Here is a 144,179-nt window from a genome sequence, read left to right on the forward strand (position 1 = left end):
TGTCTTGTTCTATCCTAATAATGGCATCAGTAATCCTTCCTTCACAGGCAGATAATATCTTTTACAACAGACAAATACTTTTAACTACAGAATAGGTCATGCAAGTATTACTTAATCATTTATCATGTTTTGCTCTTGGGAATCCTTAAACAATGAAAAATATATACAAAGTATGTCACAGTCACAAATCAAATATTACAGAAGACTTCAAATTGGGAGAGTTGAGACTGTAGAATGACATAGGAAAATACATTACACCATCATCGGTCTTTACCATCACATCTCTCAAATTATTTTACAAAATATTTGCTTATATGCCTCACTCTCCAAGTGGACCATATATTCAGTGAAAGCAGGAACTGCCTTATTCAGTTTGGTATCACCAACACCTAGTGCAGTGTCTGACACACAAAGAAGAGTAGATACATAGTTATTGAGTAAATAAATGTTTTATGATTTCATATAGTAGAGGACAAAGAATTTTAAATTATAGTTATCACTAAAAACCTTTTTTTCCTTTCTGCATTGTCTCACTTGATTTATTTTCATTAATTACATATGGCATTACTTCCAGTGTATCATTTTTGAAAAACGGGGTAGCAAGGAGAAATATGGAAAAAAAAAAAAAAACTTAGAATATGCTAGAATTTCTCCTTATAAAATTATGGCAATACATTTCCTTCCATGTTTTTCTATATATCTTTTGTATATAGTAGAGATCACAGATTATTTTGCCTCCTAATTTTTAATTAACATATCAGAAACGTATTTCATATCATTGATATTTCATAAACAGCAATTAAGTGCTGGACTACCAGCCAAAATCTTGGCTGTTCAAACTCACCCACAGGTGAGCTGGAAGAAAGTCCTGCCGATTTGCATCTGAAAGGTCACAGCCTTGAAAACCTTACGGAACAGCTCCACTCTGCAACATGAGGTCACTATGAGTTGGAATCGACTTGATGGCAACTAATAACAATTTTTGTCATATCATATATATTTAAGCCTTCCACTAATGTTGGACACAATGTTTTTCCTGGTATTTGGCAATGCAAATAATACTGAAGTAAGAATCTAAGTCTGTAACGTTTTGTTCACATACATTGTTTTCTTAGGATAGATTTCTAGAAGTGGAATCATTGGTTCAAAAAAGTACCACCACTTTAAAAGCTACCAATATATTGTCTAAATTTACTTAATGATCTACTAATTAACATTTACAATAGCAGTTTGAGAATACCTTTATTATTTTATCCTCACTAGCAAGCCTTCTTATTTTCAAATTTAAGAGCCTTGATATTAGAGCTATAAAGTCCCTATGAGTCAGAATCAGCGGCAATGGGTTTTTGATATTCGAACTTAGTTTGTGTTGTTATGCCATCTGGTGGCCAAATTGTAAAATTAAACTTTAGAAATGGAAAAGATTCTTTGGCAATTGTGGTAAGCAAAATTACATTTATGAAGTGACAACAAATAACATAGGTCTTACATGCTTTCAAAACACATTCTTACTATTCTGGTCTCTAAAAATTTCATAGTCCATAGAAAATAAAACTGATAAGCTGTTTCAAATAATATTCATTAACTCATCTGTTCAACCTGAATTTCTGCCACATGGTGGATAATATATCAAGTCCTGAGGACAGAGATGAAGTCACAGTGCACGACCTCAAGGAGTTCATAGTTTAAGGGGAATATATAAAAAGCAAACTGTTCATTACAAACTTAAATAGCCAAGGGCTTTTGTGATGGAGAATAATATTTACTAATATTTGTAATTAGAGTAAAAAACCAAACCAAACCCATTGCCGTTGAGTCAATTCTGACTCATAGTGACCCTATAGGACAGAGTAGAGCTACCCCATAGGGCTTCCAGGGAGCTGCTGGTGGATTCGAACTGCTTCGACCTTTTGCTTAGCAGCCGTAACTCTTAACCACTGTACCACCAGGGCTCCGTAATTAGAGTAACCCCTGTTTTATTAAATATACACATCTAATTGTGTTAGGCGGTTTCGAAAATGACCCCCAATGATCTCCACTGCCTGGTATTTATGTGGTTGTATAATCCCCTTCCCATGAATGTGGTCTGGACCTAGTGACTTCCTTCTAGTTTCTAACAAATACAATAGGGCAAAAGTGATGAGATGAAGCGGTCAAGATCAGGTTACCAAAAGCCCATGGTCTCAATCTCTCCCTTCTCCCTCTGGTGGAAACAAACTGCCATCCTGTGAGTAGACATAGGGAGAGGCCCACATGACAAGGGGTCAATGTCTCCAGCCAACAGCCATGGAGGACCTGAGGCCTGCAACAGCCATATGACTGAATTTGGAAGTAGGCCCTCCGCTAGTCAGCCCTAGAGCTGACAATAGGCCCGGCCCATACCCTGATGGAGTTTTGTGGGAACCCCTGATTCAGAGTCATTCTGCTAAGCCAAGCCTGGACTCCTGATGCACAAAAGTGTGAGATAAGTTTTGGGGTAGATTGTTACATGGAAATCGATAATTCACTAATAAAAAGACTTAGGAACTGCTTTAAACATTTGAACATAATTACTCAAATTAAGTCCTTTACAAAATTTAAACACAATTAAAAATTTTGTTGAAGGGGCTCTGGTGGTACAGTGGTTAAGTGCTCATCTTCTAACCCAAAGGTTGGTGGTTCGAACCCACCTGCTGCTCCACGGGAGAAAGACGTAGCAGTCTGCTTCCATAAAGATTACAACTTCGTAAATGCTATGGGGCTGTTCTACTCTGTCCTGTAGGGTCACAACGAGTCTGAATCTACTCCACAGCAGGTTTTGTTTTGGTTTTGATAATTCTTTTAAACATGTCAAGCACCTTAAGTAGCAAACAAAACATAAATAGAATTATTACAAAACCTATTGTTATATTTAAATCCATTCAAAACTTAACAGTAGTTTTTGCCTTCATTTTTTATTTCTACAATTTTTTGTACATCTCTAAGGTTCCAAGTATACTTTATTCCTTCCTATACTTTCTCGGATACCTTTCTGGGCTGACAGTAATCTCCCCAGACCAAAATACAAAAAATTCAGGAATCGGTTTATCAAACAACTGACTTTCAGTGGCAGCTTGAGACATGTTTGCTTTTCTCACAGTGATTTAGCTCAAGCTGCTGGCCATTAAGTTAGCCTTCATTTTAGAGCTAAATTTAATTTGTTACAAAAATAAGACATTTTAAATTGTTATCATTCACATATGTGTTTTTATAAGCTATTATTTCCTTCAGAGTCCCTGGGTGGTACAGTTAACACACTCGTCTGCTAACTGAAAGGCTGGAGGTTCCAGTCCACCCAGAGGTACCTTGGAAGAAAGACCTGGAGATCTACTTCTGAAAAATCAACCACTGAAAACTCTATGGAGTAAGCTGTACTCTGATGCACACGGGGTTGCCATGAGCCAGAGTTGACTATACAGTGATTGGTATATAAAAAAAAAAACCAAAGCCGGTATTTATTGTTTCCACCCTAAATGATATATGTTTTAAGTGTCACTTAGCCAACCTTTCATTGTGTATTGTTCTATCATTATTATATATTGATATTGTCTGTTAGCATTATTATAAATTATGTACAAAATTATGTACAATTTTTTGTATTATTTTAATTTTTAGGGTCATTTGGAAATTCTATCTCCTGAGAAAGAGAAACCAAAATCATGCAATCAGCTCTCTTTTTAGAACATTTAGTTAACTCGTCATTTTAAAACACAGTATTGAACTTCCTTTTCCCCTTTCTACTTTCTCATTGTGTATGATCATACTATTTTTGGTTCTGCTTTTTTCTGGACCATTTGACTTACCTACAATTCCCATTATTTCCCGTTCTTTACTTAAAGATAGGACAAATACCTCTTTATGCTTTATAAACACACATTTTGAGAAATAAGAGAAAATTACTTAGATAACACAGCCTTACTTATTGAAACACATGTTTTTAATATATTCCTCTATTCAAATTACAACTACCTGTGTCTATAAGCTTTTCTCACTTAATTATCATTTTGAACACATGGACTTGTAAAAAGTAATTTATTTCAATTAATTATTATTACTATTAATGTTCGTAGTACCACTTGGCCAAAAGGAGTCCCTTCAAACTCCTATTTCTTTTGTCTTGAAGGTTTCCTTATTTGCTGATAATAGTAAGATACTCCAGGTCCAACCTTAATTTTTCTCTCTTCAAGACGTGAAATCAGCTAAACTCCAAGGATCCCTGGTTCTTTTGAGAGGCTTATAACATTAGTATCAAAAATCTGGGTACTAAGGTGCATAAGCTGTGAATGGACAGAAGTGCTGTGACTGCTATGTGGCCACTTTTTTTGCAGCAGGAGACGTGAGAGAGGGGACACTTTATAGTCATGGACTTTCTATTTTTTTTTTTTTTTAATTTAAGGCATCAAGTTGTCCTTCCCTACTTTTCTTGCACCACTTGGTTCATAAACCACTAAAACGTTCTAAAACAATGAAACTTCAAATTGTTTTCATTTTCTCCCATCTAATACATCCTCCACACTGCAGCCAGGCTGTCCTCGTAATTAAAATTCAATGTTTGCCCTTTGTCCTCTCCATTTAAACTTTTCAATGACCTCACTTTGCACTTAAGATAAAAATCCAAACCTACCTCATCATCTGACCTCCAGCTACTTCTCCATCTTCATCTTGTGTCACTCTTGCCCATTACTCATGGTCTCTGCTCACACTGGCCTCCTTATAGATCTCAAATGCACCCAGATAGGTGTTGGGCATAATTTTTGTTCTTGGAGGTGTGTTAGTCTAGGGGAAGAAAGCAGTGCAGTAAACAACCACAACAAAAACACAATATCTTCTTCTTGGTGTCATTGGTACCTAGCACAGCACCTGGAACATAGTGGGGCCTGCAATAAATTCTGTGATTAAATTTAAGTAATATCATACTGGGATGACAAAGCAGACAAAAGAAATTAATGCGTAAATTAAAAGCACTGTTGCAACAGTGATTCAAACAAAAAAAATACTAATATCTAGGTAAAAACAAAATTTCAGAAGCATAAAATTATTGGAGATGGCTACAGTCTGATGCAGAACACTGCTCAATAAAAGACAGTGAAAAAGGTGAGTTTAAGAAAATGTTTTCATTGACACATGCTGCATATGTGGTGCAGTCCTCTGCCTCAGATTGCTAAACGGACGTGTCTGCCCTTATGTTAAATGCTTATATAGACAAATAAGAACTTTCTGCAATATCTAGGAATAAGTAGTTAATGTATGGAATGTTAACATTTAATAAGTCATTAAATTAGAATGGTTAACATTTAATAACTGGTTAACATTTAATAAATCACTAATTAATGTTTGTCCTAAGCCCATATTCCTAATGTCACTCACTACAAATTACAGCATTTGCTACTGCTGCTAACCATAGAGTCGGCAGTTCAAATCCGCTAGGCTCTCCTTGGGAACTCTATGGGGCAGTTCTACTCTGTCCTATAGGGTCGCTGTGAGTCGGAATCGACTCGACAGCACTGGGCAGTTTGGTATTATTTTCTTACAACTACTATAACTACAAGAGCAAAAATAATTATAAATCAGACTTTTTATATGCAAGAAGTTCCTGAAGCTCTCCAAAGCCATCATAGCTGCTTTCTTTCAGTTCTTCCACTGGTTGGTGGAAGAAGCAAGACCTAGACTGGAGTATTCGCTTGGATTATTGCAAAAGATCATCAGAAGAGAACCATAAAAAGAATGATGATACACTACTGTTTAATGCATGTTCACAAATCCCTGACATTAACATTTATCTCTCTAAATAAAAAAAAAAAAAGTGTCTTAAAACACAAACATATGTGGACTATATGTCAAATAAAATAAAATGGTTTTTCCTGTATTTTCGACACTGTAATTAATTCTTGGAGTTCCTGGATGGCACAATTGGTTAAGTGCTCCACTACTAACCAAAAGGTTGGAGGTTCAAACCCACCCAGAGGTGCCTTGGAAGAAAGGCCTGGTGATCTGCTTTTGAAATGTCACAGCCCTGAAAACCCCATGGAGTGCAGTTCTACTCTGCACACATTAGGTCGCCATGAGTCAGAAGCCACTCAACAGCAACTGTTTGACTAATTCTCCGCTCCAGGGAGAGATGATGACCTGACTGCTGCGCGACGTTGAACTCAGCCTCAGTAGGGATGTTATGAGGACACTTATTCTCCACCATGAAAAGATTTATAAGTAAGATTTGTGGATATAAGACACGGGAAGAAACATTTTAATTTGGAATAAAGAAAAAGAGTCTAGGAGCAGTTAAAGTCTGTAATTGACTACCTTAGGAAAAAATGGGTTTCATTTCCCTGGAAGTGTTCATATGTTGGGGGCTCGGAGGGGGACCACTTGGCAGAGAAATTATAAAGAGAAATTTACAAATTCAATGGATTATTGGACATTTAAGATCTTCTCAAGCCTTTTTTTTTTTTTTCAAGCCTAAGATTTTATGCTTCTATGAGAATAAATGCTTACCACGATCATATTTTCCATCTATAATTCTAGGCTGTGTTTTCTTCTTTTTGTCATCCTGAGATTTCGCCTCTGCATAAACGTTTCCCTCCTCAGTCATTTCTGGAGGGTAGAGAAACATGTGGAGATGAGATAGGAGGAAAGGAAAACTTCCCCCATAATAGTTCAGGAAAAAAAAAAAATTATTATAGTTCATATAGAAGAACCCTGGTGTCCCAGTGTTTAAGCACTCAGCTGCTAACTGAAAGGCTGTTGGTTCGAATCCACCAGCCACTCCCATTTCTGTATGGGGCAGTTCTACTCTGTCCTATAGGGTCGCTATGAGTCAGAATTATCAGCAACTTTTTTTTTTTTAATAGTTCATATATATGGGAAATAGTTGCCGATAAAAATCACATTTTGAGTAAATGGTCCTCATTTACAGGAATTCCTCTGATGGCTCTGATGGTAACATTGGAATTGCCCAGCACTTGCAGGCTTCTGTAGGCCTGAGGAACGCTTAGGAACACTGATACGCCAGAGACAGTTGGGGAAGCAGTTTGATTTGAGGAGGGCAAAACTGTGCAATGTTAACAAAAGACTGTCTTTTCAAGGAGACTCTCCAACTACGATGAGCAGAAAAAATGAAAATAACTGGTCAGAACACATAAAAACAGAGCTAACAGGAAAAGGGCAGACAGAAAGCTGCAGCTTTGGCTGTCTGGGAGAGTTACGAATCTTTAATTTTTAAACCACAAAATCACAAGGGTTTCCTGTTTTGTTGTGTCTTGGTTTGTTTGTTTTTACTCTCAAACCACCTTCTTCTGTATCATAGCACATTCTCTGTACGCTGCAATGCCAGATGATAAAGACACAATTTATAGCTAATTTATAATAATCCAGAATTATTCTGATTTCTCCATCCACTTTTTGCTATAAGGTTATTCCCATTTGTCAGACTACGCACTATTTTTAATTCAGTGAGTTCCCTCTTCTGTGTGATGAGGGCTCTTTGAGATTAGTAACAACCATAGTGGTTCTTGGGCAGATTACCTGAGCATATATAACAGAAAGTCCAGAGGTCCAGAGGCTAAGGGCTGGTTCAGCAGCTCAACAACATCACCAGTGCCGTTGGCTCTCCAGATCTTTCCAATCTTCCATCACTGGCATATTTGTAACCTCTTGCCTACAACATGATTGCCACAGCTCTAGGTATCTCGTCAGTGTTCAAGACAGCAAAACAAGAGTTAAAGCAATGCAAGCCACTCCTGACATCCTCTTGCCAACTTTAGCTTAAGTTTCAATAGCCAGAGGTAGGTCACGAGATCTCTTTAGCTGCAAGCGGGGCTGGAAAAGTGAGTAACTTGTGGGAAGGCAGGAGAAAGGTGATTTAAAATGACTCATGGATTGGCCAACAGTCTGCCACCTTATGCCTAAGGATTAGACAAGATTTTACCAAAGATCAACAAATTTTTGAGGGACTACTATAATTTCCAAAATAAATGTGAAGGGCAGAGATCCAAACAGGATTTTATTTCCCAGAGAAGGAACAAGGAACTATATACTACAGTGTATATAGAAAAATACATACTCATTTTCAAAACTCATTTCTAGTGGATTCCTTTGAAAAGTCTATCTTGATAAATCCCTTGCCTCAGCCAAGTTAATCCCGTCTTCCCTGTGAGTTCTCAGAGCACCTTAATTATGCCCCAATTAGTTATATTTTCACATTGCATTTCAAATATTTGTAGATATTTCTGCCTTCTAAATCTGAGCTCCCTAAAGGAAGGGTCAGTGATTTACTGGCCTTTATAATTTCAGCACCAAGTATAATGCCCTGCACACAGTAAGTGCAAAATAAACAACTGTTGAACAAATGATTAAAAGAACACTTGGATGTTCTATCAGACAACAAGGCAAACTGGAAATGAAGAGCAATTAATTCTAACTCGGTATCAAGAAAGAACAATTCGATTTCCTTGAATGGCTTTGTTCTTAACTTACATACAAAGTGTTCACCTAAAAAATTTTTCAATTTATAAGGGAAAAAAAAAATACCTTATATTGTAGTTTGTATGCCCCCAGAGAGCAAAACTAATCCCTATCTAAATTATTGTACTTTACAAACTAAGAAGAAAAGCTAACAAAAAAGGGTGATACAAAACATTCCACAAAAAATAAAAATCATTTCTAAAGAAGGAGCAGCTTACATCTTCCCCACTTTCTTCTTCTCAGTCTGTGTAATTCATTTCGTTCAGTTCTCATTGTTATTGCCTTTTTTGTCCGTATCTTTACAAATCCAATCTTCATCTTTGGCAGTTAGAAGCATTACATTTACACTTACAGATATATTTTAACTCTGTATGTAGTACATATTACTAACAAGATGTAGCAAAAAATAAAAAAGTCATAAGTTCAATTTGCTGTAACTTGAACGTGTCATACATTGGGGACTACCTGTATTCTTTTCTACTCATAGTCTCACTTTAGTAATATGTCATGAAGCAATAGTGCCTATTTAGTAATTCCTACTCCCATGCTTGGAAACCCCAGTGGTGTAGTGGTTAAGTGCTGTGGCTGCTAACCAAAAGGCTGTCAGTTCGAATCCACCAGGTGCTCCTTGGAAATTCTACAGGGCAGTTTTACTCTGTCCTGCAGGGTCACTATGAGTTGGAATCCACTCGATGGCAACGGGTTTGGTTTTGGTTTACTCCCGTGCTCACACATTTTCTTCAGCTAGCACTTCAACTAGAGTATCTAGGTGGTGGAAATGGTTAACCACTTTGGCTAGTAACCCAAATATTGGCAGTTCAAACCCACCTAGAAACACCTCAGAAGACAGCCTGGTGATCTGCTTCCAAAAGTTTACAAAAGGTGGTCTGCTTCAGCCATGAAAACCCTATGGCTTCACACCTGGGATCACCATGAGTCTGAATTGGAATCGAAATCATGAAAACTGGTTTGGTTTTTCTGCTTTAGCACCTCAACTGGCTGGACTTCTTTACCTGGTAAAATGGCCTCTCCCAACTTCTCCTTTCCTATTTTATATACAAGTTTTACCTAATTGGACTATCTCCATTATGTCTGCCTTTACTTTAGGACCTCTGGGTCATTACCCTGATAAAATTATCCTTAAATTAATCCTACCATACTAAGGGACATACTAGGACATAACACCATTTGGGGACATTCCTTATTACAAATGTTCAGTCTTTGCATAACTCCTCTATCTTATGCCATCTGCACTATTTAAACTAAAGTTTAGAAGGTCACTTGTGTGTTTTACTGCTCAGCCTCAGCCAATGGGCAATGTCAGGTCTTCTTTACTTGGTCTTTCCTTTGTCTCTTTTCCTTATACAATATGTAGTATTTTACTTCTTCTAGACACTCAATATATATTCATAATACAGAAGATCTCCTTTATATGTACATCTGATGACCACATCAACAGGGTTTTTTTTTTATGAATAATCTTATTAATCCAAACCCCCTTAATTACTGGACACTTAACCACTTAAAGTTCAATGGTAGCAGGACAAATAACAAAGCATTCTGTGGGAAAGAGATTTGAGTTCTCACATCTAAAGCAGGGATAAGCTAGCATGAGCCCACTGTCCCTATACCTCACTTCTAAGTATGGTTTGGATCCCAGTGAAGGGATTCAAGATAATACAGAATTCTCTCTTCTGTTATACTATAAACATTGTAGCCTTTCTCACTGGCTGAGTCAGCAGTGGGTTTTGGGGGTTTAATGGAATGTATACTTATTTAGAGAGGGAGTATAGACATGAGGGCCAATTCTCATTCCAAATCCCTTGTGGGTAGCTGCAATCCTGCCTTTCATTACAGAACATAGTTTTTGACCAGGATTTCTTAGAAAATAGAGCTCAATGCAAACATTAAGTGCTACCACGTAAGGTGGAGAGAGGTGCATCCCAAGGAAATAAGAGTGAGAGGCAAAAAGAAAAGAAAATGAATCAGGGAACGAGGAAAAGAAGTACAAGATGGTATTTTATCAACTGGCCACAGCTTCACAACAATAGTTTTTATTCATTAATATGGAGTTTTTATTCATTAATATGAAGGAGCCCTGGTTAAACACTAGGCTACTAATCAAAAGGTCAGCAGTTTGATCCCCCCAGGACCCTGCAGGAGCAAGATGCGGAAGTCTGCTCCCGTAAAGATTATAGCTTTGGAAACCCTGCGGGATAGCTCTACCCTGTCCTATTGAATCACTGTGAGTCAGAATTGAAGTCAATGGGTTTGGTTTTTGGTGGAGGGTGGGGGGCTGGGGGTGGGGGAGACGCCATGTGGTGGTGGATAATATGGAACATCTCTCAGGAGGCCTTACAGAAATACTGCAACTTTGAATGGTTCATCAAGTTTAAGGAGGGTCTCAGAAGGACAAGCAATTCATCAGCAACCTTTTTCCTGTCTTCTGTCTTCCACTGGTGAAAGGTTGCCGTAGAAGCCTTTACCAGTTGCCTCTGAGTCGACTCCAACTCATGGCAACCCCATAGGTAGAATTAGGATTCATAGGGGTTTCAGTATTTGCAAATACCTTCTTTCACCAACATAAACAGTGACTATACACATGGATCTCACCAGATGGAACACACAGAAATCAAATTGACTGCATCTGTGGAAGGAGATAATAGAAAAGCTCAATATCATCAGTCAGAACAAGGGCCAGGGGCTGACCATCAATTGCTCATATGCAAGTTCAAGTTGAAACTGAAGAAAATCCGAGCGAGTCCCCGAGAGCCAAAATATGACCTTGAGTATATCCCACCTGAATTTAGAGACCATCTGAAGAATAGATTTGACGCATTAAACACTAGTGACCGAAGACCAGACGAGTTGTGGAATGACATCAAGGGCATCATTCCTGAAGAAAGCAAGAGGTCACTGAAAAGACAGGAAAGAAAGAAAAGACCAAGATGGATGTCAGAGGAGACTCTGAAACTTGCTCTTGAGCAACGAGCAGCTAAAGCAAAAGGAAGAATTCATGAAGTGAAAGAGCTGAACAGAAGGTTTCAAAGGGCCTCTCGAGAAGACAAAGTAAAGTATTATAATGACATGTGCAAAGAGCTGGAGATGGAAAACCAAAAGGGAAGAACACTCTCGGCATTTCTCAAGCTGAAAGAACTGAAGAAAAAATTCAAGCCTCAAGTTGCAATAGTGAAGAATTCCATGAGGAAAATATTAAACGACGCAGGAAGCATCAAAAGAAGATGGAAGGAATACACAGAGTCATTATACCAAAAAGAATTAGTCGATATTCAACCACTTCAAGAGGTGGCATATGATCAGGAACCGATGGTACTGAAGGAAGAAGTCCAAGCTGCTCTGAAGGCATTGGTGAAAAAGAAGCCTCCAGGAATTGATGGAATATCAATTGAGATGTTTCAACAAACAGATGCAACACTGGAGGTGCTCACTCGTCTATGCCAAGAAATATGGAAGACAGCTTCCTGGCCAACTGACTGGAAGAGATCCATATTTATGCCGATTCCCAAGAAAGGTGATCCAACCCAATGTGGTAGTTATAGAGCAATATCATTAATATCACACACAAGCAAAATTTTGCTGAAGATCATTCAAAAATGGCTACAGCAGTATATCGACAAGGAACTGCCAGAAATTCAGGCCAGTTTCAGAAGAGGCCGTGGAACCAGGGATATCATTGCTGATGTCAGATGGATTCTGGCTGAAAGCAGAGAATACCAGAAGGATGTTTACCTGTGTTTTATTGACTATGCAAAAGCATTCGACTGTGTGGATCATAACAAACTATGGATAACACTGCGAAGAATGGGAATTCCAGAACATTTAATTGTGCTTATGAGGAACCTTTACATAGATCAAGAGGCAGTCATTTGGACAGAACAAGGGAATACTGATAGGTTTAAAGTCAGGAAAGGCATGCGTCAGGGCTGTATTCTTTCACCATACCTATTTAATCTGCGTGCTGAACAAATAATCCGAGAAGCTGGACTATATGAAGAAGAACGGACATCAGGATTGGAGGAAGACTCATTAACAACCTGCATTATACAGATGACACAACCTTGCTTGCTGAAAGTGAAGAGGACTTGAAGCACTTACTAATGAAGATCGAAGTCCACAGTCTTCAGCATGGATTACACCTCAACATAAAGAAAACAAAAATCCTCACAACTGGACCAATGAGCAACATCATGATAAATGGAGAAAAGATTTAAGTTGTCAAGGGTTTCATTGTACTTGGATCCACAATCAACAGCCATGGAAGCAGCAGTCAAGAAATCAAAAGACGCATTGCATTGGGTAAATCTGCTACAAAGGACCTCTTCAAAGTGTCGAAGAGCAAAGATGTCACCCTGAAAACAAAGGTGTGCCTGACCCAAGCCATGGTATTTTCACTCACATCATATGCATGTGAAAGCTGGACAATGAATAAGGAAGACCGAAGAAGAATTGATGCCTTTGAATAGTGGTGTTGGCAAAGAATATTGAATATACCATGGACTGCCAAAAGAACGAACAAATCTGTCTTGGAAGAAGTGCAGCCAGAATGCTCCTTAGAGGCAAGGATGGTAAGACTGAGTCTTACATACTTCGGACATGTTGTCAGGAAGGATCAGTCCCTGGAGAAGGACTTCATGCTTGGCAGAGTACAAGGTCAGTGGAAAAGAGGAAGACCCTCAATGAGGTGGATTGACACAGTGGCTGCAACAATGAACTCAAGCATAACAACGATTGTAAGGATGGCTCAGGACCGGGCAGTGTTTCGTTCTGTTGTGCATAGGGTCGCTATGAGTCAGATAAAGCACCTAACAAGAACAACACGGGTTTCAGTGGCTAATTTCTTGAAAGTAGGTAAGATCACCAGACCTTTCTTCCAAGGAGCCTCTGGGCTTCAGCACTTCAGTTAGCAGCTGAGCACGTTAACCAGTTGCACCAGCCAGGGACTCCCATATGACATTAAAACCCATTGTCATTGAGTTGATTCTGACTCATAGCGACACTATAGGACAGAGTAGAACTGCCCCATAGGGTTTCCAAGGAATGGCTGGTGGATTCGAACTACCGGCCTTTTGGTTAGCTGGCGAACGCTTAACCATCCGCCACCAGAGCTCCCCATATGACATTATGGAATTACAAATTAAAACAGCAATGAGCTACCACTAACACATATGAGAATTTTATGAATTAAACTTTTTATTTTGAAATAATTTTAGATTCACATGCAGTTAAAAATAAATAAATACAGAGAGATGCTGTAACCCTATACCCAGTTTCCCCCAGTCATTACAGCTTATAAAATTACAGAACAGTCAGGATATTGGTGTTAATGTAATCAAGATACAGAGCAGTTCAATTACAAGAATTCCTCCCTTTGCCCTTTTATTGCCACACTTGCCTCATTCTTTCCTCCCTGTTCCTGATCCGTGGAAATTCCTTTTTTTTATTCTTCATCGGGTAGTGGTTAAGTGCTATGGCTGCTAACCAAAGGTCAGCAGTTGGAATTCACCAGGCGCTCTTCGGAAACTCTATGGGGCAGTTCTACTCTGTCCTATAGGGTCGCTATGAGTCAGAATCGCCTCGGGTTTGTTTTTTTTGTTTGGGGGGGGGTTTTTTTGGTATTCTTCATCACTGTGATTTTAAATTGAATCTTACAATATGTTATCTTTTTAGATTGACTTTTTTCACTCAGCATAAATTGTTACAAGTTGTTACGTGTATCAGTAGTTTATTTCTTTTTATTGATAAGTAGTATTCCATGATACGGCTGTACCAGTTTAAGTATTTCATCTATTGAAGGACATTTTGGTTATTTTCAGTTTTTTGCTATTTCAAATAAAGCTGCTATGAGCAATTATAAAAGGGTTTTGTGTAGACAAAGGCTTTAACTTCTCCCAGATAAATGCCCAAGAGGGCAATTGCTGGGTCATATGGTGTGCCATGCTTAGCTTTATAGGAAACTGCCAAAATGTTTTCAAGAATGGGCACTACCATTTACATCCCCATCAGCAATGTATGAGTGATCTAGTTTCTCTGCATCTTGCCACCATTTGGTGGTGTTATTATTTTTATTTTTAGCCATGCTGATAAATGTCCAGTGATTTTCCTTAGAAAGTTTGCCATTATCTTTCCTCTATTTGGTATATAAGGCATAAAGAATTTCACGTAATTTACCTAATGAATAAAAATCATCATTCTCCATTAATGAATCTTGAAAACATGCTGAGTAAAATAAGTCAGTCACAAAAGGACAAATATTGTATGATTCCACTTACATGAAATATCTAGAATAGGCAAGTATATACAAAGTTCAGTAGTGATTACCAGGGTGGGTGGGAGGCAGAGAAAGGGAGACTCGTTGCCTAGGGAACACTGAGTTTCTGTTAGGGGTGATGGAAACATTTGGAGATGGATAATGGTGACGGTTGCACCATTGAAATGGCAAATGCTGTTATGTATTTACTAAAATTATAAAAAAAAAAAAAAAAACTTAAAAAAAGCCCAACTTTCTCTTTATTTATTTGAGTTTACATAATATTTTTACTGCCATGATGCTGGGAGTATTCATATCCATCTGGGACTTCTATGGTATCTATGGGCAGATGCTGTATGCACATAAGGAGACCTAGTTGCTAACTGACTTTCTAAAACAATCTTTGGTGAATTCAGAGGAAGATATGATAATATCCTTCTTGTTCATCATGAGATAGGAAGCTTGTGAAAATATTACAATGGGTTTTGATTTATATATATTTTTTCTTACTGACTTTAATTTTTAATTATTGGAACTATCATATTTCTATAATACATTGAGACTCATAGAATCTAAGATTTTATGAACCACACTGATGTCTATCTTCACTGTACTACTTCTACTAAGTGGGTGGTTTATTATTAATGAATAGTCCACATTGGGGAGATACGAGTAAAAGGCATGAAAGTATAATCAACACTGGGGACAAAAGATGACAGTAAATTAGAAAGCTGGTGGGCCGTCACCATTGAAAAGTATACTGGACGTAGTTTGTGTGTTTCTCTGATCCACTGAGACCATCTGCCTCTCTTATTTGGATGTTTGCCCAGCTTCCTGGCAGAGCAGCCCCAGTGATACTCATTGTACACTCATGGTTGTGAAGCTAAGTTTCCACAATCTTTTCAAGGGCCAGACTTTGGCATGGCCTCCATTGTGTCCACCTTGGCAGGAGCTATGACAGATATAGCACCTACGTAATTCTTCCCAAAATTCTCTGTGGCTTTCCCAGAGGCTGCCTGAAGGGTGGAGGTAACAGAATCCAGAAACACAAGCATGTAAAGGCCCCACAAGGAGTCCCTGGATGATACAAAAGGTTAACTCACTCAGCTGCTAACCAAAAGTTCAGAGGTTCTAGTCCAGTCATCTTAGCCCTAGGTAATCAGTGATCTCCTCTCTGCCACAATAAATTAGTTTTGCTTATTCTAGAATTTCATATAAACAAAAACATAAATGATGTACTCTTTTGTACCTGGCTTCTTTTGTTCAACATTATTTTGGAATTCATCCACATTGTTTGTTTGTAGTTCCTTTTTTTTTTTTTTTAACTGAGTAGCATTCCATTATGGATATACCACAAATGTTATTTATTCACCTACAGGCATTTGGCTCTCTCAGATCATATCTATTTCGTTCCACAATGGAGTAAGCCCTGCAGTCAAAAACATTTATTTGTAAATAATCTAAGTTTTATACAAGGGATAGATTAGTCCGAAGGACTAATGGGCCACATCTACCACAGCCCCCACCAGACTGAGTCCAGTACAACTAGATGGTGCCCAGCTACCACCACTGACTGCTTGACAGGGATCACAATATAGGGTTCTTGACAGAACTGGAAAAAAATGTAGAACAAAATTCTAACTCAAAAAAAAAGGCCAGACTTACTGGCCTGACAGAGACTGGAGAAATCCTGAGAGTATGGCCCCCAGACACACTTTCAGCTTGGTAATGAGGTCACTCCTGAGGTTTCACCCTTCAGCCAAAGATTGGACAGACAGGCCCATAAAACAAAACAAGACTAAATGGGCACACGAGACCAGGGTCAAGAACTAGAAGGCAGGAGGGAACAGGAAAGCTGGTAATAGGGAACCCAAGTTTGAGAAGGGAGAGTGTTGACATGTCATCGGGTTGTTAACCAATGTCATAAAACAACATGTGTACTACACTGTTTAATGAGAAACTAGTTTGTTCCGTAAACCTTATCTAAAATACAATAAAAAAATAAAATAAAATAAAAATAAAAATAATCTAAGTTTTTATAGGAAGCAAACTAAAAATGACAAAATTCCATTTTTAAATTGTTCTTCATTTATATTGAATTAGGGAAAATACAACCAATTTTCTTCTCACAGATACAGCTGTAGGTGTTAGAGCATTCGATATTTGTTATTCTTGTTGAGGTTAAAAATGTGCATTTTCCCCTCCCAGAAGGCAAGCTCATTATTGTAAAATTACTGTAGAACAGAAAACATACATGGTCAACCACTTAATTCTGAAGCTTGCAAAAACATAAATTATGTATTTTTTTCTCTGCTGCCTAAAAATCTGTGTTATGGAAATATTAATTTTATGACCAAAAGATTTCCTTTTGCTCTTAGTCCATTAAATAGACTAAGAGCTTCTTGATCTCACTCATAATCTCCCACTTTATTCTACTCTAAGAATTTTTGACTAGAAGGCAAAATTACCTTGCAATATTACTATGGGATTATAATATTCCAAACCTGCTTTTTTAATGTTAACTTTTTAACAAAGGTGAGAGATTAAAAAGAGAAAAAGCTGAACTTCTGTGACACAGATAACCAGATTCATGTGCATATATACCTCCAGGCGAAAAATATAAATTTCAAATATAGACAGAGATAAGGTTTATGATTATTGTTTTTGTCTGTTTTGTTTTGTTTATTTTCCTCCCTCTACCTCATAGGGCACAAACTTAATAGTTATTGGCTACAAAATAACAGATCCATTGAAAAACATCCAGAGTTGGACTCTTTCAGCAAAATGGTGGATTAGATGCCAGAACTGCCTTCCTATTGAGAACAACTAAAAATGTTGAATGAAAGTTTTTTTAATTTTTCTTGAATAATAAGATCCATGAGCTGACCCCCCCCCAAAAAAAATACATTCATACTCAGGCCAAGTGTTCAATAAAGGGGATACAGGACAAAGCCCACATTCCATCCAACATGGGACTTCTAAATACAAGACTGGCTAGTAACTACATAAGGTTGAGACTCCAAAGGGCTACACCTACAACATAAACCACAATGATGCTGTTGTTAGCTGCCATTAGTCGACCCCCGACTCATGGCTGTAATCTTACGGAAGCAGCCAGGCATTTCTTCCACAGGGTTGCTGGGTGGGTTGAACTGCCAACCTTTAGGTTAGCAGCCAATTCCAAACGACTTGCCCCACCCAGTTTCCTTATAAACTACCATAGAACTGTTAAAAAAAAAAAAAAAAAAAAAAAAAAACTGCCTGTCTTGAACTTAAATTTAAGCAGAAGGGAATAAGAATAATTCCACCCAAGACTCCAAAATTATAAGCCGTATCTCGCGTAATTTTCATTTGCTCCATTATTTAAAGATATTCAAATTTGCTGCTATAGGAAAAAACAGAAACAAGGAAGACAAATGAAACCAAGTAGCTCGTGAGGCATATGCAGAACTCATAAGATGTATTAAGTACAGATAAGTTAGTGTGACCTATGAGACAATTTAGTCATAGATGCATAAGTAGAGCACATATGTGTTCTATATAGAGGAAAATGGAAAGAAAAAAAACAAGTAGACACTAAATATCATACATAAAATATATACGAGGTTCATAGGCACTCAACATTCTTAAGGTCTTAATGGTGACACCCATTCTGGCCCTCTGCCCAAGAAACACAAATAAAATCCATAGCTGCTCATCAGATTAACTGTCTGTCAAGGCTTGTGTGCTCCTCCGTTTCCACAAGAGAGAAAAATGAGTGTGTGCTGGCCCCAAACTCTTCCCGTCTGTTAAGCTCCCTTACTTGAACCTCAAGTCTGGTCCTGGAAACCACACCAACATCAGAAAGGGTTATGCAGAGAGTGACAGGTCTTATGAAAATTGCATAACCCAGGAGTCAGTAGTGTGGTTCTTTCAGCCACTTGCACTTTATCCTAAGTGTGATAACCTATCCCATTTCCTTCCCCTTTTATCTTGCTGTATGACTTGAATTGATTTAATAAAGTCTCTGTGATTTGAGAATTTTAATTTGGCTTGTGAGACTCTGTTCCATGGCCTCTAGGCTACCTTGCCTGGTAGTGAACTTGGAGACTACCATTACATCAAGGTAATAAACTACATGAAATCTTTATAGGTTTGCTCATCAAAACTACACTACTTGAGGGTTCGAAATTAGGATCAAAAGTGGTCCAAATTCATAGTGCCACAAGGCATCTAACAAAAGAAAATTATTTAGGGGTGGGGGGAAGCCATCTTTATCTCAGGTCTCATATAATTTCCACAGATAAAATTTCAAAGAAATGAACAGCTCAAAAAATAATACTAAAATTACTTAACATGCAAACAAAATGGCATCATGAGCAAAAGCCAACAGAAACAACAGACAGAAAACAGACCAACAAAAACATCAAACATGAGGATTATCAGACACTAAGTGTAAAATAAGTATGTTTTATATCTTTAAAGAAAAAAAAAGGATGGTCTTGAAAATATGAGTAAATAACACAGAAATTTGAAAAATACAACAATTTCTAAAAATAAAATGTACAATAGTTTATCTTTTTGTTATGTGATTCCCTTTATATGAAATATCCAGAAAAGGTAAATCCATAGAGACAGAAAGTAGATTAGCAGTTGTCAGGGGCTGGAGAAAGCAGGCAATGGAGACTGTCTGCTTAATGGATACAGAGATTCTTTTTAGAATGATGAAAATGTTTTGGAACTAGATAGAGACAATGGTTGCATGACATTGTGAATGTAATAAATGCCACTGAATTGTACACTTTAAAATAATTAATTGTATGCTATGTGAATTTTTCCACATGGGACAAAGAACTTGGTTTGGCCTTTTAATTCTATTTCCTGAAAATAACCTGAGCAATCAAGATGCCTTTGTTTCCCAAAACAGCTGGCAACTAGGGGTTACACAAGACCCACATCTGGCCAACTAACTTCGGGAAGGCAGGGGAGCCTAACGCAGTCATGCATATTTTTAGTCATGGTTGGTTGATTGGTTGGTTGGTTGGTTGGTTGGTTGGTTGGTTGGTTGGTTGGTTGGTTGGTTGGTTGGTTGGTTGGTTGGTTGGTTGGCTGGTTAGCCAGTTTTTGGGAGAGCTGGCAAAATGATTATAAAAGTTATATGGAAGCCCAAAGGTCCAAGGATAACAAGATATGTCTAAAGAAGAATAAGAATTTTTTTGTGTATATTTATGTATTTTATAAGGATTATGAGTAAGGCATGTAAAGAGTCTAGAATTTAATAAATCGTGGTTAATATAAATACTACTTGTGTAGGACCCCTACCCCCAACATATCTCTTGTGTTTACTCATTTTATATGATGAAGGAATGGGAGATGGGAGCTTTGGCTCCTAATCATCTTGTCTATCAACAATGTAAATAAAGCCTGACCTGGGTTCTAGCCTCAGTCAGCCTCGATGACTATAAAGGAAATTTACCAGTGTAGGTAGAGTCAGTGAGATGTTGCACCTACTCTGATGTGTCTTGGACATGTGTCTTGGGAAACAGATTTGATAGTGGTCTATTTTTATATGGAAGTTTTTTAACTTCATTTTTTTTCTTCTTCTTTAATAAAATACTGCACTTCAAAATAGAAGGATACAGATAATATAGTAAATACATATATTAATATAAACAAAAAAAATAGTGAAGTGCAAACTATAATCCCTGCACTTAAGGAGCTAAAATTAGTTAAAAATTGTCTGTTGAGTGACTACTTTATACATTACAAGCATTCATAGAAATATAAGACATACACATATATATATACATGTATATATGTACATATATATAAAACCTGTTATCATGAAGTTGATTCAACTCATAGCAACTATAAATATATATACATACTGATAATATAAAAGAGCCACAGTATGACCTTGAGTATATTCCACTTGAACTTAAAGACCATCTCAAGAATAGAAGAGCTGAACACAAGATTTCAAAGGGTGGCTCAAGAAGACAAAGTAAAGTATTATAATGAAATATACAAAGACCTGGAGTTATAAAACCAAAAGGGAAGAACACATTCACCATTTCTCAAGATGAAAGAACTATAGACAAAATTAAACCCTCGGGTTGCAATATTGAAAAAGTCTATGGGTAAAATATTGAACGACACAGGAAGCATCAAAAGAAGATGAAAGGACTACACAGAGTCACTGTACCAAAAAAAATTAATCAATATTCAACCATTTCAGGAAGTAGTGTATGATCAAGAACCAAAGAAAGTGAAGGAAAGAGTCCAAGCTGCACTGAAGGCACTGGAGAAAAACAAGGCTCCAGGAATTAATGAAATACCAATTAAGATGTCTCAACAAAAAAAAAATGCAATGCTGGAGGCACTCATTCATCTATGTCAAGAAATTTGGAAGACCGCTACCTGGCCAGCCAACTGGAAGAGATCCATATTTGTGCCCGTTCCAAAGAAAGGTGATCCAACAGAATGCAGAAATTATCAAACAATATCATTAAAATCATACGCAGGTAAAATTTTGCTGAAGGTCATTCGAAAATGGTAGCAGTAGTACAGTGACAGGGAACTGCCAAAAATTCAAGCCAGATTCAGAAGAGGACACAGAATGAGGTGTATCATTGCGGATGTCATATGGTTCTTGGCTGAAAGGAGAGAATACCAGAAAGATGTTTACCTATGTTTTGACTATGCAAAGGCATTCAACTTTGTGGATCTTAACAAATTATGGATAACATTGAAAAGAATAGGAATTTCTGAACACTTTTTCGTGTTCATGAGGAAACTGTACATAGACCAGTAGGCAGTCCTTCCTATTGGAAGGAAAAGTGTGTGTCAGGATTATATCCTTTTACCATATGTATTCAATTTGTATGCTAAGCAAAAAACCCAAGAACCTGGACTATGTGAAGAAAAACACAGCATCAGGTTTGAAGGAAGACATTAACAATCTGCAATATGCAGATGATACTACCTTGCTTGGTGAGAGTGAAGAGGTCTTGAAGCATGTACTGATGAAGATCAAAGACTATAGCCTGCAGTATGGATTACACCTCAATTTAAAAAAAACAAAAATCCTCACAACTGTACCAATAAGCAACACCATGATAAATGGAGAAAATATTGAAGTTGTCAAGGATTGCATTTTACTTGGATCCACAATCAATACCCATGGAAGCAGCAGTCCACAAATCAGACAATGTATTATATTGGTCAAATCTGCTACAAAAGACCTCTTTAAAGTGTTAAAAAGAAAAGATGCCACTTTGAGAACCAAGTTGTACCTGACTCAAGCCATGGTATTTTCAATTGCCTCATATGCATGCAAAAGCTGGACAATGAATAAGGAAGGCTGAAGAAGAATTGATGCATTTGAATTATGGTGTTGGCAAAGAATATTGAATATACCACGGAGTGCCAGAAGAACAAACAAGTCTGCCTTGCAAGTACAGCCAGAATGCTCCTTAGAAGCAATGATGGCAAAGACTTCACCTCAAGTACTTTGGACATGTTATCAGGAGGGACCAGTCCCTGAAGAAGGACATCATGCACGGTAAAGCACAGGGTCAGCAAAAAAGAAGAAGACCTTCAATGAGATGGACTGACACAGTGGCTGTAACAATGGGCTCAAGCACAGCAACAATTGTGGGCATAATGCAGAACCGAGCAGTGTTTCATTCTGTTTTACACAAGGTCGCTATAAGCCACGATTGACTCGACAGCACATAACAACGACAATAATATAAAGTAGTTTAAAATGAATTTTTGGTATGTTCAGGATACTCATTTGTTGTTAATAGGATGGATCACTGTGGCATAGTTAGGATGATTCATTCACTTCACATCACTCTACTTCATAATTTTGTTTCATTTTTTGTACCTCGTAACGTGTTTTTGATTACTAATAGTTGTATTAGTACTTGTATGACTACTAATAGTTCGACATGACACTTCTGTTCCTCTTCAACTATACTTCTTTGAACACTTTCTTAGTCATTCTACTTATTCTTACCAACGACCTTTACTTGAAAATGAAGTGCGGGAAGATTCTCCTTAGATACAATCCCCTTCTGACCTCCACACCAATTTTAGAGTTTCAACGTATTCCAGAGACTTACAATCCAGGAGATGTGCTACTGTTGACTCATTTCATTTATTTCACATTTTATTATATGATAATTCAATCCATTAAGTATTTTTATAAGCCTGGGATTGAATGAAAACCTATAAAAGAAACAAGACATATAATTTGACTGAAATCTCATCAGTTATATGAATGAAGAGAAAGATTAGACAAAGGGCCAGCTGTTTCCATGGTCAGTATTCTGCTACCCTCCACATCATCCTTCATAACTCCATCCTAGAAAACCATCTCTCCTCTCAATCCTTACATTTTCATTATACAAAGTAATTCTTCCCTCGGTAGATTAACCCATACCCAGATTAGTTATGCTAAAAATGGCTGTCGGTCTCATAGATTATTTAAAGCATGGAAAAATGTAAAATCTAAATTCTAGCAATAGGGGGTTTGTTAAATAATTTATGACACATTATCCAACCAGTAAGAAGCATGCTCCAGAAGAATATTTAGGCATGTAGAAAAATGATCATCATGTATTCTTAAGTGAAAGAAGGAATTGTCAAAATAAATTTATTAAAATAAAAAGTACGTGTGTGCGTACATGTGTGTGCACACACTGGAGCGCACAATAGAGTCTTCAGCCTCATAAGGGAAAGTCTTTCTGTACTTCAGTAGTTTGGAGGGGTAAAGGGAAATGAGGAAGTATTTGGAAGTATTTAGCATGTCCCCAAATGTAATACGTCAAAAGTGACATATAATGTCTGCTTAAACCACTGAATGTATTTTAAAAGGTAAATTTTAATTTGTTTTACTGCAACAAACATATAAAATTATTTCATAACCCGATATATAAACTCTTTTGTGTTATGATTTGAAACATGTAGTAGTTTTACATATAAATTTTTATTGTGTTTCTACATTATAAATAGAGGTTTCGGGCTGATCTTTGCAAACACTTGTCTGTAAAGACACTTTTTGTGTGTGGACAGTTTTCATTTGTAATAAAAAAGGTAACTGCAATATTATTGTTACTATATTTTCTTTTTTTATAATTCTTTTTGAAAGATGTAAACATCTTAATACTTAAGAATACTGATTAAGTAAATGTACCTTACAGGTAAATGAAAATCACCGTGAGGCTAATTTGTACAACTATTATCCCTTTTATGTTCCTCATTATTACATTTGGCATCTGGGGAAACTGAGGCCCAGAAAAACTAAGTAATTTATTCAAACTTACTCGGCTAGTAAGTGGGAGAGCTGGATTTGCTCTGAGGCAGCCTGGTTCCTGAGTTAATAATAGTAACTACAAGAAGCTCCTGTTTCAAGGTTCTTAGTTGCCACCTTAGAGGGATAAATAACTGCTGGCTCCAGGGTGCTAATTGCCAATGGGTTAAGCATTTCATGGAGAGAAGCATACGTTTTTGTGCATAGTTCTCTTGAAGACTCCCTTGAAAGGGAGGTAAACCAAACCAAACCCATTGCTGTCGAGTCGATTCCAACTCACAGTGACTCTATAGAACAGAGTAGAACTGCCCCATAGGGTTTCCAAGGAGCGGCTGGTGGATTCGAACTGCCAACATTTTGGTTAGTTAGCAGCTTTACTACTGAGCCACCAGGACTCCAGAAAGGGAGGTAAGCGATTGCTAAGACTTAAGCTACATCTTAAAAGAGGGTTCCCTTTGGGGTGTTATAATGATCATCATAAGAGATAACGTACTGATTGTTGGCTGAGTAAGTAGCAGAATCATATGCCTATCAGGAGGCAGGGTGCCTGGGAGACTTAGCTATAAAATTTTTGCTCACACAACAAACACAACATAAAGCACAGCTAGAGTTCTCTATCTGGATTCTCCTCTGACCTCAACATCCTGAGTCCAAGGGTGAGAGATAGAGTCTAAGAGATTAAAAGTGAATGTAAGAGTCTATGATACCAGTTCATCTTCATCATCTATCTTCAAAAGGGATGCTCTGTAATTTTGGCAAATCTGATTACAGTCCCTCCAGGTTTTACGTTCAGGGGTAAAATAATAACAGTTTACTCCACAACAGGACCAATTTTCTCCATAGAGTTTGCCTACAACATATTAAGTGAATCATTAAACTTCTTGTAATCTGTATTCTGTTAATCAGAACTATATATTTATCAGTCCTCCACAACTAAAATCTTAAGAGCTATTGATAATAACACTATGAGACTTATTAAGATTCTGAAATGCCTTCTAAATAAAAGAAACGTTATTTTTTGAAATTGTTTTCTTTTCTCCTTACATGTTTTTATAATACACAAAACTTTAAAAATATTATTGATTCCTTAATAATAGAGACAGTAAATTTTTACTAACCACCATGCTTAAATGAGATTAAGTATTCAAACTCTAAGTATGTAAACTGTAAATCCTAAACAAATATTTAATAGTTCTTGATTAACCAGATCGGTTTATTCAATCATTATGCAAGGTACAGAGTTTACTTTATAAGATTTAATATTTTTACCCCTTGGGTATTTTAATTATATCATTACACAGAGTTGCACAAACATAAACACTATGCAGATTACTACAGGGAGAATTTACTTGTCACAAATAGACCAAATGTCTGAAGTCAAGGAAAAATGGAAACACATACACACACAATTATCTTTAAAATTAATCCAAATAAAAGGCCCTGGTGCCCATTTTACCCCAAGTAAATTTTTACTGATACCTTCCATATTTCTTGTCAGCAACACAATGGGGGTCTCTAATATGCCAAAATCCAAAATGATCCAATTTTTCAGGGGAGCTGACATACCATTTCAATACTTTTGGGAGCAGTAGGAATATAAGAACTGCTATTGGGTTTTGGAAAAGATAAAGTTCTACTAGTCCAAACATGGCTACTGGGCTCTCAGTCCCATGTCTGAAACAACCAAACTCTAACATCCATAAACCCAGTGCCGTCGAGTCGATTCCGACTCATAGCGACCATATAGGACAGAGTAGAACTGTCCCATAGAGTTTCCAAGGAGCGCCTGGTGGATTCGAACTCCTAACCCTTTGGTTAGCAGCTGTAGAACTTAATGACTACGCCACCAGGGTTTCCCAATAACCATATTACATCTAAATTCCAGTTGTCCAGCAGACCAAAAATCACTAATATATATCATAAGCCTGTTTACCAGGTTTCAAAGCTTCTGAAGTAGGAAGAAATAATGCAAACTCACACAAGCTTTCATTCAAAATTTCCTCCACACACACGTTTTGCAAAGATTCTGAAGAAATCTGATTTTTTCTATGACGTCTGTTCTTTTTTGTAAAGAATGACTCCCGTTCTTTTCCTGCTCCTTTAAGTAGCTGTCATTTTGCATAATGTGGTAATTTTGACTCGGGTTTCATAGAATTTCCTCCTGGTGATGTTTTTCTTGCATATACCGAAAAACTAAAATTAATAAAAAAAATTAATAGCATATATATAATACAAAGGGTAATCCTAATATTTAAATATTGAAATTTAAGACACAAGAGAAAAAGTCCCACTTTGGCAATCAATGTATTTCATTACTTTAATTAGTAATTTGACATTTAGAAAGTAACAGCTCAATTAATTGACGATAGGGAATGGAAACATCCAATTTCTCCGTATTAGAACTTAAGTGTTTGACAAATAAAATATCTGAAAAAAACTGTGATAGTAATACCTTATCTTTCAGTTTTGTCTAGTTGTAACAGCGCATCATTCACAAATAGGTACCAAAGTAGAAATCAGTCAGTCAGTATTTAGCAACACCTCAGAGTATGAAAATCTAAACTAAGAAACCTGAAGTGATATCATAATTATTACTGGTAATATTATTATTATTATTATCTTTTCTCTCTGTAAGAGAAAAGAAAGTAAGATCCACGTATATAATTTTGACTGTAAGTTATTGGTAATTTTCTTTAAAGATGTCAAGGAAATCAAATAAAAAATGAAGTTGAATTCAGGATCATCTACATTCCTATATAGAAAAACCAGAAATTAAAAAAAAAAAACAGTTGCTGTCAATCTGATTCCAACTCGCTGCAACCCACTGCGTGTCAGAGTAGAGGTACGCTCCATAGGGTTTTCAATGGCTGATTTCTCAGAAGTAGCTCACCAGGCCTTTCATCCACCTGTGGGTGGACTCTAACTGACAACCTCTTGATCAGCAGCCAATCTCGTTCACTGTTTACACCATCCGGGGATTCCTTCCTATATAGAATCAGTCTTTTTACAAACCACTTCCTCATTACATACTTAGAGAAATTCAAGAGAAAGTCATAATTTCTTTTGAATGGATGTGTCTCAAATAATGTTTATCAAAGATTCACAAATACCTAAACTCAGAAGATTGCATATTACTAAGTCCTATATCAGAAAGAATATTACAAAATAAGACAGCTCATCACAGCTGCAAAGTCAACGGAATACGTAACTAAAAGGAAAATGACACTGTGATGTGACAGAAAAAATTACCAACAAAACCAAGAGCCACCTGAGACATTCCCTGATTGTAGCCAGGGAACAACTGTTGCAGAATGGTTAACCAAAAAAAAAAAAAAAAAAAAAACCCATTGCCATGGAGTCGACTCCGACACACAGCAACTCTATAGGACAGAGTAGAACTGCCCCATAGGGTTTCCAAGGAGCCACTGGTGGATTCGAACTGCCGACTTTTTGGTTAGCAGCCCAGTGCTTAACTACTCACTGCACCCTGGAATTATTAGTTACTGCCATTACTCAGACCAGAAGGACATATTCAATTACTCACTCTTTGTCCCCAACACGGCGACTGTCATCAACAGAAGCAAAGAGAAGACCCCCAGAGTTATTGCAATGAGACGCCAAGGCACTGAAAACTCGTTCAATAAAAAAAGAAAAAAAATAATCATCAGAGAAAGAAGCTGGCTCACCACTAACCTTAACCTGGGAAACCATGTGAACTAAAGAGAGAGTTTTATCTAAAAGTTTTTTTTTTTTTTTTTAACAAAAATATACAAGTTTATTTAAATTTGTAATGTGAGTCCTACAGCTTTAAAGTTTCATATTTCTGGCAGCCAAGCCCCCATTGCAGAAATCCTGCATATAAGAACAGTTCTATGGAATTTCAAAAGTGTGTTCTTTACAGATACACAGATGGCAATAGACACAATACACATTTATGAGAATTCATACCAACATGTGTACTTCTTCCTGTGGTCATAACCAAGCATGAAGAGAAAAGAAATCAATATTCTTTAGACATCAGTAGTAATGGTGAGGCTCTGACTGGAAACTGGAGATGTGATAGAAGTCCATCCTTCAAGGAGTTTCTAGACATCAGGTTTCCTTTTTCTTAAATCAATTAAATTGTCCTCTAGGCAATACTATTTTTATCCTACTATTTTTGAGATCTTCAGTATCTGAAAGTTATATCTCTGATTATCACTAAATTAGAATAATGAAAGTTATTCTCAAATTGAAGTTAATATTATTAATATTAAATATTATTTGAGGGTAGAGTGATAGAATTTTGTTGCTTCATTGCCACTAAGATTTTGGCAAATATTTAAGGTACTTAAAATATTATTTTTTTAGGATTAAAAAAATTGTTTTTAACACATATTTTCCATTTCTTAAACATTCCCCTTTATTTCTCTAGGAAGTGCTGTATTTTCATGAGATTCTAGCCTGTCCTTCACTTTATTATTTCTTTTTTTTCATGTTTGTAAACAGCCTTATTGATGTATAATTAACAATAAACTGGATATATTTGAAATTTTCAAGTTGATACTCACACAGCTCATTAATGATGTCTCTTTTTTTTTTAGTATATATATATATATATACAAATATTTATATATATGGAAACCCTGGTGGAGTAGTAGTTAAGAGCTATAGGTGTTAACCAAAAGGTTGGCAGTTCGAATCCACCAAGCGGTCTTTGGAAACTCTGTGGGGCAGTTCTACTCTGTCCTATCGGGTTGGTATGAGTTGAAATCAACTCGAAGGCAAGTAGTTTGTTTTTGGTATGTTGCTGTTGTTGTTAGGTGCCCTCGAGTTGGTTCCGACTCATAGTGACCCTATGCACAACAGAACAAAACACTGCCCGGTCCTGCGTAACCATCACAATCATTGTTACACTTGAGCCCATTGTTGCAGCCACTGTATCAATCCACCTCGTTGAGGGTCTTCCTCTTTTCCACTGACCCTGTACTCTGCCAAGCATGATGTCCTTCTCCAGGGACTGATCCCTCCTGACAACATGTCCAAAGTATGTAAGACGCAGTCTCGCCATCCTTGCTTCTAAGGAGCATTCTGGTGTGTATATATATGTGTATATATATATATATATATTCTGGTATCTATATATGTATTTGTCGTTGATGATGCTGAAAATATACACAGCAGAACATACACCAATTCCACAATTTCTTTCAGTGACATTGCTTACATGCTTTAAGTTGTGCAAACATTCTCACCCTCCTTTTTTTAATTGTTCCTCCCTTATTAACATAATATAAAAAATAAATAAAAAATAATTATTTTTTAATTTTTTTTATTAACATAAACTCATTGTCTCCCAAGTTTCCTATCTAATCTTTCAAGTTGCTGTTGTCACTTTGATTTCATACAGATAGATCTTGAAAGAGCAATGTTGAAGGTAGTCATTCCTTACTAGTTAAGCTAAACTATTGTTTGGTTTAAAAAAGGCTTTAGGGGATATTTTTGGTTTAAGGTTTAAAGTTTATCTCAGGGCAATAGTTTCAGTGGCTGATCCAGCCTCCATGGCTCCAGAGATTCTGAATTCATGAGAATTTGAAATTCTGTTCTGCAATTTCTTTTTGATCAGGATTCTTCTATAGAATCTTTGATCAAAATGTTTGGTAGTGGTTGCCAGGCACCATCCAGTTCTTCTGGTCTCATGGCAAAGGAGGCCATGAGACCAGAAGAGGCAATTAGCCACATATTTCTCTTTTCCTCCTATTCCCGACTCTCCCTGCTCTGTTGCTCCAGGTGAATAGAGACCAATTTTAGTACCTTTGATGGCCACTTGCAAGCTTTTAAGCTTGTGATGAACTACACAATGACCTACGTACTACACGATGAATGAGGAGATAAAACAGAAGCACTAAACACAGTATTAGCCAATTAACTGGGATGTCACATGAAACCAAGACTCTAAACCTCCAAAACAAGAACCCAAATCCTGTGAGGTGTTTGGTTGTATATAAGCAGCCTCAGTAGCCGCTCTTTTCTGTTGTTGTAAATATATCTATCACACAACGTTGGCCAATTCAACTTTTTACACGTGTATAACTTACAGCAATTACAATAATCGGTTGTGCAACCCTACCCTTAATCAATGTGATTTTTCCAGCACTGTAAACTGAAACTTAGTGCTCCATAATGTCCTTCCCTTCTAAAGGCCTCACAGATTTTTCTAGCCATATTTGAATGAAAGTATTCTATTAGCTTCTCCCCATTATGCTTCATTTAACGAGCAGAGAACCTGATGGATTTTTTTTTTCGAATGTCAAAAGCTGGACAATCCGTAAGAGGCAGGTGACTCTAGATCCTTAGGACATTTACCTTTGTTGTCAATTTCCCTGGGCCTTTCAGTACTACCAGGCCTTAATCTATTCCGTGGCTCCGAAGGAGACGGAAGAAATCTCAGAGTTGAATAAATCACTTCCTGATTACTCATGTCTAAACCAAGAAGAGAAAAATGTTTTTTATTAAAGACTTCCAACAGGATGAGTTCTAAGAAAAATTAAAATCTCAGCCTATAAGAGCATATGAGGATTTGATGCTGAGAGGGGCATGTAAGCGTGTGTGTTTATTAACTTCTTAAAGTGCTTAAAAATATACACTGAGCCTGACATACAAGAAACGGAAAATCTTTCAACATTGCTGTGAAAGTCATTAATGCTCATTGCCATCATTACTGTAAAATATGGAGAGCATAAAAAATTCTACCAATAGATTATTGTCCTGTTCACGCAGCCAATTTTATTAATAATGCTCAGCATGCATGTATAAATCTTAGGTAAAAGTGGTATCTTCCCAAATCACTGAAAAACACTTTTAAAACTATCAATTTAAAAAAGAAAAACAAATTCTATATTCAGAAAAAATATAAATCTCTTGGTTTACACAAAAACTTACATTAGAAAGAGCTTTATTTCTTTGCTTAATATACATGTTCTGATATATATATATAAACAAAGCTCTTAAGTTCTTTTTAATTACTAGATGACTCTACTGAAGTTTTTCTCACAGTGCATCTAATAAAGCACCTATAAAAGAATTATATGAGGGAACTGGCTAACATTTCAGATTCTAGTGTCCACGCAAGATGGCTAAATAAGCAACTATTAGTTTGGAGTGCAGACATTTGTATTTTTAACCCCAAATAATTCTTTGTACATTAAAATTTTAGAAATAGTCTTCTAGCGTGTGATGCTGCCAGAGAAGTGAATGTGAAAATAAAATCTGTCAGTAGATAGTCATTAGTTAATATCCATAAAGAATTCAATCTATTAATATAGGAAGAAATTATTAAATAGTAAATATCTAAAATTTACCTTGCTTCTGACATTAATTGGTGTTAGAAGATGATCTCTGAGAAAAAGGAAATAGGGGAAAACAAATTGAACATATAACTGCATTTTTCTAAAATTTTTTTTAATTCACCAGAGTTTATTTATTCACATTTACCCTAACTTCCTAAGAGAAAAGGGAATCTTTTTCATTACAGAATTCTCCAAGATGCGTAAGATAATATATAATTCATTAGACCCAAATGAAAAGTAACTAATCTTGCAAACCCTCTTCTTTACTTTTCATGTCACAAAGCAAAGATCACAGTATGTTGAGAAAGGAAAAATAACTCTTCATAAACGCTGAACTACAAACATTTTTCACATCCTTTAGTGTGGATGAAGTTCTAAAGCAATCAATAGAGAATGCTTGCCTATCGATCCCATATCCATGCCAAAGTCATTCCAGCCTTTCCTACAATTGTTATTTCTAAACTGAAAATGAAACCCGTTGCCATCCTATAGCAACCCTATAGGACAGAGTTGAACTGCCCCATAGGGATTCCAAGGAGCAGCTGGTGGATTTCAACTGCTGACCTTTTGGTTAGCAGCCGTAGCTCTTAACCACTGCGCCACGAGGGCTCCAACTGACTAATCAGGTACAGAGATGTCAGGGAACAAAACCAGATGTTACCTTTATCTGTGCCATGCAATACGGCAGGTGAAGAAGCTGGCCTTTCCAGTCTTAGAGCCTTTGGATCGGTGGAGGGATTGTGTGAATAAAGGCAGAAATGAATAGTGTCTGAAAGATACTCCGACTGAAATTTTTCTGCTCCTCCCTTTGATCAGAGTGATCAAAGGAAATTGTATGATGAAAGCTGATGTTGACGGGAAAGGGAAGACAGTCATGAGTTGTATCTTCCTCCATTTCAACTAACCAACCATTTGGTACACTTTGCAAAATATCAGTCAAAATCAATATTTAAGGACTGAAGGATAAAGGAACTCATCTTTGGAAAATATGAGAACTAATATCTTCAACAAAAAAGCTAACATACTTAAATTACCAGTAAAATAAATTATTTTTTAAATGTATATGTACAAATACATATACACTTACATACAAAAAAAGTCATGACTAAATTCTTCAGCTAAATAACAGCTTAACAGCAACTCTCACTCATATGTTACTATTTGAAAAAAGATCTTTCCTCTTTTCAATTATGTTTATTATAGGTAAATGTATTATAGAAATTACTTTAAAACATCCATAATTTCACTATAAAAATTTTGACCTATATCCTTCTAGCTTTTTATCTGTATATTATGTATACTACCAAAGTTGATATCATCCAGACATCTTTTTGCTATATATGTTGCTTCCTAATAAATAAGCATTTCCTCATTATTAAAAAATTCTTCTAAAACACAAATTTAAAAACCACAAATAGTTATTACTCCACATGAATACAGCATAATTTATTTTAGATTGTTTCCAATTTTGTGCTAGTATAAAAAAATACTTGGCCTGTACTTTTGAGTATTAGGAAAAATTTCTAGAAATCTAATTACAGGGTTGAAGTACCTATACATTTAAAGAATTTTGCCATATATTAGCAGATGTCCTCCAGAAAAGTTGTTCCTGATTATATGCCATGAGTTGTGTGAAAAGGTTCATATTTAATTATTTAAGATGATATACTGGTGAATCATCTCTCTACTCGAGTTTTGCCTACAAACTCTTCCTTGACAACCTTTCCAGCTAAGCCTCACATCTTCACACATGCTGAAGACTAAAAAGAAATTCTTTTTCATAACTGTTAACGATGAGCCAGGCCCTGCCAGAATATACTCAGATCTCTTATTGAACTCCACTTTTATACGACTCAGGCCTTTTCAATCTTCTTAAGTACAGTTCTATGAAACCAATTTAAATTGTCCTTCAAATACAGGTAATAGGGGTAAGAAGGGGTGTGAGGGATGGGGATTGAGGTGGGGAACCAAACCAAAACCAAACCCAGTGATGTCAAGTTGATTCCGACTCATACAACCCTATAGGACAGAGTAGGACTGCCCCATAGGGTTTCCAAGGAGCACCTGGTGGATTCGAACTGCTGACCCTTTGGTTCGCAGCTGTAGCACTTAACCACGACACCACCAGGGTTTCTGAAGTGGGGAACAGAAGAGGAAATTGTTGCTGATGCAGAGACATGTAACCACCTCTATTTCCCCAGGCTCTGGCCACATTCCTTATTTGTCCTTTTCTTCCCTAACCAACCAAATCAAACCATTGCCATTCCGACTCATAGAGACCCTACAGGACAGAGTAGAACTGCCCCATTGAGTTCCCAAGGAGTGCCTGGTGGATTTGAACTGCCAACATTTTGGTTAGCAGCCATAGGTCTTAACCGCTACACCACTAGGGTTTCTGTCAATCACTTTTTTTTTTTTTTTAGCCACCATGAAATCCTTAGGCTTCAGAAAGCCTCCCCATTCTCCAGTTTGCCCTTGCCTTCCACCTCTTCTCCAAATACTTTACAGTCTACTGTATGTTCCAACCACTGGCACCCATTCTAGGTTAAGCTACCTGTTGTTTAGCCCTCCACAGGACTTTTGCCTCCCAATGCAATCTTAATCTCTGAATTGCCACTGAGGTCTGCCCTTGTCATCATGTGCAGGTTGCTGTTGTTTGCCATCAAATCTATTCTGACTCATAGCAACCCTATAGGACAGAGTAGAACTGCCCCATAGGGCTTCCAAAGAGTAGCTGGTGGATTCGACCTGCTGACCTTTTGTTTAGCAGCCTGAGCTCTTAACCACTTTTCCACCAGGACTCCCATGTGCATGTAGTCAGCAGCAAAATCTTCCAGAAACTAATTTAACTCAATAATATGAGCAAAGTTGCATGGGTAAAGTCTGGACGCTGCAGGAATACTTGCTCCTGGGCCTTTTCTTCTCTTTCTCCTAATCCTGGATTGGATTTGTCCAACCCAAACCAGAGAAAGAAGGTTCCTAGGCCTCTATCCTCATGCCACTACCCCTCCAAAATAAAAGAAAAACAAAAGAAAGTTCTGCTGAGAGATTGAGAGTTGGGGTGTGAATGGGAGGGTTGTCAAAAAGATGGCAGAGAGACACTATCATTTATTGGTGCATTTGCTGTGTATATAACCATATTAAAACCTCCCAACCCTAACAGGCATTTATTACTGTCTGCATTTTACAAATGAAGAAACTAATGTTAACAGTTCAATTGACTTGCCTAAGGTTACATCGAAAGGAGCCCTGGTGCCACAGTGGTTAGGCACTTGGCTGCCAAACAAAAGGTCAGTGTTTAGAACCCACCAGCCACTCTGCAGATGTGGCAGTCTGCTTCCTCAAGGATTACAGCCTTGGAAACCCTATGGGGCAGTTCTACTCTGTCCTGTAGGGCTGCTGAGTCAGAGTCGACAACAATGGGTAAGGTCATATTATTGCTGATTCTCGATTCATGTCTAAAATCAGGCATGTATATTAGATTCAGAAGGACCTTGATTTTCAACAAAGCTCTTGACACAAGCCCTAGCTTTAGGCAAGACACTTCGCCTCCCTAAGCCTTAGATTCACCACAGTAAAATGGTGATACTACTACTTATCTTCCAACGTTGTGAGGACGAAACAAGGGATATAAAACACCTGGCCAGAACCTGACATGTGTATAATACCCGTTGCCGTCAAGTGAATTCCAATTCATAGCGGATTTGAAATGCTGACCTTTTGGTTAGCAGCCGAGCTCTTAACCACTCTGCCAGCAGAGCTCCACGTATAATAAGTTCTCAATAAATGTGAAATATATTATTTGATGTCCAAGCTTCAAAACTTTCCTAGCTGTAAAAATTTAAACAAGTCATTCCAAATCTTCGAGCCTACTTCCTCATGTGTTCAATCAGAATATCACTTACTTCATAGGTTTGTGAGAATTAAATGAGATTAGCACTACAGAGAAGACTTCTTAGACTTCAAAAATCAGTAAATGTTCTTTTCCTCCCAAGGGTCTATAAACAGTTGGTGGAAGAGTTATAGGTCTGCAATCCAGAAATCCCGACACACTGAGCTAGATTCTCTATCCTGCCACGTCAGGTTTGACGTGCAGGCACTTGGAAGGGCGGCAGCATCCAGTTACCTCTAGAACTATTCTGTGGCCTCAGACTTGTGTTATTTACATCTTATTGCCCCATGAGGTACTGACGACTCTAAGCCTTTTTTATTTGCATCCTATAGCTGGTGAGAGGGTGGACAGTCTTCACGATGGAGGATAGACAAGGGCAGATCACCCTTCTTTATACTTTTGCATAGTTACTGTCTCCTCAGTCATAATATAAACATCATAAGGGTGAGTACCACAACTCGCTCAGTTTTGTAACTGCAGCACGTATGACAGATATTTTGCCTACAAGTGCACTTGATAAAAACGAACTGACTTAAAAATCTAGATTTTTCAGTTTTAGAGAGAGGCAGATAGGATGAATGATTGAAAAGTCAAATTTTGTAGCTACTCCTTCTAAGCCCTACTTTCTATTACTAGGCTCTGAATTAGAAGATTGAGAGTAACTTCAGTTGATTGAAACTGATCAAAGCACCAAACATCATTTATCATAACCACTATTAATAAGAAAATCAGAAATTTAAAAAACTTTTGTGAATGTCCTTCTGTTTCCCAGATCCACTTTTGTGCAAAACGCACACACAAAATATGAACATATAAAGCATTCATTTACTTATTTCCTGGCTACTTTGCTGCAAAGCCTTTTCTTCTTTGGGAAACCACACATTACCCATTCCTTCCTGACTGATACTTTGTTAGCTAGAAGCTTACCACACAGCTTCTACTCACACCTTCAAACCTCAATGCCTGACCATTTCACAGCAGCATGCTGTCTTCCTGCCCAAGGCTGAAGTGAAAGATGTCTAGATTACCATCAGCTCCCAGGGAAAGATGGTCTGAATTACTCTCCTGGGAGGAGAAACGTCACCTAGCCAGGTTCCTATTTACATGCTTAGTTGTCCTGATGCCTAATCTTTAGGCCACTGAGCAATACTAAATTTCCTGGCTTTTACAGTAAAAACAAAAAAGACCAATGACTTGTTTGAGGTTTCCTGTTCTCCTAACTAACCCGTTTGTCCTTGTCCTTACTATAAAAGCTATCCTAACACTCCAGACTTAAAATCCTCTATATTGTTCCAACTCGGCCTCCAGGAGGCAATCACACAGTAACCATCCTTCCTCCAATTTCTAAGTAACCAAATGAAAGGACTGTCTCAGAAACTGAGTAAGCACGATAAATGGGAAAAAAAAAAATTTGTTGCCAAGCCCAGGAAGGTGGGTCCTGCCGGTGCACTCAGACTTGCCAATGATCTGCACCCTGGCCTTTGAGAAAGTAACTTGATTGCAATGCATAGGCCAAAGAATGGGAGGAAGTTCCTCACATCCCACTCTCTGAGCTATGGGGAAGCAGGGCTTACATGTGATCTGGGCAGAAAGATGGAGGCCATGCAGGTGTACTGGGGAGAGAAAATTCTAGAAGAAAGGTGTAGGGAAGACGTTGCAGGAATTATGGTGTCCAGGAAACGGGAGGTGATGGATGCGGTTCTTGTCAGACCTCTCGCTTTGGAATACAACCCGGGTGATGATTTTCCTTCTGATTTGTTCCATCTGTTACTGTGTCCTCTACTGAGGTCAACTAACGGTCACAGCTGGCCCTTCTGTACATGCAGGGTTGGCCAGATCTGGCTTGGGCTGGTTTAAGGCACTGTTTTCTGACTAATGGAAATTTACTGGCATTCATAGGGTCTGGTTACAGTATTTCAGATGGATATGTGGGCTCTGTGCCACTAAGGCATAAAGCTATTCGCAGGTTGGAAGCAAAAATAGTTCTGTTAAATACTGATCCATAAGTAAGAATTCTGATTCTTAAATCAGTGCTCTGTTCACTCTATCACAGGAGTTCAACGAAATGGAGCAAGGAAGAGGCTAGATATTTTGAGCAACAGTTCTCAAACTTTACTGTTTACCATTTGGGAAATCTGCTCAGGGTGACTCTGAGCTCATCCCCAAATCCTTCATTAATTGGTGGGACTCTGGCTACATATTTCTACCTGAATAAACATATACTAGAACAATGTCTTAGTACCTCTAAAATGAACCAGAGACATAGCCTCTTCAAATAAATACTCTTCATCCAAGCTTTGATATCTTTTATTAGAACAAAATGTCAATGACGAGTAGCTTTTATTTACAGAATTTAGTGTCTGAAAGACTGTCCAACCCACTCAAACCCTTTCTATGTATTTTTCTATGTTCAGTTTGTATACAAATTTGCTTCGCATTCATAAAAATCCCAATGTGTAAATGAAAAATAAACCCGCCCTTACCCATCCCTTAATTAAATATACAAACAGCTCAAAAACATATACTCAGATTGGTTTAATCTTGAAGTGTAATCCAATAAGACTGAAAACTAAACATTTCAGGTCCTGTACCAAATAATAAAATACTCGCAGGCCTTCAGGGTCCCTAAAATTTAAAAAGGTAAAAGTTACTCTTTTGTTCCTAGAACAAACAACATAATTTTCTAACTTAGTCCCTAAAACAAAACTAAACTAAAACCCTGAAACAGTTAAGTTAAATGAATTCAAGAGAAAGGAATTTGCTGACTACTAAAAATAACAGACTAAGCAATTAACAGCTCTATCCTTTCTGCAAGGAAAAAATATATAAATTTTCTCCATTGCTATTGCAGTTCATATTTAAATTATTTCCTTGTAAAAGAAATAACTATGCACCATTAAAAAATGTATAAAGCAGATTAAATTACAAAGATAGGGAAAAAAACAATACTCATAATTCTATAATGCCACTGCTCTCAGAGAATAATGATAAATATTTTGCTGTTTCTTTTTTCCCCCCATAACTGAAATCAATCCCTGTGCTCCTTTTACTTTTTTCCATGGCATTAACAATAATTCACTAATTATTTTAATTAACAATTCTCTCTTTGTTAGACATTTGGAATTTTTTCAATTGTAAATAATGCTTAAACGAACATCTTTTTGCGTAATAAAACTTTCCCAGTATTTGAGATTATCTGCCTAGGATTGACTCCCAGAAGTAAAATTAGTAGGTCAAAAATGAATGAAAAACGTCAAAGGTTTCTGACGCATATTACCAAATTGCTTTCCCAAAACTGTGTACAATTTACACTCCCACCAGCAGGGTATGAATGTCACATGCTCACCAACTGTGGGAAAGTAAATGAATAAAAAGAATTGATGGTTTAAAAGCATTTGGTTAGTCTTTATGAACCTGGCCTTTTATGCTCAATAGTCATTATGCGTTCCTTCCAGCCTCCTATTCTCTAACAAAAATTCACAAAGCACTATGCGAATTTTGGAGATACAGCAAAATTCGCATGGAGTGTACACCCAAAAAAGTAAGGCAGACAAAGAATTAAGTTATTACAAATTATCATAGAATGGGAATTCCAGAACACCTAACTGCACTGGTGAGCAAACTGTACATAGACCAAGAGGCAGATGTCTGAACAGAACAAGGGGATACTTCCTGGTTTAAAAGGTGTGCATGAGGGTTATATCCTTTCATCATACTTTTTCAATCCGTATGCTGAGTAAATAATCCAGGAACTAGACTATATGAAGAACACAGTGTCAGGACTGGAGGAAGACTCATTAATAACCTGCATTATGCAGATGACACAGCCTTGCTTGCTGAAAGTGAAGAGGACTTGAAGCACTTACTAATGAAGATCAAAGACCACAGTCTTCAGTACGGATTGCACCTCAACATAAAGAAAACAAAAATCTTCACAACTGGACCAATAAGCCACATCATGATAAAAGGAGAAAAGACTGAAGTTGTCAAGAATTTTATTTTACTTGGACCCACAGTCAATGTCCATGGAAGCAGCAGTCAAGAAACCAAACAATGTGTTGCATTGGGTAAATCTGCTGCAAAAGACCTCTTTAAAGTGTTAAAAAAAAAAGATGTCACTTTAATGATTAAGGTGTAACTGACTCAAGCCATGGTGTTTTCAAACGCCTCATATGCATGTGAAAGCTGGACAATGAATAAGGAAGACCGAAGAACTGATGCCTTTGAGTTATGGTGTTAGAGAAGAATACTGAATATATCATGGACTGCCAGAAGAGCGAACAAATCTGCCTTGGAAGAAGTACAGCCAGAATGCTCCCTAGAAGCAAGGATGGTGAGACTTTGTCTTATGTACTTTAGACATGTTACCAGGGGAGACCAGTCCCTGGAGAAGGACACCATGCTTGGTAAAGTAGAGGGTCAGCAAAAAAGAGGAAGACTCTCAACGAGATATGCTGACACAGTGGCTGCAACAAGGGGCTCAAGAACAGTAATGACTATTGAGCATGGAGCAGGACTAGGCACTGTTTCAGTCTGTTGTACACAGGGTCGCTATGAGTCAGGAACAACCCAACGGTACCTAACAACAACAAAAGTATGATAAGAAAAAGTGAGAGCGCTATGGGGACTCTCACTTTTTCAGGTGAGGAAGTGGGAAGAAAAGGCTAGAGGCAGAAAGAAGATTTTTTAGACAAAGTTAATGAATGGTATGTGCTACAAATGCTCAGAGGAGAAAGAGAATTTGGAAAGACATAGATAGCTAAAGGTATATTTAAACTATACTGGACATTTTCCATTTCTTGCAACTAGTGAACAAACAGGAGTGGTATGATATGGGACTAACAAGGCAGATATAATTCAGTAAGGATTTCTTTTCTTTAAATTTTGTGACACTGTATTCAGATTTTTATATATAACAGCTAATAAAATTTTAATGTTATGATACATAGTTACCAAATTAAGATATTTTTCAGCAATCAGTGAAATACCCTGCTAACTTTGTTGGCAGACCAAATTACAAGTCTTTGACAACATACAAATCAATTATAGCTACATAACCGACTCGATGTCACTGAAATAATCTTACACTGGCTATAGTCCAAAACCAAGCCCCTCTAATAAATTATGTTAATTTAGCGAAAATGCTTAATATACTTACTTTGACTGATTTACATCAATAAGAGAACCAATTTTTGATGTGGTAAAAGAAATGTGTTCATCTCCAATTACAATTTCAAGCTCCTGAAAAAAAAAAAAAAAATAGACCCAAAAACATAGTTAATACAAAATCCATCCCAGAAAGATCTGTATTTCTGCTAAAAACAGTCCTAATTTTGGCTGCCAAGTGTGGTAGCAGTCATTGGGGAAAGTAAGAAATTTGATCTGTTATACATGAAACTATGTCCTTAAAACAAAAACCTGACTGACTATTCAGGAGCACTACTCCCAACTATAGGAGAGCAGAGAACCGCTTCCTAGAGTCCTCATAAAGTGGATAGTACAGAATGAAATGAATAACATACTTAAGAATGGCACAGAAATATTTCTTATAAGGTCAGTAAACACTGAAGGCAACACTTTGAAGGACAATGTTGTAAAAAAAAAAATTATACGGATATGAACCTATTATTAAAAGAATAAATATAATCATATTTCCACTTCTACCAGGCTGTAAAAATAAGCTATTTATAATAACCACTGTAGTTCCTACTATGTGCCAGACTCTATTGGTAAGAACTTTACAAAACATTCTCTGTAACCCTTAAGATACATTTGTAATCCCCAAAACAAGGCAGGCTTTATAAGCCTCATTTTAGAAATGTGAAATTCAAGACTCATAAAATATAGAAAAGAAGTTGTTGATATGCTGATATTTGAACTCTTGGCTCCTGACTTCACAAAACAATTAAAATTAAGAGCTAGTAAAATAAATAAATAAATAAAACATAACGTAGATGTTCCTAGTGTGTCCTATAAGTACTGCAGGTTTTTTTCTATATTAGTATCTGCAAACCTGAAACCATTAAGAGGCTATATCTGTAATAAGTTTTCAAGTTATACTGACAAATAGATCCCATTAAAGACAGTCTAAATTATACACAGAAGACCAAATCATGCACAGTTTGTAATATACACCAAATGTAGAACTAATTAAGGCTCTCAAACAGTGACTTAAAGATACTAGACAATTTCTGGAGCATGCTCGATCCTCCCAAGTAACCAAAATACATCAACAAGTAAACAGATGAAGCACTGGGCTCTTCCTGAGTCTAAAAGATATGGTTGTTCCTGTTTTTAGTTCCTATAAACATAAAACACACTGACGTCTAAATTTACTTTTTAAAAATGCTTACAATGTATAAAATAAATACATTAACTATTACCTTTGCTTTCCTAAATAATGTTTCTTTAAAGAGAAAAGTTACTGCTACAGAGTGTCAGCATCTGTTAGATTTCTCCACATTTTCTTCTAGTCAAAGAAGGTGATATAAGGTATAATCCTCAAGAACAGACAAAAGTGAAATTAAAGATTTCTTCCTTCCAGGGGTCGTATCTCATTTCTCCAAGAGTTGAAAAGACCCAATTCAGAAAGCAAACTGCATTTCTATAGAATGAAATTAGGCCTTCAGAGTTCTTCAGAAGCCCTTTGAGAAACATCAATTATTCTGAAGGGAATATGAGAGGCAAAGAACAAAGAAACCAATCAAATTCTTCTCTGGGACATAATAATGCAAATAAGAATTCTAAAAGTTATAAATTTGGGGAAAGTGAACTTCACATAGTCAATTAAAATTATAAGTCTAGAACTGACAAACAACACTTGTACTTACTCCTAATAAAAGCAGTTAACATACAATAGAAACTATTCATAATTGTGAAAATATCCTAATTTTAGCTAGGTAGCTATGATGAAGATTATCCAGAAAGATCTCTAAATTTACAGCTATACATTGACTCCTTTCTACTATGATGTAGCATGGAAAATGAATCTAAATGAAATAAAATTCTAAAATAATTATCAGGTGCCTACTAAATGTAAAATCAAGACCCAGGGAAGACTCATTCTAAATAAATAAGGTGAAACATAACAATTACATTGCCAATTTTTAATATTTATACATTTAAAGAATTATTAAACACTAACCTGTCGGCCAACCCTGTCAGGGGGAGGCCATAAAGCATCATCTTCTTTGGTAATTTCACTGTCGTCAATAATTCTCTTCAGTTCTTCCATTACACTCTTGTGTACATAAGCCTGAAAATAAGTTATAATAAAAATTTCATGCTTGACTATTTCTTCCTACTACTCAGAAAGAAATGATTAAAAGGAGTTACAAACCCTGAATATTCAAATATAATATTATAGAAAATTTTAATTCTGATTTCAAACTTACAGGATGGGAATCATTCGTTCTCCATATGTTATTTTTTTTCACTCTTTACCCTTTCTTCTAGTACATATTTTTCCTTCTTCTCATCACTAAACCAAAAACAAACCAAACTCATTGCTGTCCAGCAGATTCCGACTCATAGCCATTCTATAGGACAGAGTAGAACTGCCCATAGAGTCTCCAAGGAGCAGTTGGTGGATATGAACTGCCGACCTTTTGGGTAGTAGCTGAGCTCTTAACCACTGCACCACCATGGCTCCAATCACTAGCCGGTTTTAATACACTATATTCCATCTTTGAAACATGGGGACTTATATATCTCAGAGTATAAATGGTGACAGTACAAAGTCTATGAGGTAAAGAGAGATAAATACCAAACACATACCAGTTACTGCTTTGAACTTTTTCACACCTCATTTTGAGTCTTTAATTTAAAATGTATACTATTTTTAAATCATGTTCATTAATTGGCTTTAGGTAGCAAATAAAAAACAAAATTAATTATAAAATAAATTGGATGATATGTTCAAATGTGGGACTATAACTTAATATATCCAGGTAGCTTCTTTTGTTGTTAGAGATGCTACAATTATATCTAATTTAATTGAATCATTTTTCAATCTATAAATTGGCTTCTTCTTTACAAACAGCCTCAGATGTACTTTTGTTAATTCAACAAACATGAGGAAAATGGACTAAATGTAAAAAAACACACACAAAAAACTTACCTCTTTTCTGATCATAACATCATTTTTGTAATTGCTGTTGTTGGCATATCTAAGCTTTCCTATGGAAAGTGGAAAAAAATTCAATCCATAACAGTAAAAACTGCTAAAAAATAAATGATACTGTAAGCAATTTTTATATCACATTAGCATTTCCTCCCTCCTAGTGTAAGATCATGGCAACCCCATTTGTGTCAGAGTAGAACTGTCCTCCACTAGGTTTTCAATGGCTGATATTTGGGAAGTAGATCGCTGGGCCTTTCTTCCGAGGCACTACTGCTGAACCCAAACCACCAGTCTTTCGGTTGACAGCCCAGCGCCATCACCATGAATAAGAACAGACTTGAAGGCAACTGCTAACTGGTGTATAAGATCAATGTTAGACATAGAGACACTCAATAAATATTTGTTGTTAAGTTGGTAGAAGGTGAAGCTAGTCAAATTTTTTAATATTCCATGCCTACACTATATAATATGAAGGTCATTTTTAAGGCCCATTTTCTTAAGCTATGTCATGAACTGGAAAAGAAATCTGAAAAAGGAACTAATATATCTTTTTAAGTTTATGTTATATATCTGTATTGGTGCTAAGTGTTTTACCTAAAGCATCTATTCTAATGGTAAAAACAACCCTAAGTAGTAGATTTTATTATCCCTATTCATTTTTTTTTTTTTTTTTTATTCATTAGTAAGAAAGCAGTTAAGTAACCTGCCCAGGATCATACAAGGTTCATATCTAGACCTACTGTCTTCCAGTACTCATGCTTTTTCCACTACTCCAAAACATTTTCTTTTAATTATTTCCCTTCAAATTAATGTACATGATTACAGCAATAGTAATGTTTTAGTACTGTGACAAGCAAGCATACAAATTCTGTTCTGGCTCTGGATAAAAGATTACCAGTTTGTTAGCTGATTTATATTTAATTTTAAACCATCATGACTTTTGTACTCTCTGATAAATCGTTCTCCTCACAGCCAGTCAGTTGTCCAGGTACAGACGTAATGTGGTCCTGACCCTCTAAAATAATAGGGTGCCCTAGTGCAACGGGTTTGTGTGCGTGTGTGTGTGTGTGTGTTTTTAGGGGGGGTTAGTGATGTGTACCCCTTAGAAATTGTCTGTGACCCACTACTATTGATGGAAGTATGTGGTACAGTGTGGTGGAAGATAAAGGGATGAGAACCACTGTTCCGGCATAAAATTTCCCTGATACGTCAGGGTACTTAATTTATTTGACTGGCTAAAAAGGCGTATGGACAAGCTGGATGATGTTCACAGGTGAGGGGAATGAAAATAGCATCACATAAGAAAAGCTCAGATGAAGAATTCAGGTATATTTAACTCCTTAACCAAATTTAGAAAAGACATGCAGATGACAGGGTAAATGAGGTGATTTAGGTTTCTAAATAACAGCAGGGCTGTAGATACCTTGATTTCCACCTGAAATGCCTGATACTCTTCCCCTTTCCTAGTATGTGATCCTCTCTCTAATTTTTCTTTCATATTCTCAAAGAACTTTGTCCAAAGCATATCCACACTGCTTTATGGTTAATTTCACGTCTGTTTCCCACTCAAGCATAACTCTTTGAGGGAAATTAAAGACTCTTACTCTTTACTGAATCCTTAGTTTTCTATTTATCATTTTCCCAGCACATAATATGCACTCCAAAAGAAAATCTATTCAGTTGAACCGTCCTTGTTGCAGGTGGATAGAGTTCAATATACAATAATGCTCTCTCTATAGTCAGAGCTGTCAAAAGACACAATTTGCTACACATTACATGGCAACAGGCAGCTTCACCTTGCCCTCTGTTCATTCTGTTCTCCCAGTCTGACTACCTTTTTTCCTCAGAGAACATGAAATACCTAAGCCTATTTCAAGATTCAGTTCAAGGGTCACCTCCTCTAGGAAGTTTTCCTTGACTGCCTCATGTAGAATTAACCACTCCCCCTTTTGTACTCCTAATGCACCCGGTGGTAAACAACTCTATTTAAGCACCCAAAACACATCACCACACTTATTTGTTCCCACATCGGCCTAAACCCTTCAGAACTGGTCTCATTCTCTTTCTAGACCTGCTGCCTTACACACACTGCTCAATCAATGAATGGGTAGTCCGGAAGTTATCGATCACCAGTTAAGATCTTAAGCATCCACCGGTCCACTGCTTGGTGGGGTGTTACAAATGTTCAAGTATTAGGTCTTTAAAGCAGCTGGCCTTAAGATGCCTTCCGGCGCACTGATTTCAGGATGCTGATTACCTTAGGTTCTAAGCTCCCATTTGTTTCGGCTCAAGCAGTAGCCTGTGTTCGCAACGTACACTCCAGGCCCACCGAGGCTCTCTTGCTCCACCCCACCTCCCTTATTCTCCGCTGCATCTCCGCCTCGCCTCCCTTAGCCCAGCACCCCGCCAGCTGCCCCTCCTCGGCTCACCGTCTGGTCGAAACTCGAACTCCAGGAACTCGTGCCCAAACTTGCCCTTGTGCCCTACGTAGTAGCGCAGGTAAAAATCGCTAGCCATAGCCATTTTCGCGCCTGGTAAGCCCTCCGAAGTCCTGGAAACGGGCCTCCCGGCGCCTGACAGTGACGTCAAGCGGCCCAGAATAAGCGCGTCACTGCGGCAGCCACGATTCTTCCGCCAGCGCTTCTGATCCCCGAGGAAAGCACGGAGGGAGGTTAGGAGTGACGTGAACGTCGCCTCCTGACGTTTGGAAGCACGTTAAAATAAAAATTAAGTGATTCCATTATATTAGCAGAGGACAAAGTGTAAAAAAACATAACGGCATTTTTGTGTGGGCTTAGAACTGAGATTTACAAGTCGGTTTTAATTTTTGTGTATTAAATTCTCACCGTGCAATCCATGGGTGGTGCATGCAAGCGTTACCGCCAGAAGTTGGAGGCTCCAGTTCACCCAGAGGCGCCTCAGAAGAAAGGCTTGGAGATCTACTTCTTTAAAAATCAGCCATCGAAAACTGTACGGGGCCCAGTTCTATCCTCATGGGGTCTCGTGAGTCAGGATAACCTCCAGGGAAACTGGTAGATCTCAGTGACAGGCCTGTGAAGTGGGCATGGCTTTTTTGCCATTTTAATTTGTGAAGTGAGTAAAGCTAAAGCCCAGAATCCGAGTGGGAGACCTGGAATACGTCCATTTCTCCTGCCTGATTTCAAGCACGGGGCTTTCTTTAAACAACGATTGCTGGTATCAGACAGCTAGAAGACTATAATAATAAACACAAAATGGAAGGAATCCATCAGAGGAAGAGGTCTGAAGTTTTGAAAGGCACATTGAAACTAAAACTCCTTGACCGTATAGAAGAGTTATTTTTTAATATCAAAAACTTATAATGTGCTTCATTCCATATTTAAGGGTTAACCTCTAGTGTCCTACAGAGTTTTGGCAATTTGACTTAAGATCAAGTAATGATTTAGCCCACGTTTCTCATCAGATAAATTGAATTGGGGAAGTGAACAAAGAGAAGGATGAGGAAAGACAGAGCGAGCTTTTACACAGTCTGTTTTTCAAATATTATTGATCACTCTTCTGTTACCAGCAGAGTAATTCTGTGTGTTAAATGATCCCATAACCCTCAGCAGGGTTTAGTAGAAAGAGTAGCGCTCAGAAAACCTAAGAGTTACCCAAATACTGCCACTATTTAACCTTGTCAAGTCAGTGTCTCTAAGCCTGTTTGTTCATTAACCAAGTGGATATACCACAATCGACTGTGAAGCTCACGGAATTGTTAAGAGAATCAAATAACGTATGTAAAATAAGCTTTGAAATATATAAAGCATGCCCCATGTGCCAGAAATGGTGGACACAGGAAATAAAAAGAGCCTTTTGCATTTATAGTCTAGAAAAGAAAACAAGCATATAGACAAATACTAGCACAAGACAGCAAATGCTGTAATGAAGAATATGTAAAAAATGCTGGCAGTACAGGAGAGGAAGCAAGTCATTCTAGTGAAGAGTAGGGGAAATTGAAGAAATGGGCATATCAAGGAAGGCTTGTAAAAAAAAAAGGTGCTATTTGAATTGGACCGTGGCAAATGTTCAGAGGGATGGAAGAGCATTCCAGGCACAGAATGTGCTCAGCAAAGTCAGTGGTGTGAAAATACATGTTTTGGGAAAACCAGCACATAGCTAGAATGTAAGATTCATGGAAGTGAAACGACTAGAAACGCAGACTGGGCCAGGTTATATTCAGCCTTACAAATAAAGCGTTATTACATAACTGTTAATATAGACAAATTACTCCTTACTATTTTTTTTTTTATAGGCCACCATGTTGGTTGTCAGCTGCCATCACGTTGGCATCACCACGCACAAAGGAACGAAACACACTGCCCGTTCCTGAGCCGTTCCATAATCAGGTGCAGATCCGACCTCTGTGATCCACAGAGTTTTCATTGGCTGCTTTTCAGAAGTAGATCACCAGGCCTTTCTTCCCAGTCCATCTTAGTCTGGAATTTTCACTGAAACCTGTTCAGCATCATAACAACACTTCAAGCCTCTACTGAAAAACAGGTGGCGGCTGCACAGGAGGTGCGTTAGCCAGTTACCAAACCCAGGTCTCCCACATGGAAGAGGAGAATTCTATCACTGCACCATCAATACCCTCAAAATATTCCTTAGTATCTCTGAAAATACAGACTGTGATCCATTTGGTTTGTTTTTTGGTGAAAAATGAAATCATTCCTACTTCCAATCTTCAGAATCATCTTCTACTTTCCTATGATAAATACTAGAAATGATAGCCTTTCATTTTCATTTGTTTATTTTATCTGTAATTTTTTACTAATTTTTATTTTGTACTTGCTTACAGAACAAAAATTGTCTCATTCAGTCAAAGGACCTGAGGAGTAAGCCAAGAATATTTTATGGTCTAAAATTAACTCTTTATATTTTAATGCCAAAAGACTTGTCACTTGAATCATGATAAGAATTGCAAAATGGTAAAGTATTTGTGTTTTGGGATCTTCTAGGATGTCATACAGCAGTGATGTGGAAATTTTCCATATGGCTACAAAGCACTGAAATGTGGTTAGGGACTGAGGAGCTGAATTTTTATTTTTACATATTATTAAATTTTATTAATTTAAGTTAATACTTACATAGCCAAACATGGCTAGTTGCTACTATGCTGGACAATCCAGTTATAGAAGACCCTTTTCAAACATTCTTACTTGGGCTGGAAGTAGTAAAAATATTTTGTGAATGTTAATCTCAGTTGCCATAGGCTTCAAATTAGGGCACAATTACTAATATCACCACAGTTTATTTATGTAAATAAATGTTTGGGCTGCTTTCATGAAGCCAAATGAAGTCTTTTCTTTGGACTACCATTACCTCGTTTGCTAATACAACCTATGTGTACTCAGCTTCAAAGTACCCTCTGACATAGGTAAAAAGTAAACATTTTATTGTCAGCTTCACTTGAAATTGAGGCTCAATGATTCAGGCAAATACACAAAACTCATTGACAAAATAATGATGCCCCAGGAAAGTTTTTAAAAGTTTATTGCTTTCAGCTTCATCGTGATTAATCAAGTCAGGAGGCTACGGGCAGAGATGGTTCTTATACCAGTTAATTTAATATTTAAAATGTTCTACTGATTTTTCCTACAGCTAAAATTCTCTCTTCCTTTGACCTCTCTTTCATATCCCCTTTGTCTTCACACCTTTTTTTGCCTCTATTTAAAATTATCAAGAGGAAGCCCTGGTGGCGCAGTGAGTGGTTAAAGCGCTCAACCGCTAAATCATTCCTACTTCCAATCTTCAGACATCTTCTAACTTTCCTACAATAAACACTAGAAGTGATAGCCTTTCATTTTCATTTGTTTACTTTATCTGTAATTTTTTAATAGTTTTTATTTTGCACTTGCTTGTAAGCAAGTACAAAAATTGTCTCCTTCAGTTAAAGGACCAGAGGAATAAGCCAAGAATATTTTATGGTCTAAAGCAGTATTTTAAGGTGGTTTCTTTTTATTTTATTTGTAATGCCAGAATGGCATGGTCTATTTCAGTCTTTTTCCATCACTTACCTTTCTCTTCTCTTTTCTACAATAGACTTCCTTGTGGAATTTTAACCAGAATATTTTTTTAACCACTCAGTGGTATTAATTTTTTAATAAGAGAACTTCCAAAATTTCCACACCATTGTTTTTCAGGTAAGTTCATACATGGTGAGTACTTGGAGCTATTTCTAGGTCCTTTTTCATGACAGGATAATATATTTAATTCCATTTTTCAAATTAAGAATTCTTTCCCAGTATATGACAATATTATATGTTTCTAACGCATACATAACCACTAACTCTTATGTCCAAAACAAAAACGGCCTGTTAAATTAAGCATAATAGGCTATCTTCCCAATTTACCATTATCTTTGCTACTTGTTTATTTGTTAAAATGAGTTATGATAAAGCAACAATGTAAGAAAAATTATTACGGCAAGGTTACAATTGAGAAAATTCTACCCATTAACTTACTTTTTCTTTTAAATGTTAAAAAAAAATTATAATTCAGTTTTAACAAAATACCCAAATCCAGCGTGAAAATCACTAGTACTCTGCCTGAGCCTGATTGAAAACTACTGGTTCAAATGATTCCAAGTTAAATGATATTGTCAAGTTCCCAGTGTGACACTGTATCCAGGTGATGTTGGAAATTTCTTATCAATAAAGTATTTTTGTTGTTTTTAGTTGAGGGGGTTATCAAAGCAATAAAAGAAATACCTAATTTGGCTGCCTGGTCAAAGACGCCAGAATTAGAATTCCAGAAATAAAATCTTCCTTTTGGAAAAAGCCTGGCCACCTAAGGAAAAGACCATTTTCTTAGAGTAAGCAATTGCTGTATCCAGTTTCCCAGACCTATAAAACTAGGGATAAAACTTTAAAATAATAGGTGTCTGCTTCTTTCCCTATTACCAAAATAAATATGAACGGACAGTATGAAAGAGCAGTGCCCCATTGTATCTTGTGCCGCCTGCCCATGAACTCACACTTACCTCTTTGCAGTTCCTCAAACAACTGTGCTTTTTCTTGCCCAAAGGTTTTTAACACATATAGTCTTTCTCCCAGTTCTCCTTTCTTTATCTGGCTTCCTTACTCATCCCTAAGGTTTCATTTTACATGCCACTTCTTCAGGAAGGTCCCCATCTCATACTCCCTTCATTTATCCCTTTTTTCAGAGCACTTACCACAACTGCTAATTAACAAATACCCATACAAGTAAATATATAATGTATCTCTAACCTTCTAAACTATAATCAAAACTGCTCTGTTTCTTGTATCCAACACCCATCACAGTGTCCAGTACAGTGGGCCCTACTAATACATTTTTAAAAGAATATTTGAATAAATAAATGCTCTGTGAATTTGATTTAAATGAACTGCTGAGAGCCAACAACGAGATTCCGCAGGACTTTATCGTGTGCTATGCCACTCTCCCTCCTTTTTCCTTCTGCCACTTGCCACCTTTTAAATCGTTGTGACATTAAGTCCTTGTGGTACCCCCACAGCTGCAAGTGTCATTATTCAGTTAGCTGACTCGTCATGACTCCAGCAGGATTCCAACTTCTACAAAATTTTCCACTGCCAGGCATCTTTCCTATAGCCATCTTAGATGTCACTCCCAGGCTACGCAGAGTATTGTTTAGAAGCACAGATCAACCGAATTGCCATTACTACAATATTTTCAATACTTTGAAGGAGTAGAAGACTACTATCACCATCCAGAAGCTCACATAAAAAGGATGACATCATCATTTTGTTCATGTGGTATTTGTACCATCCCATTATCTTCAGGAATGTCCTGGCTTGCAATGTAGCTGACAGACTGAGGTTTTCAGACCCAATAGATTTTAAATGAAAAATATATGAAAAGTTCGGGAACAGGAAGGGACAAAGAAAGAAAAATTATATTTATTGAGCACGTATGTGCCAGATGCTGTATAAATACTCTCTATCCTCACAACAACCCTGTGAGGTAAGTAATATATCCATTTTACACATGCAGAGTCTCTTTTCTGACAGTGGAGAGTGTCTCTGGAATTCTTCCAGTGGCATTAACTTCTATTAATTTACTTTTATCATCTCTATTGTAGAGATTAAGGCAGCTGTATGCCAGAAAAGTCTATAGTCACTCAATAAATATTAGTTTAATGAAATAAGTTTCATAACACATAAATGGATGACTCAAAATTAGAAGATACAACCCTTCTTTCTCAGACTACATCCTTCTCTAGCCCTTATGAAAAACCTTTCGAGATAAAGCTTTCTTGCTTGGTTTCCATGTTTGCTGTTTATTAAACAAACACACACAAAGCATTTGCATTACTGATTAAACTTTGACTTTCTAGGCTCAGTCTCCTTAGTCTTACAGGGACTAAGAAGCTAGCCTGATGAGCAATATATATCCAATGTTCTTATTCATAAATCAACTCCTCCAGCTTCCAGTTAGAAGCAGTACCAACAGTTCACCTTTCTCAGAAAGAAAGGGATTACTTTCACCTGTGCTCAAGGGGAAGCTCAAAAGTTTTCCTCCATTGTTCTCCTCCCATCCTATGTGATGAGACCAGGAGTGGAGAATTTTATGTCCTTCCTTCATTGTCTCTTTGAAGGATGGACTTGGTCCATACCTATACTCCCAAGCAGATAGAACTTTTAATTTCCTTTCTCTTCAACTCCTTATTGACTTCCAATTGTGTCATTTGATTCTAATTGCTCTAGACTTCATAATAGTCTAGATAAAAGCATGTTTCAGGAGGACACTAGTCTGGGGTGGGAGAAAACCAGCTTATTTGTGTCATGCCCCAACAACATTGCAGATTTCCAAAACCTCCTCTATCACCACTTCTATTTTGGGTCTTTAATGGAGTCTTGAGAATTGGGACAGCAGAAATGAGATTAAAAATATTTCTCAGCCTCAAGGATATGGTGTGTTGAGCCTGAGCCAACATCATTTCAGGTTTCTAGAGGAATTTGTAGGGGAAGACCTTGTCCCATCTCTCCCTTCACGCTCCCCTAGAAAGTCCATTATCAGTTCTTGGAGGAATTGGTTCCGAGAGGATATGATCAGACGTAAATGTTTCTTGCCTGGAGGGTCCTCAAAGGATGGTGTAGTTGTAGTGGAGGCTGTCCACGCTGATGCCGGCCACATCTGCGTACAGTTCAGGCACCACTAACTCTGGTACTTGCAACACAGCCTTGTCATTTGCAGTTCGAGCAGCAGCTTCTAGGCGCAAGCGTAGATCTCTAGGTGAGGGGCGGCTGTCTTCACTCCAGCGCCAGCAGGACTTCATAAGGTTATACCTGAAAGGGAAACCAGAGAAACTGACTTCCTTGGCAAGGCAAATGTATGAGCAACACGTCTCCTCTCCCAATAAACCTTAACAAAAAAGCCTGCAAGTCCAATTGTTTCATCTACTTCTCTTTGCTCTGTCTCTCATATACTAATAATTCTAATTTTCATTTTCTTAATATCAAGTCTCTTAACTTTATTAACACCCAAACCCCAAAACCCATTGCCATCGAGTCGACTCATCACAATCCTGTGTGACAGAGTAGAACTTTCCCATAGGGTTTCAGGCTGTAATCCTTATGGAGGCAGATTACCACACCTTTCTCCCAAGGAGAGGCTGGCAGGTTCAAACCACCAGCCTCTCAGTTAGCAGGCGAGCACTTTAACCACTGCACCACCAGAGCTCCTTGTCATATCAACCAGGCCTTCTAACAGGAATGACTCAAGATTTTTCTAACTAGGACCAGTATGACTTCCACTCTACAGTCAATCACTCTTTCAGAAGTTAAATGTTCTTTTCTTTAGCCATTATTAAATTGCAGAACTCCAGATCAGTACTATAACCTTCCTATTAGTAAAAGCTACAACACAGCCAAGAAAATAAGAAGTCATGGAATAATGTAAGTCATACTAATTTCAGATAATGTAATCAGATGCTTCCTTCCACGAATCTAGGTCATTTCCCCTTCTTTATAATTTAGCTTAAAATCTAACTTCTCCAGAAAATCATCTTAATCAAGATAAAAGTACTTAACATAATTAATCTATCTTTTCTTCAGTCCAGTCTATAGAGAATTTATAATGCAGTCTGGTTGCAAACACTTTTCATCATGTCCCACGCCTGCTCAAAAACTACTGTGATTTCCTACTGCTTACAATATGATGTCCACATCCTGGCCCATAGCTTCTCTACCTCATTAAAGAAAAAAAGAAAAACAAAAGAGTTACTGTTGAGTCAGTTCTAACTCATGGTGACCCTATGCATATCAGAGTAGAACTGTGCTCTACAGGGTTTTAAATGGCTGATTTTTTCAAAAGTAGATCACCAGGCCTTTCCTCCAAGGCACCTCTGCATGGACTCGAACTTTTTGATTAACAGGCAAGTGTGTTAACTGCACTACCCAGGATTCCCTGCTGTTGTTGTTAGTTGTCCTTGAGTTGATTCTGACTCAAGGTGACCCCATGTGTTACAGAGGAGAACTGCTCCATAGGGTTTTCTTGGCTGTAACCTTAATAGAAGCAAATCACCAGGCCTTTCTTCTGTGGTACTGCTGGGTGGGCTCAAACCACTAACTTATAGATTAGCAGTTGGGCACAAACTGCATAGGCCCTGACTAACTGAACCACTGAACTTCAGCCAAATCGATGTTTTGCTATGCCCTAGATGTGGTTACTAATGCCTAACTCTGCCTCTGCTCACGCCACACCCAATTTCTTGACTACCATCTCCATGGTCATCATTTCCTGTAGAACTGGTTTAAATCTCAATTCCTTTGTGAAATCTTTTCTTACAGTCTTAGTTATCTAGTGCTGCTATAATAGAATTACCACAAGTGGATGGCTTTAATGAACAAATTTACTCTCTCACAGGCTAGTTGGCTAGAAGTCTGAATTCAGGGTGCCAGCTCCGGGGGAAGGCTTTCTCTCTGTGTTGGTTCTGGGGAAGGTTCTTTGTCATCAATCTTCTCCTGGTCTAGGAGCTTCTCAGTGCAGATACCCTGGATCCAAAGGACGTGCTCTGTTTCTGGCTCTTCTTTCATGGTAGTATGAAGTCCCTCCCCCTCTGATCGATTCTTTCTTTTATATCTCAAGAGATACTGACTCAAGATACAATGTAATGCTGTAGATTGAGTCCTGCTTCATTAACCTAACCACCAATAACCCTGCCTCATTAACATCATAAAACCTGTTGCTATTGAGTCAATTCCAACTCATAGTGACCCTATAAGACAGAGTAGAACCACCTCACAGGGTTTCCAAGGAGCAACTGATGGATTTGAACTGGAGACCTTTGGTTCAGCAGCCGTAGCTCTTAACCATTGCACCGCCAGGGATCCCATTAACATCAGAGAGGTTAGGGTTTACAACACATAGGATAATTACATCAGATCACAAAATGATGGACAAGCATGCAATACTGGGAATCATGGCTTACCCAAGCTGACATACATTTTGGGGGACCCAATTCAATCCATGACACAAATCTTGGTCTAATTCCTTTCCCACACTCATAAATGCTGTTCCAACGAGACTTTGTAAATGATGCTACTTTAATAATACTGCCAACATTTACCAAGAAATTATTATAGGTAAGATACAGTACTGGGACTTAAAATGCATTATTCCATTTTAGTCTCATAATACTTTGTGCTAGGATTATTATCATCCCCACTTGAAGATAAACAATGTACAGAAAAGATAAATAATTTGTCCAAGACCAAACAGAGAGCAACTAGTAGGGCCAGGACTGAATTCATGTCTTTTTGACTCTAGAACGGGAAATTGAGCTTTCAACCAGTCTGCTATATTACTTCACATTTTATGTTCATTTTTATATTGTTTCAGGTATGTCTTCATTGAACTGTTATGTAGTTCAACATCAGGTGCCTTATCAGTTATGTGGCTCTCTCCAGTATCAAGGACAGCCTTTTACACATGGTAAATCTGAAATATGAACCCTAGTGGTGCAATAGTTAAGAACTCAGCTGCTAACTGAAAGGTCAGCAGTTTGAACCCACCAGTAGCTCCACAAGAGAAAGATATGGCAATCTGCTTCTGTCAAGATGACAGCCTTGGAAACTCTATAGGACAGTTTACTCTGTCTTTTAGGGTTGCTACAAGTCGGAATCGACTCAACAGCACACAACAATAACATGCCTGAAATAAATATTCATCAGCGATTTCATTCTAATATACTCAGCTAGCATTGCCATTTACGTATTTGTGTGTATGTTTATATATATGTAGTTATGATATCTACCAGTTATCATCTGCTTAACATAGTAACTACTTATTATCGGGAAAACCAAATACTGAAAATATACCACTTCATCGCTAAACAATTTACAAAATACCAACAATTCTAATAGAAACGTTCATTAATACATTATATTCTCTCCTGCCTTCTTATACATGATTAAACTTTTCTTGAATTCTAGAACAATCTTTTTGTGCGTGTGTCTTTTACTGGCAATAGCATTCTGCCTGTAATTTTTAATTTTTCTGTTTTCTGGCTCACCCTTCTGATTCACCAAGTGTCCCTTCCTGCTGACAATATTGTACTCTCCCTCTCCTGCCTTCTAAAGTCTTCTTAGTCCCTTCTGGTTTGCTTTGAACATATTGAGGGATGGGAAAACAGATTGTCAGTAATTTTAAAAATTAAATATTAAATAAAAGCCAATACACTCTGAATGAGTAACTCTAGTGCGATGGATTTTATGACAGCTACTTTATAACTGAAGCTGCCGGAAAACCAATATTTAGATAAATAAAACACTACTGTACCTGCACGGAGTACCTATTTTAGAAGCTTCCTGAAGAGCTAAGCTTTATTAGACTTAGATTCCTAATACACTTTCAGTGGTTGTCTCAACATTGTACGTGTGTGTGTATTTTATACATACACGTATGATTTGACAGAAACCCTGGTGGCATAGCGGTTAGGAGCGACAGCTGTTAATGAAAAGGTCTGCAGATGAAATCCATCAGGAGCTCCTTGGAAACCCTATGGGGCAGTTCTACTCTGTTCTATAGGGTTGCTATGGGTCAGGATTGGCTTGACGGCAACAGGTTTTATACGATTTGAAAGCAAATGTATTTACTGCATCGCTGTGCATGAGCATGGAAAGGGCAGCCTGGGGTCACCTGGGCCACTTTAAAAGGGCATGATTGATGGGGGAGTAAAAAGGACTTGCTCTGAGAGAAGAGCAGGCCTTTAAAAGTCACTTACATGGTGTGTGTGCAGCTACTGGGTCTCTTCATGATGTTCCTTCTTTGGAGGTACTGTAGGATGCTGGTAGGAGGCACTTCAGGATATGGTGGAGCCCCTGCCAGTATGGAAAGAATGAGAGTATCAAGAGAACTTTAGGGTCCTTCAGAATATGAACTATAACTTAACACTACTCTCCATCCCCCCTGGGGAATTGCCTACAAAAGATACAGACGTGGGAAATATAGATAAAATGTGGATGCTACCTGGTGATCAAACAAGGATATGGGTTAAAGAATTTCCAAAAAAGATGTCCAAAGGGGAGGGAAGAATGATAAGTCAGGGGAATTCTGAGCCTTTGGGAAAATAACAAAATAAGGCAAAGGGAGAAGGAAGGCCTGCCTTCCACACCCCAAATGTGGGAAGGCACTGGCGTTTCTCAGTCAAATGGATTATTTAGTCTGAAAACAACACTTTTATGTACCAAGCCTGAACATCCTATCAGTGCAAGATCACTCCGGGGTTTATCTTTTGGATTCAAAAGAATCCCTTCAAAGTTTGGGGGGAAAGAATGCAGAAAAGAAAAAAAGAAAAGGGAAGAGACAGAGGGTGCGAACAGGTTAGGAAGGCAATCATCACTTTTTAAGACTTATCTCAGGAATCAGGCTCGGATTTGACGTCAGCCCAGTTCAAACTTCAGAGCTTGTACTGAAAGCCCTTCCCAAAGCATACGCCAAAAAAAAACAAATAAATGTACCTGCATATTTGCATACAGGTACACACTACTTTGGAGCCTTCTTGGCACAGTGGTTAGGCACTTGACTACCAACCAAAATGTTGGCAGTTTGAACCCACCAGCCGCTCTATAGGAGAAAGCTGTGACAGTCTGCTTCTGTAAAAGATTTACAGCCTAGAAAACCCTGTGGGGCAGTTTAGTTGGCCCTATGGGGTCAAAATGAATGGGAATGAACTCTATGGCAATGGGTTTTGGTTTTGGACATACTACTTTGAGGATCATCCTTACCTAAAGTCACCATTTCATAGAGGAGGATCCCAAAGGACCAGCTGTGAAAGAAACAAAACAATTTGCTTAAAAAATAAATAAATAAATGAACTTTTGCTTTTCTTAAAGAGAGCTCATTTAACTATCAGAAACCTTCAGCAAGAACTCCATAAAGAAGCAACGGAGAGCTGAGGATGGGTGTTTGATAAAATAAGCAAAGTAATTACCCCATTAGAAAGCATGTCTGTCCAATTCCCTTAGAGTATTTTTTTTTATACTCTCTCTGAGGACAGGATCTACGTCTCCTTTCTGTCATATCTCACATGAATAGATGTTAACTATTATTTGCTAAATTGTGTGTGTGCACACATAAAAACACATTCACTCAAGCGTAAAGAAATTCCCCTCTGCATCTTTTTCAGCCTTTCCATTCCACCCTACTAAATTTTTCTGAAAACTAAGTTGAATGTTTAAAAAATATTCTGTAAAAATATCCTGCTAATAACATAGTTTATAAAGAAAATATTCTACATTCTACTTCGATGAGAAGTGTCTGGGGTCTTAAAAGCCTGTGAGTGGCCATCTAGGACACTCCAGTGGTCTCATTCCTTTGGGAGCAAGGAAAATGAAGAAAAACTAAAGATACAAGGGAAAGATTAGTCCAAAGGACGAATGGACCACATCTACCATGGCCTCCACCAGACTGAGTTAAGTACAACTAGATGGTGCTTGGCTACCCCCACTAACTGCTCTGACAGGGATCACAATAGAGTGTCCAGGACAGAGCTGGAGGAAAATGAGAACAAAATTCTAACTCAAAAAGAAAGACCAGACTTGCTGGCCTGACAGAGACTGGAGAAACTCTGACAGTGTGGCCCCCGGACACACTTTCAGCTCAGTAATGAAGTCACTCCTGAGGTTCACCCTTCAGCCAAAGATTGGACAGGCTCATAAAACAAAATTAGACTAAAGGAGCACACCAGCCCAGGGGTAAGGACTAGAAGGCAGAAGGGGACATGAAAGCTAGTAAGAGGGAACCCAAGGTTGAGAAGGAAGAGTGTTGACATGTCATGGGGTTGTTAACCAATGCCATAAAATAGTATGTGTACTGTTTAATGAGAAACTAGTTTGTTCTGTAGACCGTCACCTAAAATACAATAAAAAAAAAAAAAAAACTGCTTAAAAAAAAGGGCTGTCAAATTAACTATGGGTGAGGCAACTACAGAAAATTGGGAAAAATAACAATAAAAGTCTGCAGTCAAATAGCTTCACAGTTGTTTTCAAGTTTCTCACTCTATTTAGAATCATCCCAAACTAGAATTTAAAAGTAATTCATTATGGATGCTATTTACACAAGAAATACAACCTATAACTGTTTCGCAGACCTGTACTCATAGAAAAGGCCTTGGCCTTCTTTCAAAAGATTGCTAAATGCACATCTGTGTATTCTAAGTAAAAACAAAATATTTAAGGTGTGTATATTTATTTTTCTTTTAATAATTTCTGGTTTAACTGGCCTTTTGATTAAGTAGATCCACCTCCTTCAAATAAGAAGACCTCTACTGGATTAAATTTTCACATATTGGTATGACTGATATTTTCTTTTCTTTCCTATTGTTATGGATTGAATTGTGTCCTCCCTCTCTTCCCCCTCCCCCACACACAAAAAATGTGCTGAAATCCTAACCCATATACCTGGGGATGTAATTCTGTTTGGGAACAGGATTTTCCTTGTTATGTTAATTAGGTCATACCAGTGTAAACTGGGTTCTAAACCTTATCACTTCTGAGTTGTAAGAAGCAGCATAGCCACAGACAAGCAAGCAGAAACAGAGGTAAGACAGATGCCATGTGACGACGGCCAAAGAACCAAGGAATGCCAGGGCTACAGAAGCTGAGACAGGGATGTTCCCCAGAACCGACAAAGAGAGAGACTTCCCCTATAGCCAGTGCTCTAAATTTGGACTTCCAGCCTCTTAAATTGTGAAAAAATTAATTTCTGTTCTTTAAAGTCACTTACTTGTGGTAGTTCTGTTACAGCAGCACTAAAAACTAAGACACCTATGGAAGGCTGTTAATCTAACACAGAAGGAATGCTCGGAAAGGCACTAAAAAAAATCGTAGCCAAGTACTGAATATAAATTCTGTCACATAATAGCTGTGCTTCAGAGTATGTCTGACTTCTATGTAAAGATTTCATTTGTAAGTATAACTGGCAATAAACCCAATCATGTTTATCAACCGGAGGACACCCGGGTGATGAGGAATGAAATCCAAAGGGCAGGAACAAATCGTACATATCTCCTCTAATACCAGCAGGTCTCAGGAGAAGCCGTTCTGGGGCAAGCCACTTGAGAGGTATGGTTTGAGTAGAGGAGATGGCCCCTTGGGCATGGACTTCATAAGCCAGGCCCAGTCCACAGAGCTTGGCAGTCAGATCACACTGGATCAGAATATTCCTGGCTGCCACATCCCCATGGAATAGTCGTTTATCCTGGAGAAATTCCTGTCAAGATAAGATCAATGATAGATCAGCTGTTTGAGGTCATGGCTTGGGTCCAAAGCAAGGAAAGCCAGTTCTAGAAATCCTGAAAAAAGTTAAGGGCACTTTTACTCTGAACAAGTCTCCTTAATGGCATATCCGTTCCAAATCATTCACACAAATGAATCAGAGATTTTTGCATTGTGTTCAGGATTACCAACTGAGTAAGTAACTCCAATGACGTTAATATTGGGTTTGGAAGTATAATCACCCACTCTGTCAAGCACTGACCCTTGTGTGATTTCACATTCCTCTCAGTTAGAGTGGACCCACCTAGACACTGGAAAAGAGAATAGGTCCCAAGTTTCTTCCAGTAGTCCAAAAAATGAAGTAATAGATAAACAGCAAAACTGAGTGTCATAATAATGAACTTACACAGAGTTTTATAGCAACTTATTTTGTCCCTAAAATAACTACATGAGGTGATTAGGAAAGAATCTTTTAGAGAAATCTGAATGATTGCACAAGATCACACAGTTATTAAGTGGTAGTGACCAGAACCAGGTATTCTAATTCACAGGAAGTACTATTCACCCACTATAATCTCTGCTAGTAATTCTCAAATCAGGCTGCAAATCAGAATCACCTGACAGCTTTTTAAAAACGTAAGATTTTTACCCCAGATTTACTAAACCAAAATATAGGACAAGGAATCAGGTAATCTATATACATATTTTTTAAATTACCCAAAATGATTCTTTATGCGGCCAACAAAGCATTTTTGAACAACTGCACCTGGATGACACTGATTTACTGGTGTCCTTTCCCCAGCATTAATCTTTTCAAGGCATATGGAGAAGTTGAAAACTATACATGATTAAAAAGTTACAGACCGAGGTCTATGATTACTAAACAAGTTTCTGGCTGGTTTGTTTTAAGGTAAAGGTGATAATACTTTCCAATCGTTGGTGTTGAAGGAGGAAACAGTCACTAGCAATTTTACTTCTCTGTTGATTAAACTTTAAAGAATTAAAGAATGTACTAACTCCAAGGTTGTTACAAAGTAAGAAACATAGTATGTTGTTACCTTGTAGCGGGTAGCCTAGGGCCCTGATTGATGATTATAAATGTGATCAGTGTATCCCTTTAGGGCATCTCTGCAATACCGTGCAGAATACAAGGTAGGCTGTATCCTGACACCCTAATTTTAAAAAGGGAACACACCAGCTAGGCCCTCCAGACACCATAGAGAATATTCATTTATGTGATCTGCTCCCTTCCTTGCCCCATGGGAACTTCAGCTAAAATAACTGTTGTTTGTTCACCTCGCTACCTCTTTATTTTTTGTTTTCCTAAGTGTTTCCTGATTCCATTTAGATTCTTGGTATATTTGACACCTCAAGATAGCAAGATCTAGCACACACCTAAAGTAGCAGCCTCACAGAGGCCTGGTTTTCTATAGAAAAAATGCTGATTTTAAAAAATAATTACCTAAATAATTATATAGAACTAGTCATCTGAGTTTCATGAATAATTCTGGTAAAGGTATTTTTCTTTTTCCTCTTAAACTCTGAGTTTTCTCTTCTTTGCTTTAATTTAAAATAAAGGAATAACCAGACTTTTGCCCCTTCTCATTCTTTCCCTTGAACTTGTTATTCTTTTTTTAAGGATATGTATTTCCTATCACATTCAGTATCGAAGCAAGTCTGCAAGTCTCCAACCAAACATGCTCTGAACTAGTTTTTCTTGTTTCTTTCATGTATAAAATTGTATACTTCCTTCTATTTCTGAAGCCTTTCATCCATTCAGTTTCTCTTCCATATCTTGGCCCAAACGCCTTCCCTATTTGCCCCCTCTACATCTATTTGTATTAACGTAGTGGGAAAGTAGGGGTATCAAGTAAATGGACATATAGCTCTTGGCACTGGTTTTTGACCTTAAGACTCAGAAAATTTTTAAAACCCTTACTGTTCCTTCTAAATACCCCACATTGACTACTTTCTGCTTGGAATTATCAACCATGTACATTATCTAAATGATTTCATAAAGAAACGACTAAAAACAATTTATCAGTGCTTGAGTTTCTGCCTGCTAACTTCTATTTAGTTTTCTTTATACTATCTTCTGCATTTGAGAATACAAATATGGAAAATATGGCTTTCAAGAAAATCCCCACTATTTACTGTTTTTTTTTCCCAGCTTTACCAGAGCCAAAAGGACTTGCTTCCCAATGTGATATACTTGTTTTTCTGTGAGATCGTAGAGAAGACCATCCATGGTCATCACATCCTAAAGAGACAGGAAAAAAAACACACACACACACACATATCAAAGTGACTTTAACAGAAATTTTCAAAAAACAAATGAATAAAGACAGAGATACTCTGAAACACAAATTTAAAAACAAGAACGTAAAAACAGGTGTCTAAGGTTCAGAGAGACCATGTCAGATATGGAAAGCACAATGATTCATTGAACTGGAAAAACTATAAAGAATGTGGACAAATAGCAGAATAAGGGAAGAATAGAAGAGTAGGTAAGAAAGACAAGTATATATAAGACTAACCACTTGATAAAGCAGTAATTTTTTCTTGTGTATGTGTGTGTGTTTGTGTGTCTGACAGAGAGAGAGATCAGCACATTAACTCAACATGTCTTTATTGAATGCCTATGCCAGTACCTTAGAAGCTGGAGTACGAGAGTGAGCAAAATAAACATGGCTGCTGCCTTCTGGAACTTACAGTGTGGCAGACACGTGTGAATCAGAATCAAATAATTATACATAAATATATGGTGTCATGAAGGGGCATATAAGAGTAATAAGATAGCATATGATGATGGGGGAGGAGAGCTTATTTGGTTAGGAAAAACGGAGAAAGCTTTTGATGAGTTCTGAAGGGTAAGTAGGCACTAACTATGCAAAGAAGAAAAGGCAGAGAAGTTTGGTGTAAAGGGAAGAGCTCATGAAGATGATCTGAAAGGTCATTTTCAGATTTTATCTGAAAGATAAAATGAAAGAAGCTAGTGTGTCTGGCACATGGAACAGTTACAGATGAATAACCTCTTGAAAAGGTTTAAAATGCCTAGAGACTTGCATGCTCTCCTATTTACATCACTGGAGGGAAAATATTAACAGGGCCCCTTTTTCATGCATATTCAGTAGAACAATGATCACAAGTTGAGGAGGCTTAATTAATATTAAACTGGCCAGTAAGCAATTGAGAAGCTAACTAGGAAAACAGGTAGCACTTCAGAAAGAGGAATGTATAGAGAACTAGGGAAATTATAAGGAAAAGGACTTGCATTTGAGTCTGAAAATTTCTGTACGTTTTAATTTTTATAAATATGACTTTGAAGTAGAAAAACTTACATGCTGAATCAGCCCTGGTATACTAGGGATTATGTTACAGAGAGGAAGACATACTAACAATAACTACAACAATGAAATTACAGTCATTATTAGCAACAGTTACACTGTTGTGTTACAGTAGCTACAATTTTATGAGCTCTTATTATATACTAATCACTACTATGTTTTTACATACATAATTTCTCTTATTTTTAATAACTTCTTATTTCTATTTTTACACAGATTCAGAAAACTTAAGCTCAGAGAGGTGTCCAGCCAAAGTCACCCAGTTAGTAGAGGGAGTCAAAAGTCCATGCTGCAAACCTGGGCTGCTCAATACAGTAGCCATTAGCAACAAATGGCTATTTAAACTTAGATCATTTAAAATTAAATGAAATTTAAAATCCAGCTTCTCAGCCAAGCTAGCCATATTTCATGTGGTCAATAGCCACATGTGGCTAGTGGCTACCATATTGGATAGAGCAGATATAGAACATTTCTATTATCCCAAAAGTTATATTGGACACTGCTGCTCACATTCTTTCTGTTAATGCTAATAAAGTCTCTAAATTTTATCATTTGCCAGGCTAATGGACATGTTAACAGCTAATCAGCCAAGTCAAGCATTTCCCTCCTAACACCGCTGCTCTACCGCTCACCCGGCGACAGGTCCAGAGAAAGCTGAGCAGGTCCCCCTGGGCCACATATTCCAACACCATGTAGAGCGGCAGCCTTTCCGTGCAGCAGCCTTCCAGCTGTACCAGGTTCTTGTGCTTCCCCAGGTACTGATAGAATTTGATTCGCCCTAAGAAATCCTGTATCTCCTGGAGTCTAGCTGGTTCTGTGGAGGAAAGGAGAGCCAGGGGCGGTGAGCAGTTAGAGCACTACCAATAAATGAGAGACATGGAGCAAGAAGCAACCTAAGATGGGAATTCTCAAGGCTCCACAAGGGAATAGTGTAGACAAAAGAGTTAATAGAAAGGGCACCAGTTAGAAGAAGGTGATATCTCAAGTGTCACTGATCCTTTGTCAAAGGTACCATAGAATCATACATCTTAGAACTGGATAGACTTTATCTGCCTAAGTAGAGAAGTGTTATGTTGACATTAAAATAATATCACTGTCTAGGCCTTTTGATTAGTATCCTTGTTTATCCTTATCCTTGTTCTTTTTTTATGTATCCACTATTACTGATGCATATCATGAGAATCAGCAAGAATTAAATACAGTATCAGGGAAATGTATTAAACAGTGAAGAAAAATAAATAACCTCAGAATCCTAGTCCAAGTAATATCCAATATGGAGAACTCAGTTCTAAAGACAAATATCACCTATTTTATGCCAGGCACTGTTCTAGTGGAATGGATTCCTACTGAGAGTGACCAAATAGGACATCGAGTAGGTCCTACTCATAGTGACCCTATAGGACAGAGTAGAACTGCCCCACAGGGTTTCCAAGGAGTATCTAAGGAATATGAACTGCCAACCTTTCGGTTAGCAGCGAAAGTCTTAAGTACACTTCTAGGCATTAAGACTAGGCAAAGTCCATATTTTCACAAAGATTACTTTCTAGTAGTAGGGGAGAGGAAGCAGACAATAATACATCAGATGATGAATATTATGGAGAAAAATAATATGCAAGGATGAGCTAAGGGAAGAGAGCCCAAGAAGGACATTTCTGTCTCAAGTTTCTCTATTCCCTTCTTCTGTATGTAATTGTGATTATAACTATCTGTTGATTAACATCTTAATATTTACAAAGCCTGTTAGCATTAACCGATAGAGGCTCAGAGTTGAAAAGTAAAAAGGGGAAGGGAAGTCTAGCTCTTGTCATTTTACCTCTTAGAGCCTTGATTACAACACTCTTGGATTTCGCAGGGTCCCCAGTGTGCATCTTGGCTCGATAGATGGCTCCATAACTACCATTGTGGATCTGCTCCAGAACTTCAGAGAGATGCTCCCGGGGCACCTGCAACTTAGCCAAGGCAGGTGTGGTGGCTCGTAGAAGGCTTTCCACTGAGGTCTCAAGTTGCCCAAACACATTTCCTCCAAATCCTGCTGCTTCACAGCTGGGGTCCCTAGTTGAAGGCATGGGGCTAATGCCTAGAACAAAGAGATGATACCAACCAGTTTCTCTCTGTCCTTAGAACTTTAGAAAAGCAGAGTCTGGAACAACCTGGCAAGGACGTTCCTTCAGCAATTTCCTCTCTGGCCAATATGGGAATATCTTTCCATGTCTCTCTATGTACCAGCATCAATACCAACCTTGTAAAAACTCCATTACTTCAGGGCAACACAAGATGGACCCCTGGAAATTGGTAATGACATTATCTTTCTGTTTTCTTCAGGATTACCATTTCATATTCCCCATGAGTATAGTATGGAGACATTTAAGAAAGTTCCTGAATAGATACACAAACCATAGATACCTAAAGATGGTATAACTGCCAGTAAGTACTATCATTTAAGTCAGCCAAATGGCTTCCAAAGGTGGAGGAGAGTCATGAATAGCTAGTCAAGTCTAAACTATGGTTGTTCTTGCTTCTTTACGTTGTCCCAAAAGCCAAACTCTTCTATATTTCCCAGGCCATGGTCAACAATGTCTTTTGGTACTTTCTCCCTTTTGGGCCAGAATGGATTTTTCTTCAGTACGGAAAGAGAGGTTCATTCTTATTATTAAATCCACATTCATTCATTCACTTGTTCAGCAAATATCACCTAACACATGCCAAGCACTGCTCTAGTAGGGGGAATAGGCAAAATCCAGACTCTCATGAAGATTACTTTCTAGTAGTAGGAGAGAGGAAGCAGATCATAATATATTAGGCAACGAGTGTTATGGAGGAAAATAAAACAGGATCAGGGGAATAAATAGTGTCAATGATGCTATTTTATATTTGAAGGTCATGGTAGGCCACTCTGATAAGCTGACATTCATCCTGGTATCCGGAAGAGCATTGTGCACAAAGGGAACAAGAAGTACAAAGGCACTGAGAAAGGAGTGATATACTTGGTATATTTGAGGAAGAACAAGGAAACCATTGCAGGAAACTGTGCTCCTGTCCAGCCCCAACCTTGGAGCTTTACCGTGGAGTCCAGAAGTCTGTTGTTGGGATCTTTGTTCTCTGATAAAAAGCCACAGGATGACCCCGAGAAGGATGAGGAAGGCCCCAACCAGGAGGGTGGGGACGATGATAACCTCATACTGCTTCTGCTGGACAACTAGGTAAACAAGAAGAGAAGAGCATGAAGAAGCCTGACCTGATGTTCACATAACTGACCCTACTCCTCTTCCCCTCTACTTCCATTCAATGGAACCATTATTGGGAGCAACTTTATATTGTCCCTGTTTCTTAGCCCATTACGTGTGCCCTCTGTAATTTGCCCTACTGAGATAGAAGATGTAGCATCTGAAACTCAGATGGTCACTTGCTCCCCTCTTCAAAGACAATGGCCTCTAGATCCCATTCCTCTATTACTACTAAATTTCTACAAGAAAATCAAATAATCCTCCTTCTAGAATCTATCAAGACAGTAGTCTAGTCTCTATAATCTTAAGATCATAGGATAGACATTTGTAGTATCTGTACTTACCACACAGCTTGTCACTGAGACTGCATTCCAGTAGCCTCCGTGCCATCCTTCTCTCATCTCCCGTTGCCACAGGGCTGCCTACTGCTGTGCTAGACCCGCAGAGAATACACAGGGCACAGCTGTGAGTAATTCCCAAGGGTTGAGTGATTCTGGAAAAATTAAAGTGGAACACACGGCATTTTTTGAATACCTCTAGTCTTGTCATTAAGTACATGGCTACCTGGAACTCTGCACCATTCATTCATCTCTATCCACCTACCTGATATTTAGGCTGGGAGAATTTTTTTCCTGGCATTTATTCTTATTATACAAAAAGTAGAGACCTTACGTGGTCTTATCCTTTCATTCTATTGTTAGAAAAGTTATTGTAAAGCCAGTATCTACTCCACCCCATGTACAGAGGACACCTGCTCCCACACTAAAGTACATATTTTTCAACTGCCTGAGCAATCGAAGTCGTGTGTGAATGGTAAGATTGTTACATGTCCTATCTCATGCCATTCTTGACTGTTATTTTTTACTGAGAAGTAGCTCATTCCAGCATCAAAAATAAGATAATGTTAAGTATGAGAAAATTGTATTTTTGAGGTATAAAATTAACCTGGCATGATTAACTCCTTACCATTACTTACCCTATAACTTCACACCATTTCTTCACAGATTAGGCATGCAGAAATATGCAATGGGCTTTATTGAAACCTACAGGTGTTTTTTGAATGACATTGTTAGCAACCATTAATCTGCTCAGCACCTTTGTAATTTTTATTTAACTCTAAATAAAGTTGTCTTTTTTGTACACTGCTTTTTTCAATGCATTTCTTAATATGCATTACAATGGTCCCACAGTTTATATGTGCAAGCTCTACCTTCACTATAATCATTTAGCATGTTTACTTTTTGTTAGCTGTGCACGACTTATTTGCTAAACAAAACATTTTAATTTTATTTGTCTAAAAAGTTAATTCAGACAATGAATAAATAGTTGGGAGATTTCAAGACAGATGAGTTATGCATTTGCTTTCTTGCTGTGAAGCATCTCCCCTCTGCACCCTCACAACCAGTGAACAGGCAGCATTTAACAATACAAACTAATTCTGTAGTTCTTAGAATTTGAGGACCTTCCCCTGCGAACCAGATAAAGACACGGACATGTTCTTACTGGAATACAGATTAAAGGGAGTGTTAGTACCAAACTATCCTCTCTTTGTCTCTTCTAAGTAAAGAGGAAACATATGGCTCCAAAGTAAAAACATAAAATGGTGTAATGTAAAAGCCATTTATCCCCCCATGTCCTTCTCTATCTATGTAGCTCCCAATTTTCCTCCATTGGACTATAATTACTAGTTTCTTATGTATCTGGCCAGGGATTCTTTATGTATACAACATTTAAGTCTATATACATAATTGGCAAAATATGTGAAATCTCACCTATAGAAACTTGGTTCTTTCTTTCTAAAGAAAACTGGTGGTTATTTCTCTTCCATATATGTGCAAACTCAACATTTTACCCTTGCTTGACAAAACTCTCCCCTGGTCCTATGATCAGCAAAGTTTACTTCTTTAATTCTGATTGATCTGAAACAAAATATGGTAATTTTCTCGAACAGATATATGCACACCCATGTTCACTGCAGCACTGTTGACAATAGCAATAAGATAGAAACAACCTAGGTGCCCACCAACGAATGAATAGATAAACAAATTACGGTGTATTCACACAATGGAATACTACTCAATGATAAAGAACAATGACGAATCCAGGAAACATCTCATAAGATGGATAAATCTGGAAGGCATTATGCTGAGTGAAATTAGTCAGTCGCAAAAGGATAAATATTATATGAGACCACTATTATAAGAACTCAAGAAAAGGTTTAAATGCAGAAGAAAACATTCTTTGATGGTTGCAAGAGTGGGGAGGGAGGGAGATGGGTATTCACTAACTAGATGGTGGTAGACAAGAATTATTTTAGGTGAAGGGAAGGACAACACATAATATAGGGGAAGTCAGCACAACTGGACTAAACCAAAAGCTAAGAAGCTTCCTGAATACAACCAAACACTTTGAGGGGCAGAGTAACAGGGGCAGGGGTTTGGGGACCATGGTTTCAGGAGACATCTAGGTCAACTGGCGTAACAAAGTTTATTAAGAAAATGTTCTGCATCCACTTTGGTGAATGCAAGCAGCCATCTAAGATGCACCAATTGGTCCCAACCCACTTGGAACATAGTAAAATGAAGAACACCAAAGACACAAGGAAAATATGAGCCCAAGAAACAGAAAGGGCCACATAAACCAGAGACTCCATCAGCCTGAGACCAGAAGAAATAGATGGTGCTACCACCAATGACCGCCCTGACAGGAAACACAGCAGAGAGTCCCTGATGGAGCAGGAGAAAAGTGGGGTGCAGAACTCGAATTCTAGTAATAAGAGCAGACTTAATGGTCTGACTGAGACTGGAGGGACCCCAGAAGACATGGTCCCCATACTCTCTGTTAGCCCAAAACTAAAACCAAATGATCCTGGTGAGGAGTGTGCTTCTTAGCTCAGGTAGATACGTGAAACTAAGTGGGCAGCTCCTGTCCGGAGGCAAGATAAGAAGGCAGAGGGGGACAGGAGTTGGTTGAATGGACACAGGAAATACAGGGTGGAGAGGAGGAGTGTGCTGTCACATTATAGGGAGAGCAACTAGGGTCACATAACAATGTGTGCATAAATTTTTGTGTGAGAAACTGACTTGAATTGTAAACTCTCATTTAAAGCACAATAAATATATATATATATATATGGTGATTTTCTGCTCTCTAGGTAATCCTAAATATGTGAATAGGTTTCACAGTGATGTGATATAAAGGTAAAATAAAATATCAATATTTTACCTTCCATGATATTATACTGCACTGTACAATTAATTATTGATACTGTTGTTGTTAGGTGCTGTTGAGTCACTTCAGACCCATAGGGACCCTATGTACAAAAGAGCAAAACACTGCCTGGTCCTGCACCAACCTCTCAATCATTGTTATGCTTGAACCCACTGTTGCAGCCACTGCGTCAATCCATCTTGTTTTTCAAGGACCCTCTACTTTACCAGGCATGATATCCTTCTCCAGGGACTGGTCCCTCCTGATAACATATGCAAAGTATGTGAGATGTAGTCTCGCCATCCTTGCTTCTAAGGAGCATTCTGACTGTACCTCTTCCAAGACAGATTTGTTTGTTCTTCTGGAAGTCCATGGTATATTCAATATTCTTCTCCAACGCCATAATTCAAAGGTATCAATTCTTCTTTGGTCCTCCTTATTCATTGTCCAGTTGTCACATGTGTATGAGGCAATTGAAAATACCATGGCTTCAGTCAGGTACACCTTAGTCCTCAAAGTGACATCTTTTCTTTTTAACAGTTTAAAGAGGTCTTTTGCAGCACATTTGCCCAATGCAATGTGTCATTTGATTTTTTGACTGCTGCTTCCATGGGTGTTGACTGTGGATCCAAGAAAATGAAATCCTTGACAACTTCAATCTTTTCTTCATTTCTTGATGTTGCTTATTGGTCCAGTTGTGAGGATTTTTGTTTTCTTGATGTTGAGGTGTAATTCATACCAAAGGCTGTGGTCTTTGATCTTCATCAGTAAGTGCTTCAAGTCCTCTTCACTCTCAGCAAGCAAGGTTGTGTCATCTGCATAATGCAGGTTGTTAATGAGTCTTCTTTCATTCCTGATCCTGTATTCTTCTTCATATAGTCCAGCTTCTCTGATTATTTGCTCAGCATCAGATTCAACAAATATGGTGAAAGATACAACCCTGATGCACACTTTTTCTGACTTTAAACCATGAAGTACCCCCTCGTCTTGTTCAAATAACTGCCTGTTGATCTATGTACAGGTTCCTCATGAGCACAATTAAGTGTTCCAGAATTCTCATTCTTCACAATGTTATCCATAATTTGTTTTGAGCTTCCAGACTAAGACAGAATAGGAAGAAGGACCTGACAATCTACTTCTGAAAAAATTAGCCAGTGAAAACATTATGAATAGCTGCAGAACATTGTCTGATATAGTGCTGGAAGATGAGCCCCTCAGGTTGGAAGGCACTTAAAAGATGATTGGCGAAGAGCTGCCTCTTCAAAGTCGAGTCAGCCTTAATGATGTGGATGGAGTCGAGCTTTTGGGACCTTCATTTGAGGATGTGGCATGACTCAAAATGAGAAGAAACAGATGCAAACATCCATTAACAATTATAACCTAGAATGTACGAAGTATGAATCTAAGAAAATTGGAAATCAAGAAAAAGGAAATGGAATGCATAAACATCAATATCCTAAGCATTAGTGAGCTGAAATGGACCGGTATTGGCCATTTTGAATTAGACAATCACATGGTCTACTATGCCTAGAATGATAATTTGAAGAGGAATGGCATTGCATTCATTGTCAAAAAAAAAAAAAAAATTTCAAGATCTATCCTGAGGAACAACACTGTCAGTTATAGGATAATACCCATATGCCAACAAGGAAGACCGGTTAATAGGACTATTATTCAAATTTACACACTGACCACTAAGGCCAAAGATGAAGAAATTGAAGATTTTCACCAACTTCTGCAGTCTGAAATTAATCAAACATGCCATCAGAATGCATTGATAAATACTGGTGATTGGAATGTGAAAGTTGGAAACAAAGAAGAAGGATCAGTAGTTGGAAAATATGGTCTTGGCAACAGAAATGATGCCAGAGATCACATGATAGAGTTTTGCAAGACCAGCGACGTCTTCATTGCAAATAACCTTTTCCCGATATAAATGGTGACTATACACATAGACCGCACCAGATGGAGTACACAGGAATCATAGTGGTAATCAATAATTATTGATACTAAAAGTCGCAATGTTACGTACTGTGGCAGAGTCTCTCCATGCCTGAAACAGGTAAAGAAAGCCTGCAGCTCCAGCGTCACCCCTTTTTAGGGTCTCCCTGGAGCTTCATGACCTTGTTCATGGGTATGATAGTTAAAGAAATAATTCCCTTACAACTCAAAAGAGAGACCAGTGTGTGGTTGATGGACAGAAGCCGAAGTAAACAGAAGAAGCTGCCTGGACCAGGAAGGTGGTGGAGAAGAGAGGGAAATTCTTATCTGTAGATTTGTACACAGCAAAGGATTAAGTCAATGAAGAGTTAGACTGCAAAGTCCATTTCCTCTATGTTTGTAAGCCAAGAAGGCGAGGAGAAAGGTAACTGAGAAATTTTCCACAATTCTATGTAGGAACAGAGAGAAACATTACAGGGATGGAAGGAAAGATACTAAAAATTAGGCAAGAAACGAGGGGCTATGCGAGGGAGAAGCAAAGGAGGTCTTGAAAACAAAACATCAGCTCAGCAAAATTCAGAAGCTATTTGAAAATTTCTCTCCACCATTTTCATTCTTCTTTCCTCTTGCTTCCTTTCAGTGCATTATCAGATATAATTATTTTCATTTAGGGAGCAACCAGTTTAGCAAGTTTCACTCTCTGGGGAGTAGGTTCTATGAGCATAATCTCTCTCACCATAGTACAAGCGAAGGAAAGGGTCAGTGAGTAGCCAGCTCAGACTTGTGAGCTCCGCCCAGAAACCAAACCACACACCCACTAAAACATACTGACCAAACCATACCCATTGCCGTTGAGTTGACTCCAACTCACATCAATTCTATAGAACACAGTAGAACTGCTACAGGGTTTCCAAGGCTGTACCTCTTTACAGAAGCAGACTGCCACATCTTCCTCCCCAGAAGCGGCTGGTGACTTCAAACTGCGAACTTTTCAGTTAGCAGCTTAGCACCTTAACCGCTGCACCACCAGCGTTTCTAAAACATACTGAAGGAAGTAATTTAAAGTCCCTGTGTACATGTATCCTCACTTAGGACTGTTCATGGTGGGCCACACTCAGCTATAGGTATATAGCCAAACACACCTACAACCAATGACTCAAACCCACTCCTATACCCTTGCACCTGGATGTCAGACTTAGTTGCTTACAGAGAACCCACCCTTGGATTCAATATGACCCTCTACTGCATTTTCTGAGCCAGGTTCTCACCATCTGTTTTATTTGTGCATAGGTAGTTTGAAGTTTGAAGAAGCTAAGCTTCTGAACACCTAGCAGCCCTATGAAATTGGATGTTGGAGCAAGGAGACAAAGGTATAGAGTGATGACAACTACTCAATCAAATTGCTTTCCAGGTGTCTGTACAATAAACTTTTCCCCATAATTACAATGTTTCTAGAGGTGTATGGAACACCCCAAATGAGTCTAGGATTTTTAAGGTATGTACACTAGACATACCCACTTATCCATGAAAGCCCACATGGAAAACCACAGAACCCACCCAAGCTCTTATATCAGAAGATTCTCATATGCATCTATAACAACACTTCTGTCTACATCACTTTCCTCCTGCAATTAATATACAATTCCCACATGATTTTGTCTGCCCACTCTGTGTCAAGCTGAGAAAAGTCATGCATTAATGCCAAACCCTTCTAGGATTACTCTTCTAGTGAGTACATTCTAACTCATCTGACCATTATAAGAATATTCTTGGCCAACATTTCTGTACAACATGGCCAATTCTCCTTCCCCTTCAATTACATCTAGACATTCTTCCCAATGCTTTAATTAATATATAGGTATATACATTATATATATGTAAGAAAAGATGAAATAGGTAACATGTACATGTATTATAGATACTATGATTTTTATACTTAATACGCATGGACACACACGTAGGTGTGTGTGTGTATATATATATATTCTTCTATTTCTTCTTATCGTAACCAGGCTGTAAAATCTTTAAGTATAAAAATCATTATCCCACAGTTATATTTTTAATGCCAGGCAGTATAACTAAATTTATAGCATTAGAATCAAGGGTCTAGTGAAGATGTGAAATTGTTTATTCTGATAACGACATTTGAGGGTTGCCAAATATGTTTGTATATGGCTTGACTACAGTTTACACATACCTATAACTAGAGTGCAAATCTCTTCAGGCAGTGCTCTAATTAAAACAATATTATTGTCTCACTTGCGGTTAGCATTCTTTAACTGTTCTCTTCTCAGTTGCTTCTGACTTTCAGCACATTGAAACCTTTATTTTTCCTCTTGAAATGACAATCTAGAGGGAGAACTAGCACAATGAAGAAGGTGATACAAATAGGAAGAGAATGGCAGTGAATGGGGAGGGAAGTCCATCACAAATCTTTGCAAGGCTATAGTGTGGAGACCATAGAATTTAATCATTAGGACTAGAATTGACTTAAATATTTACATCAATAGTCCAAACTTTAGGCACATTCTCACAATACAAGCATAATGTCACCCTGGATCTCTGTATCTATCCTGTTAACACACAAAGACACTTCTATTTGCAACAATGACACAAACCCTTATCAGCAATATTTCTGTTCAGTTAACACAACATATTCACCCGGACACAATCAACAATTTATCCATGAGTGCCCAGAAGAAACTCTTTGTACCAAAATGCATCTACAAGTGTTGTTGTTAGGTGCCCTCGAGTTGGTTCCAACTCATAGCGACCCTATGTACAACAGAACAAAACACCTCCCAGTCCTGCTCCATCTTCACAATCATTGCTATATTTGAGCCTATTGTTGCAGCCACTGCGTCAGTCCATCTCATTGAGGGTATTCCTTTTTTTTTTTTTTTTTTTGCTGACCCTCTACTTTACCAAGCATGATGTCCTTCTCCAGGGACTAGTTCCTCTTGATAAGACGTGCAAAGTACGTGAGATGAAGTCTTGCCATCCTTGTTTCTAAGGAGCATTCTGGCTATACTTTCAAGATAGATTTGTTCATCATTTTGGCAGTTCATACTATATTCATGATTCTTTGCCAACACCATAATTCAAAAGACATCAACTCTTCTTCAGTCTTCCTATTCATTGTCCAGCATATGAGGAGATTGAAAATACCATGACTTGGGTCAGGTGCACCTTAGTCCTTCAAGTGACATCTTTGCTGTTAATACTTTAAGGAAGTCTTTTGCAGCAGATTTGCCCAATGAGTTTGATTTCTTGACTGCTGCTTCCATGGGCGTTGATTGTGGAGCCAAGTAAAATCAATTCCTTGACAACTTCAATCTTTTCTCCGTTTATCATGATGTTGCTCATTGGTCCAGTTGTGAGGATTTTTGTCTTAAAATTCAGTTTCATTCTCCTGCCTATGTATTATGAGAAATTTATTGATCGACCTTGGGATAACATCTGGCCCCTTTCCAATAAGACTGATTAAATCTGTTATAACAGCCTCACCCTTGGCATTCCCACTTGCTTTTCAACACATGCTGTTTCCGCCAGCCATGTTTTTTTTAAGTAGATAATTGACTCACCCTCCTAGATGGATGCCACACTGGGTTTAAGAGTTATTAATAGCTGGGATGCAGTGCAGGGGACCCAAAGACTGGAAGTGAGGAGAGTGTAGTGAAGTAGCAGCCCCTAGACCGAGACAGTCTGCCTTCTCTCTTAGTCACTCAGCCTTCTCTTCTCTTCCCCCTTACTACTTACCCTTGAGTTAGTTGCCTACCAAAAACTTGCAAAATGGAGTGAAGATGCAAAGTTTGAAGACATGCAGAGAAGAGCTTCTCAGATCTAGAAAATCCCATAATTACTTAACTCCAATATTCTGAAAGCAAGCTGCTCTGCCTGTTTTCAGATTTAATAAACATATATTGAACAACTACTGTGTGCCAGGTATTGTGTTAGGCACTTTCACACAAAGAAGGAAACTGAGATTCAGAAAGATTAAGTTAAGATTTAGGTTAAAGGTTTAAATAAAAAAAAAAAAAAAGGCGAGTCAACGGCAGGGCACAGTTTCATACCCTGGTCTTCTAACTACAAATCCAATGTTTTTAAACTATTTTTTATTCAAATGAACAAGACCAACAATCTTGAAAAAGATTACATCAGAATCCAAAAGAATCATGGAAACCACTTTACTGAACCAAATTCCACCAACAAATAATTTACACCTTAGTTTGGAAAGAACAGGTAAGTAGAATCTGCCTGTTAGTTCTCTAAAATCTAATGGAGATACAAGGAATGCCTGCAGGGCTGCCTTTAAAGTGCATTCTGAAAATAAAGGTGGAATCAGGACTTCTTTTCAGTACTCACCAGATCATGCAATTGCTTGCTTTGCTTGTTCATTTTCCTGGATCTGACCCCAATCCTATTTCTATCTTCTGCTTCTTGAGGGAAAAGGTCCAGTTTCCAGCAGTAGCAACCTTTCACTATAAGCATGAGGGTCAGGAAAGGAGCCAGAAACCCCTGGGAACACAGCATTGGCCCAGGAATCAGGATCCCCATGTCTGATCCTCAGCACCCTGGACCTCACCTTTTTACCACAACAAACTTGAAAGGACAAAGAATCACTTCAAGGACACGCTGAAAAGCTGATCTTTAAATCCAGAGAATCAGGCATGTGCAAATAACTTGCCTTGTATCCAGTGATATATCCTAGTGTCAATGAGGTGGATAGGCAGGGAGGTCACCTCCAGGGAAGCCTTGTCCTCCTGCTCCTCTCAGATACAAAGGGATTGTGATTTTTCTGATCTCCACCCTCCCCCACCTCCCTAGAGACCCAGGACCTGAAATGCACTTTGAAACCCTTGAAAAAGAGGCTCCATCGTGATTCATAGGAATTCTGACCCTGATTAAACAAAGATCTGTCGACAATAAGACAGGGTTATCAACCTTTCTTGCCTCTTGTTTTACCCATTTATGAGAATTCCTGAAACACACGTTGATATACAGTAAAAATGAGGAAGCCTAATTCGTATGCCGGTATCGCACAAAAAGCTTGCTTTCACAGAGAAGAAAAACAATTACAACGCAGACAGGCTGCTTAACATCTAGCTCAGGAATGCCTTGCTCACGGACTGTACAAACTGTATGGGATTTTAATATGCATATATGTACATATTTTTTTCTTTGAGGTGTTATACAAATTCAGATACTTTATTTTTATTATAGTTATCATTCTATTTTTCATAATCCCATCTCCATCATCTTCCATCTACCATATTCGAACCTCAAAAGCCCAGAAATAAAATATCTCTGAGTAAATATTCTCTTGCAGATTATTATTTCCTGGGATTATTAATCAGCAACAATTTTCCTAGTTGAAGGACTGAAGGCTATCTAGGAGAGAGAGAAGCCAAGATAACCTCCCTCCCCCACCCCAAATTAAACTCAGAATTCACTCTGATGCATCTGTCTCTCCTTTCTCCTACCTGATTAATACACCAGGAGACGCCTGCACTAGCTTCCTGGGGCTTCTTTCAAGTTCCTTGTTCCCACTGCTGGCAGTCACATTGCATTTCTGAGGATCAGTCCCCCTCTTTGATATTTATCATACTGGGCTTCTGCTTCTAAGGGGGAACTTCTGGTATGTTAAAGATCTCTTGGCAGTTCCTCCTCATAAGTGAGGAGATCTGCTTTGTTTGCTGACCACTCCTCCAGCTTATTCTAGCACATTGCCCTCTGGCAGAGAGGAGGACCTGAGCTGAGGAGGTCAAGGGGCAAACAGTCTTACCAAAGACTGTAGGGACACACACACAGTCCTAAAACCACTCAGGCAGAAAGACAGATGGGCAAGAGGTTTGGCAATCAGGAAACAAACTCAGTTGTCTTTTATCTCAGTGCTGTGTCATACAGGGTGTTTCACTGTAAAGAGTCTACACATAGAATGTCATCCCAGGTAAACAACAACAAACGCCTAGCGAGAAGTGAGGGACAGTTCTGGGAACACATAAGCACCTCCTGGTTCACAGTCAGGAGCAAACAGAAACTTCCCCTCCGTAGGGCGTGGGTCTGCATGGTTCAGAGTGAGAGGTCTAGGAATTGGGGAAAGTAGGGTTAGCTCTGACTTGGTGCCATCTTGACAGAGTCAGTGGCTTAGAGTTCTAGTTGTGGTTTGGAGGGTAATTCATTTAGCATTCTGAGGCAGATCACCTGAACTTACCATTCCTTCTCTTCTTATTTTAGGAACCAGTAAACCTGTCTCTCTCCTGAGGCTGTGAAGAACTACAAAGAGCAGTGGGAAATAATTCATACCAGAAGGGGGCAGGCCAAGCAATAAATCTCCTCAGCCAGTTATTCCACCCCATCTCTTCCTTGCCAGAGCGCTCACATTCTGAAGGTTCTCTTTGACCTGCATCTGCCTATCCACATCATGTTAGTCCCAGGATCTCATTGGTTTCCATTCCTATCCTTACCCTGACTATAATTTCCTGTGGTGTAGTGGTAAGAGCTTGGAGTTGAGCTTCTATGTGAATCTCAGTTCTATCATTCATTATGACTTTGTGTAAGGCATTTTAACTTTCTGTGCCTCTGTTTTCCCATCAGTAAAATGGACACAAGGTTGTGGCGAGTTATTTAGATCTTTATTTAAATACCTAGGACAGTACCAGGCCTATTGCCGCAATCAATATTTATTAATTTCTCTCTTCCTCTCTTTCTTCTCTCTCTACCTGCCATATGGAGAGTCGCAATACTGTTTCAATCAGGTAATCATATATAACTAAAAAGTTTATTATTCATAATATTTGTAATATTTGTGGATCTTTTTTAAGTGCATGAGTCCTATATATGGGGAGGGGGAAAAGGTATTTAAATTCATTACAAAGTTAAGGTGGGTCCTCATACTTCAACTAGGTGTGATTTGGCAGCCTAAGTATTACAGATGCCAGGAGACCCTCTGAATTTGACAGGGATGTTGAGGAAGGGAAATTTAAGCAAGGTGGATCACATAGCATAATGCTGTGAAGTAAGGTTAAAAAAAAAAAAAACAGAAAGAATGCTAGAGAGTGGTATACTCATTAACCAGGGAAAAGGTTCCAGAACCTATCTCATTTCTTTTTCCCCTAAATTTATCAGCTCCTTATAGCTGGTTCTGTTGATAACACCTATCTGCTGGATAATTTCCACCCAGTTCCTAACCAGTCCTAAGGGAGTTAATAAATTCAACAGTTTCACCCCAATCTTATCAGAATCCCCAATTTGGGAAGACATAGCTTGATTCATTTCCACAAGATTTTTCCAGCCACTCGGGCTTAGTACCCAACCCCTTCAAGTCTGGAGTCCGATGCTAAACACCATGGGTGGGGCCTTGTTGTCCTCTCTTTGCCTAAATCAATCCTCTTTCATGAGAGTTGAATTTAGCTCTATACCTTGGTTACTGAACTCTTGCTATAAATGGGAAGACCTCCCAGATAAAATGCCCTGCTGGACTAATGTCTGAATACTACCCATCATCTCACCCCACTCTACTTCATCCCTGCCTATACGACCAGGACCCCTTGACTTTGTGTTTTGCTGATCACACTGAAAACTCAAATTGCTAACTGTTACTTAAATTTGACTCTATAAGTGAACTGTCCACCTCTACCTAGAGTCTGCTTCTACAATCCAGCTAATCTCAAATCATTTAATCTTTTGAGTTCAGCATCATTCCAAGTCATTCACTCAGATGTTAAACAATTAATCATACAAATTCATAAACATTTTTTGAAGGAGAAATGCAAGCGTGAAAGAGAAGGTCTAAGCTGTGGAGGGGGAGAGTCAGAGAAAGTTTTGCCAAGGAAGTGGTATTTAAACTGGGACAAAAGATGAGTAGGTGCTGACTAGACAAAGAGGCACAGAAGACGAGAGGACAAGGATCCAGGCCTTGCGTCAGGCCGAGGTTGACACAGTCTTAGAACTGGAAGAAAGACCATGTGTCCAGACAGTAACAACCCACACCAAAAGCCAAACCCATGGCCATCAAGTCAATTCTGACTCATAGTAACCACACAGGACATAGTAGAACTGCCCCATAAGGTTTCCAAGGCTGTAAATCTTTATGGAAGCAGATTGCCACATCTTTCTCCTCAGAGCAGCTGGGGAGTTTGAAAGGTGACATTTCAGTTAGCAGCTGAGTGCTTAACCACTGTGCAACTAGGGCTCCTTGTACAGTAAGAAGAAAGAAGAAAACAATAAGAGATTACACTGCAGAAGAAGGGCCAGTTGCAGATCTTAATGAGCCTTTTAGGCTATGTTAAGCTTTGCTTGTTTTATTCTAAGTGCCACTGAAGTGCTTGAAGTAGAAATTGACACAATCAGTTATGACTTGAAACACTAACCAAACCAAACTCATTGCCATTGAGTCAATTCCGATTCACAGCAACCCTATGGGACAGAGTAGAGTTGCCCCATAGGGTTTCCAGTGAGTGACAGGTGAATTTGAACTGCTGACCGCTTAGTTAGCAGCCAAGCTCTTAACCACTACACCACCAGGGCTCCACTTGGAATACGACTCACCAATAAAGGAAAACAAACTACTGATACATGCAATAATTGGATGGAGCTTAAGGGTACTATGCTGAGTGACAAAACACCAATCACGAAGGACTATACAGTACTATTTCATTTATATAACATTTTCAAAATGAAAAAACTATAGAGATAGTCAGAAGAGACCAGTGGTTCCAGGGGTTAAGGAATGGGGTGGAGGGGAGTGGTGGCTATAAAGGGGTAGCATGAGGGAGCTCTTTTGAGGTGATAAAACAATTTAGTATCTTGACTGTGGTAGTGATTACACAAATCTATACATGTGAAAAAATGTCATGGAACTATACACAAAAACTTACCAAAAAAAAAAAAAAACGAGTGCATGGAAAAACTGAAATCTGAGTAAGGTCTGTAGTCTAGTTAATTATTATGTGCCAATGTCAATTTCCTGGTTTTGATAAGGTACCAGAGTTTTGTAAGATGTTATCATTGGGGGAAGCTGATTGATGGTTACACCAGGCTCTCTGTACTATTTTTTCAATTACTTGTGTGTCTATAATTATTGTAAAATACAAAGTTAAAAAAAAATTACTTTGGCAACCATATGAGTGATAAATTTCAGGAGATAAGAATGAATATGAGAATACCAATTAAGAAACAATTAAGTTTTCTTAGATTAAAGTAGTGATAGTAAAAGATAAAGAAAATAGATTATAAATATTTAGGATATTGAAATAGCTGGATGCAGTGGTTGTGGAAAGTGAGAAACAGAAGGAAACATCAAAGAGAAGGACCCATAGGGGAAGATCATGAGATGTTTTTGACATTTCCATTAGAGATGTCTGGCACAGTGGTTAAGGGTTCGGCTGCTAACCAAAAGGTCAATGGTTCAAATCCACCAGCCTCCCCTTGGAAGCCCTATGGAGCAGCTCTACTCTGTCCTACAGGGTTAATATAAGTTGGAATCGACTTGATGGTAAGTTTTTTCTTTTTTCTTTTTGTATTAGAGAGGTCAGTGTGACGTCCAAGTAGAATATCAAATAAGTATTTGGTGGTATACATCTTAAAATGAATAAGAGAAGGCTGTACACATACTTGGAAGTCATTACATGATATTTAAAGCCTTGAAAATCCATGAAACGAAAAGAGAAAAGAAAGAAAGGAAAGAAAGAAGAGAAGAAGGCCTAGTACAGAATGCATAGAGTTCCAACATTTAAGAGCTATATAAATGAAGAGGAGGAGGAACAGAGGAGGAAACTCACAAACAGCCTTAGAAGGAACAACCAGACAAGTAAGAGGGAAATGAGGAGAGCACATTGTTGTAGAAGCTAAGAGGAGAGAAGGGTCTGTCAGAAGATCGAGGAAGACAACTGGAGCAATAGGTGATGAAAGGTAAGGAAAAAAAATGACCAATGGATACAGGCAAAATAGAGATCCCTGACGGCCACAGAAAGAATAGGTGTAGTGTAGTATAGGGCCAGACAGTGGAGTGGTTCAGGGAATTAACAGAAGGTGAGGAAGTGGAGAAAAAGTGTTTAGATAGCTCTTCTAAACTATTTAAACTATGAATGAGAGGACCAAGATGGGGACTTCAGGGAAGACTTTTATAGTTGATTTGTTGGAAACGTGGGGCTCCTGCACAGTTTGGGGCTGAAGGACATGTTCTAGGCCTGAATATATTACATAGCTTAAACACACACACATAAACACACAGAGATGATAATTGAAACAGAGAATAAGACTATGAGAATACATAAATATCTCAGAAATTAAAAACATATTTAGGAATTTAATATATGAAAAAGAAGTCAGCATGAATCAAAATAAACAGATCTCAGACCTGCACATTAGAACCTCATGGAAAGGTTTTAAAAAAATACCCATGTTGTGGTTTGGCTGGTGGTCCCTACCAGGGATTATGATGACTACGAGCCCCAGAGATTATGGCTCCATATATCACCATCCAAGAAAGGAGATAAAAGTGCAGCTGGGGTTAAGAACTACTGAGACAGATTATTATGCAATGGTTTACTTATCTGGTAGAAATAATTTAGACCCTTGCTTCCTCCCAGGCAAAATTAATTGTAGTTGGAAAAACAGCTAGATGTTTTAAAAGTCTTAATATATATATATATATATATATATATATATATATTGGATTGGTGGTGAGCTCTTAAGCTTAAAAGATTTCTCCTGATAGAAAAAAAATAAATTAAAAAGAAAAGATCAGATATATAAACAAATAGGTTTTTACAGTAATAAATAAGGTAACTACTAAGATGCCACTAAATAAATGGTCAAGGAGTGTGAAAAATACAACAAATTCGCCGAACCAAAATGTTTGCTAAATATGGAAGCAGGGTCAAGTAAGATTATGGATGTTCAACTTAACTAGTAATTTAAAAAGTCCCCATTAAAATAAAAACAGGATGAAGTTTCGACTAGTCATTTAAAAAAATAAAATTTGAAGAAGAGAATTTTGATGCTCTGAAGAGCCCTGTTCAAAAGACCAACTCTTCCACTATTAACAGGGAATCTAATTTCTACATTTTGGAAAATAATTTGGTAATACGTAAATCAAGCACCTTGATGACATTCATAATTTGACTCAGTAAGTCCTCTTCCTTCCAGAAGTCAACTGTAAGAGAGTATTTTTTTCTTTTGTTTTGTTTTGTTTTTTTTTTTTAATAATTTTTACTGTGCTTTAAGTGAGTTTACAAATCAAGTCAGTCTCTCACACAAAAACCCATATACACCTTGCTACACACTCCCAATTACTCTCCCCCTTTAATGAGACAGCCTGCTCTCTCCCTCCACTCTCTCCTTTCATGTCCATTTCGCCAGCTTCTAACCCCCTCTACCCTCTCATCTCCCCTCCAGGCAAAAGATGCCAACGTAGTCTCAAGTGTCCACCTGATCCAAGAAGCTCATTCCTCACCAGCATCCCTCTCCAACCCATCGTCCAGTCTAATCCATGTCTGAAGAGTTGGCTTCGGGAATGGCTTCTGTCCTGGGCCAACAGAAGGTCTGAGGGCCACGACCACTGGGGTCCTTCTAGTCTCAGCCAGACCATTAAGTCTGGTCCTATGAGAATTTGGGGTCTGCATCCCACTGCTCTCCTGCTCCCTCAGGGGTTCTCTGTTGTGTTCCCTGTCAGGGCAGTCATCGGTTGTAGCCAGGCACCATCTAGTTCTTCTGGTCTCAGGATGATGTAGTCTCTAGTTCATGTGGCCCTTTCTGTCTCTTGGGCTCATAATTACCTTGTGTCCTTGGTGTTTTTCATTCTCCTTTGATCCAGGTGGGTTGAGACCAATTGATGCATCTTAGATGACTGCTTGCTAGCGTTTAAGACCCCAGACGCCACTCTTTAAAGTGGGATGCAGAATGTTTTCTTAATAGGTTATATTGTGCCAATTGACTTAGATGTCCCCTGAAACCATGGTCCCCAGACCCCTGCCCCTGCTACGTTGGCCTTCGAAGCATTCAGTTTATTCAGGAAACTTCTTTGCTTTTGGTTTAGTCTAATTGTGCTGACCTCCCCTGTATTGTGTGCTGTCTTTCCCTTCATCTAAAGTAGTTCTTATCTACTATCTAATTAGTGAATGCCCCTCTCCCGCCCTCCCTCCCTCATCCCTCTCATAAACACAAAAGAATGTTTTCTTCTCAGTTTAAACTATTTCTCAAGTTCTTAAAATAGTGGTCTTATACAATATTTGTCCTTTTGCAACTGACTAATTTCACTCAGCATAATGCCTTCCAGGTTCTTCCATGTTATGAAATGTTTCACAGATTCCTCACTGTTAAGAGAGTATTTTTAATGGGAAATGTTTCTGCACACAAACAAGGTGTTTATTATACTCTCATTTATTTCTTTTGAAAAAAGAAATAGGGATTTGCCTCAAAACAATCGAAAGGGGTTGGGGGAGAAGAAGTATGCAGAGATGCAAATGAAACAAGATTGGCCACGTGTTGAAAACTGTTTGTTGAATCTAGGTGATGAATGCATGAGGAATCATTCTACTATTTTTGCAGCTTTTGTATATATTTGAAATTTTTTGTAAAAAAAATTAAATTTAGGAATCACTTACATTTTCACCAAGGGAAGATGTCTCAAATTATTTTTATATAGCTGGACAATGGGTTGCCAAAAATCTATTAAATTTATGTTCATGAAAATTCTTAATAACATGGGAAATTTTTTATGTTAGTATAGGAGGTTGAGTGCAAAAGCAAATCTTAAAAATGTATGTATTGGAAGAGCACAACAGGTTGTGGGGAAACGCCTGTGCAGGGGAGCATCAAAGAGAAGTATCAGACTCTTACAGCAACAATGAGGATGGTATGATTTTTTTTCCTCTGGCTACTTTTTATTCAGTGGCATCATTAGGGTTCGTGTCACCCAGTGCAGTAACTCATGTTGTTACCCCCCACCCGCTGCATGTGCCTCCTCCCATACCAGACCATACAGAGTCCTTAGTAATATTTATTATCAATTTTAATCACAGAATAATATGTGATAAATATAGTTTTAAATTCCATGAGCGTAATATTTCTTAGATTATATGAATACTAACAACAAAATTGTTTTGTAAAATTTTTCTACATTGAATTACAACATTATTAATTACATTATTAGAAACCAAGCAGAAGTCTTTTTTGCTATTTTTCCATCTTTTCCTTTAATTACGACTTCATTCTCAAAATGCTATTGATACAGGTTCACAAATACTACTTACCACAATATTGTAGCTAAAACACCAGAAAATTTGACAAAAATCAGCCACTATAAAAACACTGGTAGCGACAAAAATCACAGCTCATGCTTGCAGCACATGTAAATGAGACCATGTGATTCAAAGCAACATTATAATTGAGTAATAATGACAGCTCTGACTGGAGTGCATTAGAACGTTCAAAAGGTAAATTAGCATAGAGTTTTAGCCTTGTAGGTATATTGATATTTTTATAAAAAATAATAAATTTCTGCTGAAACACTGCACAAAAATTTAGACAGTCATTTTGGTGTCATTCCCTCTGACAGTATCACCTGGTGTGATCTGTACCTCCTGCACCCCCCAGAGGTGCTATTGTTTTTATTTTTCAGATTTTCTGAATTGTGCCTTAGTCATTTTGTAATAAGAAAATAGAAGAGAAGAAAGGTTGGAAGACTGAAAAGTTTGAAAACAGAAGCAAAAACGAAGAAAATTTGCTAAGGGTGACAAAAAATGCTGGAGGGAAAAAAATCTTCCTAAAAATGGGGTGATCAGAATTAAAGATGAGGTAGAGCCATCTGATCAAGATTTAGAGCTTTAAAGATATCTCTCTTGACCTAATGTCAACATAAAGATCTGAGTTTAACTAGCCCTTCCTTGTTGCCTGCCAAAGGCAGAATCTTCCGGGAGAGAGCCAAATTGAAACCTCCAACAACAAAGTTAACGTATCATGTCCCTCAAATTGTGGTGTAGTACAAAGAACACAGGGACGGAAGTCAGAAAGGCAGTAAAAATTTAGAACAGCCCTTTAAAACTTTGGTTTCCTAATCTCTACAACTGAGATAACAATAGCAGTTACAAGCAGGGCTTCACAACAGTTTGAACTGGTTCAGTCACGGCTAAGGCAGTGAAATCGGAACAGACCCAAAATTTATCAAATGTGGGTGTACTGGAACAATAACCAGAATGGGAAGAATTCTGGAATGGGAAACTTGGAAGAGGTGTAGTGAGCCCTTTCAGGAGCCTGATGCAGTACACTGGATTATTGCCAGGGCTGTGGAGAGTGATACACATTCAAGGTGAAGTGGTTGGCCGCCATCTTTGAGTCGGGCACAGCTGTTTCTGACACTGCTGGTCAAGACATCTGTTTGCTATGCAATGCACGTGCTGCCCGTGTTTTCTAGGAGGGAGATTATGTTTCAAGTAAGGTGTTGACCAGTAATTTTTCCTGTTCTGGTTTTTCTTCCAGTATACCCACATTTCACAAATTGGAGTCTATTCCAGTTTCACTTCATCAGCCATGACTGAACCAGGAAGAACCAGTTCAAAGCCCTAGTTACCAACAGTAGTCACAATGCCTCTTCTAGCAAGAATTTGTTTGTGTAGCATAATTACTTATCAGACCAAAGACTCCAACTTTGTGTTCCTATATTTTACACACTACTTGAGGTTCTCTAATTTTGGTTACTACTGCCCCACATCAGCACTCTCAAGGGAGTGCAGCTCTCCTTCAATGCTCTTGTACAAATATGAATACAATTCCTTTTCTCTTAACACAGGTGTGATGCAATGAACCAAATCTGTTGCCATCAAATCAATTTTGACTCATGGCAACCCTATGTGTGTCACAGCAGAAACACACTCCACGAGGTTTTCAATGGTTGTGATCTTTCAAAAGTAGATCACTAAGACTCTCTTTCAAGGTAATTCTGAGTGGATTTGAACCATCTAGTGGATGTGAACCTTCTGGTGGATTTGAACTGCCAACCTTTTGGTTAGTAGCTGAGCACAAATCATTTGTGCCACCCAGGAACCTGAAAGTGCCAAAAGACTTATTAAATGTTAAGAGAGAATAGTTGGGAAACAAATTTGATGAGCAAGAAGTGCAGAACTAGTGTGTGTTTTGTGGGGAAAGGAGGAGGACTATGCATATGTGTAGGTGGTGGTGGTTGTTAGGCACTGTTGAGTCAGTTCCAACTCATAGTGGCCCTATGTAGGTGTTTATTTTCCTAAACAGAAGTTTGCAATTGTAAAGTAGATAGCATAGTATCTTACTATGTTTACACTTGTAGCCCAGCAGCTGGCCAACCTCAGTCACCTTTGTTTGATCTTTACTTCCCCTGTGTCGAACTTATATGCATGAGAAACATGCTATTTTAAGACCTTTCCAATGTAAGGAAAGAAAGTATCTTATATAGGAAAGGTCTTTTATAACTTTCATAGTAAAGGCCAAAAAAGACATTCCTAAACTTCAGCTCACTTTCAATTTTTGTTACAATTTTTATAACTATCAAGAATTGTAAGTGAACCTGTACAAATATGTGGAAAGCAGTTTTAAGCAAGGGGATATGAATACTGGTAGAAACACCTGCCACCATCCTGGGTTCTTAATTCGTCCTAGGAATAAAAATGGGTATCATGAATCTTTTTACAGATTTATTTGATCTTAATTTTAAAAATAAAAGGCCAATAAAAATCCCAGTAAGTCTAAGATGTTTGTTTAAAATGCATAAACTCATAATTAGCCCATGTCTAAAATCCAACAGACCTGTCTCTGCTACTAATTAGCTGTATACTCTTGAGCAAAGTATGTGGTCTCTCCCAAACCTCAGTTTTATCATCTGTTAAAATGGGTTTACAATATTATCTAACTCACAGACCCATTATAATAAATTATAGTAAATAGCAGCTATCACTAGTATTTCTATAAAATCACTCTTATTATTCCTCGAAATTAGGACATCTTCAAGTGGCCTCCCTATTTAGGTAAGACCTTCATCCTATGCAGGATCAATATTATAATCTCATAATTAGACTATTCATATGTCAATGCATCACACAGAAATAAGAGAATTATGTCCTGAGATATAAATTTAGTGTATTCTTACAGTAAACCTCACCCACATTTCTAGTACAATTTTCTCACCCTCCTTTCAGAAAGCATCTGAATTATTTAATCTTAAATTTCCAACTCTCCTGTTCTTTACTGTAAATTGCTTCACAGTTTTTGGACTTAAAGTATCATATACTTATAATTAAATTGGAGGTGGCAGACCTTAGACTTCTTTTCCTATACCCTAACTCCTCCCTAAAAAAAAAAAAAAAACAGGTGGTCCTACTCGAAGAGCTTTTTAAAAATCCAGGGTGCATCCCAGGCTAATTAATCACAATCTGACTCTCTAGGAACGCACTGGGGTTTGTTTAAAGCTCCCAAGGTAGTCCAATGCGCAGCCAAGTTTGGGAATCCCTGCCTTAAACCTTTGTCATATCCCTTAATAAATCCAGAGGAAATTCACCAGGCTCTAATTAATAGATAATGTTCTAAATTGGCAACCACCATTGTAGTATTAAAACTGTGTCTTTCTATGTAACTTTGGACAAGTTTCATTACTTCCCTGGATTCTACTTCCTAATCTATAAAATAGTGGATCACAATCCTTGCACAAGCAAATCAGAGATGTTCTGACAGGACAAATTAGATAAATCATATAAAACGACTTTAAAGTTTTAGAATAAATGTATTTCAGAAACTCAAGGCAGAATTATCACCCCCCAACACACACACACACACACACACACACACACACACACACGGGTGTACACACACGCACACATGCATGCCCCTATCTCTTCTAAATTGCCTTTGATTTCTATAGTTAAAACTTTTCAATGGTAAATGATTTTGAGGTCTGTTAAACTTTTGCTAAGGCTTTGATATTTCACAGAATTCAAGCCAACTCTATGCATTGTTCTATCATTTGTTGATCATACTTTCTCTCCTCTCATGTCACTACTCAAAATTTTTAGGGAGACAAAGTTTAATGCATCTAAAGAGGGGTGATATCAGAAGGATTTCTGAAGGAAAATCTGAGATTAAGTGAACTGTAAAAAATGGTATTTCTGCCACCAGTGTGAGCTCCAGGAAAATGAGGTCCTGGCATTAATCTTCACTTTGGCTTCAGCTGTCTTCTGCCCTAGAATGCACCATGTTTTCCTCACCTAGATTATTTCCCAGTAGAAAGTGCTAGGAGAAAAGTGCAGTAAAAGGGAACAGTGTTCTCCTGAAATAAAGGAGTCATGAGATCTCAATTATGGTCCTGGGTGGGGTTCTCTGTGACCTTAAGCAAACCAATCAGCATCTTTTTGTCAGAAGGTTGTACAGGAAGCATTCTAAAATATACAAGAGAATTAAACTATATGGCATGATCATTATTTCCCTTTGGAAGTACCCAATAAAGCAGAAATATGATGAAATCAAGAATATATAAAATATAAAATATATATATATATAAGAAGAGAATTCAGAAGTATAAAACTAGAGGGAAGTTAGAGTTTTTCTCTATCCTTTTAAGAAATTTAATACCTTCCATCATTTTTTCAAAAATGGGTATGTAAATCAGTCCTTTTAGAAGAATCTCTATTTTCTGTCCGTCAAGAGAAATGCAAAACCTACAGAAAAATTGAGAATTGTAAGTGAACCTGCACAAAGATATAGAAAGCAGTTTAAAGCAAAGAGATATGAATACTGCTAGAAACAACTGCCACCATCCTGGATTATTTATCCTGGGAATAAAATGAAGAAGTGGCATGAATTCTTTTAAAGATTTGTTTGATCTTACTTTTTTAAATGAAAGGCCAATAAAAATCCTAATAAAAAGTCTATCTTTGAATCAGGACTGGAGGACAAAGATCATAAGTTTAGTTTCTATATTCCAGAGGAAAACCCTCAAGAGTTTTTGCTTAATATTTATCTAATTTAAAAAACAAAGATATATTAGATGCTTTTTACAATCCCTTTCCCTAGTTTTCATCTCTATATGCCTCCCCTAACATAGTTTTGGACCCTTTTTCAGGACTTAGGTATGAAGGCTAAATGTAGGTGTCTTGTTCTTGATTCATATCATCGCTCCCATGCCTTCCACTCAACCCAGTCTCTTTCTGAGAACCTGCATGGAGCAGAGTTCAAACAATAAATCAAGTGAGCTAATTTGCTTTGGACTCACCCTGCTTTGCGCCTTCATAACTGATATTTATGCACAACAGAAACTTCCTTGATATTGGTTTTTGCTTCTCACAGTTTATTGCATATAGTTATAATGGCAAACATTTATATAGTATCTTAGTTATCCAGTGTTGCTATAACAGAACTATCATAAGTGGACGGCTTTAACAAACAGAAATTTATTCTCTCACAGTCTAGTAGGCTAAAAGTTTGAATTCAGGGTGCCAGCTCCAGGGGAAGGCTTTCTTTCTCTGTCAGCTCTGGAGGAAGGTCCCTGTCATCAATCTTTTCCCAGTCCACGAGCTTCTCAGCGCAGGGACCTAAGGTCCAAAGGACACACTCTGGTCCTGGCACTACTTTCTTGGCAGTATGAGGTCCTCCTGTCTCTCTGCTCAATTTTCTCTTTTATATTTCAAAAGAGATTGACTCAAAATACAATCTTGTTTTGTAGATTGAGTCCTGCCTCATTAAGATAACTGCCTCTAATCCTGCCTCTTAATGTTCATCATCATAGAGGTTACAACACATAGGAAAATCACATGAGATGACAAAATGGTGGACAATCACACAGTACTGGGAATCATGGCCTAGCCAGATTGATACACGTATTTTTGGGGGACCAATTCAATCCATAACATATAGTGTTCATTATGTGTTAGGGACATATAGTAACTCATTTGATTCTCACAGATGAAGAAACTGGGGCACAGAGAGGTTAAATACTTGCTCCAGATCACACGGCTAGTAAGCAGTGAAGATGAAATTCCAACTCAGGTTGTTTGCCTTTAGAGTCCATGTTCTTAAACATTGTAGTATACTGCCTCCCTAGCAGATTCTCAAAAACACTTTTTTTTAGAATTACCTGTAATTTTGCCATTATCTCTTTTTTTACTGAGATACAATTCACATACGACAAAATTCACCCTTTTAAGTACACAATTCAGTGGTTTTTAGTATAGTCCCAAAGTTGTGCAACCATCACCACTATCCAATTAGAACATTTTCATGACCCCAAAAGAAACCTCATGTCCCTTAGCAGCTCATCCCCATTGCTCCCTCTTCCTAGCCCCTGACAACCACCAATCTACGTTCTGCCTCTATGGATTTATGTACTCTGGACATTTCATATAAATGGACTCATACAATTTCTTGTCTCTGACTTCTTTCACATAGCATAATGTTTTCAAGGTTCATTCACGTTGTAGTATGAATCGGTACTTCATTGTTTTTGTGACTGTATATAACACATTTTGTTTATCCTTTTATCAGTTGATATGGACTTTCAGGTTTTTTCCACTTTTTAATTATTATTAATAATGCTGCTATGCACATTCACATACAGATTTTGTATGGACAAATGTTTTCATTTCTCTTGGGTATATACCTAGGAGAATTGTTGGGTCATATAGTCGACAGCACTGGTTTGGTTTTTTGGGTTTTTTTATAGTAACTCTACGATTAACTGTTTTAGGAACTTCCAATTGTTTTCAAAGTGACGGCACCATTTTACATTTTCTCTAGTAATGTATGAGGGTTCCACATTCTCTATATCTTTATCAACACTTGTTACTGTCTTTTTATTATAGCCATACTAATTGGCATGAAATGGTATCTCAGTGTGGTTTTGATTTTCATTTTCCTAATGAAAAATGATGTTGAACATCTTTCCTTGTGCTTATTGGCCATTTGTATATCCTCTTTGGAGAGATGTCTGTTCAAATCCTTTGCTCATTTTTTAATTGGGTTATTTGCCTTTTTATTGTTGAGTTGCAAGAATTCTTTACATATTTGGATTTTTTTTTAAACCAGTTGCCTTCAAGTTGACTCCAACTCATGGTGAACCCATGTGTGTCAGAGCAGAACCATGCTCCATAAGATTTTAAATGGGTGATTTTTGGGGAAGTAGATTGCCAGGCCTTTCTTCCAAGGTATCACTGGGTAGATGCAAACCTCTAACCTGTTGGTTAGTAGACAAGCATGCTAACCATCTGTGCTGCCCAGGGACTCCATTATATTCTGAATACTAGATCCTTATTAGATACACGATTTGAAAATATGTTCTCTCATTATGTGGTTTTTCTTTTCATTTTTGATAGTATCTTTTGAAGTACAAACATTTCTAATGCTGATGATAATTTGTTTATGTTTCTTTTCCTTTGCTTGTGCTTTTAGTGTCATATTTAAGAAAACATTGCCTAATTTGAGATTTTGAAGATTTATACCTATGTTTTCTTCAGTTCAAAATTTTTTCCTTAGAAACTCTATGGGGCAGTTCTACTCTGTCCTATAGGGTTGCTATGAGTCGGAATCGACTCGAGGGCACTGGGTGGGTTTGGGTTTCTTCTCAGAATTTTAGAGTTTATTGCTTAAATTTAGATGTTCATTTTGAGTTAATTTTTGCAGATGGTAAGGTAGGGGTTCGACTTCATTCTTTTGCATTTGGATATTCATTTGTCCCAGGACTATTTGTTAAAAACACTATTCTTTCCCTCCATTGAATTGTTTTGGCACTCCTGTTTAAAAAAAAGAAAAATCAATTGGCCATAGATATGCAGGTTTATTTCTAGACTCTCAATTCTATTCCATTCATAGAATTGTCTATCTGTCCTTATGCCAGCACCACACAGTCTTGATTACTATAGCGTTATAGTAAGTTTTGAAATTAGGAAGTATGAGTCCTCCAACTTTATTCTTTTCAAGGTTATTTTGACTACTTTGGGTCCCTTGTATTTCCATATGAAATTTAAGGTCAGCTTATCCATTTCTGGGGGGAGAAAACAGCTGGAATTTTTATAAAGATTGCATTGAATATGTTGATCAATTTGGGGAGTATAGCCACTGTTATGGATTGAATTGTGTCCCCCAAAAGTATGTGTTGAAATCCTAACCCCTATACCTGTGGATGTAATCTCATTTAGGAATAGGGTTTCTTCGTTATGTTAACGAGGCTATATCAGTGTAGGCTGTATGTTAAATCTAATTACTTATCAGAAATAAAAAGAGCAGATAAGGTGCAGAAGTAAGTAAGCACAAATGGGAGAAAGATAGATGCCACATGGAGATTGCCAAGGAACTGAGGAAAAGAAGCTGAAAAAGACAAAGATTTGCCCTCAGAGCAACCAGAGACAGAACCTTCCCCTAGAGCTGGTGCCCTGAATTCAGACTTCTATCCTCCTAAACTGTGAGAAAATACGTTTCTCTTCATTAGAATCACTCACTTGTAGTATTTCTGTTGCAACAGCACTAAGAAACTAAGACTGCCACCTTAACAATATTTACCCATAAAAAACCCATTGCCTCGAGTCTTCCAATTTGTGAATCCAGATATATTTCCATTTATTTAGATCTTATTTAATTATTTTCAGTGATGTTCTGTATTTTCCAGTTTTGAAGTCTCATTTGTTGTTGATGATAGCATTTATAGTTCCATTGCCTCAAAGATTAAACCAGAATTCATGTATGATTTGGCAAGACCACAGAATGAGAATGTTCTGTCTTTCAGAGAACCAGTACTAGAACAGGTTGGACACTACGTGCCAGATATGCTATCTAGGCTGAGTGCCATGAATTAATATAAGGTCGCTATTGCTCCTTCTCATGCATGAATAAATACACAGAATATAGGGCACCATATTCTGTAGCTACCTTGGTGTCAAAAATTAGTTCATTTTTTCTGACAGCCCTAAGGTGATCTCAATTTCTCAGGTTCCCATTAATTGGTGGGACTAAACAAGTATTCAAAGAATCTATACCCCTTACTTCCTGTCAACATAAATGCGCCTATTTATCCAACCATCTACAGAGAACACTGCTCCATGGGCACCCAACAGATGTTTAATTGAGGCTTAAAGGAAAGTCACAAGGGTTCGGCCCCCAATTCCACTAGCCCCGTAACTCAGGTATGAAGATGTGGGGATTTTCATCTAGCACAAAGAGTTCTATCCCAGGGTTCAATGAACTTCTTTTTGTATGTGTTTATCTCACACACTATCAGAATATCTATAAACCCACAACCTGTCACCAACTATGGCCTTGCTGATACTATCAAATCTTTATTGCCCATCTGTTTGTAGAAAACCTAAGCTCATACTTTTATTAAGTCAGCTTGCCTCTATTTCTAGTCAATGTTAACTCGGCAAATTGAAAATAATCAATTTTAATCTTAGCCCAAGAAAATTCAGTTTAGGAATATGAATGTCAAAAGGTGGGTGGTGTGTAGATAATATAAATCACATTTGGTTTATCTACACTTCTATTCTTCCCAATCCTGCAGAATTGGCATATTCTTCAAAATTATTTTCATTTTATAACAGAAAATTATTTCAGAATAATCCATGGCTGTTTAACCAACCTCATATTACATGTGGAAACTAAGGTCTCAGTGAAAACTTGCCTTAGACTAGAAAATAAATCTGGAGGCAGAGCCACATGGCATCATAGACAGATGCACCATGCTGACCCCCTTCAGCAAAGACCTGAAAAACTAAGTAAAATGGATACAAACATCAATCCCAGAACCCTAAGCATCAAATGAACAGATAAAGAACTAGATCAAACACCAAATGGAAGAAGACAGTGAAAAAAAAACAGACAATGAGGAGAGCTATGGAGTGAAGGTACCTTGCCAACACACACAGCATAGTGTTGCCATCTTGGAACAACCACGGACAGGGAGTACAAGAAGGTAGCTTCATGGAGCTTCCAACAAGAGACAGAGACCCTGGTAACCAGAGAAACACACTTTCCCATCCCTCACCCTTCTGCCCCATATGGCACCTCCACCCCTTTGTGACAGGCCATACCGTGCTGCTTGACTAGAGGACTACAGGCCCACTGCCACCCCAGGTCTGCCCCACTCCCACTCACCAGCTCCTGCCACACCATTCTTCCCCATTCTTCCTTTCCCTTCTCCCTCCTAACCAGCCCCATAAAACACCTCCACCCCTTCCTGACAAGCCATATTCCACCATCTGGCTTGAGAGCTACCGGCCCACCACCACTCCAGGTCAGCCCCACCCTCACCTTCCAGCTCCAGCTGTGACATTTTTTTTTCTTCCTTTTCTGTCTCCTTCCCACCTAACCACCTCCTCTGTAAGCCACCACCTCTCCCTTTCCACAGGCCCTCAGGTCCACCCCATCCCCATATGCCAGCCTCCACCACACAGCAATTTTTTTTATTTACTTTTATTTATTTATTTTTTTCTCTCTTTCTCCTTTTTCTTTCTCCCTCCACCTAGACTGGTATGCCACTTCCCCCTCCTTTCTGCCAGACCCTGCCATGCTGCCATGGCTAGAGAGGCACCAGGGCACTGGCACACCACTGCCCTGGGTTCAACCCACCCACCCATGCAACCTCCACCTTGCCACCAATTTTTTTTTTCTTTTTTTCCTGTCTTTTCTTTCTCAACATAATAAAGGGCATCTATACAAAACAAACAGCCAACATCATTCTTAACTGAGAGAGACCAAAACCATTCCCCTTGTGAATGGGAACAAGACAAGGATGCACTTTATCACCACTCCTATTTAACATTGTGTCGGAAGTCCTAGCTAGAGCAATAAGGCAAGAAAAAGAAATAAAGGGCATTCAAATCGGTAAGGAAGAAATAAACTATCCCTATTCACAGATGATATGATCCTATACATAGAGAAACCTGAAGATTCCACAAGAAAACTACTGGAACTAATAGAAAGATTCAGCAGTGTAGCAAGACACAAGATCAACATACAAAAATCAGTGGGATTCCTATACACCAACAAAGAGAATTTCAAAAAGAAATCAGGAAAACAACACCATTTATTATAGCCCCTAAAAAGATAAAATACATAGAAATAAATCTAACCAGGGACTTAAAAGACCTATGCAAAGAAAACTACAAAACACTATTGCATGAAACCAAAAGAGACTTACACAAATGGAAAAACATACCATCCTCATGGATAGGTAGATGCAACATTGTAAAAACGTAATTCCACTTCAAGAGATCTACAGATATAATCCAATCTTGATCCAAATACCAACAGCATTCTCTAACAAGATTGAAAAACTAATCATCAACTTTATATGGAAAAGAAAGAGTCCCCAGATAAGAAAAGCATTATTGAAGAAAAAGAACAAAGTAGGGGGCCTCACACTACCTGATGTCACAACTTACCATATGGACAGGGTAATCAAAACAGCCTGTACTGGTATAACGATAGACACACACACCAATGGAACAGAATCGAGAACCCAGAGGTAAACCCATACACCTACGGTCGGCTGACTTTGATAAAGGAACAAAGTACATTAAATGGAGAAAAGACAGTCTTTTTAAAAAACGGTGTTGGCAAAACTGGATATCCATCTGTAAAAAAAAAGAAACAGAACCCACACCTCACACCATACACAAAAACTAACTCAAAATGGATCAAAGACCTAAATATAAACCCTAAAAAGATAAAGACCTTGCAAAAAAAATAGGGAAAATTTTAGGGGCCCTAATAAGTGGCATAAATACAATACAAACCATAACTAACAACGCACAAACATCAGAAGATAAACTAAATAACTGGGAGCTCCTAAGCATTAAACACTTACGCTCATCAAAAGACTTTACCAAAAGAGTAAAAAGAGAACCTACAGACTGTGGGGAAAAAAAAAATTGGCTACAACATATTCAACAAGCATCTAATCTCTAAAATCTATATAATACGTCAATACTTGAGTAAAAAAAGACAAACAAGCCAATTTAAAAAGGGCAGAGACTAATGGGCCACAACTACCATAGCCTCCGTAAGACTGAGTCTAGCACAACTAGATGGTGCCCAGCTACCATCAACAACTGCTCTCATAGGGATCACAATAGAGGGTCCCAGACAGAGCTGGAGAAAAGTGTAGAACAAAATTCTAACTCACACACACACACACACACACACACAAACCAGACTTACTGGTCTGAGGGAAGCTAAAGAAACCTTCAGAGTATGGCCCCAGGACACCCATTTAACTCAGTACTGAAGTCACTCCTGAGGCTCATCATTCAGCCAAAGATTAGACAGACCCATAAAACAAACAATAATACACATAGTTCAGCCTCCTATACAAGACTAAATGGGCACAGCAGCCCAGGGGCAAGGATGAGAAGGCAGGAGAGGACAAGAAAGCCGGACAAATGAAAATGGGGAACCCAAGTTCGAGAAGGGGTTGGCAGCCAATGTCACAAAGCAATATGTGTATTGTTTAATGAGAAACTAATTTGCTCTGTAAATCTTCATTTAAAGCACAATAATAAAATAAAAAAATATCCCACTTTGGTGAATACCATCTGGGGTCTTAAAAGCTTGCAAGCAGCCATCTAAGACACATCTATTGGTCCCATCCTACTTGAAGGTAAGGAGACTAAAGAAAACCAAAGACACAGGGAAAATATTAGCCCAAAGGATTAAAGGACCACATGCACCAGAGACTCCACCAGCTGGAAACCAGAAGAACTAGATGATGCCTGGCTACCACCAATGACTTCCCTGACAGGGATCACAACAGAGAGTCCCAGATAAAGCAGGAGAGTCACGTAGAACAGAACTCAAATTCATGAAAAAAAAAGACTAGACTTACTGGTGTCACAGAGCCTGGAAAAACCCCTGAGACAAAGGGCCCCAGACACCCTGCTAACTTAGAAATGAAGCCACTCCCAAAGTCACCTTTCAGCCAAAGATTAGACAGGCCTATAAAACAAACAATAACACATGTGAGGAACATATTTCTCAGTTGAATCAAGTATATGAGACCAAAAGGGTAACACCTATCCAAAAGCAAAGATGAGATGGTAGGAAAGGACAGGAAACCAAGATGAATGGACACGGGGAACCTGGGGTGTAAAGGGAAGGGGGAAGTGCTGACACATTGTGGGGACTGCAACCAACATCACAAAACAATTTATGTACACATATTTGAATGAAAAACTAATTTGTGCTGTGAACTTTCATCTAAAACACAATAAATTTTTTTAATGTAAAAAAATAAACACGGAGTAGAGATTTCAAGAAAATAAATAAATAAACCAGAGCTCTGATCCCACCAAGGACTTCCTGATTATGGATTCATTATTAGATCATGCTTAAAAATGGAACATGCGTTAGGAAAAGAAAGATAAGGAGTAAAATCAAGGGTCATGAGGTGCTATGGGAGGTTCTTGGACTTTGGAGATGCAAACATAGCAGGCTCAACTCCGAGTGTCAGAAAGTCATACCATGCCTACATTGTAAATGTAGTAACGCTCGCCCCCATCCCATGCCACTTGGGTCACACTTTCCTGCTAAAAATAAAAACAAAACCAGAATCCTGCTTTTGATTTTTTATGTTCCCTGACAAGCACACTATGTTCTACAAGTATCATAGAACTCTAAACACGTAGAACAAAGAGAGCCCTTTGAAAGCAACAACAATAAAAAATCCTCCATAATTTACAGATAAGGAAACTGAGGCAGTGTTTAGGTACCTTAAGCTAAGACAAAAATTATGTGTCTCAATTCTCCATTCGGTGCTCATTCCACTACAGTTTCCCACCACTCATAAGCCTGACCAGATATTTGGTCTCTATTTTATTCAGTTAAGTTTTATAGGGATGAGAAGGGAGGGAAAGATCCCAGTTCTTGAAATTTATAATGTGTGTATACTTTCACGGTTTCTTCTCTTTGCCAGACCTTTGGGATGTACATGTGTCTGAACTTAACCTCTGGAAATCTCTACCCCATAGAAGCCCACGGTTGAAGGCCGGAAATTTTACATTCCATTTCTCTTTTCATTGCTGGTACTACAGAGCTTTAAGAATATTCTAGTGAATATTCTTTTCCTTTCTTCCTCCTTCACCAGAACTCATTCTGCCTCATGCTAAGAAATCAGCCCCAAGGAACGCTAAAAGAGAGCAGGCACTGAGAAAGACTTACGAGGAAGGACCACAGAGACAGGAAGCAGAACAGCCACACGATTTCAAACCAAACTGCCTGGATTTGTGGGCTCAGGTTATAAATTTAATGAAAACAGGGTGGTCAAGGTAAATTTTCAACATTCCTTAGCCCCCTCTCGTCCTCCCTTAAACCACCAGCCAAGCCTGCCACTTCTACTTCTCAGATAAGTCTTTTCTTGCTGCTATAGCCTCTAACTGGCCAGTGGCAGACACCTAACCAAAGAAGATATACAGATGGCAAATAAAAAAAAAATAGGCATATGAAAAAATGCGAAACATCATGTCATTAGGGAATTGCAAATTGAAACAACAATGAGATACTACTAAACAACTATTAGAATGGCTAAAATCCAAAACACTGACAACAACACATCCTGGAGAGGATGTGGGCAACAGGAATGCTCATTCATCGCTGGTGGGAATGGCACAGCGAATTTGGAAGACAGTCTGACAGCAGCTTATAAAGCTAAATATAGTTTTACCATAGGATCCAGCAAACATCATCCTAGGTATTTACCCAAATGGGTTAAAAAATTATGCCCACACAAAAATCTGCATATGGGGAGGCGGGGCCAAGATGGCTGATTAGGTAGACGCTACCTCGGATCCCTCTTGCAACAAGAACTCGGAAAAACAAGTGAATCGATCACATACATGACAATCTACAAACCCTGAACAACAAACACAGATTTAAAGAGTTGACCTGAGTGACAGAGACGGAGAACGAACAACTACGGGGAAGCAGCGACTGTTTTTGGAGCCTGGAGCCAGCGTCCCAGTCAGGTAACCTTGGCGCCGGGCTTAGGTCTGGGCGCAGGGGAGCTGAACACGACATCTGTGATGGCGCAAACACGGGGCGCAGCCCTAGCCCCCTGAACTGACCCCGGGAGGGGGCCCAGCCAGTCCGCATGGGCAGCATGGCCAAGTGGCTGGTGGGAGGAGAAGTCCACGGGAGGCAGTGACTGGTTTTGGAGCCGGGAGTGCAGCATCCCTGCCAGGGAACCTTGGCGCCGGGCTTTGGACTGGGCACAGGGGAGCTGAATGCGGCATCTGGTCAGGGCACAAATGCGGGGCACAGCCCTACTCCCCTGAACAAACCCCGGGAGGGGGCCCAGCCAGTCCGTGCGGGTGGCGCAGCAACGCAGCTGGCAGGACGAGAAGTCCCCGGGAGGGAGCGACTGATTTTGGAGCTGGTAGTGCAGCTTCCCAGCAGGGGAACCTTGACACTGGGCTTTGGACTGGCAGCGGAGGATCTGACCACGGCTTCAGTGGGCCAGACCCTCGGGGACAATCTCCACACAGCCAGCACACATAGGAGACACGCCCCTCGGGAATCTCAGATAAAATAGTCATCCCAAGCAAGATAAGCAACTTTGGCTATATTCCGGGGTGCTACTCTCCTGCTTTTCTGAACCCTCCCCTCCCCTTCCCAGGCAGCTTCACTGACATTGGAATTTCCTGAGCCAGAGGGAGAACAGCTCCGGCTCCGCGGCTTTGCTTTTCCCTTTTTTTTTTTTTTTTTTTGGTCTTTTCCTAACCCATTCTTCCGGCCTGAGAGAAGCAACCACAAAAAACCCAGGGACCAAAAATCTTTCCCTAATTGGACTAAAAACACAGAACCAGCTCCAGCCAAGCATATATGATCCGAATCTCAGGCTTTCATCCTTACAGGGAACAAGGTGGCTGTTATAATGCAAAGGCAGTTCCGATAGGGATCTGACTGCATTTTTTTTAGCGGATTTACTGGAAAAGACAAGTTCCTCAGGTCTGATATCTCTGCTTATTCAACAGAGCCCTAACTGACCCACAACAGGGAACTGAGGGCTGAAGCTCCCCCCAGACCACCTAGCCTCTTGCTTTAGGGGTCTAAGGAGGGTGACACCTACCAATCAGTAGAGGTACTTGCATTGGGGGCCTAAGATACAGCTGCAGTGCCCTCCCACCAAGGTGCTATAGGAATAGAGACACACCTACCTCACTGACACTTGGGGGAAGCCTGTCAGCATCCTGCCCCCCCTGGAATGTGAACCTCAGCTGCTAATAGAATCTGGTGCACACAACTATCACCACTACTTCTCAAGGTGGATAGGTGTTAGGGTGCAGCACACACTTGATGACCCCAAACCAGATTCTACTCAAGAATAGTGAATAGACTCAGGCATATATATCTGGCAACAGCCCAAACCAACTGGTAATAGGTCATAAGCAAGTCAAGGGCTACAACAAAAAAGACAGCACAATCTAGTAGCCCATCCACGTATATTGAAAGAAAACAAAACAAGATAAGACTCAGTGAGCAAATACAGAATAAATCACTACTATATCTTTTTTTTTTATATATATCTTAGTGATGGCTCAGAGACAGCAGTCGATATCAAACCACATAAAGAAGCAGACCATGATAGCTTCTACAACCACCCAAACAAAAGAACCAAAATCTTTCCCAAATGAAGATACAATCCTGGAATTATCAGATACAGAATATAAAAAACTAATTTACAGAATGCTTCAAGACATCAGGGATGACCTCAGAAATGAAATAAGGCAAACTGCAGAAAAAGCCAAGGAACACACTGATAAAACAGTTGAAGAACTCGAAAAGATTATTCAAGAACATAGTGGAAAAATTAATAAGTTGCAAGAATCCATAGAGAGACAGCATTCAGAAATCCAAAAGATTAACAATAAAATTACAGAATTAGACAACGCAATGGGAAGTCAGAGGAGCAGACTCGAGCAATTAGAATGCAGACTGGGACATCTGGAGGACCAGGGAATCAACACCAACATAGCTGAAAAAAAATCAGATAAAAGAACTAAAAAAAATGAAGAAACCCTAAGAATTATGTGGGACTCTATCAAGAAGGATAACCTGCAGGTGATTGGAGTCCCAGAACAGGGAGGGGGGACAGAAAACACAGAGAAAATAGTTGAAGAACTCCTGACAAAAAACTTCCCTGACATCATGAAAGACGAAAGGATATCTATCCAAGATGCTCATCGAACCCCATTTAAGATTGATCCAAAAAGAAAAACACCAAGACATATTATCATCAAACTTGCCAAAACCAAAGATAAACAGAAAATTTTAAAAGCAGCCAGGGAGAAAAGAAAGGTCTCCTTCAAGGGAGAATCAATAAGAATAAGTTCAGACTACTCAGCAGAGACCATGCAGGCAAGAAGGCAATGGGATGGCATATACAGAGCACTGAAGGAGAAAAACTGCCAGCCCAGGATCATATATCCAGCAAAACTCTCTCTGAAATATGAAGGTGAAATTAAGATATTTACAGATAAACACAAATTTAGAGAATTTGCAAAAACCAAACCAAAGCTACAAGAAATACTAAAGGAAATTGTTTGGTCAGAAAACCAATAATATCAGATACCAGCACAACACAAGGTCACAGAACAGAACATCCTGATATGAACTCAAATAAGGAAATCACAAAAACAAATTAAGATTAATTAAAAAAAAAATGCTCATAACAGGGAATCATTGAAGTCAATATGTAAAAGATCACAATAATCTTAAAGAGGGACTAAATAGAGGTGGCATAGAACTGCCATACGGAGAGGGATACAAGGCGATATAAGACAGCACAAGTCAGGTTTTTACTTAGAAAAATAGGGGTAAATATTAAGGTAACCACAAAGAGGTATAACAACTCCATAACTCAAAATAAAAGCCAAGAAAAACATAACGACTCAACAAACATAAAGCCAAATACTATGAAAATGAGGATCTCACAATTTACAAAGAAAAACGTCTCAGCACAAAAAAGTAAGTGGAAAAATGAAATTGTCAACAACACACATAAAAAGGCATCAAAATGACAACACTAAACGCTTACTTATCTATAGTTGCGCTGAATGTAAATGGACTAAATGCACCAATAAAGAGATAGAGAGTCTCGGACTGGATAAGGAAACACAATCCGTCTATATGCTGCCTACAAGAGACACACCTTAGACTTAGAGACACAAACAAACTAAAACTCAAAGGAGGGAAAAAAATATATCAAGCAAACAATAAGTGAAAAAGAAGAGGAGTAGCAATATTAATTTCTGACAAAATAGACTTTAAACTTAAATCCACCACAAAGGATAAAGAAGGACACTACATAATGATAAAAGGGACAATTGATCGGGAAGATATAACCATACTAAATATTTATGCACCTAATGACAGGGTTGCAAGATACATAAATCAAATTTTAACAGAACTGAAAAGTGAGATAGACACCTCCACAATTATAGTAGGAGACTTCAACACACCACTTTCGGAGAAGGACAGGACATCCATTAAGAAGCTCAATAGAGACACGGAAGACCTACTTACAACAATCAACCAACTTGACCTCATTGACTTATACAGAACTCTCCACCCAGCTGCTGCAAAGTATACTTTTTTTTCTAGCGCACATGGAACATTCTCTAGAAGAGACCACATATTAGGTCATAAAACAAACCTTTGCAGAGTCCAAAACATGGAAATATTACAAAGCATCTTCTCAGATCACAAGGCAATAAAAGTAGAAATCAATAACAGAAAAACTAGGGAAAAGAAATCAAATACTTGGAAACTGAACAGTACCCTCCTGAAAAAAAGACTGGGTTATAGAAGACATTAAGGAGGGAATAAGGAAATTCATAGAATGCAATGAGAATGAAAATACTTCCTAACAAAACCTCTGGGACACAGCAAAAGCAGTGCTCAGAGGCCAATTTATATCAATAAATGCACACATAGAAAAAGAAGAAAGAGCCAAAATCAGAGAACTGTCCCTACAACCTGAACAAATAGAAAGTGAGCAACAAAAGAATCCATCAGGCACCAGAAGAAAACAAACAATAAAAATTAAAGCTGAACTAAATGAATTAAAAAAAGAGAGAGAACAGAAAAAAAATTGAAAGAATTATCAAAGCCAAAAGCTGGTTCTTTGAAAAAATTAACAAAATGGATAAACCATTGGCTAGACTGACTAAAGAAATACAGGAAAGGAAACAAATAACCCAAATAAGAAACGAGAAGGGCCACATCACAACAGACCCAAATGAAATTAAAAGAATCATATCAGATTATTACGAAAAATTGTACTCTAACAAATTTGAAAACCTAGAAGAAATGGATGAATTCCTGGAAAAACACTACCTACCTAAACTAACACAATCACAAGTAGAACAACTAAATAGACCCACAACAAAAAAAGAGATTGAAACGGTAATCAAAAAACTCCCAACAAAAAAAGCCCTGGCCCGTATGGCTATACTGCAGAGTTCCACCAAACTTTCAGAGAAGAGATAACACCACTACTACTAAAGGTATTTCAAAGCATAGAAAATGACGGAATATTACCCAACTCATTCTATGAAGCCACCATCTCCCCGATACCAAAACCACGTAAAGACACCACAAAAAAAGAAAATTACAGACCTATATCCCTCATGAACATAGATGCAAAAATCCTCAACAAAATTCTAGCCAATAGAATTCAACAACATATCAAAAAAAATAATTCACCACGACCAAGTGGAATTTATACCAGGTATGCAAGGCTGGTTTAATATTAGAAAACCCATTAATGTAATCCACCATATAAATAAAACAAAACACAAAAACCACATGATCTTATCAATTGATGCAGAAAAGGCATTTGACAAAGTCCAACACCCATTTATGATAAAAACTCTCACCAAAATAGGAATTGAAGGAAAATTCCTCAACATAATAAAGGGCATCTATGCAAAGCCAACAGCCAATATGACTCTAAATGGAGAGAGCCTGAAAGCATTTCCCTTGAGAACGGGAACCAGACAAGGATGCCCTTTATCACCGCTCTTATTCAACATTGTGCTAGAAGTCCTAGCCAGAGCAATTAGGCTAGACAAAGAAATAAAGGGCATCCGGATTGGCAAAGAGGAAGTAAAACTATCTCTATTTGCAGATGACATGATCTTATACACAGAAAACCCTAAGGAAACCTCCAGAAAACTACTGAAACTAATAGAAGAGTTTGGAAGTCTCAGGTTATAAGATAAACATACAAAAATCACCTGGATTCCTCTACATCAACAAAAAGAACATCGAAGAGGAAATAACCAAATGAATACCATTCACAGTAGCCCCCAAGAAGATAAAATACTTAGGAATAAATCTCACCGAGGATGTAAAAGACCTATACAAAGAAAACTACAAAGCTCTACTGCAAGAAATTAAAAAGGACATAATTAAGTGGAAAAACATACCTTGCTCATGGATAGGAAGACTTAACATAGTAAAAATGTCTATTCTACCAAAAGCCATCTATACATACCATGCACTTCCGATCCAAATTCCAATGTCATTTTTTAAGGTGATAGAGAAACAAATCACCAACTTCATATGGAAGGGAAAGAAGCCTCGGATAAGCAAAGCATTACTGAAAAAGAAGAAGAAAGTGGGAGGCCTCACTCTACCTGATTTCAGAACCTATTATACAGCCACAATAGTCAAAACAGCCTGGTACCTGGTACAACAACAGACACATAGACCAGTGGAATAGAATTGAGAACCCAGATATAAATCCATCCACATATGAGCAGCTGATATTTGACAAAGGCCCAGTGTCAGTTAATTGGGGAAAAGATAGTCTTTTTAACAAATGGTGCTGGCATAACTGGATATCCACTTGCAAAAAATGAAGCAGGACCCATACCTCACACCATGCACAAAAATTAACTCCAAGTGGATCAAAGACCTAAACATAAAGACTAAAACGATAAAGATCATGGAAGAAAAAATAGGGACAACCTTAGGAGCCCTAATACAAGGCAAAAACAGAATACAAAACATTACCAAAAATGACGAAGTGAAACCAGATAACTGGGAGCTCCTAAAAATCAAACACCTATGCTCATCTAAAGACTTCACCAAAAGAGTAAAAAAACCACCTACAGACTGGGAAAGAATTTTCAGCTATGACATCTCTGACCACCGCCTGATCTCTAAAATCTATATGATTCTGTCAAAACTCAACCACAAAAAGACAAACAACCCAATCAAGAAGTAGGCAAAGGATATGAACACACACTTCACTAAAGAAGATATTTAGGCAGCTAACAGATACATGAGAAAATGCTCTCAATCATTAGCCATTAGAGAAATGCAAATTAAAACTATGATGAGATTCCATCTCACTCCAACAAGGCTGGCATTAATCCAAAAAACACAAAATAATAAATGTTAGAGAGGCTGCGGAGAGATTGGAACTCTTAGACACTGCTGGTGGGAATGTAAAATGGTACAACCACTTTGGAAATCTATCTGGCGTTATTTTAAACAGTTAGAAATAGAACTACCATACAACCCAGAAATCCCACTCCTCGGAATATGCCCTAGAGAAATAAGAGCCTTCACAAGAACAGATATATGCACACCCATGTTTATTGCAGCTCTGTTTACAATAGCAAAAAGCTGGAAGCAACCAAGGTGTCCATCAACGGATGAATGGTTAAATAAATTGTGGTATATTCACACAATGGAATACTATGCATCGATAAAGAACAGTGACAAATCTCTGAAACATTTCATTACATGAAGGAACCTGGAAGGCATTATGCTGAGCGAAATTAGTCAGAGGCAAAAGGACAAATATTGTATAAGACCACTATTTTAAGATCTTGAGAAATAGTATAAACTGAGAAGAACACATACTTTTGTGGTTATGAGGGGGGGAGGGAGAGAGGGTGGGAGAGGGTTTTTTACTGATTAATTAGTAGCTAAGAATTGCTTTAGGTGAAGGGAAGGACAATACTCAATGCATGGAAGGTCAGCTCAACTGGACTGGACCAAAAGCAAAGAAGTTTCCGGGATAAACTGAATGCTTCAAAGGTCAGCGGAGCAATGGCAGGGGTTTGGGGACCAAGGTTTAAGGGGACTTCTAAGTCAATTGGCAAAATAATTCTACTATGAAAACATTCTGCATCCCACTTTGAAATGTGGCGTCTGGGGTCTTAAATGCTAATAAGCGGCCAACTAAGATGTATCAATTGGTCTCAACCCACATGGAGCAACGGAGAATGAAGAACACCAAGGTCACACGATAACTAAGAGCCCAAGAGACAGAAAGGGCCGCATGAACCAGAGACCTACATCATCCTGAGACCAGAAGAATTAGTTGGTGCCCGGCCACAACCGATGACTGCCCTCACAGGGAGCACAACAGAGAACCCCTGAGGGAGCAGGAGATCAGTGGGATGCAGACTCCAAATTCTCATAAAAAGACCATACTTAATGGTCTGACTGAGACTAGAGGAATCCCGGCGGTCATGGTCCCCAAACCTTCTCTTGGCCCAGGACAGGAACCATTCCCAAAGACAACTCATCAGACATGAAAGGGACTGGACACTGGGTAGGAGAGAGATGCTGATGAAGAGTGAGCTAATTATATCAGGTGGACACTTGAGACTGTGTTGGCATCTCCTCTCTGGAGGGGGGATGGGAGGATAGAGAGCGTTGGAAGCTGGCAAAATTGTCACGAAAGGAGAGACTGGAAGGGCTGACTCATTAGGGGGAGAGCAAGTGGGAGTACAGAGTAAGGTGTATATAAACTTACATGTGACAGTCTGACTTGATTTGTAAACGTTCACTTGAAGCTCAATAAAAGTTAATAAAAAAAAAAATCTGCATATGGATTTTTGTAGCAGCTTCATTAATGCTTGCCAGAGCTTGGAAGCAACCAAAATGACCTTCAATAGGTGAAGAGATGAACAAACTGTGGTAAACCCATACAACAGAATACTGTTCAGTGATGAAAAGAAATAAGTTATCAAACCACAAACATAGGTTGTTGTTGCTGTTATTAGATGCGACCGAGTCTGATTCTGACTCATGGTGTCCCTATGTACAACAGAATGAAAGACTGCCTGGTCCTGTGCCATCCTCGCAATTGTTGCTATGCTTAAGCTCATTGTTGCAGCCACTGTGTCAGTCCATCCCGTTGAGGGTGTTCCTCTTTTCTGTTTGTCCTCTACTTTACCAAGCATGATGTCCTTCTCCAGGGACTGGTCCCTCCTGGTAACACGTCCAAAGTATGTGAGGCAAAGTTTTGCCATCCTTGCTGCTGAGGAATATTCTGGCTGTACTTCTTCCAAGACAGATTTGTTTGTTCTTCTGGCAGTCCATGGTATATAATATTCTTCACCAACATCATAATTCAAAGGCATTAATTCTTCTTCAGTCTTCCTTATTCATTGCCCAGCTTTCCTATTCATATGAGGCGATTGAAAACATCATGGCTTGGATCAGGTGCACCTTAGTCCTCAAAGTGACATCTTTGCTTTTCAACACTTTAAACAGGTTTTTTGCATCAGATCTACCCAAAGCAATATGTTGTTTGATTTCTTGACTGTTGCTCCCATGGACGTTGATAGTGGATCAAGTAAAATGAAATCCTTGACCACTTCAATCTTTCCTCTGTTTATCATGATGTTACTTATTGGTACAGTTGTGAGGATTTTTGTCTTCTTTATGTTAAGGTGTAAGCCATTGTATTACAGGTGTAAGCTGTAATCTTTGCTCTCCATTGGTAAGTGCTTCAAGTCCTCTTTGCTTTCAGCAAGAAAGGTTGTGTCTTCTGCATATCGCAGGTTTTTAATGAGTCTTCCTCTAATTCTGATGCCCCATTCTTCTTCATATAATCCAGCTTCTCGGATTACTTGCTTAGCATACAGACAGATTGAATAAGTATGGTGAAAGGATATAACCCTGACACACACCTTTCCTGACTTTAAACCATGCAATATCCCCTCGTTTTGTTCAAACAACTGCCTTTCAGTCTATGTACAGGTTCCACATGAGCAAAAAAAAAAAAAAGAAAATGTAAATCAAACTGCAATATGAAAGAAGCCAGACTTAAAAGACTACATGTTGTATGATTCCAACATGACATTCTGGAAAAAATATGAAGACAATAAAGAGATTACGGGTTGTGGTGTGGTAGGGGTGGGGAAGAGATGGAGAGGTAAAGCACAGGGATTTTTTAGGGCAGTGAAACTATTTTGCTTGGTGCTATAATTGTTGCTACAAATTATGCATTTGTCAAAGCCCACTGGACTCTACATTACAAAGAGTGAACTCTAATGGACTATGTACGTTAGTTAATAATTATGCATCAACAAATGTATCACTAAGGCAATATGTTAATAACAGGAGAAACAGCGTGGAGGGGAGAGAGAGGGTATATGGGAATTCTCTGTACTTCCTTTTCAATTTTTCTGTAAAACTACTCTAAAATTGAAGTCTGTTAATTGAAAAATTTTTAAAAAGTAAAGACTTTTAAACCTAGAAGAATACTCAGAGAGTTCTCAGTTCATCCTTGATTTTCAGAGAGAAAAAACAAGTAGGACTACTGAGGTAAGTACCTTGTCTTGGCTCACAAAGAGATTGTTGGAGCTTAAAACGGATTTCAGATCCCTAGTGGTGCAGTGGTTAAAGTGCTCGGCTGCCAATCAAAAGGTCAGTGGTTCAAACCTACCAGCCACTCCATTGGAGACAGATGTGACAGTCTGCTTCCATAAAGATTACAGCCTTGGAAACCCTGCAGGGCAGTTGTACTCTGTCCTATAGGGTCCCTATGTGTCGGAATCGACTCAGTGGCAATGGGTTTGGTTTTTTGAGTTCTTTTATACTTATAATTAGCTTTGGGCTTGTTTATTTCTTTCTACTTCCTTTTTCCACAGTAAGAAATGATGTCCAAGACATGATGTGCTAATATATAGCATTTAATAATCAAACTACTTATTCCACCAAGAAAAAAAACCTACATTGAGTGAATTCCAACTCATATCAACCCTATAGGACAGAGTACAACTGCCCCATAGGGTTTTCAGGAGTGGCTGGTGGATTTGAACTGCTGACTTTTTGGTTAACAGCCAACCTCTTAACCACTGCACCACATTCACCTAATATATTTCTTGTTCTTTCCAACTAGATAGTAATTTCCTTGAGAGCAGAGCTGTCTTCTTTATGTCTCTAGGTGTTACAAATGGTCAACTTTCTCAGCAGCTGACTGAAATGTTGAAGATTCGAGTCCACCCAGAGGCATCTCAGAAGAAAGAGAAAAATCAGCCATTGAAAACCCTACAGCGAAGAGTTCTACTATAACTCACACGGGGTCGCCATGAGTCAGAGTAGACATGATGACAACTATTTTTTTTGTAGTCATCTTCTTTATGTCCCTCCTTAGCACAGCCCAGAAGGAGGCACAGAGCAGTAGCCACATCTGAACTCAGGAACCACGTCACGGACCCGGAGAACAGCTAAACCTAAGCTAGTGGGGAGGAAGAAATGCAAAGTAACAGAAGAAAAAGCATGAAACCTTCATGAGAACAAGAATTTAGGGACTTGTCTATTTTGTTCTCTGCTATACTCCTAGAACCTAGAACTGTGCCTGGCATATATCAGGATTCATATGCTTGTTGAATAGATAAATAGTTAAATTCACCTATGACAATAACATTATTTGAATCTGAAAGTCATTCTTATAGAAAAATAACCTGTACAGATTAATTGGGCATAAAGCATAAAACTGTAATACTAGGAGTATTAAGGGGAATGAGGGATAGTTTGTTTCTGTTTTGTAAATTTTATTGTGCTTTAGTTTACAGTGCAAATTAGTTTCTCATTCAAAAATTTATACACAAATTATTTTGTGACATTGGTTGCAATCCCTGCTTTGTGTCAGCACTCTTCTCCCCCTTTCCTTTTACACCCTGGGTTCCCCATGTCCATTTGTTCTGGTTTCCTGTCCCTTCCTGTCCTCTCATCTTTGCTTTTGGGCAGGTTTTGCCCATTCGGTTTCATGTACTTGATTGAACTAAGAACCACATTCCTCACATGTGTTATTTGTTTTATAGGTCTGTGTAATCTTCGGCTGAAAGGTGGACTTCAGGAGTGGATTCAGTTCTGAGTTAGCAGGGTGTCTGGAGCCCATAGTCTTGGTGGTTCCTCCAGTCTCTGTCAGACCAGTAAGTCTGACCTTTTGTGTGTGTGTGTGTGTGTGTAAATTTGAATTCTGTTCTACATTTTAATCGTGTTATGCAGAAAGTATCAAGGCACACGAGGGTATTGGTTGTTCAGTGGTAGAATTCTTGCCCTCCATGCAGGAGACCTGGGTTCAATTCCTGGCAAATGTACCTCATGCACGGCCCTACCTGTCCCTGTCTATCAGTGGAGGCTTTCTTGTTGCTATGATACAGCAGAACTTCCAGACCAAGGTGCACTAGAAGGAAGGCCTGGTGATCTACTTCTGAAAATCAGCCAATGAAAATCTTATAGGTCACGATGGTCCAAACCACAACCAATCATGGGAATCCGGCAAGACCAGGCAGCATGTGGTCTCCATGAGTCGGGGGCCAACTCCACAGCAGCAAAAACCAGCAATAACAACCATCAAGGCACCCAGATTCCTGCTTAATTGGGAAGCATTTTTAGCCTATCATCAGGCAAAATGCTGTTTCTCTTCATAAGAGGGACATAAAGTTCTTGATATAGCAGGCAAAACGCTGATCTTTGGAACAAAAATAAGACAAGAGACCCCAACCAGAGAAAGTTCAGGTGTGGCAGTCAGAATAATGGTCCTCCAAGTTGTCTACATCCTAATCACCAGAATGTGTGGACATGCCAAGGGAGAATTAAGTTTACAGATGGAAATATTTGCAAATCAATGCACCTTAAAATAAGATTATCCTGGAGTGAGCCCAATGTAATCATAAGAGTTCTTAAATGTGGAAGAGAGGGCAGGCAGAAATATCAGTGCAGAGTGTGTAAATAAGAAAGATTTGACTGACCATTGCTGGGTTTGAAGATGGAAGGGAGCCATGAGCCAAGGAATCCAGGCGATCTCTAGAAGCTGGAAAAGGAAGCAGAATAACACAAGTGGATGGCTTTAACAAACAGAAATTTATTCTCTCACAGATAAGGAGCCTAGAAATCTGAGTTCAGGGTGCCAGTTCTAGGGGAAGACTTTCTCTCTTTGTCAGCTCTGAGGGAAGGTTCTTGCCTCCTTTCAACATCTGTGGACCCTGCATTCCTTGGAAATCTACGTATGTTTTGGCATCAATCTTCCCCCAGGTATAGGAGGTGCAGGGATATACTCTGCTCCTGGCCTGGCTCTTCTTTCTTGGTGGTATTCAGGTCCCTCTCTCTGTGCTTACTTCTCTCTGCTTTCATCTCTTGTAGGGACCAAATTATTTCTTAGTTATCTAGTGCTGCTACAACAGAAATACCACAAGTGGATGGCTTTAATAAACAGAAATTTATTCTCTCACAATTTAGGAGGCTAAAAGTTCAAATTTAGGGCGCCAGCTCCAAGGGAAGGCCTTCTTTCTCTCTCTGCCTGATGGAAGGTCCTTGTCTCCTTTCAACATCTGAGAGCCCCGCATTCCTTTGAGATCCCCATGTGTCTTGGCATCAATCTTCCCCTGAGTCTAGGAGGTTCTCAGCACAGGGACCCTGAATCCAAAGGATGTACTCCTCTTCTGACTCTTCTTTCTTGGTGGTAGGCGGTCCTTCCTCTCTTTGCTCACTTCTCTCTCCTTTTATCTCTTGTAAGATAAAAGATATGACTCAAGCAAGGGTGGTACCTCCCACCCTTATCCTCATTAACATAACCCAGTCATGCCTCATTAACGTAATGGAGAACTCACTTCCAAATGGGACCATAATCACAGGCATAGAGGCTAGGATTTATAACATCAGATCATAAAATGGAGAAACAACCACACAATACTGGGAACCATGGCCTAGCCAAGTTGACACAAATTTGGGGGGACTCAATTCAACACATGACACCCCACCCTTTGGCCTCCAAAAATTCATGTCCTTGCCACGTGTGAAACACATTCACCTCATCATATTATCCCAAAAGTCTTAAATCAACTCCAAGTATCTCAGAGTTTAGGAAGCTAGAAGTCTAAATTCAGGGTGCCAGCTCTAGGAGAAGGTTTTCTCTGTCAGCTCTGAAGGAAGGTCCTTGTCTCTTCTGAGCTTCTGCTCCTAGATGATCTTCATCTGGCTTGGCATCTCTCTTCTCCCATTTGTACTACTTAGCTTGCTTGTTCAATATCTTTTATATTAAAAAATAGATTGACTCAAGATACACCCTAATCCTACCTCATTAACATAACAAACATAAACTAATCATGCCTCATTAATATAACAACCAACCCATTCACAAACGGGATTATAACTACAGGTATGGGTTAGGATTTACAACACATCACAAGATGGAGCATAATTAGATCACGAAATGGAGGACAACCACACAATACCGTAAATCGTGGCCTAGCCGAGCTGACACATATTTTGGGGGGACACAAGCCAATCCCTAACATTCTACCTTTTACCAAAAAAAGAAAAAACAAACAATAAAAAAAACTTGTTACTATTGAGCCAATTCCAACCCATAGCAACCCTATAGGCTAGAACTGAATTGCCCCATAGCATTTCCAAGGAGCAGCTGGTAGATTCGAACTACCAACCTTTTTGGTTTGTACCTGTAGCTCTTAACTACTGCACCACCAGGGCTCCATTTGGCCCCCAAAAATTCATGTACTTGTCACGTGAAAAACACATTCACCCCATCACATTATCCCAAAAGTCTTAAAATCAACTCCAACTCCAAAATCTCATTTCTGTATCATTTAAATCATATACGGGTGAGCCTTTAGGCATATTCCATCCTGGGGCAAAATTCCTCTTCATCTGTGAACAGATTCTCCCCTACAGCCTCCAGAAAGGAAAGAAGCCCTGCTAACACCTGGTTTTAGCCCCAGGGGACCCATTCCCAACTTCTAACTACGGAATTGTAAAATAATAAATTTGTGTTGTTTTAAGCCACTAAATTTGTGATAATTTGTCACACTAGCAAAGGCAAATTAATACATTCAGGTTAAAACAAAACAGAGCTGCAGAATCACATAGCTCCCGGTAGAAGTCTGGAGCACATGCTTGCGGGGCTGGATGTGAGGTGGTGGGAAAACAAAACTTCTCCAGAAGACGACTGAAATAGATGTAATGCTCGACTAAATTCAAGTGGGTACATAACGAGATACCTGGTAGTGGAGGCACTGAAGAAGCGTAAGATTGCCATTGAGCAAATATTTCATGATAACTCATTAAAAGGTCTGGATGACCCCCTTATGTGGCTGTCAGTGGAAATTCCGGTGCCCTGAGGAGGATAAATCAGGCCAGCAGCACTTTTTACAAAGCTCTGCTTTCAGGCACTGTATGTTGCAGAAGCTCACTTCCTTTATTTCCACCCTGATGGCTAACACTAGGTAGTGGGAAGAAAGCTTGGTCTGAAATGTATGAGAAAGTCAGATCCGGATAGAATTCATTACAGAGGAGGCAACAACCACAGAAGATGACCTGGGAAATGAAAGGCAAAGAAAAGAGACAAAATGGGGATGAAGTTGAAGGCTTAATAGTGAGAAAAGAAAGATTGGAAAAGGGAAGACAGATTAGGAAGAAAGCAAAAATTCCCATCAAGGAACAGGATATCACCACAGTTTTTAAAGCCTGGTCACACATATTATCTCATTTAAATATCACAACAACCCTATGAGGTAATTACATTATTATTTCTGCTGTACAAATGGGGAAGCCGAAACCGAGAGCCAGTGAGCCCAAAGCCACACATACTAAAGACTGTGTAGTCTTGTAACTCCTTTTCCCTGCGTTGTTCTACCTCATTTCTCCTTGTCTCTCAGGGAATAATGGAAGCACCTCATCATGGGTTTGCTTACTGCTGCTCCCTTGCCAAACTGCACAGATGCCAAAAACCTCAAGATGTTTGTTCCAAAGAAATACAGGTTAATTCACCTGGTGACTACTCTTTGTTCACGCAAAATACAAAGAGCTGATTACAGCCGCCCCACTCCCAGCCTTCCCCGTTTTTCTTCTCCAGCTTCCATGTCCAACCCTAGCTCCATCACTACTGTCCCCCTTCCATCCTTCATACCCCCAAACTCCGTATTCACTGCCGTGTCCCTCCTCCGGTCACTCTGGTTTCGGATGGAACCGGCCGGGGGGGGGGGCGGAAATAAACGAGCGGTTTGGGTAGGGCAAGGTGTGCCAGCCTCAAGGAAATGCTTTTCAGTCCCGCCTCCCACTATGGGGCGTGGCTGCCATTAAAGGATGGAGTTTGGGCGGGCTCCCCACCAAGGGAACTCTAAGGGCACCGGGGTTTCCGGGACTCGCAGCACCAGCCGTTGGGCAACCTCTGCTGAAACTATAAAAGCTGGACTTAGAACTGATCTAGATACTAATTTCCTGCCCTAGTGATTGCTAGGTGGTCCAGTATAAAGGAGACTCCAGTCCAAGTGAAAATGGAAAGCTGCTATAAACGGCAACAGCGCCACCTCGTGTCCCATCCCATGGCAGCTACCGTCATTGGCGCTTAAAATGGTTTAGAACTTCAGGGTCACTAGTCGCCACAGGGACATTGTCCACCCCATCCGTTTGCTGGGTGTACAAGCGTTGCTACATGGAGAACTTAGAAGGAATAAATGGAAATGAAAACCCCAGGAGTAGGTAATTAATCGTCAATTCATTTACCGTATGTTTTTTAAATACCCATTTTGTGCTTGTCTCCTGTGGGGACATAGTAGTAAATAAAGAAGTTATTTACTTCTTGTAAATTCCTCGTGGAATTTACAATTATAGGAAACATTCAAGAAAATGCATAGCTGGAAGAATTCCAATTAGATATTCATATCTATACAAGTTCTGATAAAGAATTATAGGTCATATATTACTTGAATAGGTGACCAGTTTGTTCAGCCTTGAGAGCATACCAAACAGAAACTGGAATTCACTAGGACAGAAGGAAATTCGCTGCAATGTAATATGGAGTATTTAGAGATTGAGGTACTTCAGTCCTTATGGTGTCCTTCATTGAAATATTCATTTCCTTCAGAGCTCTTTTAAAACAGAATGAAGTTTCATTTTTGTGTTAGAACTGATGAATAAAAGCCAAAGGAATTTAGGTGAGCTTTTTTATATTATTTAATCTCCCACTCTACCTCTGTAGGCACCACAATCTCTTTAAGGGAAGAGCCTGTGACTTACTCATCTTTTTAATTCCCATGGCACCCTAGCATATTACTAGATACTTGTTAGTCTGTCAATAAAGGTAATGCACATGATTTTGTTTTTAAAATCTGGCTATTGTTAAGGAACCATTATATCAATAGAAATTTCAGTCTCTAGGACCGAGAATTTTGAAAAGGAAAATATAACAAAGAGGCAGAAACAAAAAATTGCCCTCCAATGTTATTGAGCAATTCCAATTTTATATATATATTTTTTTCCTGAGATAGAGAAAACAGTGGAAATAGTAATGTCCTGACATAAAACCACCTGAGGACATGCCATACAGAGAGTTCTGGTTAAAATAGCAGATATAAACAGGAGGTATGTATCTGTGGCTAGTCCCACACATATATTCATGAACAAGGTGGCCCGATATTTATCATTTCTCTTTTCTCTCCATGTGTTCATCCCCTTACAATTTCAATTACTACTTCCATCTCAGATTTCTGGCTCTCTGACTCAACATCAGCAGTGCTTCAGTCCCAGCATACCTGCCACATGGTTATTTCTGCCTTGCTATTAATTCCATACACGTTTATTGAGTGCCCATTATCTGCTCTGCCCATGTTAAGTACTAAACGGTAGGAAGTCCCACTAAAATACACACTGGGGCTCACATCGTTCTCCAGTTTATTGCACAGGAATTTTAACTACCAGATCCTGCTCGCCTCTAGATTCGATAGCAATGCCCTCCATTTGCGTGTTACTTAGTGCATTCACTTGTATGCTTCTGCGGTTGTGATGACAGATTCCCGCTTGAAGTCTGAAGTCTGCTGGGCTTCTGCAATCTATTTCCATAAGGCATGGCATCTCCCTTGGGAAATTACATTGTAAGGAAAAGAACAGAGTTTGAAGGCTTTGCCCAATAACTAAGAATAGTTTGGGTTTTGGTATGTGTTGGACTCTTTGTGTCCTTTAGCTCTGGGCTGGTGACTTATAACCGAGTCCTAGGCAGAGGAGAGTGTAGGTACAACCACAGTCATTCCTTGGTATCTGAGGGGGATTGGTTCCAGGACCCCCGTGGACACCAAAATTTGTGGATGCTCAAGAACCTTATACAAAATGGCACAGTATTTGCATATAACCTATGCACATCCTCCCCTATATTTTAAATCACCCCTAGATCACTTATAATAATAATAATAAAAAGTAAATGCTATGCAGGTAGTTGTTTCATCACAATTGAAGACTTGCTCTGGAAGGCAGCCTTTCTCTTCTCTGAGTTTCTTGAGCTCTCCTGGGGATGCTGATTCTGCCTGGCCATGAGTCCATGCAGATTCTCCCGTGATCTTTAGGTTCTTGAGGCTGTAGCTCTTTCCAGAGCTAGCCAGCCAGCCCTTACTAGCCTTCAGCTCCTTCTTCTCCTTCTCCTCAGCCCCTCACACTTCGTCTTTGAGGGACTGCTTTGACCACTCCTTTGCTTTCTAGGAGCCATTTTTCACAGAAACAAAGGGTGCACACAATACAAGTAGTGAAGGAACGAACAGTGCTCCAACAACGAGCACTGGAGAAAGACTGAGGATCTGTGAGATGACGGGAGGCCACAGCAGGGTACGCCTACACATCACTGCATTCGCTTGGATTTGGCTTAGCGCTTGGCTAGTGGCAAATTCAAGTTTTACTCTTTGCAAAAAATCTTTTTTCCGAATATTTTCGATCTTTGGTTGGTTGAATCCGCAGATGCAGAACCCGTGGATATGAAGGGCCAACTGTAGTGGAGGTATTTCTCTAAAAACTGTACTAGACACCCGGTTGCATTGCTTTGGAACTGTTGGAAAGGAATTTAACACAAGCAAGGCAGATGGATTATTTCAAGTTTATATGAAACACATCCCAACTTCACCACAGGAGGGCAGCAGTGGCCATAAATAGAAGATAGCGTCACAGGCTCCTGTGGCTTACCTGGACCGCTTGCACTGGCACAAAGGAACAATGCAACTTTGATGGCAGCTGTGGTGTAGAGTTATCAGTAGTCTCTGCAATAATACCAGACACCTCAATGGGGCTTCTCAACCAATGAGAGAAGATTAGACATCACCAGAGGGAACCTAAACCAGAGTAAGAAAATCCTAGACTCTATGTAGTAGCTGGGCACTGAGTTGATGGAACATTTATAAGGTCTCCCAGGGATAGCTCGGGAAGAAGTCTTTTAAGAAAGATCACAGATTCTGCAACCAACCCAAGGGAACCTGAGTTATTACTGTCCGTGGGACTCTATCCCCAGGTTGGTATGCCCTAGAGAATCTGGATTATGGGTACTGAATTTCCCAAATATATGTTTTTTCTTTTTACATCGTGCATTAGTTTTCTATTGCTTCCATAGTAGCAAATTATCACAAACTTGGTGGCTTAAACAACACAAGTCTATTGTCTTACAATTTTATAGGCCAGAAATCCAACATGGGTGTGACTGGGCTAAAATCAAGGTGTTGGCAGGGCTGTGTTTCTTTCTGGAGGCCATAGAGGAGAATCCATTTCCTTGCCTTTTCCAGCTTCTGGAGGCCATCCACATTTTTTTATTCACAATTCTGTTTTCTCCATCTTTAATGCCAGCAACAGTGGGTCGAATCCTTCTTACAACAGTTCCAAAGCAATGCAACTGGATGTCTAGTACAGTTTTTAGAGAAATACCTCCACTACAGTCGGCTCTTCATATCCGCGGGTTCTGCATCTGCGGATTCAACCAACCAAAGTCTTTCTCCCGCTGGCCACAGCTGGGAAAGTTTCTCTGCTTTTAAGGATTTGTGTGATTAGATTAAGCCCAGTTATAATCCAGGATAATCTCTCTAGCTCAAATTCTGTAACCTTAGTCACATCTGCAAAGTCCCTGCTGCCATGTAAAGTAACATATTCACAGATTCCAAGGATTAGGGACTGGACACCTTTGGAGATCCATTATTCTGCCTACCACATATTGTTTTTGAGAGATTTTAGTATAAGGTCCAGAGTCCCTGGGGGTGCAAACAGTTAAAGAGCTTGGCTGCTAACCAAAAAGTTGGAGGCTCAAGTCCACCCAGACATGCCTTGGAAGAAAGTCCTTGTAATCTACTTCTGAAAAATCACCATTTGAAAACCCTATGGAGCACAGTTCCACTCTGACACACCTGCAGTCATGATGTGTCATAGTCAAAGGCAACTGGTAATAGTATCTCATACCTCTTTATATTCTGTTTCCTACAAATAGTAAAAGATCAATAAATGTTGTTGACCATAAAAGAAATACCCAACTTGCCAATTACTTATTCTGGCAAAGAACACCCATGCTCCCCATGGAGAATAATGTGCTGATTTGGGACATTTTGCCAGCCACTTGGCCCCACTCCTTTCTTCCCCTTTTCTTCCTTTTCCCAAGATTCTCATAGAATCATTTAGTGTAGTTTAAAGGTCACTGACCTGCAGTCAGGGTCCATAGCCTGGGTCAAGTTTGGCATGTTGACCTAGCTGAGCTTCATCTTCTCACTTGTAAAATGAATAAATTGGACTAGATTAGCTCCAGGTCTTTGTCAAGTTTCGTACTCCATGATTCTCTAATCCTTGAACACACACACGGAAAATCATTTGGCTCACATTCGCAACTACTGAAGCCATTTCCCACAGCAGAACATCTCTAGCAAGTGGTCGTCCAGCTCTACGCTTTTGTATTGCTGAGGACCTGCCAACAGGTAGCTCATTCTATTCTTAACAGCTCCGATTATCAGAAAATTTTTCCGTATACTAAGTAAAAAATTAACTTCTCTAAATCCCAGTTTATTTATATGTAAAATATAAATGTAGATATAAATACTTTATATGTAAAAATACCTACCTCACAGAGTAGTTGAGAAGTTCAAGAAAGAAAATATACTTCTTAAAATCAAAAACATGACATAAATGATAATTATCACATTATTATTATATATTATTAATAATAATCTAGATTTCTATTAACCTATACTTGTAACAATCTGTAGTGAATTGTACATTTATGTTTCAAAATTTAATCTTGTTTATTTCAGCCCTCTTCAGCTAAAACATTGAAAATTATCTTGAAAACAATTTGAATTTGTACTTTCCAATAACTTCTTCACAAACAAAAAATGATAATAATAATCTTGATTCAAAATTCTGATATATACCTTTCTGGTTGGCTATGTTATTGAGATTTGGTAAACAACAAATTGATTTAAGGGGGAAAAAAAAAACTTTCTGTACCTTCACCTACCTCACTGATAACAGTGAAATGAACAGTTTTAACATATGCCATTAAATAATTCCCTACAGATTTATACTAATTAAACACTCTTCGGCTATGATTTTCCAAATAGCTACCTGCCTCCCGAAGGGTCTGCGAGTTTCAAATTAGGAGTACCACATCCACTTAATTAGAAAGCTGGGAACTGCCCTAGATGCCTGTCGTTCTTTTCAGGCCTACCCCCACCCCCCGTTAAATGACATCAAGCACAGGGCTTATACCACCTTAATCTCTCTTAATCTTTTTTTTTTTTTTCTTTCTCTTTTCCACTGTCTGAGTTTGTTTGTTTTTTTTGGCCTGGATTTCTGCAAGAGTCTCCTGTCTTCCATTCCTCAGCCTCACCCACCCTCTAATCTTTCACATTGCTACCAGAATGTTTGTTCCAGAAAGAAGTCTTACCATTTGTCTTAGTTATTCTAGTGCTGTTTGTAACAGAAATACCACAAGTTGATGACTTTAGCAAATTTTTCTCTCACAGTTCAGGATCCTGGAAGTCAGAATTGAGGGCACCAGCTCCAGGAGAAGGCTTTCTGTCTCTGTCAACTCTGGAGAAGGTCCATGTCATCAGTCTTCCTGTGGTCTAGGAGCTTCTCAGACAGGGACCCTGAGTCCAAAGGATACACTCCACTCCTGGCTCTTCTTTTTTGGTGGTATGAGGTCCCTCCCTCTCTGCTCAAGTCTCTCTTTTATATCTCAAAAGAGATTGACTCAAGATACAACATAATCCTGTAGACTGAGTCCTGACTCATTAACATAACCACATCTAATCCTGCCTCATTAACATCATAGAGGTTAGGATTTATAACACATAAAATAATCACATCAGATCATAAAATGGTGGACAACTGCATAATACAGTGAATCATAGCCTAGTCAAGTTGACACACATTTTTGGGGGACACAATTTAATTCATAACACCATGTAATTCCCCCATTTAAAATTTTTAAGTTATTAAAGAATGGAATCTCTTGATGATCTTCATGAATCCCCATAAACGCTAAACTTATACTCTTCCTACTGCCCAATATCCCTTACTAATACCCTCTGGTGGCACAGTGTTTAAGAGTTTGGCTGCTAACCACAAGGTCAGCAGTTCAAATTCACCAGCTGCTCCTTAGAAACCCAATGCGGCAGCTCTACTGTCAGAATCAACTCGACAGCATCGGGTTTTTTAATACTCTCTACCAAAAATAAATAAATAAACAAACATTAAGTCTTCTCCTTCAACAGGCCTTTGCACTCTCTGCTCCTTCTATCTCTAATGCACTTCCACTCCTAATTTATGTAATAATTCCTACTGGTTCTTCTCGATTCAGCTCACCTTTGAAAAGTGTTTCTTAACTTTTACTTGTGGAGTCTTTGGTGGTTCAGTGGTAGAATTGAACCCACCTTCTATGTGGGAGACTCAGTTCAGTTCCTGGCCAGTGCACCTTAAGCACAGCCACCATTCATCCATCAGTGGAGGCTTGCATGTTGCTATAATGCTGAACAGGCCTCAGCAGAACTTCCAGAGTAAGAGGGACTAGGAAAAAAGGACTGGTGATCTGCTTCAGAAAAGCAGCCAATGAAAACCTTATGAATCACAACAGTTCAATCTTGATGGCTCAGGACTGGACAGTATTTGATTTCATTGTGCTTGAGATTGCCATGAGTCAGGGTCAGTTGTCAGCAGTAAATAGCAAAAAGCCTTCAGTTAGAATTCTACCCTAGGAAGAGTATCTTTCTCTGTCTTCTGAGCACTCAGTACTTTTCTCATTTATAGTAGTTTGCTTGTCTGTTCATCCTATTATGGTATGATCTCCCTGAGGGCAGAGGCCACAATTTATCTTGACCCTAGCACAAAGCATGGTACATATTCACAAAGCATGGTACATGTTTGTCAAATATGGAAGAAGATGAGAAAAAGTGAAGGACTTTTTTTTTTTTTTTTTTGGCTCTTGTCATTGTTTGTTTTACTGTAGGAAATTGAGACTCAGTGGTTGATGTCCATGGCCACACAGATAATAAGCTGCAGGGTCAAGACTGGAACCACGATCCTCTCTTTCCAAGTTAAATGCTTTATTAAACACATACTTGTACCAAATTCTTTATAAAAGTAAACTTTAATAAAGATATAATTATGCACTAAGTCTCTAAGAAGTGATTAAGAAATGCATTGAAATTAGGAATCCCGTTAAGGACTTATCTATGTTACACCATATCAGTGAAGTGATCTGAGTTGTTCTTGTTCTTGTTAGGTGATGTCGAGTTGGTTCCGACTCAAAGTGACCCTGTGTACAACAGAATGAAACTCTGCCTGCTCCTCCGCCATCCTCACAATTGTTGCTGTGTTTGAGTCCACTGTTGTAGTCACTGTGTCAATCCATCCCGTTGAGGGTGTTCCTCTTTTCTGTTTGCCCTCTACTTTACCAAGCACGATGTCCTTCTCCAGGGACTGGTCCCTCCAGATAAGATGTCCAAAGTACATGAGACAAAGTCTTGCCTTCCTTTCTACTAAGGAGCATTCTGGCTGTACTTCTTCCAAGACAAATTTATTCATTCTTCTAGCAGTCCATGGTATATTCGATATTCTTTGCCAATATCATAATTCAAAGGCGTTAATTCTTCTTTGATCTTCCTTATTCATTGTCCAGCTTTTGTATGCATATGAGGCAATTGAAAATATCGTGGCTTGTGTCACGCGCACCTTAGTCCTCAAAGTGACATCTTTGCTTTTTAACACTTTAAAGAGGTCTTTTGCAGCAGCTTTGCCCAAGGCAATACATCATTTGCTTTGGCTGCTGCTTCTATGGGCATTGGTTGTGAAGCCAAGTAAAATGAAATCCTTGACAACTTCAGTCTTTCCTCTGTTCATCATAATGTTGCTTATTGGTCTGATTAAAGGTTTTCTCAGGGCAATAGTTTTGGGGGTTCATCTATCCTCCATTGCTCCAGAATGTCTGGATTCCATGAGAATTTGAAATTACATTCTGCATTTTCCCTCTTTTGATCAGGATTCTTCTATAGGATCTTTGATCAAAATGCTCAGGAACGGTAGCCAGGCATCATCCAGTTATTTGGTCTCATGGCAAAATAGGCAGCTGTTCATGGAGACAATTAGCCACACAACCCGTTACCTCCTCCTATTCCTGACTCTCCTTCTTCCTCTGTTGCTCCAGGTGAACAGAGACCAATTGTTGTGCCTTGGATGGCTGCTTGCAAGCTTTTAAGATCCCTTGGAGTGTTTTAAAATGTAGAGTATAAAAATGTCATTTCTAACAAATCATATTTGTAAACATACTATTAAACAACTCTTTGTGAGCTGACAAAAAGTAAAGTTTATGAATAAACAAAGGTGAGGACCAGATCCTGGTTTCATCATAAGCCCACCATACAAAGTGAAGCAGGAAGAGCTGGCTAGTCCTTTTGTAGGCTCTTTTTGCCCTGCAAAAAGTAGTGTAAAGAGAAAAGCATGGGTATTAAAGTCAGAGAGGCCATGACTAAAAGCCAGATCCTGCTCTTAACAGTTTGTGCTTTGGAATTGTGGTAGAGACTGGTTCTAGTCACCTAGCCTATTTCTTCTCTGCAGGCACAGTTCCTACTTTCCCAGCCCCTTTAATTGTAGGTACAGCCTTGTGACTAGCTCTTGCCCATGGAATGTAAGCATTAGTGATATGTCACTTCTGTTCTGAGGCCGAATTGCTCTTTCATATCCCTACCTATTGGCTGAATGACACCAGAACAAGCTGAAACCACATATTAAAAGATGACAGAGCCACAGCATGGAAGGTGACTTGATTCTTAAGCAGCCACTAGGAGGAGAGTTGCCCAGGAGAGTCACCCAACCAGGCATGTCCAAGAAGAAATATGTATTACGTGAAACCACTGGTATTCAAGGCTGTTCGTTACAACAGGTAGCATTAATTACTCTGTGAGATGCAGGCATATTAAGTAATTTTTCAGAGCTGTTGTTTTCCACACTAGTAAAATGGAAATAGCGTATTTTCCAGTAATGGTAAAAGATAATGTATTTATAGTGTTTGGTTCTTAGTTAGGAGGTTACCTTAGTGAGATTTATGTAAAATTGGAAGAAAATACAAGGATTTGCTTATATTTTAGTCTTAAAATATATGACAGTAAGCTGTACTAAAATGTGATATACTAGAGCAACAACAACACACTCACTGGGTCTGTATGTCAGAGGGCAATGGGTCGTGTATGGAAAATGTGGTTCCCTGAGGAAAGAATGGTAATCACATGAAATGAAGGGGTTGATAATTTGTAAGATGCATTTTTTTTTATTTGCTCACGCGTTATTTAAATTAATTCATGATATCAATGTGGTTTATTTTATAAAATCAACATCGTGAAATAGTATAATCTTTTCAATACTTAGAAGTAAGAGGAAGAATAATAATTAAAACTGTTTCTCCTACATAAAGTCTTACTGTTCATCATGTGTCAAAATACTTTAAAGAGTTGTCACATTTTACACTTTGCTAAACAGACACTAAGCCAGCAAAGTAAGCAAGATGTTTGATCCTTATTCAGTATTTTCCTTACCTATTCCCATTAGTTGTAATCAACATGCAATGCTGTTGCAACACTTTATATGAACTGTTGCCTCCAATAACCTTGCCTCTACAGTATATACAGATAAAAATTACAAACCTCAGCCAGTGACTATAATTACCACAGTCACACACACAAAGACAATGGCACACTGGATTTGAGGGAGTAGAAATGCTGCTGAAATGACTTCACTCTGACCCCCAGGTAAGAACCATTGATCCATAAAACTCCTTTTTTTTTTTTTTTTTCAGACAAAGACGTAGGAAACTTGATGTTGAGGGCATGGCTTGAGGTTAAAGATAGCGAGAGTTTTGGACCTACATCTTCAATTTCTAGGCTTATCCTCTCTCTAGCCTCCCTATCTGTGGGCTTGAACTTCATAATGAATTTGGCTGACCTGGATCTGCATTTTTCTTATTTTCCAAACAACAGCACAAGCTACCAGCCAGGATTGTGGTGAAGGTCTAGAACAATGCTGGTACTTATCTTTCACTTATGCAAGAAACTTTGAAGATAAAATGACATTCATAAAATAATCATACCATATTTCTTAGTTTTTTTTTCCACAAAATTTTTGTAATCTTTCATTTTGCCCCATGCAATTTCTTAAATGTCTGAAGGAGTTAAAATAGGTTAGGGCTACATGAGTCCAACAAAGCAAGTTTCAAAGTGCGGGAGATGCTAACATCATGACCTTATTTTCACCCAGCCTGGCTCACAATAGGTCTTTTGACAAACTCAGTCAGTGTACAGTCCAAGGTTTCCTTTGTCTCCCCCAAAACTCAGTGGTATCAGGTTAATGGAGAAGAGACTGTTAGCCCTAGCTGGTTATATGGCCTTTCTATTGGTGTAAGGATATCAATAATATCATCAAGCAACAGGATCTAGTTGACATTTATCGAACACTCCACTAAACAGAATTGTTTTCAAGAGCCCACAGAACATTCACCAAAATAGACCATATCCTTTGCCAGAAAGCAAAACAAAACTCAACAAATTTAAGATAACTAAAATCATATACTATGGGCTCTCTGACCACAACGGAAAAAAAAATTACAAATCAATGCCAGAAAGGTGAAAGAAAAATCACCAAACACTTGGAAATGAAACATCACGCTTCTAAATAATCCATCATCAAAGAGAAATTAAAAAAAAAATTAAACTGAATAAAAATGGAAATATAACATTAAAATTTATGGGGCACAGCTAAAGCACTGTTGAGAGGAAAATTTATAGCACTAAATGCTTATATCATATATGAGAAAAAGTTTCAAATCAATAATCTAACCATAAAAAGAACAAAATAAACCCAAAGATAGTAGAAGTAAAGAAATAACAAAGAACAGAAATCAATGAAATAAAAACTAGGAAACCACAGATAAAAATCAATGATAAAAGGCTTGTTCTTTAAATCAATGAATAACATCAACAAATCTCTAGCAAGACTGATTTTAAAATAATTCAGAGAGAAGGCACAAACTCCAAATATCAGAAATGAAAGAGGGGATACCACTTCCAGCCCCACAGAAATAAAAAGCACAATAAATGGATAACTGAACAACTCCACACACATACATTTGATACCTTGACTGAAATAGGCCATTCCTGGAAGAGTACTAACTACCAAAACTCATACAATCTGAAATATTTAATTTGAATAGTATTGTAACTACTAAAGAAACTAAATTCATAGTTTAAAAATTCCCAGAGAGGACATTTCTAGGCTCAAATGGTTTCACCAGAGAATGCTATCAAATGTGTAAAGAATAGTACTTCCACATAATCTCCTCCAGAAAAGAAGAGAAGGAACAGTTCCCAACTTATTTTACGAGGCCAACATTACCGTTACCAAAACCAGAAGTCTGCACAAAAAGAGGAAACTACATACCAATGTCCTTCTTTGCTAAGACTCAGCATAGTAAAGATGCAAATTCTCCCCAAATTCTTCTACTGGTTAACGCAACTCCTATCAAAATCCCGGAAAGTTTTCTCTTTTTTTAGAAATATACAGGCTTATTCAAAAAGGTATATGAAACAGCAAAAATACTACTCATTTGCCATCAAGTCAATTCTCACAGCGACCCTATAGGAGGGAAAGAGTAGAACTGCCCCCATAGGGTTTCCAAAGCTGTAATCTTTACGCAAGCAGATTGCCACATCTTTCTCCCACAGTGTTGCTGGTGGGTTAGAACCACACCTTTTGGTTAGCAGCCAAGAACCACTGCACCACCAGGTCTCCTTAAAGATACTACAGTAGCTAAAATAAATTTGAAAGTCGGAGGAATCACTCTAAGTGACTTCAAGATTTACCGTAATCTAGACAACGTGTTATTGTGGAGAGACAGATAACCAGACTAACAGAACAGAACGCACACCCTAGAAATGGACCCACACAAGTATGGCCAACTATGTTTTGGCAAAGGTACAAAAGCAATTAAAGTAAGTAATGATAACCTTGTCAACAAATGGTGCCAAGACAACTGGACACCCATCAGCAAAAAAAAAAAAAATTAAACCTCAACTTAAAACTCGTATCTTAAACAAAAATTAAGAAGAAAACACATCTAGAGTAGACATGGTAGAGAGTTCTTAGACATGACAGTAAAAGCACATGTATCAAAAAAAAAAAATCAATAAACTGAATATCATCAAAACTAAAAATTTTTGCTCTTAAAAAAGGCTCTGTTAAGAGGATGAAGACACAAGCTACAAACTCAAAGACAATATTTGCAAAGCACATATTTGATGAAGGAATCATATCTAGATTATATAAAGAACTCTCAAAACTCAAAACAGTAAAAATAAAAAACATCCATCTAGAAAATTGCTAAAAGATATAAACAGACATTTCATCAAGGAGGATAACAGATGGCAATTATAAGTACACGAAAATATTTTCAACATCATCAGCCATTAGGGAAATGCAAACTAAAACCACAATAAGGTACTACTACTACATGCATATTAGAACAGCTAAACAAAAAAATCTTGACAATATCAAATAATGGCAAGGATGTAGAGAAACTAGATTCCTCAAACATTGTTGGTAGGAATATAAAATAATACAGCCAATCTGGAAAATAGGAGTGTCCTTAAAAAAAAAAAAATTATGTAAAACATACCTACACGATTATTCCCAATATTTTTATTGCTCAGGAAGTCGTTTCCAACTGATGGAAGGGACTTTTTTTCCAGTGATGCAATGTCTATTACAGCTTTCCATGTCCATTCCGAAAATGGCGTGATTTGGGGACTGACTCATCAGTCACCCTGGGAAAATCAAAAAGCTGACAAAGTCTTGCCATGGCCACTGGCAAGATCACTTGGTTTTTTAGAGACTTACAGTACCAGCCCATTTCCTTTCTAGATATTTTCCTACTAAATAAGACATTTATGCCATAATATATATAAATCACTCCTCTTAAGTGATTAAGATCATTTTTTCTCTTTTTGACTGATTTTACACCAAACCAAGTGCTAGCTCCCCAAAGCTCCAATCTGTGTCAGCTCTAAGATTTAAAGAATTTTATTACTGTAAGATGTCAAACAAGTATTTTTTTACATACATTTATTCACTCCATGAAGAGCAAAAGCACTTTAATCTCTTCTGTGCACCGACCCAAGCACCCCATGTCTCTTGATCGAGCAATTTAAATTTCTGATTCTCCAGTGTAATCTAATTTAAGCCTATCGCATCCGAGAAGTGACTATGTAGCATGGACATATACCGCAGTGTTTCTCAACTTGAGGATATCATCAGCCCCCTGGGGGAAGGGAGAAATTTGTAGGGTAGTTAGAAAGAGCTCCTCTGAAAGACACACATGTGTATATACAACAAGGCAGCTGGTGTTGAAAACCTAGGGTTGAAAGTTCATCACTTCAGTGACGATTACTCAAGAGATACAGGGTACCGAAACAAAGTGTGCCTACTACCCAACTCAGATCATAAACTTATTAAACTCCAGCTGTACATTCCAAGAGGGATTCCATTTTCTGTTATCTCAAATTCATATGCCTAAATTTATTAAATGGCACTAATCCAAATTACATTTGGATTTTAATTTAGTCTTCATTTAGTCAAGTGAATGAAAACCTGTAAACCCAACCCATTGCTGTCAAGTCGATTCCAACTCAAAGCGACCCTATCGAACAGAGTAGAACTGTCCCACAGAGTTTCCAAAGAGTAGTTGGTGGATTCAAATTGCGGACCTTTTGGTTAGCAGCCAAGCTCTTAACTGTTGCACCACCAGGGCTCCCTAAGTGAATGAAGTAGGAGAAAGAAAGATAAGGCACATGCTAAGACAGGCAAGTATATTCCAGTTACACTGCTTTTCCGTTGAAGGTTAAAAATTTTATTTTTGAGGAACATCATTCACACTGCACAGAGTGACATAAGAAAGCAAAAATGTTATCCTTCCCCTCATCCTAGAAATAAATAAGGGTATAAAATTTCTTTTTAAATCACGACACTTGGAAGTTTAGCACCAGCATTCAAAATGAACAAATAAGGAAAAAAAAGCATTTACTATATATTTCAGATTTCTTTGGTTGGGGTTCTCCCCATGCGATATTAATATTTCTTCTTTCAATTCATATTACCAAACCAGTAAAAACCAGGAAAAATATATATATAAACCTAGTGGTTGCTGAAACTGGGGAGGTGGCTCTCTTGTCTTCTGTGCAGGCGTTCCTGGGATCTGTTTGCTGGAAAACTTGCTGACATTTTCCTTTTGCTGTTGTTTATTTCTTAAAGAATAACATAAACATTCTAATGTCCAAATCTTGGTTAGTCTTCCACTTTATTGCTTGGATGTTTCTTTGGTGTTGCTAAGGTCGTGGTTTTTTTTTTTTGCTTTGTTGTATTTTTGGATGGTCATTACTTCTTTAGGTCACCTGGAAAAAAATGAAATCAAATATAGTGATAAAGTGACAAAGAGAAAATAAAAAGGTAAAAAATACCTATTTTTCATGTAACTAAAAAAAAATTTTTTAAGTTTATTATACGCTCTAAACAAAATCTACATCTTTTAGTTTTATAAAATAATTTAGTATAAACTTTTCAAACCAAAAACCCACTGCCGTTGAGTCGGTTTTGACTCATAGCAACCCTAAAGAAGAGAGTAGAACTGCCCCATAGGGTTTCCAAGGCTGCAACCCCTTACGGAAGCGGAATGCCACATCTTTCTCCCGCAGAGCAGCTGGTAGGTTCGAACTGCCAACCTTTTGGTTAGAAGCCAAGCGTTTAAGCACTGTGCCACCAGGGCTTCTAATATAAACTCTTACTTTTTAATAATATGTTTTTATTAAGTCAGAAGAGTTAATACATAAAAACAGTAAAAACTTTGAAAAATTATATAAAAGAAAATTGCCTACATCCTATCAACATGAGGCCTTTTCAAACCTACTAGGGTTGTTACAAGGGTTAAATGAAATAATATGTGTAAAGCACTTAGAACAGGACTTGTGTTTAGAGCGGTTGGCTTGTTATCTTCATCATCATTGTTGTGTCCTACTTTTTTTTGTCTTGTTAAAGGTTTTTAAAATTTTACTTACATAGGTAGAAATACAGCTAGAAAAGCTGACCCAATTATAAATATTTGTAAGCCATAGTTGCTTTCATTCTGGGTTTTTCACCTTGTACCCCTCTTAATTGAGACTTTAGTTTTTTTATATTTCTTGGTCATTGCCCTTTCCATTAAATAAATAAGGAATTTGCTTTTAATTAAAAGAAAGGGTGGCAGAGGATAAATCAACTGCTCAAGATCACCCAGAAAATGGGTAGTAGAGCCTGCACTGAAAACCAGGCAGTCTGATTATAAACTCCTTGGCTCTTAAACATATATTGCACTGCTTCAAAATAAATAATGCTAGTTATCAAAGGAAAAGAGGAAAAAAAAAGCTCTAGTTTATGCTAGTACCTGTCTCCTGCTACTAAGAAAAGGCCTTTGTAAGGAACTTTGAAATTCTCAGGAGCCCTGGTAGGGTAGTGGTTAAGCTCACAACTGCTATCCAAAAGGTAACGGTTCAAATCCACCAGCCACTCCATGGGAGAAAGATGTAGTAGCTTCCTTGGAAACACTATGGGACAGTTCTACTCTGTCCTATAGGGTCACTACAAGTCAGAATCAACTTGATGGCAATGGTTTTTAAAATTATCAAATAGGCCACTAGGTGTCACAAAAGTAAAGCATCAGATTTTCTTGAACGGTAATAGTTAGAAAAAACTTTCTTGTCTAGAAAAGAGAATTCGACTACCATCAACACTGTTTGAATGTTTATGCCCACAAGCCTAGCAAAATAAGGTCGATTCCAGAGACACGTAACCACCAAAACTGCTTTTTCCACAGAACTCCAAAGGAGGTAGGAGGTGTGCACAGATGAATTGCAGTGCTAGTTTAGACTGATTAGTACTATTGTTGAGAAATTAATGATATTTAAAATGAAATAGCAAACCAACCCTGGGCAGCCTGAGCTCTTACCTGCAGATGGTGAAGGTGCCTGGGGAGCCAGGTGTTACTCAGCACTGCTCTGCTCGGTGGCTGGAGCAGGGTTCTCAGTTGGTGCTTCACCTGCCTTGGTCTAAAACACAAGACAAAACCACAAACCAGAAAATGAATTATTTCAGATAGTAATGGCAAGTTCGAGATGAAAAGGTGTCCAAAGATTGAATGCTCCTGCCTGTGAAGGTAAATCATGGTGTAAAATTTCAACTACTCTCATGTCTGAGTCAAAAATTAATGTCACAGAAGAATGGCTTCCAAACGGCAGTTAAATAAGACTACACCCAGTTACAAAAAGTCTAAGTGCTTTTAACACATACTTAAAAGGCAAGTTCCCCTCTATAAATGCTGTCTTTTATTTGGAGAGCCCTAAATGTTTTAGCTCTGAGTCCCCATTAGTATGGGTACTTCTTTCAGAGAATGACCATTAGTTGAATTCAAATATTTGGTTTGTGTTATGTCCAGGAAATTACACTACACATAAATATATGGGTCTTACGCAAATTGTATTATATTGTCAAGTTATCAGATTATATAAAACGATTCCTAGACTGTTAAAGTTTGACGTGACAGGGACAATCTGACCACACCCCCTCTGACGGGTTCGATTTACCTCTTTGGCATCTTGTGAAGGAGCATTAGGAGGACGGGGGCGGCGCCGGTAGTTGTATGGACGCCGGTATCCACGGCGAGCAGATGGCTGGTTTGGACCACTGGCTGCTTGCTGATTCTCTTTATCTTCGGCCTCTCCAACAGCTGGGGCTGGTCGTGGGTGAGGCGGTGCCCTACAGTAGATAACGCAAAACAAAGGAGAACAAGGGTCCTCAAAAACAATGTTTTATTTGATTTTAAAGATACAAAGTCCAGTGATCAGTACTCACTGCTACAGTCATTCACAGGCCAACAGGGCAAACGTCTGGTGAAGAACCCTATTTCACGCCATTTTCCCCCTTCATATGAAAAAACACTTGCAGTGACAAGCCATGTGCTGAGCACATACTATGTTTCTGCCAGGCACTTTTTTTAAGGATACAGGGTGTAGTGGTTAAGAGCTACAGCTACTAACCAAAAGGTCAGCAGTTCAAATCCACCAGGTGCTCCTTAGAAACGCTATGGGGCAGTTCTACTCTGTCCTATAGGGTCACTATGAGTCAGAATCAACTTGATGGCAACGGGTTTTTGCTTTTGTTTTGTTTTTAAGGATGGGGGAAAAAATTAAAAAAGAAGAAAAGTAGTCTTGTATCTGCTGTGACAGAGTTCAGTGGGGACTACGGGGAATATGGAAGGAAAATATCATTTACTATATCCAGGGTCAGATGTGCTCTCACATTAGATATTTAATCAATGGCAATTCTGTGAGTTTGGTTTATATTGAGGAAACCAAGAGGTTTAGGGAAGGCAAGTATTTGGTTGAACCATATGGAATTGTTGCTTTCATAAGTCAAAAAATGTCAGCTGTGACCTCCCCAAGGTCACAAAGCCAGGGACTGATGGAGATGAGAATCACAGGTAGTACAGTCCCCTTTCTGTTTCAATGAAACACTTCCATGGAGCATCTCTTGTATGCTCCTTAGTAACTTATCACTAGAGAGCTTATGTCTAAAATGGCAACAAAACTTCTGAGGAAAAGGAGGTAGACTGTTATAAAACCTTTATCAAAATATTATACTTTCCTTTCAATAAACCCATATCAACAAATTTCAGGGTAGTATAAACATCATCCAGGTAAAAAGATCTACTCGAAGCCAGGGTAAAAGGACAAACAGGCTTAAAATATGAAGTGTAAAAAGGATCTTAGGGAATCTAGCTCAATTCCCAGTCTTTGCAAGGATAAAACACAAATAAAATAATTTATTCCTTCACTAATATTAACATCACTGGTAGTAAAGATATCTAATATTCATTGAGGGCTTACTATACAGGCACCATAATAATTATCTTAGATGCATAAGTACATTTAACCTTACTGGCAATTGAATATAATGTCTTAAAACCCATTTTATAGACCTGGTGACTAAGGCTGAGAGAGCCCAGAAACTTGCCTATATGGACATGCTACTTCTGAATTGCACAGCAGGAATTTAAAAGCAGTCAACTTGGTCCACAGCCTGACTTAACCCCTATACTAGACTGCCTCAGTTGTTAGAATATTCAATATCCCAAATACTGTGGCATTCAACTCTTCCTCCACTTGCACCACTACCTTTGAACTCCTCAACAATTAATCTCCATTTATTTCATTCAATTGAAGAAGTATTAAGTATTAGTTCATATCATGTGAGTTATACAGTAAAAATAACACTTTGGCACAGAGATAACTAAACATTCTAACTGTGAAGTTGGGGGAAAATGTCACGCCATCATCTGAAAACCCATAGTTATATAATAAACTCACAAAACCGACCCACGACATCCTGATTTATCTTATTGTCACTCATAAGACCTTCAACAGGTCATTAGCTGGTGGAAAATGGTACATACCTACGGTACCTTGGACGATAAGTTGGATTTCGATGAACCTGTCCCTGAAGTTGTGCTCCCTCTGGGACTCCATCCTTCAGCTCTCCAATCTCACCAGCCTAGACAAGGGCAGAGAGAACTGCAAATGAGTGTCATGCTACAGGCTATAAGAGATACAGAGCACACAGACACATTCAGAATTAAAAACAAACAAACCAAAAACTCAAAGTTAAATGTCTCATTATAAAGCAGAGTACTCTTGGATGTAACTGTAAACTATTGATTACCTCTCTGTGGATAGGAAAGGAAGAAAAACTCAAGTCCTACTAGAACAATCTTCTGCCTTATCCCAAAGCACCTGATTTATTTCACAATGTTAACATTTTGAAATGTAAAGAGTTCCATTTATCTCTTGAAAGAAGACCTATTTTAAAACAGGACATGGAATATTACATTTGAGCAATGAGATCTTTTTAATCTTTTCAAACTTCAACCTTCTAATTTTGCAAACCCTTATCCCCTAACTACCATTAATCGTTTCTACATGAAAGGTTCTCCTGCAGTTGGTTATGAAGCTTTGCATCTACATCTTAACCACACCTTCACCTCTGATTTCTTCCTTTCACAATTTATTCCTTTTGTCTCCGTGCATAACTATTCAAGTATAACATTTTTTAAAAATATACCTCCTTGATAACAAATTTATTTTAGACCACCAAAACCAAACCCAGCGCCGTTGAGTAGATTCCGACTCATAGCGACCCTACAGGACAGAGTAGAACCGCCCCATAGCGTTTCCGAGGAGCGCCTGGCGGATTTAAACTGCCTACCCTGTGGTTCACAGCCATGGCACTTAACCACTATGCCACCAGGGTTTCCTGTTGTAGACTAGGGAAATAAAATTCATTTATTACAGACCTTCCAAAGTAAGAAAGAATAGCTAAAAACAAACAAAACACACATCGACAATCTTTGAAATTCTTTACAATACAGCCATAACTCAACCTTCTTTCCCATTCTCCAAATTGACATCCCTTCCTCCTCCTCACAGTGAATACAGTCCTTTCTATTTCACTAAAGAAACAGAAGATATGATTTTTCCCTGTCAAATCTCCCAGCTTTTCTGCATTTGTATCAATTTTCTTCTCTCTCCCATTACACTGGCTGAGTGGTCCATGCTTCTATTCAAAGCCAATCACTCCATTTCTGTACCTAGTATCTCTCTTCTTGACCACGAGAACAATTTAACCATCCCCCCGCTTCTCACCTTCAGTATAAATATGTTTCCCTCTCTACTCCATCATTTCTACCCAAGCATATAAACGTGTTGAAAGTTTTTCTAAAATTTTTAAATAATCACAGACTTACAAAAAAGTTGAAAGTATAGAATCTAATCCTCAGACCCCATTCAAGTTTCGCCAGCTGTCCCAATAATGCCTTCTACAGCAAAAGAACCCCGTCTGGAATCATGCACTGAATTTAGCTGTTGTGTCTTTTTGTCTGGAACAGTGGTTCGACCTTTACTTGACTTTCATGGCCTTGACACTGTTAAAGATTACAGGCCAGTTATTTTGTAAAACATCCCTCCCTTTGGGTTTGCTTGATATTTCCTTTGGGTTAGGTTCCGATTATACCTCTTGGGCAGGGCAATCTCAGAAGCAGCCCTGTATTCTCTTCACTGCATCCCGCCAGGTAGTGCTGTTTCAGTTTTTATCATTACTGACGATGTTCTCTTGGATAGGGGGCTAAGGTGGTGACTGCCAGGCTCCTCCTTTGCAAGTTTACTCTTTTCCCCTTTGTAATTCATGAGTACTTTGTGAGGAAGTAATTTTGAAGTATGTAAATATCTCGTTCCTCATCGCATTTTGAGCATATGCATTGATTTATTTATATCTGTATGGACTCATGGTTTTCTATTTTTTTCAATGGGTTATAATCTGTTACTATCATTACTGGCCAATAGAAACCCTGCAAGCTGGCTCATGTCCTTCTGACCTATCTCCAACATTCTCTGAGTACTTCTTTGCTTTCTGGCACAACAAGATGTTCCGGGCTCACATTGTACTCTCTCTGTCCCAGCTCTGGAATCAGCCATTTCTCCAAAGGAGCTTCCTTTTATTGGACAATGACATATAGAAACCAAAGGTGGCGCACAAATGGATAAGTGCTCAACCACTAGCTGAAAGGTTGGTAGTTTCAGTCCAACCAGAACCACCTCAGAAGATAGGCCTGGCAATTTGCTTCTAAAAGGTCACAGCCTTGAAAACCTTATGGCATTCTACTCTGCACACATGGGGCTGCTATAAGTCAGAAGTGATCTGACAGCAACGAACAACAACAGCAACAGGTATGTTCAATACTATTCTGGTACCACTGCTTTCAGGCCCTTTCAGTAGACACAACGAAGGAATATTCACATACGTGCAAGCATGCACACGCTATAAGTTATGCATATATACGTGTGTGTATGTGTGTGTATCCCTGAAAGACTCCTAGTGCAGTTTTAATATGTGCATATGTAAGTATGGAAACCCTGGTGACTTGGTGGTTAAGAGCTACAGCTGCTAACCATAAGGTTGGCAGTTCAAATACACCAGACACTCCTTGGAAACTCTATGGGGAAGTTCTACTCTATCATATAGGGTCGCTATGAGTCGAAATCGACTCGATGGCAACAGGTTTGGTTTATGTAAGTGCGTGTTTATACTGTACATATACAATCACATACATACATAAACACTCGTACACAAATATATACATATATGCACATGTGTCTGTATGTATGCAGATAGATAATTTCTCATCAACAGCTTCAATTCCAGTCCAAAAACAGAGGTTCACAGGGTTCCTTCTAGTTTTGTGTCTTCCCTTTAGTAAGAACCCTAGCTCTCATTATCTTTAAGACACTACCTATTTATATCCAGCCAATCTTCCATCTCTCCTACTATCCCTTTCCCCTGTACAAATGCCTACCTTGATCTGCCCCACCTAATGGCTTTCGGAGTAAGTGGTTGGTGAGGGAAGGGGCAAGTGAGACCAGGGGGAACTCACCTGTTGGAAAATCAAGTAAAAACCTTGTCTCAACCCACATCCTCCTCCAGCTACTGCCCCATTTTTTTAACTTCTTTATAGACATACATATCAAAGAAAAGCCACCACCACAGAAACTTCCTCAAAGGGGTATATTCTATTTCTGCTTTTGTTCTCTCTTGAATACATTCTAATTAGACATTTGTCCCCACCATACCCACTGACCTACAAGTTACCAAACCCAATACTCAATTCTCAGTCTAGCTTCCTCCACTTATCAACAGTATTTTCTTCCTGAAACCTATTCTCCCTGACTGCTCCTTCTTATTCTCCTTTACTAGATTCCCCTCATCTTCCTTATCTTTAATTGTTGCTGTACCCAAAGCTCAGTCCCAGGATCCTTCTTCTATGCACATTGATTGTACATTTAATCTCATCCCGCACTATGCCTCTAAATATCATGTTTTTATGACTCCAAAATTCTACCTATAGTCCAATTTCTCCCCATCAGATCCCTTCCGCCTTTGTACTTGCCCTTCCTGCCTTTGCTGTTCATCCCCTTTCCAGATACCTGAGTGACTTGCTCCCAGGCTTCATTTAGTGTTCAAATATCACTTAATGAACCCTGAGAACTTTGCCACTCACCCTATCTATAACCACACCTTCATCCCTCCCACCACTTTCTTTTACTCTGCTTTGATTTCTCTGCCTATTTAATACGGCAAAAAGACCTCCAAATAACTTCCACCTTGCTCCCAAAACCCAATCCTTCCTCAGTCTTTTCCATCTTTGTTTAAACCAGTAACATTAGAGGTATGGTTTACTGCTCTCACACCCCACATTCACTCCATTATCTTCAAATGCTGTCAGCTCTACATTTAACCAAAACCAAAAAACTAAACCCACTGCCTGCAAGTTGATTTCGACTCATAATGACCTTACAGGATAGAGGAGAACTACCCCATAGAGTTTCCAAGGAGCACCTGGTGGATTCAAACTGCTAACCAAAAGACTGTAACACATAACCACTATGCCACCTGGATTTGTTCTACATTTAAACACATCCCAAATCTGACCAGTTCTCACCGCTTCCACTGCTAGCACTCTTGTTCAAGCCACGCTCATCTCTCCACCATGAAATGACAGTAGCTGATCTCCCTATTTCTATTGTTGCCCTATGGTTTGGTCTTCACAGAATACTTGGAACCATCTTTTAAATATTTTCTCCATTTTCAGACCCCTTCGCTGGCTTCTCATCACATCAGAACAGGCCAAATGTCCTGACCACAGTCTACCAGGTATGCCTGGTCGACCCTAATCTCACCTCCTACCCTTTAAACCTTCGCTCACTCCATCCCAACCACATGAGCCTCCCTTTAGTTCCTTGAACAAGCCACCCTACTCCTTCCTCACGAACTCTGATTCACAAAAAAAAAAAAAAAGGACTGACAGTTAAATTTATATGTATAAAGGATGAGAATCTAGTCCTAGTGATAAAGTGGGAAGAACACAGGTTTGGAGCCAGGCAGTTTAAATCAAGCTCTACCACTTCTTACCCATGTAACCTTAAGCTATTTTTTTATTTACTCAAATCTAGTCATCTGTTCACAAAAATATGGAAACCACTGCCAACTTCATAAAAGCCGTTGGGAGGACTGAATAGAATAATTGATTTAAAGCTCCTACCACTTGGTAGTTGCCAAACAATGTTGTTCTTGTCCTCCATCATATAATTCTTTTCTCAAAGGCTGCAGATAGTTGGTATTAACTCAGTGATTGATTCTACTTCATTTTCAAATATGTAGAACTATTATCTTTAAAAAAAAAAAAAATGGAAATCATTCAGTCACTGATATATCCTGCAATTACGTCCTTGGTAATATCATGCTATTATGTCCTTGGTATTATCAGAGAAATACCAGTGGCCTGTATACTACTCTTTTCCCCTGATTTGTCCAATAAATACCAGTGTTATATATTGTTGAAAATGGTGGCAAAGACTTTCCTGTTTCACTTCAGTCACTTTTTCCACCCTTGAAATCTCCCAATGCTTTAAAACCATTACACATCGATAGCCTTAAAGGAGCCTAGTTACATGGAACAAAGTCTCAAGGGCTTTCACTTGATTCTATTGATTTGCTACAAGAGACTTCTTTAGTCACTGAGCACCCAAAAGGAGTATGTAATAGAAAGAGAATCTAAGTAACAAACTGTTGAAGTTGATGGCTTTTCTTTCAGACATCAAACGGGTAAGGTAAGAAATCTGGCTTGCATAAAAAGCAATTAAGTACATAAGTTGTGAGAACAAACGTGTTTTCGAGAAAAGTTTTCAACGAGTTTCTGCAAATTGTTTTGCTCTGATGATCTGAGCCCTCAATTCCTGAAGTGGAATACACCTTTATTTCAAAAGATATGGAAAAGAGGATGACATCATGCTCTCAGCAAATATGATATATATGTATATGCTCAATACTAAGGATGATTACTTCAGGAGGGCACTAAAAATAAATGTGCATTACAATCTCACAGACTTTTCCTGTTCTCATTTCCTAGAAGCACAGAGTGCTGCCCTAAAGAAACCTACTATGTCTCATGTACCCAGCCCCTCCATATATGTATGTCTACTTGTTATTTTTAGCGCATTTGTCAGGGGCAGCTGCTGAAGAGTGGAAGGGAAAAACAAGAGCAACGTAAAAAGAACATAGTCACACATGAGGGGATAGAAGCATAGCAAAGTACAGAACTGAACACAATGTTCACTCAAAACATTTAGTGTTAAAAAAAAAAACTAAGCACACTAAGTAAGAAAAACTTGTAGCCAGTGATAACAAAAATGATGACCTATCCCTAGTTTTCCAAGTTTCCTGGGAACTACAAAGTTGGTATCATGCTTATTAATCACAGATGAAGTTCATGACAGCTGCACTAATATTATTTTGCAGTAAAAGAGGAGAATCATATCATAACCAACAATCTCCATTCCACATAAGTTTTCCTCAGGGAACAATCAGCACCATCTTAACTAAACTAAGTACTTTATAAATGTCATCTATGTTGCAGGCATTGTGCTAAACCGTTTATATTTAATTCAATACTCATAACCCTATGGTGCAGGCACTATCATTCCCATGTAACAGACGGACAAATAAATCTTTTTAAAGCTTGGTTTTCTGCAAAATCTCACAGAAGTATGTAACAGAGACAGGATTCAAATCTGGGCCTCTCTAGCTCCAGAGTCCAAACATCCCATCTGTCTCTTTACCTTATTACTTTTATTCTTTTATAAACTAGGACCTTTACCTTATCTACCAGAGAACGCTACTGTAGGTATGGCTCATGTGGTTGTATTTTTAGAAATACATTAGTGGAATGAGTCCTCTGAAGAAAGACTAAAGGCCTTGCCTCAAATTTTGTAGCATTGGGAAGCCACAAGCAAGGTTTTATTTCCGGCAGCTGGTGGTGGAGGAGGAGGAGGAAGAGGAGGCAGAGGAAGGACGAGGGGTGAGGACTGCTGAAGAGAAGTCTCAGATGCAATTTTACCTGCATTCTGTTGGGATGGGGAAAGACCCGAGAGCGACGGTCAAAGGTCTGTCCCACGTGGTAAGGCGGGAACCGCCGCTGCCGGTACTGAGGGCGATACTGGGGGCGGCGCAGCTGACTCCGGGCCCCAGAGAATTGCCCATCAGTGGCCGGGGTGTCAAATCCTTCACTGCTGCCGCTCCCTTCCTCCTCCTCCTCCCCAGCGTACTAGCGAAGCAAAGAAACAGAGATTCAGAAGAAGTTTCAGCAAGGGAAGAACCAAAGAATACCATTTAGGATGAGTATCACCAAAAGAAAAAAAAAATCTACCAAAAGGAATAATCCCTTTTATTATACAAAAATGCATTTAACCCAGATTACCACGTGATTGATTACCTGGGATAAATGACACTGAGACTGAAGTAGGTCTGTGTAGATAAAACACCAAGAAGCAGAAAAGCAAGAGCTATCAATCTATTATGAATTTAATACCCATCTAATTAGAACTGGTGCGTATCAGCTGGCCAACCACCCACAGAATATTTACAGGGTTTATAATATTAAGCTCTTCCAAGTGTGTCTATTCCAACATTTACCATTCCTTGGGGCCAAATCAGGGTGAAATCAAGAGCAAATATATTTTGTGGTATTATCAGTAAGTTTTAATTTCAGAAAAATCAAACCATTCCACTCTTCCTATACTCTATGAACATGAGGTATGATTCTCAATTATGTAAAGACATTTGTATAAATAATGTTCACCAAAATAGTAAATCCAAGACCGTATAAGCTGTTTTCCTTTTTAGGCTTTTCTATATCTGAGTTTTATAAGGCCAAATCTTTTAAGAGTTTTACAAAATAATAACAAGGGCACCATCATCATCAAACTTGCTCTTGATTATCAGTAAGCCATGAGGACTTACAAGATATTATAACAGAAAACCTCCATTTATGTATAATTTCAGAAGTTGACAATTTTATTTCTAAGTGTCTTTTGCATTATGACTTCAGAATTTCAAGGACTCTGAGGGGGGAAAGACTTTAAAGGAAAAATTTTCACTCAAGGTTCTTCTCACTTTTACTTCTGAATTAACTTAGAATCAAAATAATCGCAGCTAGAGCTCTGTCAACCTGATGAACCTGAAAGGGTTGACATGATATAGTAAATGTTATACTACAGTAGCTTATTCATACCCCCCAATACAGCTTATAATCAAATAAACCAAAACCAAACCCATCAAGTCGATTCCAACTCATAGTGACCCTACTGGACAGGTCAGAACTGCCCCACAGGGTTTCCTAGGCTGAAATCTTTACAGGAGCAGATCGCCAGGTCTTTTCTCTTGCACAATGGCTGGTGGGTTTGAACTGCTGACCTTTTGGTTAGCAGCCGAGTGCTTAACCACTGTGCCACCAGGGCTCCTTTCTATAATCAAATAGGATAAGGCAAAACAAGGGTGAGAAAAAGATGGAAGCAGATAAATGAGATAATCTGAGGAATCTAATAAACATCAGTTTGGACAGGGTGTGAAGGTGACAGAATAAAGACAAGCTATTAAAAGTTTTTTTTTTTTTTTTTTTAGGTAAGCAAAAAGGCATGAATCTATCAAAACACAGAAAGAAATCATTCTCAATCTGCAGATATATTATTCTGGTGAGATTTTTCCAGTTTTTGAAATCCTGAGATCACAAAGTATCATCAGTTTTATTCTCTGATGCCAATCCCAGCTACTAAATCTAGAAACACCAAAAATTGATTCAAATCCAAGAGGGTGCCCCTCATGACCACAAGTGAGTTGGGATCAATTTGGGTGCCTTGAGAAAACTCCTAATTGGAACTTCCTAAGGAAGTTCCAGCTAGACTTACTTATAAACCCTTTCACCTGGATTCAGAATAGAAACTAAAATTCCAGAGAATTCCTTACTGCTTCTTTACTTTAAAAGAATGGGAAAATTCCATGCTAAATAAAATAGCTACTTAATTACTAAATTATTTAATACTTCAATGGCCAGCACTGATTACTGCCTGTTCAAGAGCTATTCCCTGTTCTTCCTTACCAATCAAACACTGATTTTCCTAGAGGTCAACAGTGCCAGCCCCAAGGGATGAATAATCAGTTTAAGCCAATCACAGAAATCCCATTCCCCTCTGCCAGCGACTGCCACATGACTAGGTTCTGGCAGATAAAAGCCTAATGAAGAGCAAAGCCTTTTACACAACCTTGACGCTGCTGATCTTCATTAAGCTTTCCAGCTACAAGATTAATTAAATGTGTTACTTGTAGCCAAATACATTCTGATAAAACCTCTGAATGGCAAGTTTCCAAAGCAGTGAGACCAGTGGCTGTGGGTAAATTCTGGGCACTGAAAATGTCCCCTCAAATGACAAAATTAAAAAAAAAAAAAAAAATCACTTGTCCTGACTCCAGGAGAAGACGTGGCATTTATCTGCTTCAAGCATGTACACTTCACTTCGGGTGTAAAAAATTTTCAATCGCTGCTTAGTAGCAGAGACAACATACATTACGGGGTGGTCCACGGCGTCTGCCATAGTAGCCACGTCTGTAACGGCGGCGGTCAGCAGCATACCGGCTCCCTTCTACAGGAACTCCATCCGGGCCAGTCACATTGGCTGCTTCTGCACCCTGAGAAACAGAATAAACAAGGATGGCCTCAAAATTAAAAAGAAGCTAACCTAAACCAAAAAATAGCCTTCAACTGCCAGAGGGTTAGACTGGCAGAACATACAAAGAATTCCTATTGTGACCTCAATCCACCCAAGTTTTAAAAAGGTGAGCAAAGTGTGCTTGATGTTCTAATGTAAATGCACACAGCTTCTGGTTTGTTTGCACAAGCTAAGCCTTGCCTTCTTGTGTGATTAGATATGTTCAAGAGCAGTATGTAACTCTTTAAAGAGCATAAGCCGATGAATATAACTGTAAAAGTAGAGGTACTGCTGGACCAGGAAGAACATGCCTCAATGGGAAAGAACTGAAATACTATTATCTTTTAAGAAAATATCCCAACCTATGTTACTCTAAGAAGTACCAAGAAAATCACTATTCATGGGCTCATGTGGCTTTGTCCAGCACTAACTTATTGTGAGTCAAACTTCTTCCATCTTGGCAGAAACAGGAAGGAAGGGTTTTTTTTTTTTTTAGTTACTTTTTGTTACTTCTGCTGCGGTTCTTGTGTGCCATGAGTCAATTTCGACTCAAGAGCGACCCTACAGGACAAAGTTGAACTGCCCCATAAGGTTTCCAAGGAGCAGCTGGTGGATTCCAACTGCCGACCTTTTGATTAGCAGCCTGAGCTCTTAACCACTTCACCAACAGGGCTCTGCTCCCTTTTTAGTCCTTCCTAAAAGTTGCTGAGTCGCAATCAACTGCACACAACAGCAACATAAGTCCTGAAACAGATGTATAGTTCTAATTTTCATTTAGACAAATAGATAAAATAATGCTTCAAAAGACAAGAAAAATTGGGGCAAGGAAGATTCAAGAGTATAGTTCCCATTCTAAAATCAATTTGTAAAACCTCAAGTTTTGACCACACCCAGAGGTAACATTAACCTGGCAAAACAAAATCCTAAGATTTAAGTGGGATATCAGTGATCAAAATTGGCCAGCCATTTCCTGGAGGGTGATCTGAAACTTCGAGAGATTTGCAAGATACCCTCCAGATCACATTGGTAGTGGTGTCCATTTAAATTTCTATAGCA

The 144,179-nt window shown here is 38.6% G+C and overlaps 3 protein-coding genes and 1 long non-coding RNA gene across 5 annotated transcripts in view; all 4 read right to left on the reverse strand.

Moving 5' to 3' along the window:
- Window positions 1-4,646: 4,646 nt before the first annotated feature.
- Window positions 4,647-27,720, reverse strand: LOC126075195 (uncharacterized). Its single transcript, XR_007517129.1, has 7 exons — window positions 27,589-27,720; window positions 26,023-26,237; window positions 24,752-24,894; window positions 22,749-22,960; window positions 7,540-7,672; window positions 6,511-6,609; window positions 4,647-4,794 (listed from the first exon to the last, which is right to left on the reverse strand). It is a non-coding gene; the product is annotated as an uncharacterized LOC126075195 (long non-coding RNA).
- Window positions 27,721-35,970: 8,250 nt separating this feature from the next.
- Window positions 35,971-45,975, reverse strand: MAGOHB (mago homolog B, exon junction complex subunit). The gene is made up of 5 exons (XM_049882496.1): window positions 45,816-45,975; window positions 43,384-43,442; window positions 42,409-42,519; window positions 40,423-40,505; window positions 35,971-37,889 (listed from the first exon to the last, which is right to left on the reverse strand). The coding sequence occupies exons 1-5, from the start codon at window positions 45,907-45,909 to the stop codon at window positions 37,790-37,792; spliced, it is 447 nt and encodes a 148-aa protein (XP_049738453.1). The 5' UTR covers window positions 45,910-45,975; the 3' UTR covers window positions 35,971-37,789.
- A 6,369-nt stretch (window positions 45,976-52,344) lies between these two features.
- STYK1 (serine/threonine/tyrosine kinase 1) lies at window positions 52,345-115,102 on the reverse strand. Its single transcript, XM_049882468.1, has 11 exons — window positions 115,034-115,102; window positions 111,861-111,922; window positions 67,041-67,189; window positions 66,534-66,668; window positions 65,286-65,549; window positions 64,105-64,286; window positions 62,302-62,385; window positions 59,912-60,120; window positions 57,636-57,676; window positions 56,633-56,729; window positions 52,345-52,694 (listed from the first exon to the last, which is right to left on the reverse strand). The coding sequence occupies exons 3-11, from the start codon at window positions 67,084-67,086 to the stop codon at window positions 52,490-52,492; spliced, it is 1,263 nt and encodes a 420-aa protein (XP_049738425.1). The 5' UTR covers window positions 67,087-67,189; window positions 111,861-111,922; window positions 115,034-115,102; the 3' UTR covers window positions 52,345-52,489.
- Window positions 115,103-129,747: 14,645 nt separating this feature from the next.
- The window catches only part of YBX3 (Y-box binding protein 3), a 24,425-nt gene continuing 9,993 nt past the window's right edge, over window positions 129,748-144,179 (reverse strand). The window contains exons 5-10 of one of the 2 annotated variants that reach the window (XM_049882469.1): window positions 142,981-143,103; window positions 140,480-140,686; window positions 133,931-134,028; window positions 132,063-132,234; window positions 131,429-131,528; window positions 129,748-129,842 (exon numbers count right to left, since the gene is read on the reverse strand). In XM_049882469.1, coding sequence (XP_049738426.1) covers window positions 131,463-131,528; window positions 132,063-132,234; window positions 133,931-134,028; window positions 140,480-140,686; window positions 142,981-143,103 — 666 coding nt within the window. In that variant the 3' untranslated portion in view covers window positions 129,748-129,842; window positions 131,429-131,462. The remainder of the gene's footprint in view (window positions 129,843-131,428; window positions 131,529-132,062; window positions 132,235-133,930; window positions 134,029-140,479; window positions 140,687-142,980; window positions 143,104-144,179) is intronic. The other variant, XM_049882470.1, reaches the window with a different exon arrangement.

The sequence above is a fragment of the Elephas maximus genome, chromosome 4, assembly GCF_024166365.1.
Source record: "Elephas maximus indicus isolate mEleMax1 chromosome 4, mEleMax1 primary haplotype, whole genome shotgun sequence".
Lineage (NCBI taxonomy): Eukaryota > Metazoa > Chordata > Mammalia > Proboscidea > Elephantidae > Elephas > Elephas maximus.

Coding starts and splice junctions, on each gene's coding strand:
- MAGOHB (XM_049882496.1), bottom strand. CDS start 45,909: ATGGCTATGGCTAGCGATTTTTACCTGCGCTACTACGTAGGGCACAAG. Junction 42,520..43,383: donor ATGTTATGATCAGAAAAGAG/GTAAGTTTTTTG, acceptor ACTTATTTTCAG/GCTTATGTACACAAGAGTGT. Junction 37,890..40,422: donor ATTGATGTAAATCAGTCAAA/GTAAGTATATTA, acceptor TTTAAATTTTAG/GGACCCTGAAGGCCTGCGAG.
- STYK1 (XM_049882468.1), bottom strand. CDS start 67,086: ATGGCACGGAGGCTACTGGAATGCAGTCTCAGTGACAAGCTGTGTG. Junction 65,550..66,533: donor ACAGACTTCTGGACTCCACG/GTAAAGCTCCAA, acceptor TCTTTGTTCTAG/GCATTAGCCCCATGCCTTCA. Junction 60,121..62,301: donor AGCAAGTCCTTTTGGCTCTG/GTAAAGCTGGGA, acceptor TTATCTTGACAG/GAATTTCTCCAGGATAAACG.